The 129,873-nt window shown below is 39.8% G+C and overlaps 4 protein-coding genes across 7 annotated transcripts; 1 reads left to right on the forward strand and 3 right to left on the reverse strand.

The window, feature by feature from the left end:
• Positions 1 to 5,545: 5,545 nt before the first annotated feature.
• acaca (acetyl-CoA carboxylase alpha) lies at positions 5,546 to 45,831 on the reverse strand. 2 transcript variants are annotated; one of them, XM_034683095.1, is made up of 55 exons: positions 45,646 to 45,825; positions 43,731 to 43,989; positions 41,619 to 41,751; positions 41,228 to 41,366; positions 40,949 to 41,058; positions 40,776 to 40,857; positions 40,587 to 40,685; positions 40,248 to 40,354; positions 40,021 to 40,131; positions 39,705 to 39,914; positions 37,655 to 37,825; positions 36,969 to 37,130; positions 36,607 to 36,770; positions 36,342 to 36,492; positions 36,124 to 36,227; positions 35,809 to 36,036; positions 35,569 to 35,719; positions 35,350 to 35,484; positions 33,212 to 33,358; positions 32,929 to 33,117; positions 32,661 to 32,761; positions 32,380 to 32,468; positions 32,055 to 32,179; positions 31,743 to 31,856; positions 29,809 to 29,922; positions 29,630 to 29,719; positions 29,421 to 29,539; positions 28,273 to 28,296; positions 27,715 to 27,864; positions 27,100 to 27,243; positions 26,913 to 27,015; positions 26,025 to 26,132; positions 25,871 to 25,927; positions 25,554 to 25,598; positions 24,021 to 24,062; positions 22,872 to 23,087; positions 22,607 to 22,762; positions 22,294 to 22,518; positions 21,403 to 21,558; positions 20,924 to 21,070; positions 20,302 to 20,571; positions 19,943 to 20,040; positions 19,626 to 19,746; positions 19,433 to 19,543; positions 16,500 to 16,643; positions 16,214 to 16,334; positions 15,351 to 15,447; positions 15,144 to 15,240; positions 14,908 to 15,043; positions 13,409 to 13,586; positions 13,219 to 13,331; positions 11,095 to 11,249; positions 9,568 to 9,738; positions 7,312 to 7,448; positions 5,546 to 7,200 (listed from the first exon to the last, which is right to left on the reverse strand). In XM_034683095.1, exons 2-55 carry the CDS (start codon positions 43,958 to 43,960, stop codon positions 7,074 to 7,076), a joined length of 7,224 nt encoding a protein of 2,407 aa, XP_034538986.1. In that variant the 5' UTR covers positions 43,961 to 43,989; positions 45,646 to 45,825; the 3' UTR covers positions 5,546 to 7,073. The 2 variants fall into 2 exon arrangements, with proteins under 2 accessions (XP_034538986.1, XP_034538988.1); XM_034683097.1 differs by lacking the exon at positions 27,715 to 27,864 and having other exon boundaries at positions 45,646 to 45,831.
• Positions 45,832 to 56,741: 10,910 nt separating this feature from the next.
• Positions 56,742 to 75,166, reverse strand: LOC117812502 (T-box transcription factor TBX2b-like). Of its 2 annotated transcripts, none has more exons than XM_034683299.1 (7): positions 74,866 to 75,166; positions 61,703 to 61,970; positions 61,329 to 61,475; positions 61,118 to 61,194; positions 60,858 to 61,021; positions 59,211 to 59,758; positions 56,742 to 57,970 (listed from the first exon to the last, which is right to left on the reverse strand). In XM_034683299.1, exons 2-7 carry the CDS (start codon positions 61,964 to 61,966, stop codon positions 57,554 to 57,556), a joined length of 1,617 nt encoding a protein of 538 aa, XP_034539190.1. In that variant the 5' UTR covers positions 61,967 to 61,970; positions 74,866 to 75,166; the 3' UTR covers positions 56,742 to 57,553. The 2 variants fall into 2 exon arrangements, with proteins under 2 accessions (XP_034539190.1, XP_034539189.1); XM_034683298.1 differs by lacking the exon at positions 74,866 to 75,166 and adding an exon at positions 62,282 to 63,540.
• Positions 75,167 to 93,599: 18,433 nt separating this feature from the next.
• On the forward strand, positions 93,600 to 95,755 carry LOC117812698 (zinc finger BED domain-containing protein 1). Its single transcript, XM_034683605.1, has 2 exons — positions 93,600 to 94,649; positions 94,922 to 95,755. The coding sequence occupies exons 1-2, from the start codon at positions 93,600 to 93,602 to the stop codon at positions 95,753 to 95,755; spliced, it is 1,884 nt and encodes a 627-aa protein (XP_034539496.1).
• Positions 95,756 to 104,543: 8,788 nt separating this feature from the next.
• Positions 104,544 to 117,045, reverse strand: LOC117812504 (protein phosphatase 1D-like). 2 transcript variants are annotated; one of them, XM_034683301.1, is made up of 7 exons: positions 116,353 to 117,045; positions 112,529 to 112,757; positions 112,282 to 112,406; positions 110,466 to 110,647; positions 110,020 to 110,247; positions 109,577 to 109,664; positions 104,544 to 106,802 (listed from the first exon to the last, which is right to left on the reverse strand). In XM_034683301.1, the coding sequence occupies exons 1-6, from the start codon at positions 116,873 to 116,875 to the stop codon at positions 109,581 to 109,583; spliced, it is 1,371 nt and encodes a 456-aa protein (XP_034539192.1). In that variant the 5' UTR covers positions 116,876 to 117,045; the 3' UTR covers positions 104,544 to 106,802; positions 109,577 to 109,580. The 2 variants fall into 2 exon arrangements, with proteins under 2 accessions (XP_034539192.1, XP_034539191.1); XM_034683300.1 differs by having other exon boundaries at positions 104,544 to 106,805.
• Between the last annotated feature and the right edge of the window lie 12,828 nt (positions 117,046 to 129,873).

A 129,873-nucleotide genomic window follows, 5' to 3' on the forward strand; every position in this document is an offset into this window, starting at 1 on the left:
TTGTCTGCTCATGAATAAGCCCTCCTCTCCATGCCTCTGGTGTTCAGTTAGTCACCACATGTTTGCCGAGCCCTGACAGAATGAGAATCTATGCATTATGTGGTGATGATCGTAGGGTGTTGTAATCTTTGACCCTTGTGGCACGATTCAAACGTAGATTGAAGATTAAGCCTCTTATGCAGCTGGCTGACAGGCCGCCTCTCTTCCTGCCCCTGGAGACATTCACAGCCTGGCTTTACCTCTGCAGCTCAGACTCCATGCATTAAAGATACAATACATCACTTAGTTTAATTTTTGATCTAAAGACATAGAAATTGCTTTTCAAATAGTGCTCCTTATTATGCAGGACAATCAGACATTATAAATCATGAAAGCTTAAAATGCATATGGGAAAACCTGCCATTATTATAGAACCATACGTAAACAAAGTTGACAGTGTGATGTGACAACACTGTTGCACATCATATTAGAGGTTCACCAAAATACAGCTAGCCTGGATACAACAATTAATGGATATGAATTGCTAGTTATCTTGAATGGATGTTAGATTTGTGGGTTTGAAGGGGGATTTTGGTCCGGAGCATAGACTGTATAATGGACGTAGTATCAATGACGTCACCAATCTGTTTCTGAGGCGCTGTTTTGAGGCCAATCGGCGGCGGCAGCCATATTGCTGCTGTTGAGCGATTGTGACGTAAAGAGGTGGGCTTTGAGCCTCCTAGCCAACAGCTACAGAGTTCCTGCCTGTCAATCAAGTCAGCTGTGCCTCTCATTGTAAGACTCGTAATCTCAATATCTTCGAAATTGCAGTGTTTGAAAAAAATCAACCCCTCTACAGTGTGAGCTGATCGAGAAATGAGCTATCCAGACTGCACTCGTCTTTTGTACCAAGCTGTAAACATGTTTATTTCTGCTGTAAAGATTGGCTTTTTTTAATTGGCGTGTATGTGGTTCCCGGTACCTCCGGAGGCAGCCTCAAGTGGATCCTCGATGAACTGCAGTTTTTAGCACTTCCGCATTGGACTCATATTTTTAGACGGAGGTTGCCGCTTGGTCCAGAGTTGTTTCTCACTGCCTGCCACTATTATGTTTTCATTTATATATGTATGTTTACACCAGGAGAGATGTTAGGGTCATATTTTTAGGGGTGCTCAGCCCCTAAAGACATTGTGATGCGGAGAGTTCTTCCAAGTGTTGGAACCTAGCACTTAATCATTTATTCACTCAACAACATTTATTTCCTAGATATGAGATTTCTATTCACAATAATAATACCAAAATTGTATTCTCTACACTACAAAATATTTAAGAAATTGAAAGATAGAACGTCCAAAAAGCTGCAGCTCGTGCACTGACTAACTAAGAGATAGCACATCTCCCCAGTGTTAGCTTCTCTACACTGGCTCCCCATAAAATATATGGTGTTGTTATTTTCCATCACGGGATAGGAGGAAGCAGGATGACTATGTGGGGGCTTAACTGTGGTGTGCTATAAGGGACAAGATAGAGCACATTTAACAAACAAACAAAAGTTAGTTTGGACCTTAACTACACTGCATGTAGAACCTTATCTCTGACAGATCCCTTATTATTATTCATTCATCCTTGCAGACTTGTTTAAATGTTACTTTAAAAGACAGTTGCAATACAGTTTAATCCACCATTGGACATATAAAGAAAACATGACATAAAAAGATGAAATCATGACAACTTTTTGTTCTTAATATTGGGGGAAAATTATCTTAAAACATCTCTTTTCCTATGAATTTATTTGTTATTTGGTATTTTGTATTACAATGAGTTTTGCTGGATTTGGAGCTTAGAAGTATTTTTGGTAAAGCATATAACTGCAGACGTTCTTCATGTGTTATTGTCTTGTGGTAACATACAGTCTTACAAACTGGAGGCCATCTGTCTCTTCCAAGTCTGGCAGGAGAAACCCTCCAACATCAACTCAACTCATGACACACATCTGAAAAGTATCTGAGTGTGACTGGCTTTGCTTTACACTTTCTAATAGGGTAGAAATGTAAAAAGGCAGGCGGAGATGAGATTAGCTCCTCAGAATCCTTCGTCTGGAGAGATGAAGAACAGCTGGGGCCCGGCGTTTGCTGCCTCTCTGTCGGTGTACTCTTTGTCACTGGCAGAAGAGTCTTGTTTTCAGGCAGTAATCAGACAGCCCCCAGGCTCTGTAAGGACCCTGTTCCCTTTTCATCTCAACTGTTGCATACACCCCGCTAATTGGAATCCTGCAACTGGGTCACAGCCATTGTCTCTCAAGTGCTGTCAAGTCATTGAGACGCGTGGATGTGGAATTATGGCTGCCTCAGATGCATGATTGAGTCTCCCCTCTGCGCTATCATAATGCCTCCATTTCAATCTCACAGAAGACACTGATTTTCTCCTTTTTTTCCATTAATATTTCTTGCTGTATTTCTCTCACTCGCTCTCTTTTTGTCAGGGCTTTGCTTAAGACCAGCAGTCTCTCTCCTCTAACAATCAGAATCTGGATTCTTAAAACACCAGCTCAGCTCCTTTATTGAACCACAGAAATAGATTTTTATTGTGACCGAAAACGTATGACAAAACCTCATCATAACTTAACATATTTTAGAATAAATCAAACCAAATCAAAAAGAGAAAGAACAGTTTCTATACAAGTTTCACCAAATACTTCTGTTTGCCCTGCTCCAGTGGTTTCAAAGAAGCTGATTCTGCAGTTTGTCAGTGATTAGAAGAATTAGCCGGCCTAGCATGCCACCACAAATGAGCAAAAGCCTCAGGGAGACCAGAGAGACCAAGCAAAGGCTCATTTCCAATTATACCACCAAATGACTCATTTTCTTATTGGGCCTCCTATAATTGTGGTGGGTATTGGGTGCATGCAACTCAATTTGTCTTACATATTTGTTGGTGGGATGGTAAGAGTTGACAGAGCCAAGGGGATGATATGAAAGAATGAAACAAAAAAAGAAGAAAGGGCGAGACAGATCCCTGAATATTTGTTTGATCCGCCTCATCCTTCTTAATACAGTTGAAGTTTAAAAGCCAGGAAGAAGACGCCGCTTTAATCGTCTGTGGATTGAGGAATGGGAAGACGATCATTTTCTAGTAATCAGAAAATGTCTCTCCAGAGTAATTCACTTTGTTCTGAATGCTGAGATTAATGAGGCTTCCAGTCATTTTGTTATCTGCCAGGAGGATCATCAGTTTGTAAAAATAATTGGCAAATTAATTTGATGCAAATTCCTTGAGTTTTGTGAAATCCCCATTATTACTCTTAAAAAATAATAGAGAATTTAAAGCTCCTGTGAGGAGATTTTAGCTGGGTGTGAAAAAGACTGAAACAAACATTGATGTCTCTGTATGACCTAATGATGCAATCAAGACCATTAACAAGAAGATCATCTAATTCTATATACCATAACATCCAGAATATAAGTGGCACTGGTAGATGGACGCAGGGGTGTCCTCAAGGAAAAAAGCTTTCAACTGTCTTCCCAATTTAAGACTTCAGAAACGTCCACAACATTTAGCGTCTCTGCAACTGTGGAGGTGTTTTCAGTATCCTCTGTTTTTCCATCCCCTTCCAGCTATTGGTAAGGTAACCTCAGCCTATGATGATAGTTGATTGTTGTGAGGTACCAGCGGACCCACTGTCCATGACTAATCTGCTGAGACCTGCGCCACACACCTCTGCTGGTCACTTATCTTAAATTGAAGAGTCTTTGCATTCAAAACAGCACTCCCCAATATGTATTATACCAGCATTTTCTTTAAATGCATGACTTTAGCCCAATGAGGGAGAAAAGCTATTAAAAAGTGACACTGCTAGACTGCCTCACTATGTATCCAGCAAAGGGCTGCTTGCAAAAGGTAACCTCCGATGTTAGAAATGAAGCCAATGCAGAAGAGTAAAAAATTATAGTTCTTCAAGTGTCCACTTGAGGCTAGCTTTAAAAGCTCAGAAAGTTCCATCAAGACCCGTGTTAGACCCATTTTCAGAGCAGGAAATAACATGCCCACAACCTGGTACACAAAGAGCTCTTGTTTAAGGAGCTCCTTCCTGTAGTCATAAGGTGTTTTTCGACCACAGGAACTTAACCCCGGAACTAGGGACTTTACCCCTGAACAGGGGCGCCACCAGGGATTTTTGGCTCCATGAAAAAATATCACATTGGACCCCATCACCAAAGGCCACAAGAACCCTGTGCAACCGCTGTCAGTCAGCATCAACATATCTGATTTTAAGGTATTATTTGAGTAATCTCTGTGACATTAAAACAGACTAAATCACTCAATGCTTCACCCTGCCCAGCATCCAAAACAGACTATAGGCTGTAGCTCAGCTTAGCTATAGCTTTGTTTTTATAGGCTTTTGTAATAGTACAGATAGAGAGAGAAAAAAGAGATTCCCACAGACCCCCTTCAATAATGTTAATTGACATGCTACGTTGCTCACCTTCATGTTCATTAGGTTGGGGGGAGTTGTGTGGAGACAGTGCACGTGCTGACATATCAGCTGCTGAGTCTGGTAGGGAGTGCGGGAAAAACCATTTAGTATAATTAGCTACAATGTAGTTCATCTCATTGTGGACATCAAACTAACAAACAGGTTGATTTTAAACACTCAAAGACTATACCAACCTTTCCTGGAGAAAAACTGGGTGACATACTGTCGCCCTTTCTTCTCTCTCCTTTTCGCTCCCCCCTTAAAAGCCCCTGCTGTAGGGGTAGTACTTTTCAAAGGTCCTGGGACTTTCAGTTGAACGTAACGGTGTTTGTGGAGTTTACACGGTTGTTGACACACAGAGGGAGTTCCTGGGAATGCATACTAGTTTAGTTTTTTATTAAGATGTCAAAATATTATTTAATATAATTATTTTTCTCCATATGTCACTGGCCTGATTTGCACAATCTACCGGTCAAAACGCAGACAACAATGGGGGCACAGGAACCTTTTACTTCCAAGGAAAGTAGTTCTAGGGGCTAAAAGACCCCAGAACTCTTGGTCGAAATGCACCTCTACATACTGCACAGGGGTGAATTTTAGAATGTATTCATTTTGAAGATATTATGGTCACAAGTTTTGCATTAGTTCAATAATGGGCGTGGCTGAGTTGACTGTAGTGCAGGTACATTGTAGCTGATAGCTAGGACTCCACCCATTTGCCTCTTGCTAGGTTGACCAAAAGTAAGGTTGAGTGAGCCATTCCAATATTGCAACCCCTACTGTTGTGCTTCCAAACTCTGCTTCAGATACTAATCAGTGACGTCACAGACTACTTCCATGTTTTATAGTCTACAGCTGCTTGCAGCTTGGAGCGCCATCTTTAAGGGAAAATACTGTAAAGCAGAAAACACCTATCTTTTGTAATGTACACTGGAATATTGTTTGCACCAGAATATGGGACACTGATCAATTTTTAGATGAAAACAAAAGGCTCAACAGTGCATCTTCTACACCAAATGTTGTGCAAAATGTTTGGTAAATCAACATAAAGTAAACGTTCCTGATGGGAGCTTTAAACACAAACACACAAACTAAGTTGGGAAAGCTTTATTTAATTTGCAGACACATTTAGAGCTCATCAGTGTAATTATTTTTCATCCTCGTGTAGGAAACTTCCAGTTACTTGTGAAGCAACTGGACTGCTTGTTGTACAGGCACATACAAGGCACAGCACAAACCATGAAGTCATTTCACACTGGTAACAATGCTTTAGAGCAGGACATTTCACACAATGATCTAAGACCGAATTTAACATTATAGTGCTGTTTCTTCAAGTAAAAGAAAATCCTTTCATGACACAGTTGGAACTATTTGTTGTTCAGTAACAAACTCAAGTCAAGATATATGCCTGTCACAAGTTTTTCAGCAGATTAAAAATAAAAAATACGTAACATTTCAAAGATATAAAGTACAAACTTTAAATAGAACAGTTTATGTGGATTACAGTGAAAATTAGACGTTATATCTGACATGTAACATTTAAGTCCAGGGAATGGTAGCATCAGTTCTTTCACAAACAGACGTTAAATGATTGAGACATCTATTTGTTGTAAATTCAAAAATATTTCTTTAGTTAAAAAATAAATAAAAAACCCTTAATGTTTAAATGATTTCAGGAGCAAACACAGGTGTCAAAAAAAAGTAACCAGGGAGAAAGGAAGATGTTGACCCACTCTGTGTCTAGTACCATTAACAACTCTTACTTCAGTTATCACCACCTGTGCATGTGTTCCTGCTTGTATCACTTTGTGCGTGTACATGTGTAACTTTGTATGGTAGATGCAACAGTTCAAACTGTGCACCTGTGAATCTGGGTGCAGCAGTAAAGTGCGTCTAAAGCAGCATGTGTGTGAACTGTGTGTGAGTGAGAACAGAAGGGACAGCTGTGGTTTTTGTTGCAAGGCGAGCTGCCTGTCGCTCACTGCGGGGTAACTGTGAAACAGTCGGGGTCTTAAAGAGACCACGTCCCCGCTCCCTGCTGGGCTCAAATGTCCCAAATCTGTTGTAGTGTTCCCCATCTTTGTTCAGTAACTAAGTGCTCCCTGCGCAGAAGTGTAACACCCCCTTTTCTCGCTGATGTCCCCAGCGGCATGTTTTCATTGTCAGGTTGGTCATCAAAATACTTGCAAATCCCAACAAGCATATGTCACGAACCAAAGTGTGTTTTAATGACAACAGAAGACGAATTCAGCGTGCAACTCTTAAAAACCACAGACCGCACTGATTATTATGGAAGCATTAGCTTTGTACACTCCAAACATATTAGTCAGTAGAATTTCTTACATTATTTTCAATTGCACTTGAATACAAAACAAATAGATCCATCTAAAGAATAAGCATAAATCAATTCACAACATATTATAATTGTCAGTCAACTGAAGTTTTGCTTGTTAAGAATCATAGCCAACCATTCATCAGTAACCTGGCAGCTGCCAAGACCCCTCAAGTTGGCTCCTCCAGCCTCAGTCTCCCACCCAGGTCTCAGTCAGGGGACCAGGTGCAGCTGAGGCAGGCCTCCTTTGGTTCAGGTGTCTGCTTGAGCTGAGCTCCAGCAGGCCTGTTAGGAGGAGGCGGACGTCTCCATGGTGGACAGGATGCGGACCACCTCTGTTCTCTGTGTGGGTGAGATGTGCTGGGTCATGTGCACGATTGAATCCATGGCGACCTCTGGATTGGCTTGAACCAGGCTGAAAACAAAAAATCAGTTCAGTAAGAGAAGCGCCATGTGTTGTGGCTGAAGTCAATTTTATAGTATATTTCTTCACCACACTTAATCTGCACTTTTTTAGATCACTCACCTGCGGATCTGTTTGAGGATGTGATCTCGGCGGATGTACTTGATGTTCTCATCAATGACAGATCGTGCACCTTCTTCCTCAGCGAGTTGCCTTTCCAGCCATGCGACCACTTCCTCATTGTTATCCCACAGATAGGCCTGAAGAGAGGGGTGGTGTTAAAGGTGAGAAGTTAAATTACAATAAGTACAGCCTCCAAATCAAACTGTTCTGTCGTGTATGAGGTTTTGAATCAATGCAATTTAGAGAAAAGGAATGTTCCAGTAATTATCACTATCCAATAATCAGCTGATTATTTGCATTACATCAGCCCTGCGCATAGCAGGCGACCCCTCCCACCCGTCTCACAGCCTCTTCAGCCTGTTGCCATCAGGAAGGAGATTACACAGTCTCCGGGCCAGAACCAGCAGACTGAGGGACAGTTTTATCCACCAGGCAGTCAGGATGCTGAACTCTCTCCCTGTTTTGCCCGCTCTTCCCATAGTGCCCCCTTCACAGACTTAACCCGGTCACTGACCCCCCCCCAAATCAACGCTGAGGTCTGTCATCCTCAGGACTGAAACGCACACACTCACTTTGATTTTAAATTGCACTACAGCAAAGTTTTAGCACTGTTTCAAAACTGTATTTTATTATTTTTATTAGCTTACTCTTTTTAATTTTAGCTTATGTTTTTCTAGCTATTTCCTTTTTTTATCTGTTGTTGTCGTTGCTAGGGTCTGAGAGAGAAATAATATCAATTCCTCTGTATGTCTGGTGCATACTGCAGTTTGACAATAAAGAAGACTTTGAGACTTTGAACTTTAAAGGGCGGAACAGAAAGAAAAAAAAACTGAAATCACATTTCCCTCAAGTCGATGAGGAAATTTAAAATACACTTTTTTGTCAAAACAACTGTTTAAAACCCAAAAGACTGCTAAAATAAATGTTAAAAGTAGCAACATTTGCATTTCCGTGGTTGAAATCTAGTAATTCTTAGACAATTTTTCTTATAAAACATCCAAATAACTCACATATTATCAAAAGTTTGGTGTCCAATTTTCTTTCAATCAACTAACTGACTCAAAGATTTATAATTGGAGCTGTAGGCCCACAAACAATTATATCTTACTTCCTGTGTGAACACTATGTACAGATTATTACAGAAAATAATCACAAATAAACAACACGGTTGGACAGATCTGTGCCTTCTCAAATATTTGCCATCTTAAGTTTTCTATCAGCAGTAAGGTTAGAAATTTCCATTAGAAGTCAGAGTTCACATTCTGTATGAACTGATATTAATAAATTCAGCATTTAAAGATCAACAACTAAAGGGATAGACGTGCACAAAGTGGATGCCTCATGTCTTGTTGACTGGACCTGATAATATTAGTATTCATGAGTGCTGGCATCTCTGATCCCAAACAAAGCACGGCTGGAGGGCTTAGCAAAGATTTGGGGGCTGAGGGGGTATAATGGGCTCTTGCCTTTTTTTTTTGAACAGTCCTGCTTGAGGTCCACAAGAACATTTAATGCCCTTATTAATCATTTTTAATCTGTTTGCTTTTAATTAAGAAACAGCGTGTTGCTCTCCTATCTGCACGTGCCAGGGCTGTGATTAATTGTGGCTTAAGACAGCCGCTCCTGATTGGGGTAATATATTAGCTAACAAGAAGGCCACTTCTTTAGGAGATCTCAAACGCAGGGCCGGCTCCTGTCAGCCCCCCCGCAGCAGGTCCACTGAGCCTGAGGCAGGGCCAGAGGGAACAGTATTTATGTATCTCTCATGGATGTTTATTTTCCAGTTATCAGTCCATCTGCATTTAATCATGGTGATTTAATAGGAATGCTTACACTTGTTTATCGGGAGCACATTGTAGAGAAGAGGCACGTGTTTCAGGATAAAAAAGACAACCTCTGTAATCACTCTCAGTCTCAGAGGGAATAAAAGATATTTACCTTGGCAACTACACACAAGATAAATTTATCTTAGACTTGAGTTCATAATAAGGTATCTAATACTGAAAACAGCCCATCAAAGACTCAATCAATCAGCACACAAGACTAACTACAAAGAACCCTGAATGATCTGAGGTCAATCAAATAATAGCATTATTTATATTTTTAAGTATAAATTCAGCAATCAGTAACATATACAAATTATAAGTCACCATTATCAATGTATTCTGCTTTAAATAGTTCCCTATGATTTGATTTTAATTTGGACACAATGACTAATAGAACAAAGCCTGTGCTGCAACTGCCATGGACTTGTACCTTGACGGCCCCCTCGGCCTCCACGAACCAGCGGCGCAGCATCGCCTGAATCTGTCCGTCTGTCAGCTCGCCGTTGGCCGCTTGGATCTTCCTCTTAACCGTCTCCTCCAGCAGCAGACGACGCAGACGCCAGTAAAAGAAGAGACGGCATGTTTGCCATTCAAGGATATCCTGAGGTGAACAACAGACACAAAATATTACATTTAAATGAAGACAGTGTTGTTAGAATATACAGTATTATGTTCAAAGACATAGGGATTAAGATCAGATGTGTGAGATATTCTCATCCACAACATGAGACACACAGGTACACAGTCTTAATGAAATAGGGCAGGCTGGCAAAAAAGGAGTATGCTCTACATTTGGCTTCATCTGACAAAAAGTGTCAAATTCTGACTGCTACATTCAAATCTATGTGCGAATAGATTCATAAAGAACATACACACAATTTAGATAGCCTTCATCAACATGATTTACACTCAATTCAAACAGCTTATTAAAGAGCAGTCACAAGACGAGACAGGGTCAGTATAGTAATCAAGGTCTCTCCCCCTGTTCCTGTCTTTATCTGTGTGTTTTGACCAACTTACTGTCTCCAGACTAGAGCACAGCTCCTCTTCCCAATTGTTTTGTTTCCTATTGTCCAAATATGGTTATCAAACTGTAGTTTCGTCATAGGGGGAATAAAAGGTACATGTCTGAGGATTTGTCTGGTAGAACTGACTTGGCATTGCACTGTTATTTCTCCTCGATCGAGTTCTACATAAACTATTTCAATGTAAGCCGTCAGAGTCTCCTGAGTCTTCTGTGTCCAGTGTCAAGTTTATTTATGAATTCCATCACACCTACAACCACTGTGTGACAGCTGTGCTACATTACAACAGAGGCTAGAAAACAATAGAAAAAAAAACACTCTAAAGATGAGATAATAGTCACATGATTTATCCGATTTTTGAATTGTAAAACGATTTTTTCAATATCCCAAAATCATGACTCATCCTTAATATGGACCTATGGGTTTGAAGTAAAGTATAAAGTAAGTTAAAATGTGGAAAAGTCATGATGAAAACTTCAGGTGAGAGTCTAATTATTTTTATGGATGTTTTTAAGAGCAATGTTGAACAGTAGATTAATATGTGTTTGAGAAATTTGTCATAAATTAAGAATTCATTCTGATGGATTTTAGAACAGACTTCTCTGCTGGGTAATTGAGTTGGACCTGCTGACCAGTACCATCCAGCCCACACTGTGTGTACACAAAACCCCGACCGCCATCCATCTGTGAAAGCCCCTCTGGTCCTGTGAGCAGAGTCTGTAAGCTTGGATGTGAAAGATGGGACTGAGAAGGCGCAGGAGGAGTCTGTGCAGCCTGAGGCTTCACTGTGGCCTCTAAGGTGATTGACTGGGGTCATCAGAAGATAATTATGAGGACGAGTGTCACAGCCCGGTGAGACCAAACATTATTCACTAGACAGGTGCTGCAGCAGTTAGAACGATTCTCCCCTGTGGGCAGCATGAAGTGCTCACCGTTATTACGCCCTTCTCCTGCATGCGACCTGGAGTGTCGTGGAGGTCTGCGAACTGCACGGCCACCTGGTGGTAGATGGGAAGGAGGAACTCCTCGCGTTCCTTCAGCTTGGTCTCCAGCTCTTTGCGTTCGGGGGGACTCAGTTCTGGAGTTCCTGAATAAAAGTGTAAAATGGTGCCGTCAAATCAGGGACTGTACAAAGTGATGGACAACATGACAGCTCCCCAAAAGTGAGGCCACAACATTCACAGGTCCCATTACTGCCTCCACCATATTAGCAGATGGGGAATGAGTCACACTTTTAAATCAAACACATCATACTTTTTTCTCAAACATGGTTTCTGTCACTATAGTTATTTCTTAGCATGCTGGTTTATTCTCCAACGTTCTTTAGTCTGAGGAGTTTAGTGTTAATATGGTTTCTAATGCCATGAGTAAAAAACAAAAGGCTCCTAAGAGGCTGTGTGCGCCGGATTAGAAGAGTAGAGGAGGAGTAGAGAGAATAAACGTAACAAAGTGCTTCACAATGACTCAAACTGAGGCATCTGCTGTTTAACGACTAGTGCTAATGTTTTGGTAAGCAAAAGGGGAATGACGTCATTATGGTGGCTCCCCCTTCTCAAACCTCTCTCCTTCCTCTCAAAAACTTTCTTTTCTCTCTCTCTTTTAGTCTTTATCTTCTCTTTCTATTGTCTCTTTCTATTGTCTCTTTCTCTTTTCTCTTTACAGTCTATTCTTTTGTTTTGTTCTATTTTATTTTGTCTTGTTTTTTTTGTGATCGTCATTCATAGTGCAACTTTTCTTTTTTTTTTTTCCTTTCTCTTAACTCTTTTTTGTGTAAGGTAGTCTATATCAGATAACTTTATTTGATTATTGCTTTCAAAAACTGCCTTTTGTTTTCTTTTATGTTCTGTTTGAGCACTTTTATGTCTTTGAACTGTTGCATATAAAATAAAATTAAAAAAGGATTAAATTAAAAAAGATTAAATAAAAAAAATTAAAAAAAGGTTAAATCCAACAGGGCCGATTTTGGCTCCAAACATAATCATCTTGATGTATCAGTCCCATAGACTGTATAAAATATGGACGTAGTATCCGTGATGTCACCCATCTGTTCCTGAGCACTGTTTTGAAGCCAATCAATGGCGGCAGCCATATTGGAAATGCGGTCTCAACCAGGCTGAATGTGACGTAAAGGGGCGGAGTTTGAGCCTACTAGCTAACAGCTATGTGTTCACGTCCGGAATACAAGTCAGTCATGTCCTCATTTGGGCAAAAACTTGTAATCTTAATATCTTCTGAACCGTCACGTTAGAAAAAAATTCACCCCTGTACAGTGTGTGCCAATAGAGAAATTAGCTACATAGAGTCAAGTCGTTTTTGAACCAGGCTGTAAACATGTTTATTAATGCTGCAAAGATCATCTTTTTTGAATTGGTGTCTATGTGATTTCCGGTGTTTCTGCAGCCAGCCTCAAGCGGATTCTGCAGTTTATAACACTTCCTCATGGGCTTCATAGTTTGAGACGGGAGGTTGCCGCTTGATCAGTCCCCATCGTAAGGGCTATTTTGCGTTCACCTTTGTACAACAGGACGTTTTGTGCGAAAGCCAAAAAATCCCCCCTTCCCTTACAGTTCCATTGACTTAAAAGTCTGGTTCTACACGAGTGCGCGGCTGTAAATTAACACCTGCCAACAGCATTTTATCTTAAAGCTCCCCCAAACCCCTGGTGGCTGTCACCATATACCGATTTCTGTCAATTCCAATCTGTAACCTCTCAACCCACCCCCCCAGTATACCCCCCATTCCTCCAGTTCACTCATCGCCCTGAGCCCACACAGCATCAGCACAGGACCACCCTTTCACTGAGCCTGGAGGAAAATCAATACCCTGTGCAGGAGAGACAGGAGAGCTGCTGATTGATCTGAGCAGGCTGTGATTGACACGTCTCCCCAGGGAGAAGCAGAGAAGATGATACAATCAGCGGGGAGTAAAGAACGACAGCCAAAACAGACACGCACGCCCACCTGATGTATCACTCTTTTACTGAAATGAGGACAACGCTGAGGGGGAAAAAAGACACCAGTGAAGAGCTATAATTAGAACTGAAGTGGAGGGCTCACCTAATCTCTCAGCCAAGCTCGTGTAGACCGGATCCACCCTCCTCATGGTCTTCACCAGGTCCTTCCTCCTAAACTTGATCTCCACTGTTCCCTCAGGCTCCAACACGCCACCTCTGGAGACAAAGATGATTAAAGTGAGTGGAGGAGGTTTGATGAGGATTTGATGTCCTTTTTTTTCAGTCCAACTCACCGGCTGTCCTTGTCTGCATACATCTCCATGTGACGAGGGTTGATGGTGGGATCTATGACCACCCAGGATCCTCCTCTCAGCTCAGCCTGGGGTGGAATATAAACCAGAACGGGCTGCTTGTACTCCCTCAGCCCGTCCACAATGTAGGCCCCAAACTTCAACACCTGGTCGTACATATCTAATGGGAAAGTGTAACACGAGATACTGGATGATACTTGAACCTGAAATAAGCTTAGTGAACATGTGCTGTAGTGTACCAATCAGGTGTTATAAAATATTAGACCCCCTAATAATGACATGCTTCCAGAGAAGTCTCTCTTCTTTGCTGCTTCAGGACTATAACCTTAGCTCTGCATTCATGGATGTTTTATTGCTACCTCTGGAAAATTGTCAAGATTAAAAAGAAGTGTGATGTTAACATTTAATTTAATTGATAACATTTTTCTAACTTTCACTAATGTTTATGATTTTTACATTTGAAGCACCAGCTGCAAAATTCTATCGCAAAGTGATAATACATGTCTGTAGGGATGGGTACCGGATGTAGTGCTTTTATAGGTACCGACCGAATACCGTCGGTACTACCGAGTACCGATTCACGTAAAATCAAACGGTACCATGTTTCGGTACCTAAACGCATCCTTGTGACTGTGAGGGAGTGGAAGAGTAGGCGAATTTCCATACTTTCGCCTTGTAATAAAGTTCGAGACTGATCGGGAGGACGTCTCTGCTCTCTGCATTTGCTTGGGAGTGCGCCAAACGGAGCCTGCAGCTGACAGAGGATTAAGTTGAGATGGACTCTCTCGCTCCGACTACCTGCCCGGTTTATAACCGTTCCTGTGTGCGTGAATGCCCAACAAGTAAGTTGTGTGTCCTGTTATTATGAAGAGACGGAGAACTGACTTTTTCCCATCTGCGGGCATTCACGTGTGTTCATTGATAAACTCCCAAAAGAGCAATTAGACGCCACAAGCATGTGTCAGCTAATATATCTAATCACCTGTAATCCTGTTTCTGTTCATTTCATGTTTAATGAATACATTTTTATTAAATTTAAAAATTTTGAGACTATATTATTAAACAAAATAACATTTATTACCGCATAAACACACACAAAAGTATTCTTAGGTACTGAGTATTGGTACCGTATCGGTTCAAATGTGAAAGGTACACATCCCTACATGTATGTTGGGAAGAGGGAGAGAAAGCATTACATTATTGTGAATGTGTGCAGGACTCTCCTACATATTGGTGGATCACCCTCAGTATTGTAATCTGTCAAAACGATGGACAGCCTTCAGATACGTCTGTTATTGTTCAAAAAAATCTATTAAACTGAAAATCTTTGCTCAAAAGAGAAAAGAAAGTCTAATGGCTCAGAAGCAAACATGTCGTATCGATACGTGTGACTGGTGTATTCTTTGAAGACCATAAGGTCCTCTATTCGTATTTGGAAAATTAAAGATATCGCATTATCTTTTCAAAATGAACAGAGGTACCTTTCATTCCCCCAGAGAAGCCCCTCCAGTTTGCAAACACTATGAGGGGGAGGCCCTCTCTGTTCAGGTCCTTTATCGCCTGGGCTGTTTTGAAAGCAGAATCGGGGAACCACACCTGTCCCGCCTGCTGGATGATCTACAAAAGCAAATTGAAAAAAATCAGCATCAGCGTGTGTATTTGTCGAAGTACTTGGATAGCAGTTCACACTGAGGTTGTACACTGAGTGAGCCTTTACCTTCGCCTCAGAGTCCAAATTGGCCGGATCAGCGGGGATTGACAGCTCGACTGACCTGGTTTCCACGGCAACCACCCCTGTAGGAATCCCACCCAGTCTGTGGAGAGAGGTCATTCAGTCATTCAGCGCTGACATCGAAAAAATACCTTGACCACATTTATGGAGCGAGGAAATCCATTATGGCAGCGTGTCATCTGGGACTCTTACCTGGCTCTGCCCACCACCACACTCTGAGCCCATGGCTGCATGATCTCCATAAAGGAGCCGTGGTCAAAGAAGCCGCTCTGCCAGGATCCCTTTGGCGCTGCAGAGTGGAGTGAGAGGAGTGAGAGGAGTGTGGTTAGTTAATTACAGCAAATTGGATCTGAAGCTAAATCAATTTCCTGAAAATACTCTGTCTTTTCCAAGCGGTCAAACAACCCCGGCTTCATCCAGCGAAGCTGAAGTTGTGTATTTTTCCTCTCTCAGAATCTGTAGACTTGGCAGCAGCCATGATGGATGACTGTATAAGCAGGCTTACTCAGCTCTTTTTCTGCCTGCACACTCTGAGAAACATGCCCAGCCTGTGAGGTTACCATTCAATTAAACCTCACCACTCATCACTAGCAGAGGCGTTGAGTGGCTGCCCACGCCAGTCCCCCAATCTCTCTCTGCTGTTCCAGGCTGTAATTACACTGGGTCAGGACTGTGCAGGTTCTACATCACAGTGTGGAGCACTCTGGATCCATCCTGGAGCTCTCTTAATCTTTCTTCCAGCAGAATGAAGCTAAATGTAACTCTTTGTGTGCTTTTTTTTTTAGTTTATTTGATAGGACAGCTGAAAAGAGACAGGAAATGTGGGGAGCAGAAAGGGAGGGAGGACATGCAGCCAAAAGTGGAGGCCAGGAAGTGGAGGTTGAACCCGTGACCGCTGCAACGAGGACTATTGCCTCTGTACATGGGGTGCATGCCTAAACTGCTAGGCCAACAGCGCCCCAATGTAACAACAAATTATGCCAACATAAAAAAAAGAATCACTATTTGCTATCAAAATCGGAAAAATTTGCTTGAAGATATTTATTTGAACTCACTCTGGCTGGGTCGTCCTGCTAACATCCAGCGGGGGTCATAGGGAGCCTTTGTAGGCACAAACTCTATTGGCCGCTCAATGGGGTCCTTGGCATCCAGGATGGGTACTGGACTCGCTTTACACTGAAGAAGGAAAATATCTTTATTTCAATATGAAAAGACCACATGGAGAATGAGTCCACAATGCTTTAGGATGCAGCATAACCCAAAACACCTCCTTGTTTCAATGTGTTATGTTTTTATGGTAAATGCAAGTCAAAGACAAATGTGTCCTATCTTTCTCTTTACCAGTGGCATGTAGGAGAGCCACTGCAGCAACGTGAAGACTCCCTCAAAGTCATCACAAACAGTGCTGTGGGTCACTCCGTTGTTGTGCATGATTTGAACTCCACCGAGTTGGTTGTTCGACGTGTAGACTTCTCTGCCCAGGACCTGTCGGAGGGGAAAAAAACTCACAGGTGAGGATTATATAACAGACAGAATGTGTTGTTTTGTGTTGAATCCAAGTGTTGGAGCCATTTTTTTTACTTTTGGTATTCAGTTGTTTATTTAGTTTAGAATTAATAAGTAGAATTAGTTGTTAGATTTATCTAAACTTTTCTTTTTATAACTCATTTAAGTTAGATTTTGGGGTTATATTTTGTGCTAGTCATTTGTTTAGTACATTAAGATTTTTTGTATATTTAGTATTTCTTTTGTTTGTTTTTGTTTGTTTGGTAATTAGGAACTGTAGGCACCTGAGGTTATTTAGGTAGCTGGGTGGCAGAAGGCCAGCATGCACCTGGGTGGGCCTATGGTTTTTTACCAACGCAAGAGAGGCACCAGGAGCCGTGATTTTCTTTGTTCCTTTTGTTTGCCATCAAAATTAACCATTGGAAACTGCTGAACTTTTGCGTGGACATTGGACTTCTTTTGCCTGCGTACATCACATCCCTGCGGTGCATCAGTGACCCTTTGGTTATGTTTAGTAAAAGTTTGAGTTTGATACTTTAATTATTCTTTGAGTTTTTTATGACAAATGGCCACTACACCAAGATTGAGGTGTGCTTAGTAAAGAAGAAATTCTAGGCATGTTATCACATACGGTCATATACAGCAGAACACTGAGAAAGCACTGCTGTTGTAAACCTGCTTGGAAACTGGAGCAGCAGTTTTCTGCCCAATTGAATTTACTGCAGGTTTACCCTTTAACAGCCTCCGCTCTCTGCACTCCTTTGGAGGCAACAGAGTTAATCTATTGTTCATGTTGTGCAACCATGGTCGACAACAGGAGGTGCTGCCACCAGGCTTTTGTTCTGGAGAGCTGCAGATCAATAAGCTTGCACGCAGGCACAGACCAGGGTAGCAGCAGGGAGGCGGAATTACATTTCCCCACTGCCTCGTCGATACAGATGATCAGCAGCTAGACGTCTCTGCACCACAGCTGACACAGGTGGCAGCACCTCATCCTTGTACTTGGGGGTTTCCATCAGACGGCGTAAATCATCTCATGCTCATTTTCATCATTCAACTGGCTAACATCCCTTTTTTCCTGATGTCTTGTTTATTCTGAATCCTCCATTCACCGGTTGTTACAGAAGCTGCTGTAAAAGAACGAGACGGACCTTCAAAACGGCCCCTGTGCCAACCTGAAGCCATAAAACCTCACTCCCAGCCCACCCTATTTTCATAAGCAGTCTAGAACAGGTGGCAGGGCCCTGACACGGCTCCATAAAAATCAGAGAGGAGCTCAATCCCCACCCTCAGCTCTCACCTTTCCAACCATCATTTACTTTCTTTATTACCATTAATGGTTATGTATCTAGCTACAAATCTGGGGCACTCTCCTAAAGCTGTCAGGAGAGCCGGCGGCCCCGAGAAACATTGCAGTCACCTTGACATACACAAAACCCTGGTGCCCGCGGCCATCGTCAGCTTCATTAAGATTCTGCGGCAGAGAGAAGGAGAGGGGACATAGGAGGAGGGGACGCGGGGGGAGATGGCTGGGAGGAAGAAAATAAGGGGCAAACTGGATGTAACAGCTCACTGGGGTATTTGTGCAAGTAGTTACTATCCACTCCCCATGAAAATATGAGAGCTTTCCAGCAGCTAATGAAATGATGATCTCTGGGTGGCAGCCTCCTGCTCTCCATTAAGTTTCAGTTAATAGCCAGGAAACCACATGATGAACGAGGAGCCTCATTTCTTCTATGTGCTGCTGCTGAAAAACGGACAATTTAAGAATTGCCCCAATAATTTGTATACAAAGGATTTTACTCCAATACTTCACCCAGGCATTGTTTACACTTAGTAACCACTGCTGTAGCTCTACTGCCACAAACACCTCTAATAGCAATGCCATCTAAAAACAATTGAGCTCCTGGCAAATAGGTTTGCCATCATCGAGCTATTTGCATGATTCGTCATGTTGCAATCTGTCATCTCATTTGAAATGGAGTCATCTTAATGCACTGACAAGGACGGCGGATGGAACAGCAAGACAAGAGGACGCAGTGAAGCATGCATGCTTATATACACACACACACACACACACACACACACACACACACACACACACACACACACACACACAAACACACACGCATACGCAGCAATCAACTGCATACAGCAGAAAACAATCTGCCTCAGCAAAACTTTTCATTTTGATTAAAAACAAATGATATGGATGTCTTGCACTGCAGCCCCCCAGCATGTCACTCTATTTCTATGCAAATACAACTTCATGGTCCGCTTTCAATTATTCCGCTATGAGTGGCAGGCGGGCCCGTGGCCACGATCGGAGGGGGAATCCCAGTAGAGCACCACAAGGCGGAAAGAGGCCTGATCACCAAGTTGGAACGGCTCCAAAATCATGGTGTACATTTTTCTAATTTATTTTTTGTTGTCCTATAAATGCGCCACTCTCCTATAGAATTATACATAACATAACCTGCCTTTTTCAGCCTGTGAAAAACAAATATTCCTTCTACAATACCATCTTTTAAATTTAACGCAGGCGCACATTTTCATTCCAGGTTTGTTTACTCTCTCTAGTATTAGCTAAAAAAAAAGCAGCTAGTTCAAATTTATGGTAAAATCCTTATAAAGAGGCAGAAGTATTTATCACAGCATCATAGAAAACACTTTTTTAATCTTCTTTAGTGTTGCATGAGAAGAAAATTCCACAAAATCATAAAGATTTCATTTTAAAACACTTATTTTAATTTGGCGGATTATTTTACCTTGTTGAGTGCTCCAGCTCCAGTCAGGATAATATGCGAGTTGTCTACTTGAATGGTTCTCTGTCCCAGCCTCACCAGATAGGCCCCGATCCCTATTGCTCTGCATGTGACCTGAGAGGACGAGATAATCACGTTAAAGCTGCCGATACGTGATGAGAAAGCAGATGCAAGAGCAGGGCCACTTCAGTCTCACCAGGTTCATGGTGATGATCTCCTCATAAGCCAGAGAGGACTCTCCAGCAATCATTCCAGACCCTTTCAGGTTCTCTACACCCAGCCCCTCATCTTTCCCAATGATGTCGGTGATCTTGTACCTGCATGACAACACATATATTCACTCACAGGAAGATGTGACCCTACAATAGCTTTTTCTTTTCAGTCCATCTGCACTGTAATCTCAGGGGATTTGGTGACATCATGCGCACTTGTCTGATAATACAGCATCATACAGATTCATTTCCTTGAGTATGAAGTTAAGTGCTGATATGTTTAAAAAAAAAATAGATGTACCTTGATTCTCCCTCATCCTCCACGTGTTCACAGTGCACAGAGTTCAGGGCGGAAACTTTCTTGTAATCCTGAGGTGTGAGGTAGAGATACTTGAAACCCTGCAGTGGAAAATACAGAAGACTGTTTAGTTAAGACAAACAATTCTAAACTTAAGATGACAACAGAGAAAAGTCATGCTATATTGTTTGAAAGGCAGGAGAAGAAAAAAAAAAAAAAAAGGGTAAAACAAGGGAATGTTCTAAATCAGGTACCAGGGAACATGAACACAGTTCTAAACAAAACATGCAAACATATTTAAAAAAAATATGCAAAGAAAATAAATGAAACCACTCTTCGTGGCTGATCTTTTGTTGTCTGACCTTATATGGGTCAACGGGATCCTGCCAGGCCACGTGGAACATGTGTCTGATTTCCTCTGCCAGCCCGATGCGGGCACCACTGTTGGCTGCGATGTAGATCCGAGGGATGCCGCTCTCTCTCGCCATTTCTGAAGCTCGCAGGAACAACACGTCCTCCTGGGGCCCGAAGGAGCCGATTTTATGTGTGATGTCGTTGCTTATAACGATGATTTCACGTCCTAATGGATATTCAGGGGTACGCAGGGTCATCCGCCACGCCACCATACCGATCTAGACGGATAAGAGAGAAAGCAGGTATGTCAACACAACAGATGCTGAATATCTAGAGATAGATACAAAGATATTCTGATGATTGTTGGTGTAATCTGTACATTCATTTTGCAACATTTAATGGTTGTGGTAAAATAGAACTACAAGACCTAGGTATCATTTCTAAATGCACTTTAAATGGTGCATTCAGCTTTGCTATACATCAATAAGCATTTAAAGCACAGACAAAGAAACACAGAGACACCTACAGCATGCAAGGGACATTGCACTTTTTGAAAAAGGGGGTAAAAAAAAAAAGGTCAGATCAAGGTTTTTGTTTTATATCTTCTGCGGTCTGTCTTTAGAAACTGACCTCATTGCCCCCTGGGAGTCGGTTCATCTGCACCAACTGACCCTGAGCATCAAGAACCAGCTCTGTGAAAGTGAGCAGCTCATTGGGAAGAGGACATTTGGGTAAGTGAGCAAAGGCCTGGCTGGCGTGCCACAGCTTCTTCAGAGCCTGGGAATAAAATTAAACGTAAACAAGTCAGAATAGTCAGAGGCAGAGTCAAGGTTTATTGCCAAGCAGGTTTACACATACAAGGAATGAATATGTCTTTGTGTTTTGGTGCAAAAATATTTAACAATGAGGTAGAATGAAAGAGTGAGAAACTAGTTAACAGTACTACTCCTAATTTAAGGGGACAGGATCAGTACAAATGTTCAAGATGATGATGCCTTCAAAGATCTTACAGTATATGAAAATACAGAAACTGTGCAATGCAAAGCCAATAGTATGACTAAAAAGCTGGTTGACTGAGCATAGTGGTAGTACAAGTTCTGACAGTGTACCTGTCTGAACATTTCAGGGAAGTCATAGACATAGGTTGTGCCCAGAGACTGTGCCTGGAAGCGCTTGGACTGCAGCAGGTCCTTGGTGACGTAGGGTGTGTTTATAAGCATGCCGTGCAGCGGACCCTGCTTGTCCCCGTACGCTTGGAACATAATCTGTACACAGAAAAACACAAAGAGTCAATTTACAGATGCAGTGATACATAACATGACCCACCCTTGATAACATTTGTGAGAATGACAGTGATGATGGGGAAGATGATGACAGACAGCTGCAGCATCAGACTTGAGTCAAAGGGATCAGGTCAACATTTTATTGTGTTCTGGCTGCAGGTATGTTTAATGCAAGGACTTACAAATGCAGACACTTTGTTGAATTAAACACAGTGACACTCAGAGTATCTGGTAACTAGTTTGTAATTCCATTTAAGTCTTATAAATGATTGCTGTAAATGCAGCAGGTTTAGAATCTTCAAGTTCAACCCAAATTCAACTCCTCCCACCTACATTATGGTACAAACAAAGCAACCACATAAGAAGATGGTAAATGAACAAAGAAAGTGACATACTAAAAATGAGCGAGCAAAATTGGATGGATGTGGTGATGGACAGATGAATGGTTTGCCTAATGAAGAGTAACTTACCTGATCAGCTGCGAGGAGAGGCTGTTACTAAAATCTAGTCCACCAGGCTTAGAGCAACACACCACACTGGATCTCTACTCCCACTCAACAAATCTCACAGCCGAAACTCTAAATAAAAACTCCTTCCTCATCAAGTGAGGCTTGTAAACTGCATTCTACGAGCTGAGGCTTCCAGGATAGAGCTAAAGCCCTTACACCAGCAGGTGGACATTAAGTGGATGAGATGGATGATGGATGAGTGCCCCACCTGTCGGTCTTTGGGCCCCACCTGTCCCGTTCGGGAGTCGGTGACCTCCTTGTACAAGCTGATGTCCAGGTAGTAGCCTGATTCGTTAGTGAGGAAGAGGCGAATGGGGATTTGCTTTCCTGTCGGAGTCAGGCGGATGTTTATTTTCAGTTCAGCCTGCAGGACACGGAGCTTCCACAGACGGCTGCCGTAACGCATCACCATGGAGCGCACGGACTCCTCAATCTGAAGGTTGCAGAGAAACAGAGTAGAGTAAGAAGCATGCAGAAAACAGTCTAATTCCTATCAGAGAGTTGTGTGTGTATTCACAAACCTTTGATGGGTCCATGATGACAGTGGGGACAAAATTGAGGAAGATGTGGTTGCAGTCAGTTCGTACAGTTGTGTTGTTGAACGCCACCTCCAGCTCGTCCATGGCTTCCAGCAGCAGACGCTCTGCCTCATTGTGGAGGTACTCAAACGAGGCCTCCTGATAAAGGAACAAAAATAAACGGTTAAAATAATCAGAGGGAGACAAAAATGGGTTTGAGAGCCAAAACAAGTACGTCTAAAGTCTACTCGCTTCTGCACTGTCTTACCTTTGTGACCAGATCGGAGTGGCGGATGATGGCTCGCACAAAGAAGCGGTAGTCTGTGACCTCTGTGCCCACCTCTACACGTGCTGCGCCCAGGTAAAGGTGCATCTTGTGGTTCGCACACGGGATGGCAGTTAGGGCAAAGTTACGCATGCGGTTGAGCTCCAACTGGAAAGCTAGAGCAGGCTCCAAGTGACGATAGATCCTGTCCTCCTCAAACTGTTGACACACAGGAGATACATAATCAGACACAGAGACAAACAACACTGCCGAACTGTAACAGGACCTTTTTAAAGAATACTGAAGGAATTGTCTCTCTTTGGAAGTTAATTGCCCTTACATCATTTCTTTCCCTGACAGAAGGATCTCATATTTGAAATTTCAGGAGCTTTAATAAGATTAAATAGTAGAAATATGCCTGAGAGCCACATAGTTTAGGTAGTACATTAAATCAGGAAGCTACTAATGGGTGTCATTTCTCTTTAATTGAATTCATTATTTCAATGAGTTTGGCTTGGTCGTGTTAAAGCAGTGAAAATTTCAAGGGGAACTGGTGGACAGAGCATCTCTGATTTTCATGGAAAGAAATGCAGAGGTGCCAGGGAGGAGAAAAATTGTCTAACACAACCCTAACACTGTTCTGTGTCATCTCTTAGAATAAAAAAAACCAACCTTTTAATTTGAAAACTGGGGTATCTCTTGGAAAAATGTATAGATTTTAAATTGATTTGTCAATAATAATAATAACAATAATGATAATGTAATAATAATAGTAATCGTAGTAATAATAATAACAACAAAGACAACAACAACAGCACTAATAATAACAATAACGATACTGTAATATTAATAACAAAACATTAATAATAATCCTAATAATAACAATAATGATATTAATAATAACAACAACAACAGTAATAACAATAACAATACTGTTAATAATAATAATAACAACAACAAAAACAATAACCCTAATAATAATAATAATGATAATGATAATAATACCAACAACAACAACTTTAATAATAACAATAATAATAATAATAATAACAATAACAACCACAGTAATAATAATAATAATAAGAATAATAAGAATAAGAATAAGAATAAGAATAAGAATAAGAATAAGAATAAGAATAAATGGGGACTCACCTTGTCTCTGGCACGGAATGTGAAAAACTTGGGGAATTCTCTCTGTTTGGGAAATGAACAGGTACATAAATAAAAAAAAAATAAATCAACATCACAACAACAGCAAAGCAGATGGTTATAAGCACAGCAGTGTTAAGACTGAGACATCTACCAGCTAAAGAGCTAATCACAGCAGATGACCTATGCTGTTCTGTGATTGGCTTATATCACTACACAGGCATGTAAGAAGTATGATGCAGTGATGATCAGAACCATGATCTGCATGCATTGTGCTTATGCTCATTTACTGCTGTACTTCATCAGGGAATCACTGTGTATTCACTCAGACAGTAAGCTAGCATAGAAATGATAACAGGATGTATAAATAGAGCTCACTACGCTTATGAATAAAACATTTCTTTTTTTTCTTTCAGAGACATTTGATCCTCAGAATAATGAGCAGTGACCCTGTTTGATGTTATCAGAAGAAGTGTCCCACTCGCCAAAACAATGTCAGACCGATTGGACATGCTCTATCAGCAATAGTGCAGCTCCACAGTCATGATCTAACCTCTCATTACTCATCAGATTTACTATACACTTAGCAACAAAACCGTCTGGGTAAGCATACACGATGGTGCAGACAAAACTCCTCGGTGTAACAAGTGCCTCATAATAATGGCAACACAGGTAAGCGTGATTAGCTCTCATCAGAGACTGTTGTGCCGTCAAAAGAAAAATCAAAGCTATTGTGATGATGATGATGATGATGATGATGATGGGCATTTGTGACGATCTAACTCTGCTGTGAATCCCTGTTATTATCATCCGCAGGAAATGTGAGTGTTCTGTTGATAGTGGGTGAACCCCGGGAAGAAATGCAGTCCTTTGCGGTAAGGCAAAACAGACAGGGCATGAAAACAGTGCTTTGATTGAAGGCTCACTTTTGAGTTGGTGTTTGAAAGTAACAAACTTATACGATGAGGTCATGGTTCTGTGGCGTCAGACTTAAAAATAACTCAAACTTAAACTGATTCAGAGTTGGATTTATTAAAGTTGGAAGCTGCAGAGTTGAATAAGCCTCCTTTGAAATCAGTAAACCGCTCATTTAGATGATTCCTTTTGGATCATCTAAAAACTACCAATAGGGGGGGGGGCAGGAAATGCCTTCCAGGAAACAAAAGCTATCTAAATTAGCATATTTCATCCATTATTATAAAAATGTAAACAAAGGCATTGTGTGTTCTATTTTGTTTTTTTTTTATATATTTTTTAGTGCATTCCCACAACAGTGGTGATTATTTAACCACCTCGGGGTCAGTGGGGGTCACCGTTGTCTGGCACCGCTAATTTGGGGGACGCGGTCTGACATGTTTGGAAACCCCTGATCTACAGCATTGTTAAAGATATATATGGGAACTGACTGACTGAGTATTCAATGTACAGATTTCCAGTAGGATGTGTCTAATATCATTACAATAACATCAACCCAAGAGCCCCCCCCCACCCCACCCCACCCCACTGTGCTCAGCTCCTTTGTCTCCCTTTACTTACATGAAACCTTTGGTCCACCTCACAGTTGAGTTGCTTCCTGAAATCCTGTCATCATAAATGCAGCAAAAGCAAGGCATGCAGAAGAGATACAGAGACAAACAGGACAGTAAGCTAAATTATATGCAAATAATTACAGTAATGTCATTCAGCATCAAGTGACTAACAAAGTATTAGTAATTACATACGGAAAGATGAAGGACGATTAATGTGTAAAAAAATTGTTACATGCTATTCAGAACTGTTGAACTGGTGACATGCAGGGCAGCTGATTGTGAAAACAGGTAAGTCATTTTGTGGTTATAGATCAGGGCCCTCACCTTTTGAGCGACCAGGAAAGTCAGCCTGCGGATGCCGTGTTCAAACAGCAGAGATTTCTGCAGTGGGAAAAAGATGCATGTCAAGATGAGATCTTTTATTTCAAACTTTTCTAGCGAGATCAGGATGAAGTCTTTTGCTGTGGACCACTCCTACCTTTGTCTGAGTGAACTCTCGGAAGCTGGCAGCCAGGCCGTCGTCATCAGTGTCGCTGTCTGTCTTGATTGCCACATTTAGGATATGGATAGGCTCATCCTGGACGCTCTGGGAAGCAAGAACACCTTTTTATTTAAAAACATACTATAGATCCAATCCAATCCAATCCAATCCATTTCATTTATATAGCACATTTTAAAAACAACAAGGTTACCAAAGTGCTGCACAAAAAATACAAACAGTAGAAATAAATAATAGTACAATTTAAAATACAGTAAATCAAAAGACAAACAGAGACCAACACAAACTCTCATGCTGTATTAAAAGCCAAGGAGTAAAAAATAGTTTTAAGACAACATTTAAAAGTATCCAGGGTGGGGGGCATTTTGACTTGGGTGGGTAGCCCATTCCTCAGTTTAGGAGCTACCACTGAAAAAGCTCGGTCCCCCCTTGTCGGCTTCTTGGCACGACGAGGCACATCTGATCAGCAGACCTCAGTGCTCTGGAGGGGGCGTAGATGTGTATGAGGTCAGAGATGTACTGAGGTGCCAGACCATTTAGTGACTTAAAAACAAACAATAAAATCTTAAGATTAAATCTAAAATTGACAGGGAGCCAGTGGAGGGAGGCCAGAATGGGGCTGATATGTTCATGCTTGTGGTATCCTGTTAAAAAGGCGAGCAGCCGCGTTTTTTGACTAACTGTAAGCGAGCGAGGGAGGCCTGGTTAATGCCAGTGTAAAGTGCATTGCAGTAGTCCAAACGGGTCGAGATTAAAGAATGAATCAAGCACTCAAAATCATTAAAAGATACAACAGATTTAATGTAACTAATGTAAGATGAGTACAAGCCAAAGACTATTTATTAACATTTAGAGCTCTGTCATCACCTTGTTGTCCTCTTCACCATACAGGACGGGGTTTCCTCCCTCTGGGAAAGTGGGACTTGGGGGCGGAGAGTCAGAGAAACAGCTCAACACATCAGTGATGTTCCTGTAGAGGAGAAAAAAAGTTTTTCATCTTCACCTACCAAACTTAAATAAACTTCATGAGAGTAGTTTCTTTTCTCAGACTGACCTGGTGAACTCCAGGAAGGAGCGGAAAGCGACCATGGCTCCCATGCGCTGACATGGTGGTGTGAAAGACGTGTCCAGCAGAACATCACTGACGCTGGCTACATGCAGCATGCCGTAGTGGTTTAAGTTGGATGAGAATGACATCCTAGGGTATTGAAAAGGAACAGTTACAATGGGAACATGCTTTTAAAGTAGAAAGAGAGTGTAAAGACTTCCCACATTCACCGTAAAGAAGTGCACAACAGCTTGATTTGAAATGCTGCATTTGGAGGGAAGCACCTCAAAGCCTCACGTGTTAACTGAAGGAGACTTTCAGTATATAAACTGAGTGAGGTTCTAATTATTGAGAGCAAGGAGAAACAACACTACACCATCTTACGCGAACACCATGAGAGCAGCTACTGCATGAAAAAGATTTATGACACACCACATGTTAGGAAATTAAACCGATGTCCCTTTCAAAAGGAACTAGCAAAAATGAAACCATCAGAAAGACCCTTTTAAAAACTCCCATCCTTTTTTTTTTTTTTTACGTTAGTCTGATTATCAGCAACTATCCCAGAAATTACACCCACTCAAAAGGACTTGAGTTTTTTTTGTTTTGTTTGTTTCAAACCTGTCCACAGAATCCTCACTGGATGCTTTTTCCTTCTCAGCATTATCATTCTGAGACTTAATATCTTGTGCGTTTAGATCCTGGACTTTAGTATCCTGATATCTAGTGTCCGCGGCTTTTGCAAAGTCCATGATGGGAGCAGACATTTTCCTGGCAGGACAGTCACAGAGGTTTCAAGTTCAGGAGATTTGCACTGGTGTACAACATTTCCCCCCTAGCAGTTGAATTGAAATGATCTTACACTGCTTTACATCGCCCCAAAAATACTGAAGCAGATACACACACGCACCAGTTAGGAATATAACAGACACACACATACACACTCTCAGAGATGACACAGAGGCTGAATGCTAAAGGCCATGCTGTTGTCAGTAACGGAAGAACCATTGGGTTACTGAATCAGACCATCTCTGAGTTTTTAACCACTTTCATTTAGCAGATTTTTTTCTAACAAGCTTGATCTTGACTTGAATTAATACATAAATTATTGTGTTGACATGCATACAGCTAGTCTACAGACACTTGTCATCTTTGCAATGTAAGGAATTTTTACAATACCTGTTTAGAGTGGGGATGTTCCCTCTGCAATCAAACAACAGTGATTATTAAGTGGTTAGTGGCAGGCATCAGGAGAAGGGGGCAGTCAAGGTTTAGAAATGTGTGTCTGTCCTTCAGTGAGATTTGTTTTCAATTTATTGACATCCAAATGAATGCACTTAACTCTCTAGTTGTACAACAAACATTTCACTTACTGACTGCTCCCTTTAAAACATGCATCATGAGATCCAAAAGCCTCTTTGTCCTGATTTGTACTCTGAACAAAGGCAGCGAATCAGTTCAATTTTCATGCTGTCTTTAGTTCACACACAAAGGGTGCAGAATCATGCAATCACAGGTGTAAATTTAAAAACAAGCTGAATTTGAAACAGAATGAATACACGGACATACACTCACAGACAGACAGAGCACAGTCACACAAGGTAGGACGCAGAACTCAAGTTCACCACATTACTTCTTCTGTTACAAGCTTTTTGAAATGCTGTGCATGTACAAGGCAAATCCCAAGTTTGTCTTTGGTCTCTCTCAGAGTCTCTGAAGTTTTAAAACACACCCTGATTTATTTATTTATTTCCAGGACTTAAAAGGACGGGCAACTGGCATGAGACTGTTGATCTTTTGTTGCTCGTGGCACTCACTTCCTTTTGACAAACCGAGAGAAATATTTTTGGTCTTTGCAAAAATTACCTTCTTTTGCACATGAGGAGCATTTACACGGAGGACGACTATGGACAATGACGCACAGCTGGGGAGGACTCATGGCACCATGGATACATTTACTTAGTTTTCATCAGCACATTAAATATCTATCTGATGATGGCTGTGGCACAAAAAGGGTGATTTGGACCCCAGGAAGAGCAGTTGGCTACTTGGTTGTGGCACCTAGACCCATTGTGTAACAGATTTGACAATAGATGCAACAAAGATGCTAATAATGTGACTGAGGGTTAGCAACTGCTTCCACTACGATTTATTATTTTGATAAATGTATGTTGGTTCTTGGTCCGGCGTCACTGCCACTAATAGTAAATTCTATATTAAAATATGCGTTCAAGTTCCTGTCCACAGTGCCTTTCAAGGTGGGGGGAGCAGCAGATAAGGTGAGGCATAGCACATGAGAACTGCAGCTTTTCCTCCTGTCACAATACCTGTTGGGATGCGAGGTGGGAAGCATGAACTGGAACTCTACAACACACGTGTTGTCCTTCAGCTGTCGATGCTGAACGCTGTTGAGCTCATACGCTATGTATGCTCGGCGAACGTACACCTGAGGTGAAGACAAAAATACTTTGTGTGAATCTGCTGCGTTTGAACGTTCAGTAAAAGCGAGTCAAGTCAAATCAGTGTGTGGACTCACCTCCAGAGCAGCCATCCTGACTACCTGATTACTGTGGTAGAAGAAGTTAGGGAGAACATCAAAGATGGATGTTTCTGACAGGATCAGTTTCTAAAAAAAAGAAGAGGATCAATTAGTCATCTTGAATATTTTTTAAGAACACTAAATAAAGCCACAGCTCATTTCTCTTTACTGCCTACCTGCAGGTTCTCAATGCAGAACTGGTGTCCATACATGTCGATGGCAGAGAGGAAGATGGACTCCACCTGGTTGTGTCGCAGCTCGTAAGAGGGGAGGTGGGAAGCAATCAGCACCTGGAAGAGGATGAACAAAGTCCTTCACTATTTAATTATTATTTCATTAGAGTTACAACATTCTTTGTTCAGTTTGAAACAGTGTCCATGTCTTTGGCTCCAAAACATTCCAGTGTTAGTGGTGACATCTGCTGGTGAAGATCTCACCAGACATGAGGATGAAATAGCTTCCATGTCTGATGCATGTCTGTGTACTCAGGTAGCACTTGAGTTAAGTTTGAGCCTATCCACACTCTGCATAAGTCTGACTCAAGAAGAACCTATTTTAACTTCAACTCTTTGATCAATTTCCAAAAACTGATCTCACTAACAAAGAAAATCTGGATGTGAATTGATGGTAATGAGACAGTTTATGGCAGAATATAAACGTAAAAATCTAAAATGTTAGTTTCAGTTTGAGTCAGACTTGGGCGGAATTAATGCAATATGAGAAGATATTGATTTATTAACTGATCTCTATGTTTATCCTACTGCTCTACTGTTACTTTGTCTGTTTGCAATCTTTGGCCCAATTTTAATGTCCATACACTCTGCCACATAGACTTAAAGGTGTGTTTCAAGTGAGTGTGAAAGTGCTGAGTGCTACCCCAATTTCAAATCATGTGTGTGAGGGCTCTGATGCAGACTTTCGAAGCTAAACCGAAAGTCCAAATATCTGACAACTTGCTTTTCTGACTTAGCAAGAGATATTTGGGACGTGAAGTGATGCATATATAAATTATATCGTCCAGCCCTTCACTACATGTAAAAAATGCTTTGTGTATTGAAATAGTTTTCAATAAAGTCTGAACAAAAATCTTAAATCATGACTCTAATCTCTCTTCACTGGCTTCCAGTGGCAGCTCGGATTAAATTCAAAGCTCTTCTTCTGGCCTACAAAACAGTGACAAAAATGGCTCCTGCCTACCTGGAATCCCTCATCCAGGTCTACACTCCCTCTCACCCACTACGCTCTGCCTGTGAAAGAAGCCTGGTGCTCCCAGCCCAGCATGGCTCTAAATCTCTAGCTAGACTCTTCCCCATCTGTTGTTCCCAACTGGTGGAATGAAGGACCTAACTCCTTACGATCCGCAGAGTCCCTTTCTACTTTTAAGAGATGTCTGAAGACTCAACTGTTCAGGGAACAACCTGACTCTTCTCCTCTTTGTCCTCAGGGGTAGAGTGAATCAGAAGGTCTAAAACCCAGCTCTTATTGAATCTTTAGCACTGAATATTGAATGCTGTTGAGTGTTGAATGATATTGTTAACTTGAATTATTTGTTGTGATTAGCTGTGACTACATTGTCTTTAAAAAAAATTAAAAATAAATTCTTGATTGTGTTGTACATCGCTTTGGACAAAAGCGTCTGCTAAATGAAATTGCAGAATCGTAGAATTGTAGAATGACACAAGTATGGGTGTAACAGGAAAACCACAATTAACTTTATCTGTGACTAATGTATGACTCACTGTTTTGGTTTATTTATAGCACACATTCATAAAGTTGTTTATGTTTTTTAGTTCAATATTTGCAAATGATTAACACATATTTACACATGATAGTGTGTCCCATTCCCCTTTGTCACACCATCTCAAGCACTCATGTATTCATACATTGCATGCCTGACGTTATTTAAGTCATAAAGGTTCAGTCATTAGTCTTTTGGTGCAGATCAGGTTTGGGCCTCATCACCAAATGTCATTTATCTGCATGCGAGCATCTATACGCCCTGTTAACAGTTATCAAATGTTTCATGTGTAGTAATACCAAGTGTATGTAAATGCTCTGCACTTCATTTAGTGTTTTCAATGTAATGAAACATTTTGAGTCTTGATCTGACCTGTCGGGCCCGCAGAGCCACCTTGGCATTGGTGGTCTTGCTGAGCTGTGTGAGTTCAGTCAAGATGGCCATCAGCTCATCTGTCAGAGTGGGATCACGGCCACACAGCTGGTCCTAAACACAGTGGATAATGATGTTATACATAATGAAACATTGAAGCAAAATATCCTCCAGAGATGTACGACAAAAAGAGACAATAATGATAATAGCACACAGGCGTTATATAAAACCTTGTATGACATCTTAATTTGCAGTTGTAACAATATTTAGTATTTTTTGAGCTGCTCTGAAACAACACCGAAAGGCACTTACAATCAGCATAGTAACCAACAGGTTCTTCTTGGTGACTTGAGCGTGGGAGAAAATGTAGTTGAGCACGTTGGCCATGTCACCTTTGTTTTCCTCACGCAGAGCAAACACACACTTGTCGTAGTGTCCTAATACAAAACAACAACAAAGAAGAGCTTTGGTGAGCACTGATCAGAGAAACTGGATCAACAAATGCTGAGCTGTTGGGGAAGCACAAAGAGCCATGAGGAAAGAGCTCTACCTAGTGAGCAGCACAGGTAATGCAACACCTAAGAAATAACTTTAAGGCTTAAACCACATTTGACAGCAATCAGGTGTGTTCCCTCACCGTTCTGAAACTGGATCTCTACTTTGAGGTATTGTCTGAGCAGGTCCATCACCACCGCCTTCATGTGACCTCGGATGCCACTGCGATACCTGATACAGACAGAAACAGTGCAGATTGACACGCAGAACAATGCAGCGCTGTACTGCTAAAACATAACAGGAAGAAGTTTGATTTATAAGTGGAAAAGGTGAAAAGAAAATCAAGTAACTGTTATAAATGTATTCGTGTCATTCCAAAAAAATGCCCTAAAACGTTGTGTCCACCAGAGATGTTGTACTCACTTCTGCACCAGCTGAACAATGCTTTGTGTGTTCATAAAGAAGACCTCTCTCTCTGACTTCTTGTTGAGAGTGGCAGCATGGCTGTCCAGGATGTTTGCAATCTAGACAGGTGAGAGATTACAATACAAGCATATAATCCCAGTGGAAGCGGAGGCTCGTGAGCATTTAACCCCTGAGGCACCTCTGACCCTCAGAAAGGTTACTTGTATTGTATCAATTATGGTGTTATTATGTTATTATGGTGTGTGTGCATTTATGGATAGGTCACCTGCTGGCTGGGAAACTGGCAGAGCACAGAGGTGATGTTGCTGGCATACTGTGCCATCTCCTTCTTGATAGCTTTCTCCACAGCGGGAGGGATGCGACCCGACACACTCGTCATGATGTCCTGAAGCTCCAGCAGCGGCAGAGAGGGGTCACGCATGGTCTTCATCAACCTCTCCACCCACTCTTTCAGCTGCAGAAGACGCAGAAGACAGTGATTAAAAGGAACTTACACGTGGAGGTGCTGATGTTAGAGAGTAACCAGCCAGGTGCGAATGAACTGTTACCTTAACACTGAAGAAAGGCTCAGGGAGACAGAAGCCATTCATTATGTGAACCAGGTGGTCCAGTGTGTTGTGGAAGACTCTGTGGAGCTTCTCTCCTCTGAGAGCTACAGCCTGGATAGCTGGCAGGGCCCCAGTGTGCAGCTCCGCCTACAAGATAAATAAGTATGAGTCATTAAAATACTTAGAGTACAAACATTTTTGTGCATGTGCAGATGGAGAGAAGGTGGAGTGCTGTGAAGTAAAGATGCAACCTGATGTGAATGCCAAATCCTACAGTTCTGATAAATCATGTTTGTCAAATAAAAAAGAGCAAAATGTGCAGATTTCTGGTCAGATAATAAAGCTGAAAAAAAGTGCAGTGACATAATTGCTTTATTAATTGTGCCTCCGGCTATCTGAAATTAGCTTATTCACCTTCAGATAACTGTGTCATCATCTTGGCTGGCACTCTCAATTTCCTGCTTCATTGATATCTTGACTTTATGATAGGACTTGTTAAAAAAAAAAATCCCAAAAGGTGCCCAAAACACCCAAATGACTGATAAATAAAGCTCTCGGGGTAAGTAGTAGGGGTGGGTGATGATCAAATTTCCTGTTCAATTACACTCACCATAAGCCTCTCAACACTGTTTTTAATTATCTTTGTCGCTATGTTTTACGGTGTCCATACCAAACACACCATTGCCTCATGTTTGAAGCACTTAATTGGCTTCAGCCTAAAACAAGAAGACAATTTCATTGGCTTCAGTTTATTTTTTCATGGTTCAATATTCATCTTCATACTCCCTCAGACATACGCAACATCCCTTCTTCATTGTCCCCAGAATCCATAAAGAAATTGGTCGCAGGTCATTCAAATTCAAAGCCCCATCTGATTGGAATAATCTACCCCTTCTCTTAAACCCATCACCTCCATCCACTGCTTTAAATCAAATTTGTTTTATCATTTAAAAACAAGATGTTCCTGTTACTGATGTGTGCTAATGTGCTTTTTTGATGCCTTTCTCTTTGTTGATGAAGATGGATTCCATCCATCCATTATCTTGACCGCTTATCACGGGTCACCTGGGGCTGGAGCCTATCCCAGCTGGCTTCGGGCGGAAGGCAGGGACCTGGACAGGTCGCCAACCCATCACAGGGCTAACACAGAGAGACAGACAACCATTCACGCACACAGTCACACCGACGGGCAATTTAGAGTGATCAGTCAACCTGGTGAGCATGTTTTTGGACTGTGGGAGGAAGCCGGAGTACCCGGAGAGAACCCATGCGGGGAGAACATGCAAACTCCACACAGAAAGGCACCTGGGGATTCTAGCTGTGAGGCACCAGTGCTACCCACTGCACCACTGTGCAGCCCTGATGCTATCTTTTGTCAAGATTTTGTTTAATGGCAGGGTGCTGGGTGAGTCCAGGAGTGAGTAAGGGTGAGGGAGAGTTGTCTGTGTTTGTGTATTTGTGTTTGTTGTGATTTACTGTTTTGTGTGTATTAACTTGCTTTGTTTTTTGTTGGGACCCCTTCAAAACGAGATGCTGCATCTCAAGGGGCTATCCTATAATAAATAAATTACAAATATTTGGGTTCTAACAGTGATGAAAAACAAAATTGAGAATTGATGATGTTTGTGCAAATACCTGGCAATGTCATGTGAAATAAACCAAGAGCACCCTCTCTTTTGCAGTAGTGGATTTTGCAACACTGTTCATTTATAGATTCAGACTAAGAGCAGACAGCAGTTCTTGCAAATGGCAGAATAGACAGTTATTAGCTTCTCCTAGTGCTAGGGAGCGACACAACATCCTGACATCTGATGGGGCAGACAGCCAAAATGTATTTTTGTACTTTAGGTGAGAGTGCCATCAGCAATCGGCAGCAACCTAATTCAATTTGACCCTTTTTGTCCCTTTTACTGTCAACCTGAATTTGTGGATGCCCAACCTCCCTTAGACAAACTCAGGCTCATGTTAAATTCCGCTGGAGCTAAAATGTCAGATTAATGTTAAACCATCATGCTCTCAGTATTGAGCAAAGAAATGTGATGCTTTTGGCCTTTCTTAAGTAATTAAGTAAGCAAGTTGTGTGTATACTTGCAGCTGCTCAATACTGCATTAGATTACAGCCTGATGTATACTGGTACCTGTTGAACCCTGCTTGGGTCATCCAGCTGGAGTTTGGCAATGACACAGCCTGGTTCCAGTGCTGCCCCAGCCCTCTTCACATAGTGAATACAACCAGACTCTGCAGCTGTGAGGGTCATCACCATCTTCATCACCTGGAATTTACAAAAACAAAGATTACTTTTGAACAAATCATCAAACAAAGAAAGTGGATGTGAGCTAATTCTGTCTTTCTGTACCTCTATTTCAGCATAGCACTGGCCAGAAAACACATGACCGCCATCTTCCACTGTGTACTGGATGAGTTTCCCTGCGGAAGGAGATCGCAGCAGCGAAGGATCATTCTCCTTTTCAAAGACACAAGTCTTGTTCCCGATGGTGATTCGATACCTGCAAGGAAGAAAAAGACAAACATTATAATACACATATTTGTCAAACCAGTGATGAAGTTACTAAACTGGCCTTTCTTCTCTTCTTACCTGTCCACCTCCTCCTTCATGTAGGTGGTGTAGCTGCTTCCATCATAAGACAACAGAAGGCCTCCATCGCTGAGCCTATGGACGTCAACCTCTGCAGACGAGTGGTTCATGATCACCACGTAAGAGTTGGGAGACTGGCGGGTCACTTTCAGGACATACTTAGTGCCTTCATAGATCAGCTCTACCTCCACAGTGTTGAGCAGTGTGTGTGCTGGCAGCACCTGGCCCCTGGTTGGAGGGTAGAGAGAACGGGTCATGTTTTCTATTCAAACACTGCACATGTTTGGTTTCTCCCATGACACAACATAGTTTTACCTCTCCAGAGAATGAAGGAAGTTGGACACACTGTTTCTCAGATTAACATCTGCAACATGGAGAGCCCCGCTGACAATCCCCAGCATGGTGTCGGGTCGCTCTGCCTGCACAGGAACAAACACTTTGCTCCTTATTTTAGAAACTATTCAACTGAAATTCAGTCTTTCTGCCAGGGTTATAATATTGTGACTGTTGAGTGGCATCAAAGCTTTGTATACCTGCATCTTCTCTGAGATGAGCCTGTCAAGCCAGCCAGTGTCAATGCTGTTGTGCTGAAAGCTTTCTGTCTCCAACAGCTTAATGAGGTATTCTACTGTTGTCCTGAAGTCTCCTCTGATAGACAACTCCTTCAGAGCCACCACCATGTTACTAGAAAAAAGAAGAAATAACCACATAAGTCAAATAGACAAACCTTTGGATTGTACAGCTGCGTAAAAATACATCCATTGGAAGTTTCTGACAAAAAGGCAAAGTTCAACTCACGAGATTGCCTCTTCCCTGTTCTCTCCCCATGAGAAACAGTGTCCAAACTGGGAGTCAGCAAACTCATGCAGCCCTCCAGCGGCTGCAACACTGAAGTACCCCCACACATTCTTATTGCTGCGGAAATTCAACTCTTGCACCGTGCCGGAGCTTGGCTTGAAACCCTGCAAACACATCACAGTCCCAACTAAAAACAGCTTACCTGACCTTTAGAAAAGTCACAACAAGGGGCTTTTATTTATGGTACAACAGGATTACAAAGTGAAGAGTTTAATGAGAACCACCAAAACAGAAATCCTACACTCTGTGTAACCTTTAGCTGGAAATGTTTCGTGCAGCAGCCAGGAGAGAGGGAGGCTCACCTCGTCAGGATTTTCACTGGTGATACGAGCTGCGATGACATGGCCCCGAGGGGAGGGGGCTGTTGACAGACCCTCAAAGTCGATCTGAGAGTCTCCCCAGGGCTGGACCCCATAAAGCATCCTGATGTCTTTGATCCTTTGAAGAGGGATACCCATGGCAATCTGAGGGGATATGGCGGTATTAGTATTACACAAGTTTATCAACACATTGCAACACACATGTGGACTGCTGCTTTGAATGATGGCATGCTTATTAGATATTTGTTAACACCGTGTTTTCAGCTTTATACACTTATATATGATATCTTGCTGGGAGAAAGTGAGTTTAGTCTCATCCTCTGTGCCATACAGTGTGTGTAACTCCCACTGTAACACCCGATCAGCCTGTCTACAAAGCTTTCCCAGCATGCTGCCCTTCAGCCTGACTGCCACTGACCTATTTACACACAGTCCCTAACACTGCAGGGCAAACCACGTGACCACCCGCTGCCACAACCACTGCATCTCCGACAATGTTGCTGCATATTGCCTCCTTTTTTGCAGCCGATTGCCATGGAGACAGGGGGCCCATCTAGTGTTGAGCAATGAGGCGTGCTAATTTTGCTTTTTTGCAGGACAGTAGTGGACTTGAATGCACTGTATGTGATGTAACAACAGTGTGCTCCATGTGTGAGTGTGAAGCTGACCTGCAATTGGGCGGCTGGCAAGTTGACATCTGCAACCATCTCAGTGCAAGGGTGTTCCACCTGCAGACGGGGGTTGAGCTCGAGGAAGTAGAAGCTGCCATCCTGGCTGTAGAGGTACTCCACTGTCCCCGCACTCACATAGCCAACCATCTTAGCAAGCTGGACTGCACACTGGGGAGAGAAAGAGATACTTTAGTACTATAGGGGTTCAAATCTGTTCTAAATTCAATGATCTGTAAGACTGTTCATTGCATGGTATAGCTTTAATCTTGTTTAATCTTGTTCTCCTGTCACCCCCTACTGCAAGAATCTTGGCATCACCTTTGATAAAAACCTTAACTTCAACCAACATATCAAAACCACAGTTCAGTCTTGTTTTTACCAGCTAAGCAAAATCTCTCAGATCAGGCCCTTCTTTTCACACCATAACCTAGAAATTGTCATCCATGCCCTCATGACTTCCCGATTAGATTATTGTAACTCACTCTACACCTGCCTAAGCAAACACAAACTCTCAAAACTCCAGTTATTCCAAAACGCAGCTGCCAGACTCCAAACACACACCAAGAAAAGGGAACACATCACACCAATTTTAGCCTCCCTTCACTGGTTGCCTGTGGGTTTTAGAATTGATTTTAAGATTTTAACACTCACTTTTAAAGCAATAAATGGACTGGCCCCTGAGTACCTAAGTGAATGCCTTAAAATGTATGTCCCAAACTGCTGCCTAAGATCCTCCGGCAGGTCCCTCTTGGAACTTCCAAGGGCGAAGTTAAAAACCAGAGGTGACCGGGCCTTTGCGGTCAGGGCCCTGTCACTCTGGAATGACCTGCCGGAGGAGATCAGGCAAGCCACATCCTTGTCCTCTTTTAAATCTCTTTTAAAAACACACTTTTTTTCAAATGTACTTTTACTTCTTAACTCATCACTGACTTTTTAATTTCTGCATGGTTTTTATTATTGTTTTTTACTTAACTCATTTTAGCTCTCCTAACCTTTGTCATGTGCTTTTGTGTTTTATCTCGCTATGTCTTGCACTCTGTAAAGCACTTTGTAAACATGTAAACATTTAAAAGGTGCTATATATAAATAAAATGTATTATCATTATTATTATTCAATCTGGATTTGTTGATGCAGCAACAATTAGCGTTAACAGACGATGGTTTTTGGAAGTGATTTTGAGCCCGTGCAGTGATTTCCAGTGCAGAGTTATGTCTGTTTGTAATGCAATGCAACCCGAGGGCCAGAAAATCACAGCCATCCAGTATTGGCTTTTGGCCCTCATGTACAGAGATTTCTTCAGATTCTCTCATTTTTTTGACATTGTGAACTTTAGATGAAGAAATCCCTGAAATCCTTGCAATTTTGGGCAGAGGAACATTATTCTGAAATTGTTTAACTATTTGCTGATGAAGTCTTTCATAGAGTAGTTTACTTCTAAGTCACTCAGCCTCTCTAGAAGGCACTTTTATGCTTTTTCATGCTACTAACCTGTTAGAATTTAGCCTAGTTAGTTGGGAGGTGTCTGTCCAGTTGTTGTTGTTTTAGCATTACACAACTTTTTCACTGTTTGATGTCCCTATTGCGACTTTTTTGGAACATATTGCTGACATGAAACATAAAATGAGCATAGATTTTGAGCATATCCTGAATGCCTTATTGGAAAACCTTTTGTACAGAACACACTCTGCAAAAAACCAACGATGCAGCACATTTAGCAGAGCAACACAGCTGAGCAGAGGATGATATGGCCAGAATTTGATAAAAATGTATAATAAAATAAAATACTCTCCTACACAGGGTATTTGTGATAGTAGCCTTCTAGGTAGTCTTGTTGGAGCAAATGAACTTCGTAAAGGCTGTGTTCATTATAATTTAACAAGTCTGTATATGGGGCTTCAGTGGTTCGAGTGTGGCCTGTGTACAGAGAGGCTATAGTTTTCAAAGTGGGCAACCTGTGGTCCTTTGCCAAATGTCATTTCCCACTCTCTCTTCCCAGTTTCCAACTCTATTTACTGTCCTATCATATATGAAATGACAATGCTGTACCCTTTCCATGTCCTCAAACACATCAGAGGTAGCGATGGTAGCAGGAGCCTCTTCTATGATTTTCTGGTGCCGTCGCTGCACAGAACAATCTCTGCCAAACAGAGAGATGGCGTTTCCATACTGATCAGCCAAGATCTGGACCTCTAGATGGCGGGCATGCTTTGCTAGCTGCATGACAAAAATAGGTGATCCTGGGACTTCTGCCTGAACCTGGAACACCAAAGAGAAACAAAATATTTTAGTCATACCCTGGATTTTCTAAATATCATTTATTTTGATTCATTTGTAATTCTTCATTCTTCAAGTTTCAACAAACCTGTCTATAAAGGTTGGGGAAATCATCAGCACAGTTGACTTTGCGGATACCTTTTCCTCCCCCTCCCTCTGAGGCTTTTATCATCACAGGGTAGTCGACTTTCTCTGCGGCCTGGTAAGCAAAACATACAGCTTTACAGAAGTACATGTACAAGAACATACATGTACACGAAAGAACATGCAACATTGGTTTTGCATTTTGAGCTGTCATTTCGTTGGCATGCTTACCTTTAGGCCATCCTCTACACCTTGGATGCAGCCAAGCTCGTACACGTCTGAAGGAACATTGATGACTCTCTTCTTCTGGTTGCTCTCTGTCCACTCTACTGTCAGGCCTGAGGAGGATCAAGGGTTACATATAGAGCAGACGAACCTCTGCACTGAGAAACTGTGTGATATGTGTTATGTGAGATCTGAAGGATTTGACTTGAGTACAAAAAAAACAATCACCTTTTCTAATTCTGAGAGTTATTTGTTGATTTTAAAAGGTGTTTATTTTTGCAAAGAAGATCGTAAACAGCCTTAAAAAGAAGGACAGCTGAGGGCCCCACACTAATTATAACCTACCTGAACCGCTCCAAGGCAGAGTAGGAATTCCAGCTGTCTGAGCAACGATAGACGAGGCGATTTTGTCGCCTAAAGCCCACATAGCCTGACTCGGGGGACCTGAGGAAGGAGTAGGCAAAAAAAGAAAGTTATTTTAGTTGCCTTAACTGTAATTTAAAGGCTCAACCAAGTGTAAGAAGCGTATCTTACCCATGAAAGCAATGCCATTCTTATGAAGAAGCTCTGGGAGTTTGGGGTTTTCTGAGGCATGACCCCATCCAGCCCACACAGCCTGTAAGGACCAAAATAATAAATCAATCGTACAATTATTAATAACTTGGGGAGGACTCTATAAACACAAAAGAGGAGTGGTGTTGAAGTACCTGAACCGGTATGCGTTTAGCTATGTCAAGAATGAGCTCCACATTGGCATAGTTGTTGTTATTAGTCCCTCCAGGTACAGGGACGTAATGATCTGCCATTTTGATGTATTCTGTGAGAGACAGAAGCACAGGAAATATTTTATACTTCCACAAAACAAGAGTTCTTTCCCTTAATAAGCTATGATATTTGGATGCCTTGCAAAATAGATAAAGGACAGTAACTGCAGCATAGGTTTCAGTAAGTTATTGGGGCATTGGCTCTATCATGCTGAAGCTCACCGGCATTGGCCTTTAGGTCCTCTGGCGTCACCATCACAACAAAGCGGATTGCCCTTTCATTGCGAAACATCTCATAGGCCCAGCGACGGATGGAGCGCATGCATTTAACCGCAGCAATGCCATTATTGGCGATGAGCACCTGGAGAGGCAAACAGTAGAGATAGCAATGTTACTTTGCTCCACTAAGCAAGAGAAATACTTGTGCTATGTCTAAATGCATGACGTTATACCTTAAATGTTATTACATGTCATGCTTGTGAGATTCAAACATGCAAAACACTATATTTCTTTAGATTTGTCACTTCTATTTTTCATTTACGGTTCATTGTGTACATAGCTATGGTTTATTTTCTGAATATGTTTTCATTTGTTGCACTTTCAGCATCCTCACCTTCTCAATCACTTTGTTGCCACCAAAGCGGGTGACAAATTCAGCAGGAGAAGCCACAGTGAAGTCCCTCTGGAGGTCAATACGTCGGCGATCTCTGCCTTGCTTCACCAGGTGCAGCCCTGACATGCTTGGCCTGTTTAGAAACATACAAAGAATGCATTTAATGGCCTTTTGTAACACCTCCAGGTTTGGACAGAACGGAGTTTGAGGCAGCTTATGGGCTCTTTGTTCACATTTACAAAACGTAAAAGTTTAGAAATCAAACTGCAAGAAGCAGAGAGTGATCATGTCTTTTGGCAGCAGCTTTAACAACAGTGTATGTTTACAGCCAAGCAGATAAAAAAAAGGGCACTGATATCAACTCATGTAGATAAGAGAGCTGCTGATTGAAAGAGTAGCTGGTTGACGACTGTCTTTTATCACAGAGTTTACAGCTTGTAAAAGAGTTACAGCCACCTTAGGGTGAGCATTACAGTAAGCGTGAGAACCAGTTCATGATGGGATGATGGCACTGATTTGCATGTTTGAAAAGCAGAAGTGAAGGGGGCAGAAATGATACCTTCAAGAAGAAAAACTGTCACCTCAAAGAGTTACTATTGACATCCTTACACATCATGCATGACATGACAGGTCACTTTAAACATGCTAACATGCTTGGGCAAGCATCTCCAGCAGCACTTAACGGTTACCGGCATATTCAAGTCAAGCTCCACCCAAAGGGGAACCAATGTAGGGAATGGTTATGGCAGGGGGAGGGATGTGACTATCAGCTGGAGGGTGTGGCAGTGCCTGGGCTCGTTTGGCTGGCTGGCTTCTGTGGCCTGATACTGCATTATTGCATTACTGGAGGGCTCTCTCCGCTGGAGGGCTCTCCGCTAGACGGCTATTCAGTCTTTGTTGAATGAAGGCTGCAATTTCAATCCAGATGTGGAGCGAGAGCTGGTTCTGTCCTATGAGAGGGATGGTACAGGGGGTGGAGGAGGCAGAGCCCCCCCCCCCCCCCCCCATCAAGTACATCCAGTTTTAAAAGTGCTGTCAAAGCTACTCTCAGTATGTAACCCCTACCTTCAAACACACACTCTCCCTTTCTCATCCTCTTTGTTTTTGTGAAACTGAAGAAGTAAAAGCAGAGAGAGAAATGCAATCATTGAAAAAGAGAAGATTCAGATGATTACTTGAATCTTAAGCTGGAAGAAGACAATCAAATCAAAAGAAGGCAGTCAGTGGGGTGACAAGAAAAGAAAGAGACCACGGGGTCCATGTGGCTGCAGGCATCATGAACAAAAAGAATTAGACAAAATAGTGGAAAAAAATTGAAAAGCAGTCTCAAATCTTTGAGTCAGCTGGATGGGAAAATGTGTGCGATGTTCCAGGAAATACTCTGTTACCAAAATAGGCAGGATCTTCCTCAAATTTCTCACCCAAATCATTCATGAAGTTTAAGTAAAAAAAAAGTTAATCTATAAGCTACACTGTCTGTGAACATGAAATGAAAGATCCAGGGCACACAGAGAGACCAAAGACTTCTGCAAGCTTTCTGCAAAGTTGTGTCAGCATCACATAGCTCCTTTACACTTTCTGGTTGGGAATTTCTCTGTGTGCACATATTTCCACCTCTCCAAAACCAACATTATGCACTCTATGATAGACTCAGCATTCAGTAACAGAGAAACCTTCAGCAGCATGCACAGCAGCTACTGAAACCACATTTTTGCACACGTGCTGCAAAATGGAGCTACCCAGCAAAGAGGGAGGTGTATCTAGAATGAAGTGAGTGCACTCATTCTAGACACACAACTAGTTTCATTAAGACTGCATTGATAGCTGCAGGTTCTCTATTTGTCTCTCATGTATGCATGTTTTTTAATGAAGCAATGTAACCCAGAGCAGATATCTTTAAGATGTAAATTCAATGCATCACTGTGGGTCAAATTAAAGAAATGGCTCAATAAAAAAACCTTGATCTGCAGCAGACTGCTCATCATAAGTCCTGCAGATGTTGACATATGTCTAATATTTTAAGAATGTAAAATATAATTGGATTCAATCATAAATTATTAAGAATATCAGGAACCTTGCACAGATGCAGACAGCTCTGGTCTGGACTGTTACCTTAAATTTTGTATGGGGCCATCAACTGGGTCAAATCCTGTTTCATAGGTGCTGTCTGAGCTCCCGGAGGACGGAGACAAGGACCGGGTCTCCTTCTCCTCCTTCTCCTCCAGCTGCTTCCCTTGGATTTCATCCTCCGAGTTCTCCTCCGACACCGATCCCACAATAAAGTGAGAGTGCAACGCTGCCACAGCCGGGTTCTTCTTGGCAGCATCGTCCTGCTGTGCCATGACTGGACGACACGAACAGGCTGCAAAGACTGTTGAGAGACACAGCCATGGCAGCAATAGTTTATAGAGGAGATACAGAGTCCAAATATCAGGGTACAGTCAGTGCGACACAAGGCTGGCATGCCCCACTGTTTGTCTTATTGCAAAAGTGGGTTATCTAAACTTGTGTATTGATAAAGCATTACAGGATGTTGCAAGATATGAACTCAGACAGGGAGCATCAGTGCACTGTAAATAGGATGTTGAACACACCAAAACTACTATATATAAGAATTAAACGTGAGCAAGGATTGCAGTTTACAGTTACTATACATATGCATCTGATGCGTTATTTTAGCACTTAATAAGAATGTATTAAAAGAAAACTTGTATATGGAAAAAGTATAAGTCCTGCCTGTTTAACCCTCCTGTTATGTTTGTTTCATAGGGACAGCAATAATGTTCCTGGGCCAACTTAATCCAGGGCATATTTAATGATCCAAAAGTTTCAGAACCCACATTTTTTTTAATTAAATCTCATTATTTACTCCATTACTAACCATTTAAATCAATATTTAGTGCAATGGCGTTCTTTAATTCTCACAGATCATGGTCCAATGAGGATAACTCACTCGTTTTTTATGAAATTCATGTTAAAACTTGTTTTAATGTACACTTAAAAGCCCTAAATATAAATACTATAGTTTTACATGACATAGATTTTTGTTTATTTTATTTTACATTTTTATTTTTTTTATATAGTGATGTTGATAAGTTAACTTGAGACACCTCTTCTGTCACATGCTGCCCAGATTTTTATGCTGTATTTAGCTGGTTTGGAGGGCATATATTGCCTATATTAGAACGAACCTGTGAATACCACTAGCCTTTCATCCACTGTGACATTAGAAATGCAAAATAATACTTTTAACAATTTTTCTTAGATTTTTTAACTTAGCAACATAACAGGAGGGTTAAGAGACATGTTTTGTGAATCCAATTAATGAAGGGAAATATCAAACCTTTACTAATTGTCTGACTTTAACTTTGCATTGTATAAATTGATAGCAGAATAAATGTAACTGATAATAAAAGTATTATCTCCTCTAGTACTGGAGTCCTAATTCACTTACCAGATTGCAACGACATGTTTCTATTAAAACAATAACATATAATTAAACTTTCACTGTGCTTTCCAGTCTGCCTCTATTTCCTTAGGTTGCTACAACTAAATGTTTTTCCCACCTGCTTGTCCAAGTAAGAGAGATTGCTCCCAGGTGAGGCACACCTTACCTATCGCTAGCTGCTTGCGAGACCAGAAAAACAAGCCGAGCACTGTAGCCAGACACACTACAAACGTGAGCCAAGGGAGCATCACAAAACCAAACCGGGAGTCAGCTTGTCCACAGACCGAAACTGCTAGATAAAACCATGTCGTGTGCTGACAATTGACTAGGTTAGGTACACCTTACAGTGCCTGTCAAGTCAGAGCTAGCTTCCTAACTCAACAGCAGCCGGGGATAAGCTGATGCTAACAGCGGAGGTGTTAGCTAGCTTACCGGCAGTTGCTAATAGAATTATAATGCCACAGTAACGGATCTAATACAGGACTATAAGGACTGCACTGCAGGTGTTACTGTCCTGCAGTATGGTCCGACCCGGCGGATCTGTTTAATCTGAGATAAACATCTAGACTATCAACTCACCGGTGGAGACAAACTGAAGCGTAATCCTGAAAACGCTGACTCCCACAGATCGATAAACTAACTGTGTCTGTCAGACATCTCTGTCTCCAGTGATGGTGACAAAAAAAATCACATCATGATGAGGTCACACAGCTCCGACAGACGCTTTAACAGCAGAGAGTGGGGTGATGTGATGATGCGCACGGAGGTTACTATTGGACAATGACCTCTGACCGAAACTTCCGCTATAGAAATAGATGAGGTAGAAAAGACTGCAGGAGTCAAGATTCAAGAAAGCTTTATTGCCAAGTGAACTCGCACACACAAGGAATTTTAGGTGGTGAATGGAACATTGGTACTTGACAACAAGACAGTAAGGACGCAACAAGACAGTATGGACACAACAAGACAGTAAGGACACAATAAGACAGTAAGGACACAACAAGACAGTAAGGACACAACAAGACAGTAAGGACAATACATATAGAAACCTAAATACAAATCCAAAAATCATAAATAAAAATGCTATCTTACAAAAAACAAAGGTATAGAACAGTGGTGTCCAAACTTTTTCCTTTTTTTTTAATTTTCTTTTTATTGAACATTATACCATATACTCTACATACAGTTGGTACACAATGACTGAGTGTTTTTTTCTATTTTCTTTTACAAATGCATTATCTTTAACTTAAACATGACACTCGTAGACTTCCTCAGTCTTTTACTTTAAATCAAAATAAAGTGACCGTACCTTTTCATATACACAGATAAAATTATGCCCAGGCCATGGTGGTTATTTACATTCTGCCATGTATTTTAGCCAGTCTGACTAACAGAATTTTACTATGATACCAGTGTAGCGAATATAGTAAAAAGTCAAATGAAATAAATATATAAAATCAAAAGAAACGAAACATTCCAACTTCTGTAGCTATGAACTAGGGTTTCTTTTCCACAATTGACATATCAGATAAAATCAGTCCAAACTTTTTTCAAAGAGGGCCACATTTGATGTTGTCAGAATACCTCAGGGCCAGTGGCTCCTAATGAGACTTAGTAATCATAAAAGTTGTATATGAAATTTTTTCAATAATGTATCAGTAAATCAGTAACTAGGTAGTCCTTAGTTCTCCACAAGCCATGTAAACATCAGCAAACATTATCTTCTTCTGGAGGGAGATGTTTTTGATTTAGGGTCGGGCAATGTGGGAAAAATATTGCATCATTATTTTTCTATAAGTTTTTCTATAAGTTAAGATGTTAAGAAAATAAATTTTAAAATAACCCAACATAGTTACCTTGGGGAAAATAAGAAGAGATATTGAAAGAACAACTGAAAAGTACTCTTATCATGGAAAAAATGAGAAAATAAAATGCATCCTAGATTAGGGCTTATATAGATAGTAGATTTATGTGGATTATCTTTCTTCTCCGAATATTACATTAAAAGTGTTTGCTTTTTTTTTTCTACAGAATTTCATCTTTTTGTTTCTGTATAAAAAGCTAAAAGTGTTGTAAAAATGTTAATATAATTATATATATATTATATATTCCTATTGATTTATGTATAAAAGTTATCCATTAAATCACTGAAACAGGCAGACATTAAAAAATTGAACACACAAATCTTCACGTTTAAAAAAAGAGGAGAAAATCTATTTTTATCTAATGTAAATAAATACTCATTGATTAGTTTTCTGTTAAAATTGTTTGTGTATAATATGAAACACCTTTATTAAACATTTTTAATTAAACACTTTTATAACACAGCATTGCCTTAAAGAACAAGTTCAGTTTAAGGGTTGATTTGAATACTTTCATATGCTGTTTTATTTTTTTCTTTAAATTCGTGATGTTGATAGGCTATACTTTCCAATCTGTGATAGACTAGTTGTGGGTTGGTTGTTCTATAAATTTTCCATTGGTATTAATAAAGTAATTGATGTCAAAGAAGGCCCTTTTTACATCTACAGACTACGATATTTATTGATATAATGATTGAACACAAATTACACAACCTTATACATAGTCATATTGCACAACAACTGCACATATTCTGCGTACTAACTGTTAGGATGTACAGTACTTACTCTATATTTACTGTAGATCTACTGCGTCTAGCTCTAGAAAGGTTTCATCCTCAGAGAACCAATCAGATTACGGAGGAGGCTTTATGGACGGGGCTAACGAGGTGACAGGAGGGGCGGGTTGGAGGAGGTGGTCCTGCGTCATTCATGAACTCCATGTGCCGTTTGCTATGAAACCTTGGCAGAGTGGTTAGCGTGTCCGGAAACAGAGTAGGGATAGGGGTCTGTCTGCAGGCTGCAAGGGAGGGGCGGCTGGACAACGTCTCGAGTCCGCTCCAAGTGTCATAAATAGTCGATGTGAAATGATCAGCATCTACACCAGCTCAGTCTCCGGGTACACTTATGTGCTATCAAAGCCCATTACTGCGACAAGAGAAGTCCCCCAAGCTACAGATGATGTCCACTTTGAATACACAAAAGGAACCTTGGCAACTGGTGGTACGTTTTCAAGGCAGGGCTGTGCCAACACACCAAACAGATTTCGACACACCACCAGAGTCATAGTTTAAAAATTGCATTAGTACTTTTAGTTTGACATTAACATATTTATATTCAGTATTCAGCTATATTCAAACATGAAATAAAGACATCCTGATAAACATGCTGTTTTTTTATATTTTGGTTTCTCTAAACATTTTCTGTGAAATACATGAAATACTATAAGTGAACATGTGATGCAAATCATCTCACCTACATTGCTATAGGACACAATGGCACAACTTCTGCTGATAACATTTCTCATTTTCCTGAAAGACAAAATCAGTGGGCCCGTTGGTCATTGTATTTTTAGCAATGGAATAACTATAAAAGAAACTAAACTTAAGTTTTTTCATAGCTGTTTAGAGGTATTCACATGTAGAAACACTTTGCTCAAGAAGGAACAAAAACATTGTGGTGATAATCTCTGGATGTTTTTCTCCTCTCTCAGAGGCACACCTCTGACTGACCCTCTTATTGAAGTCAAGGATGTCCCTGACAAGTTTGTTCTCCTTGGAGAACAGTGCCAAAGCCTTAAGACAATCCTGTGTGCTTCTCAGAAAGGTCTTGATCCTTTTCATTGCAGATAAGTACCTCTCAGATTTGGCTGATGTCATGGGTGCAGTCATGAGGATCTTGAGAGGACTCAATGTTTTTGTGAAGGTGTGTTGAAGGTTGCTGGAAAACAGCTTCAAGTAAAGTCCATAAAAACCTGGTACAAAAGCAGTGCCCTGCTGCAGGCGCTGAACTTAGTGTACTCAAAAATGAGTGATGGTTGTGTTTGAGCTCTGCATTGCTCAACATCAGGTTAACTACCACTGTTGTGTTGATTGCTGTTAAAGGGGCCTCAGTGTTGTTGGAACAGGTCCTCGTGGAAAAAGATGGTAACAGTAACAAAACAAGATTATTTTTACAACCTCTTCTTTTTTTTGTCTTATGGACAAGGTATCTAACTTGAGAGAACTATTTTTGCAAAGGAGGTCCCTGTCTTTTATAGACCATCAAAAAGCCTTTCAAAATCATACTTTGCAACAAACATGAGCAACTTTATGTGTAAGTCAGTGTAATGTCTAGAATTGCATTCACACATGCACAAAACTCACAGAGACACCCACAGCTGAAATGTTCACTCCCAATTTCACCCCAATATTTCCCGCAAGCCCCTCCTTAGTACAATTCCTGCAGAGGGGTGAGCCAATGTTAGAACATAAAAGAAAAAAGATGGCGGCGCTCAAGGACGCTGCGGTTCAGAACTCTTCCCAAAAAACTTGGAACGATTCATCACAAGTGAGTTGGGTGATGGTGTTTAAATCATACGATTATATTTATATTATTTATATTAGTGCTTACACAGAAGATGGACACATAACAGGATGGATTAAAACTTCTAAAGTTTAAGAAGATACACATTCAAAATGAGAACAGTAACATTGTGCATACATCTGTTCGTTTGCATGTAGCATTGATAAAAATGTAAACCTATCATCATAACATTGTTTTGTCCAACATCCTGTTACAATGTTGCTTCCACAGCATGGCTTTAATGTCATGTACAGCCTCCTGGTGCTCAACCACTCATCTGACAGGGAAGACTTCATGTTTTGAGGGACATGTGTGATAGAGCAACATCGACAGCAAAGCTCCAAAAATTTTCTAGATAAGAGATAGAGACTGAGATTGAGAGACTGATGTAGCTAAAAGATGTGGGGAAATGTAACCACCTGAGAGTTATTTCTTGTGTTCCACTGCGAAACCAGGGTAGACTCCTGCTTAAGTTGCATGGCTTGTCATGCAAAATGCTGAAAGAATGCAAACTCAGAAATAACAGAGGTTTAAAAAAGTGTATTTCTCTTGCAACAGTGTGTTACTTAATGCATCTGTAACCTTGTCCTGCTATGTGCAACAGCCTCACTGGGATTCTTCTTATTCTTACTTCACAGCTGTTGCACTGTGTTACACTTCTATAGTTTCCTTTGTCAAAGTATCTGTCAAGAAAAAAAAGGTGATCAAATGGTACAAATTATACATATCAGTTGTGTATTGTTTCCATACCATACTTTGTGTTGTTTAAGAAAGGGGACAATTGTAGATGCAGAATTTTTAATGGCACAAAATATCAAATCAGACTGGTCAAAATGTATATTCAGGATAATAATTAACAGGAATCATAATGATGTGATATCAATGCTGAAATGGTACTGCAACCACGTTGTTAACAATAAAGATTAAGACTTCCCTGTTCAAACTGTCTAAGAAAGACTAGACAGACACAAGAAAATATGGTGCAACTGCAACTGTGGTCCACTAGATGGCTTCAGAGGCCATTCATTTAGAGTTTGAGAACAGTGGACTCAGCAGTCTGGCTGCAAAATAACCCCACCCGAGCTGATGCCTTGGAATTAAATGGTCATTCCAAGAGCCTGGGTACTCCTTACTATTTGTGATACTGCAGCAGCACACTCAGTTGGCCTCATCCACTCTTTACCCACAAGATTTTATTCGACCACTTATCAGCAGCTTGTCTGTTGGAAAACAAGCAGGGCACTGGAAACCAATCTGAGAGAAAGTCCATCCATATGAAGTTATCATTATTATACTGCATGATTTTTATATTTTACAGATGGGCTTTGACTATAATAATAATTATAATAATACAGAGCACATGATAGTCATTTCAAAACACCTACATGTGTTAGGGAGCTGAGGAAATGCTTCTTCCTGCCATGAGTCACATCTCTTTACAGGAAGTGTTTTGAACTATTTAAAGGTTAAAACTTACGTTGAAGCATTTTATAAGCTATGGGGAGGGGGTTTAGATGTTCACATTCAGTCTATATATGCTGCCATTATCTATGACTGATGAATGTCCAAGATACTGAAAGCCTTATTGTGATTGGCTGTGGGATGTTCTCCTACTGAAATGAGTGAGCTTGGGCTGCATCCCAGAAGGAGGATTTGCTTATCAAATCCTGAAAGCACTGTGAGGAGTTTATTACAGATTTTGAACACACTTAACACTGCTGTGTCTTCACGAGTGACGCAATAAAATGAGATTATGAGCCACAAGATTGGTTCTTTATACAGAACTTCAGTGCTTTGTCTGGTCGGGTTTTCCACACAAAAAAAGAGTTTGAGTCTATTTCCCAGAGACTGTATAAAATATGGATGTAGTATCCGTGACGTCACCCATCTGTTTCTGAAGAGCTGTTTTGAGGCCAATCGTCGGCGGAAGCCATATTTCTGCTGTCGAGCAAGGGCTTTGAGCCTCCTCGCCAACAGCTAGTGTTCCCACTTGTCAATCAAGTCAGCTGTGCCTCTCATTGGAAGACTCGTAATCTCTATATCTTTGAAATTGCAGCGTTAGAAAAAAATTCACACCCCCCTACAGTGTGTGTCGCTCGAGAAATGAGCTATCCAGACTACACTCATCTTTTGTACCAGGCTGTAAACATGTTTATTTCTGCTGTAAAGATTGCCTTTTTTGAATCAGTGTGTATGTGGTTTCCCGTACTTCCGGAGCCAGCCTCAAGTGGATCCTCGATGAACTTCAGTTTTTAGCACTTTCGCATTGGACTCATATTTTTAGACCGGAGGTTGCTGCTTGCTATTTTCAGCACTGACCCTTAAGTGTCTATGTTTACAACTCCACTGGTGAAGTTAGCAGAGAGACAGTTTTCATTTTATGTACCAATTTTGTTGTCATCAGTATTGGCAAAGAGATGCACATTTTCTGTTGAAGTGTTGTTTTAGATGGAGAAACTTTACTACCAGGGCTTTGCTTGGGAAAAGAGCAAACTGGCCTTAACAGAATTTTATGTTTATGCTCGTGTGGGAATCCTAAGCTGCTCTTTGAGGACAGAATCGTTCAATTGCATGCACACATTATGACACCGGGGCCGTGACAGGTTAAGTTAAATCTGTACGCCTGGTCACCTTTTGAAGGGCTAATGGTAATAAATTAGAGCCCATCAAGTTTTTTCATTGTTACATTGGTGCGTAGCTACAAATCAATACATTTTCCTTATCACTCTGCATCCTGTAAGAAATAAAATAACAAAGACAATGAGTGTCAAAAAGGAGGTGTTTTGCATTCATTTGCATTCTCAACAAATTTACATGTTGACAAGAGCCACACTGTACGACAACACAGATTTCTTCCAAAGGTTCTCTTGAGTCAACGCAACATGAAAACTCCTCGTAGTGCCTTTAAATAATTGAATGTTCATCAAAAAGTAATCATCAAAAATAAAAAGTGAGTTAAAAACAGTATTTTTTGTGTTATATTAGTGTTTCTCCTCTGATTTGTAATGAAACATTTAATTGGGCTCCCAGTTTTTTTTGGTTCAGCTCACCGATTCACCTCTCTCTACATCTCTGCACCCGTTTTAACCCACACTCTAACAAAGCCCCACAAGATACGCTGTGGTGCTTTATTCATGATAACACAAGCTTTTGGATGATATCCCTGTTAAGAGCCTTATTCATATTGTATGCTACAGATGACTGTGTAGTCTCTTTGAACCATCTTTTTATCTTTGCTCTTACTTTCCCCGGAAACTCAGAGCAGCGATATGCTGAGTATTGTCCCAGCATCAAGGGATATGTAAGCCTACATGCACGGAGTAGCTTTGACACTGTAATGCAAATCATAATGATTAATTTAGAAATATCATCTGAGCTCTACATATCTAAAAAGGCACATTGAATAGAGACACTTGTACTGTGCAGCACCTCGTGTTTTAAATAAATACTATATATCTGTAAGATAAACCAGTGACTAGTCTGCACAAGGTATAAGAGAACCGCTTTAAGCTCTACATATAGTTTCTTGTTAACTCAGCCTAAAGAGGAGGATAGAAATGTTTGTTCTCTCCAAAGACAATCTTCCAGGGGGAGGTTTTCCTAGGTTGGCCAAACCTTGCAGATGACCTGAGAGATAGAGATTTTTTTGTGATACAACCCTACGTTCAGCCAAGAGGAAACTACACAGTAGAATTTTGAGAGAGGACAAGCCCATGGGAAAGAAGGGAGGCTTTTGGATCAATTTTTCTCCTGGGAAACCATCTCTCTCTTTTAGCACAAGGAGCTGTAGTGAAGAAGGAAGAGCTTTCAATGTCAGGGAAATTTAAAAACAGAATGTTCAGAGTGAAACTTGAAGAGCTAATGTCTGTTATCTTCACTCTGACTTGAGCTTGAAATTAAATGTTAATTTCTTAGAAACTGTATCAGCCATTTTTTTATTTGACCAAATCGAGTGTAAGTGCAGAGCACATTTACAATGTCACAACTGCTTTTGTCAAATAACGCAGTATCTGAAACTCATGGTATCAGGGCATTTTACTATCTTGCGTCAATAATGTAACCTGGGATCTTGAGAAATTAAGCAAGTGCAGGAGTGCAAAAAAAGCTGCAGTTTCTTCATTGGCCACTTAAGGGTGGCTCCTAAAGACCCCATTTACACCCATATTAAAATGTCTATTTTTTTTTTCAGGACAAGTAAACAGCCTGGTACAAAGACAGTTTGGTCTATCTATCCCATTTCTTTACTTAAGGCCTTATAGGGCTGCAAGTTCTGCATAATTGGGCAAAATGAGGGTTCTGGCTGACTTGACTCACAGGCAGGTATGTTGTAGCAGTTTTCCAGGTGGCTAAAAGCCCATCTCAGCTCCACATCTTTGCCTGTGTGTAGGTAGACCCAAAGTTAGGTTATGTCAGTGCTTCCCAAACTGTGGGGGGGCGCGGAGGTACGACAAGGGGGGGCGCGGCACTGCTTAATAAAAACAATACTCCCAATTCTGGATTGCTAACTAGGCCAACTATGTGTATATGTGACAGAAGTGAAGTGGCAGGCAAACAAAGTAGCATAGCAGAGTAATATGTGACAGACAACAACGTCGATCGGACCCCCCCCCTCCTCTCTGTGTTACCCTGTGACACTTCAGAGCAGAGCCACGCAGGGGCGTGTCCAGAACTTTTTGACCGGGGTGGCCCAACTGAGGCTCTCACATAGGTAGGGTTGGCCAGGGCATATACACATAAATAACATTTACCCTTTCTGTCTTCACAACCTACTTTCATTAAAGTATTAAACAGTTGTTATATTCCTTTTGACTTTAAAAAAAACCAGGACAAAGTGGCATCAATCTTCTAAGCTGAATTATTTAGGGATGAAGTCACATTTGAGGGCACTAATAGAGAAATCTACTGTCAGCCTTTTAACTCATCCCAAATTATAGATTTTAACAGAAGCCCCACAAGGCAAATAGCCAATCATAGTTTGGGATTTTGGGGTGGCCCCTGGGGTGGCCAATTGGATTTCAAGGGGTGCCAGTGCCACCCTTGGTCATCCCTCTAGACACGCCACTGGAGCCACGCTCATCAAGCAGCTGCAGCTGAAGGTCGCGATGCACGGATTTTCATCTTCAGTCCAAAAGGCTTTACTTTGAAACGGCTATAACAGGAAGTAGCATGTTGTCAGCTGCAATAACTTGACAGAACTCAAAGGGTAAAATAAACACATCACTAAATGTCTAAATTATATTAAAGCTCCTGTTGGTAGGAATGGTGTAAAATATGTTCCTTTTTTTTCTGCTGGGTTTGGACAAAAAGTCATAATACCCATCAGTACTCATTGGTAAGTGAAGTAATAAAGGGGATAAATAAAGTATTTTGAATTTGAATTGAATTTGAAAGACATGAGTTAAGTGTTGCATTGCAGACTTGTTTGATGGGGGCCATAGTGAGTCATGTGAGGGCATGGAAATATCTTCACCCACCAATGGATGATGTCACTGAGACTTTTCCTTGTTTTACACATTCCATAGTTTTATCTTACTGCAACATTACCATTCCAAAGATGAAGACAATCCAACATTCTGTGAGGTTGTAGATATAACATAGCTATAATTTTAGACACCTTTCTATGAGGTTCAGATTTTGAAGTTATTCACGTTGATGTTTAACATTGAACATTTTGGTTAAACTTTCAACATTTAGATTTATTGTTATATTTAACATTTACAATATATTTTAAAAATATAATTTAATTTTCAACATTAAGATTTGTTCTTCCATTTAACATTAAAGACTTATAATTGACATTTAAGATTTAAAATGTATCATTAATATATTTAACATTAAGTTCACAAATTGCTTTAAATATGGTATTAAAAAAGTGACTGCAAAATTAACACCACACAAAGAAATTGTGAAGAAATGTTGCTGTTATTTTTAGCACAACTTTACAGTAGGTACAGAGTAATGACAAATTCTAAAGCCCATTGTCTTTGTTCTCTTTATCAGCTGTTACATGTGTGAACTCTCATTAGTGCAACAGATTTAATAAAAAGTTGCTAAAAAAGTTTGGTATTTTCTCAGGTCGTCATCATTTGTAAAAAAAAAAAAAAAAGAAGAAAAGTGTAACGTAGCTTCTCTTTTTAAGAAAATAATTGTAAAACATGAACGTTTTTTCAAAGGCCGTTCTCTGACAGTCTGAGAAACATTTATAAACTTTTAACATCAATTGTAAGAGTCAGTATGTCATTTCTGTACTCAAAAAAAGTATTGTTTTCAGACTTGAGGTGAGATTTATGCACGGGGGATTAAGTATTCAAGAGTGGCTTTGCTGTCACAAGCAGGAATGTTTTGGGAATTGCCCTTGCAAGCAATGCGCTGCACTCATGCATACAGAGTGCACTGTGCACTGACCGCAGACTCACTCATTCACCTTTATTGCTCAGCCACCATTGCCATGGCCAAGGGCATGGCAGCAGCAGCTGTTTCCAGCAACAATTTGAGCAAACTGTAGTGAAGATTTAATAAACATACACCCACCTCAAGTGTCGCATTTTAACAGTGTCTGTTTAAAATCGTCGTTGTTATTGATTCCTAGAGAGAGGAGGCACCAAGGCCAAAGATCTAGTCAAAGATAGCGTCACATCATAAGGTCGTAAAGTAGATTAATTCACTGCCATTGTTGCCTTATGAAGCCTTTGGAGTGTCAGAAAAGATGACCAGAGAGATTAATGGTGTTAAAAGGGCAGCTGAGGTACAACAGAAATGGATAGAATTAAGGATAAGGATAGCCCACATGGCTGAAGTTAAACAAACTGAGAGGATTACAGGATGAGGATAACATCCAGACGGATCCCGATCCGCACTTCAGAATTGAATCAAGGCCAATTCTACTATTTGCCCAATGCGTTGAAATTTCTCAATCATTAAAAATTCTAACAAGCTTCAGTTTTCCCTCCTCTGTATACATTTATTAGAACTTTCCAAGAATGTGGTTTCAATGTTCATATCAGAGAGAACGTTTTAGAGCTTTTATGAGCAATGTGCAACAACTTTTCAAAAAGAATAAAAATATATGACCAAACTGGATGGTCTGAAGAGAGAAGAAGGCAATAAAGTTACAGTATGGATTAGTCTTCTTGTGTCAGATTTTTCTTGTGGGGAAAACAGAGGAGGTAATCCAACTTCTGTATTAGCTCAGCCAACTGGATATTTTACTATATCCATTTATTCTAAACAGATTAAGACAACAGTTTCAAATGTGAACAATATCTTTATTTGACTTGTGAAAAAATAAATCAAATCACAAAAAAACATTTACCTGAATAGCTTTTCTGACAACCTGCCAGATTACTTGAAGACTTTTTTTATTAAAGTGCTCTTGTAAGAAAAAAAAATCTTTACATATCCTGAGTTTTCCCTTTAAGTCTGGGAAGCAGCTTTGGTACATGAACAGAAAGTGAAACTACGACAAGGTGGTGCATAATTTCCCATTTCTCTTTGGCAGGATTAAAATGGAATTCAGTCTCGAAAAGCTTTTGTTTGTTGTGTTTATAGAAAAACTGAAATTAGAGGAACAAAATCAATTCACATATAGATCCAAATTAATGTGTGTGTGTGGAGTACTTATAGCACAGAATGCATCTGTCAGAGCACTCTACTTGGGGCTATCACATTTTAGATAGCTTATTTTTCCCAAAGGAATTCCACTTATCATCTTTTTTAATTGTACAAGTAAAAAAATGTCTAGAACTTGATTTTCAAAAGACCCTTGATGTTGTGTTTTAAACATTACTTTGGTTCAAGTGATGTTTATAGGTGACTATTAAAGAACTATTTAAGTAACTTTATTTACTCAGTGATATATAGTAAATATAATAAAACCATGTGATAACAAAAGTATCTAAGTCCCTAAATAGCAGTGTGGATTGTTGACAAAGAAAAAATAAACAGCAGCAATACATGCAGTTCCTGACACAATATGTACTTAAAGTGATTCTAATGTGCAACTCGTTTGTGTCAACCACCCACAATCCTCTATGTGCAGGGTGAAACACAACATGTACGAGAGTCTATTGTGAAGGAAGTGATTTACCAAGTTCTCTAGCTGCATCCTGTAGGTTCTGCAGTTCCTTAACTGACTCCTTAACGACAGCTCTCATTGCAGCTGTCTTCAGCTTGGCCTTGTTTCTGTGACTGGGATTGTCAGACACGGGACTGGACTCCCTGCTTCCGGATTTGGTCAGCTCAGACTGGGAGCTTGATCTCGCAGGTGACACGGTTGAAAGCAGGTTTTGGCTTGAGGTAACAGAGGTGGGGATCTGATAAGGGCTGAATCTCAACCAGGGTTGGTGGCTGCGGAAGCAGTGGTTTCTGGCTGGTGTGGAAGCTGCAGAGCAGGTGGGGAGAGCCGGAGCGATGGCAGTGGGCGCTGCCATGTAGCGGTATGGATAGGAGAGCAATCCTCCGAATGGTGATAGTGGGATTCCCTGTGTGAAAGAAAAAGGCAAAACAGATAAGTTTCCAAATTCTACAATATGACTTTGTTTTCTGGAACAACAATTTAACATCCTGCTGTGTAAATACAAAAATGACTGTAGTTGACTATTAGAAAAGCTGCTAAAGCTGTCAAACAAGAAAGAGCAAACCTCAAAAAAAAAAAAACATCAATTTGAAAAAAAAATATGCTGTTGTTATTTAATTTAAATCGATTTATGTTAACATTTCTTCAGACTGTTTCCTTACCTGACCTCTCCTTAGCTAACTTGCTATCAACATCACCTTAACTACTTCTAAAACAATACTTTGATAGCCAACTGGCATTGAGAGTAATTATTTGATTGAGTATTAGTAAATATTTTAGTGTAGGTTAAGACACTTAATCCATTCTCAATGTAGTCCAGTCCAAGCAGCAGTGAAATGATTGTCAATGAAAAAGTAATTTCTCCCACGTATTTCACAGCATCATCTTTCACACTCAATAATATTTGATTTTTCAATTTTGTCTTACAATAAAAATGTGCTGTCAGCAGAGGATGAAATCACTGAGGTCAGCAGGAACCAGGTCAACTGGAATAACTGCAATATGAATGTAATTTGACGGTATAGTCATCTCAAATTGGTATTGTGTAGCCTCAGACATTAACACATCTTTTTTTAATAGTTGCAAGTTTCCTTGAAATTGGGTGTACTTAGGTTCACGACCTTGTTGGTGTGAGGTTAAGGACACTACTCTTTCCAGGACATTTAAAGTGCCAGTACAGGAAGCACATTTGAGCATTGTCCCATTGTTCCTGGAAAGGCACACCTAGAGTACTGTTTAAGAAGTTAGAGGGAAGGGGGCATAGGTTGGCCTAGGAGTTTAAGCATGCGCCCCATATACAGAGGATATAGTCCTCATTGCAGCGGCAGCTGGTTAGAACCCTGGCCACATCCCTTTTGTGCATGTCTTCCCCCACTCTCTACTGCCGACATGTCCTGTCTCTCTTCAGCTGTCCTGAAAACAAAGGCTAAAATGCTGAAAAACTCAACTTCAAAAAAAGAAGTTTGAGGGTAAAATGTAAATTCCATTCCCAACACACATCTATGATAAAGCATTAACTTGGTCCTTGTGTACTGTGTTTCAGAAAGGACCCTTAAAGGAGCAAACATCCCCATTTTAAAATATCTGTTAAAAAATGTATAGATATATGTGTTGTGGTAGAATACAGTCCTTCTGCTGATGCGTACCTGAGAGGCCAGCATGTGCTGTGACAGGTGAAACATGAAGGGAGATGCCGAAGCAATGCTCCGAGAAGAGAGCCCCCCACTCTCCGCGTTATTTACTCCAGGCAAAGAAGAAAACAAATGTCCCATCCCTGCGTTCGAAAAAGCCTCTGGCTTCATCGCCAGCTGTCCAGGATGAAGCAGCAAAGGTGCCCCAAGCTTCAGAAACTGTTGCCTGTGCACATTTGAGAAATCCAAAGTCTGGTGTTGTGCAGCACCAAGGGACGCCGAGTTCTGAGGCATCATAGGCTGGGCTCCATCTTTGATATCACTCGTGTGCTTTTTTGAAGAGTCAGATTCCTTGAAGGATAAGTCGTCTGATGTTCGGAAAATGGTTCTCTCTCTTACTGCGTCCTCACTGCTGTGGCTTTTACTGAGAGGAGGTTTGGTTCTCTGTGTTTCCTCACTCTTCTGACTCAAAGAAGACACACGATTAGTTCGGGAACAGCCGGCTTCAGCGTCGTTCTCATTTCGATTGTCATTATCTGAGTCGCTTCCAGTATTGTTCTCATCTGTGGGAAGAATCATTGTGTTTGATGAATATTTTTGTTAAAGTAAACCGATCACATTTCTTGCTTGTTAGTAACACAATGAGCACTCTTTGTAGAACAGTATTTCAGTGCAAACATCTTGGGGCACGATCGAGACAGTGTTCGTGTTTGACCTCTCTGGAGGTGCCAGAAACTATTAGTTGATTAATTATAGCACGCTAATTCTGCTGAGTCAAACTGAGTCACACATCAAATTAAGGTTAAGATCTACACATTGACAATTTCCCTTCCTGTTTTGTTGTTCTGTTCATTGATGTCATCTTACTTCTTGAGCAGATAAGGTAATGTAACCAAAACGTCCTTGGTTAACTTCCGCCCAGATACAAACGCACTTTGTCATGCTTCTCATTCACCCCATAATGTCTGTATCTGTCAACCCTCCAATGAGGGTGCCATCTCGTTAGTAAAAGTGTATTTCTGGCAATTAAAAACACCTTAATCCCAGCTCAAATTGCTCGCCGATGAGGTTCACAATATGTGATTAAAGCTAATATAAAGCTGCCCTAGTTACACCATTTTTGCCATGTTTCTTTAACAGTAAAGGAATGTACATTCAATTTCAGTTAGTTGGAATAAAAGGTTAAGACTATAGATATAAACTTTGTGACTTTTTTACAACTCATTTTGCTCTGTCAGCAGGCTTTTTCCTCTTTTGTACACACGTACATACATAAATTCTTATATTTCGGGCTCTTGTATCCTTAGAGTATAGGATCTTCAGGGACTTAGTTGAACTCCTTAGAAAGCCTGCATTGTGTCCTACTGTGACATTTGAAAAAGTCACATAAGGACAGGCCCAGGTGTAAAATAGTACACTTAATGGTGACTTAATTCCATTTAGCTGTCTCAGTTCAGGGTCCTGCTATTGTGAGTGAAGGCTTACTATCACACTTTAATGGCTTACAGTGACACTTAAATAGAAGAAAGCCTTTGTTAATGACAATAGTAACACCTAGTTTTTTCCCTATAGAAACAACTCAGTATTTCTGCTGAGAACAAGACAGCTTTTTAAATAGAGTCCATAAAATCCTCTCACACAGACGTCTGTAAGAAAACCCACCTTGGTGTGTCGGTGTGGACCTCAGGGGGCTTCTCACCACCCCTCGAGGGGAATGAAACGTTTCCCTGGTACTGGGTTGCTCACATGAGTCGTCAGAATCGGCATAGTCGTGGTCTGCTTTGCTTTGGTTCTCGGGTAGAGGATAAATGGTGAACTGCTTACTCCTGCAAATCACAATGTATGGTAAGTCTACACAAAATATTCAAGATATTTTGTCTTCATATTTGTATTTTCACGAATTTTGATAGCAAAACAAATACCTCTTTTCTCGTCTCCCATTTCCAGTGTCTCTGAAACCTTTGGCAAAAGGGTTGTTGTCGATTTTAAGTTGTGTGATCTTATGAAGTGGAAGAAAAATCGGCAAGTTAGTTATGGCAAAACAACATTTCCAGGACATGTAAACACAGGGCTTACACAGTGCATGGGGCTTATTAAGGCCCAAGGGAGGTAGGGGGGGAGAACTAGGGTTACCTTTTCATTCTGATAAGCAGTGACAGCAATGAACTCTGTCTCCGGGAAAACGTAAGTCCGAAAGGTGCTGTACGGAAGCTTCATGATGTCGTTGGCTCTTACAATATGAAATCTGGGTTGGTATTTATGCATTGAATTCAAAATTGTCTAGGAGAAAAAGAAAAGGAGAAAGAATTAGAAATGAACGTAGAGCTGGTTTGCCTGTGAATAAGAGACATGTGAAAAGAAAATACACAATAACATTTTAATTAAAGATTTAGTTCAAAAGTAAGTGTTATATCATATTGACGTGTGCTGTGACTTAAGTTCCATGAATAGGTTGACTTATAAACATGTCCTAATCTATAAAAGTGAAACTAAAACAAAGTACTTACAAATCCATGTTTGTCTGAAATGTTATTGGTGAGTTTGAGTTTATGAAAAGCCACGGGCTTGCTCATCCACTGCTCCCCTTTGGATGGACTGTCTGGGTGGATGTACATACGCTTTGGCATCTCCGGGTCAGCTTTTCCTGCCACCATCCAGCGAGAGTTGTGAAACTTGTAGCGACAGTCATCCACGGCCACTATGTCCATCAGCAGAATGTACTTTGCTGTTTCATCCAGGCCATCCACACGCACTTTGAAAGGCGGAAACATTCTCCTGTAGCAGAGGCATATCATAAATGATAGTTATTTGTTAGAAATTGAAATATTACAGAAGAGAATATTATCTTGAAGTGTGGAAGCTTTGTTTTTAGGGCATATTAGTAAGGGGTTAGAGGATCAAACTAGTTGATGCAAGAGTGGGGGATTCATTGTTTTTTAATAATTGTTTTACAGTGTAATTGAGCAAATATTGAACTGGAAAGGGCTCCAAGAATGTCTAAATGTGTCTAATAACTCGAAAACTTATGAACATATTCCCTTTAACATATTAAAAGGCTGATAAGATAAATATTATTTTTTACATACCTTCCGGATTTTGTAATAACCATTTCGGTCCCTCTTTTATGAAATTCATTCCATAAACCCTGTGATTCCAGTGTGACTTTCGGATCATCCTCCTGCCCTTCCTCAGACTGCAGACTCTTTAAGGACCGCGGGTGGACTGACGGCTGACGTGGTCGTCCCAAAGCCGCGTGCAGCCCCGCGTCACACGGAGCCTGCTCTTGCAGAGGCTCGGACAGAGAAGCGACATTAGGGAAAGTCATGGCGGGGAAAAGCGGCTGCTGAGTGGCTGTGAAGTAGGCTGACAGGGGCAAAGCACCTGGCCGGTGAGCTTGGAAAGGATGATGAGCCATGGCAGCCGCTGTGTCAACTGGATCTCTCATCGGGGCATCCGAACTGACAGGTCGATGGTAGAAAGACTCCCACTTGCTGGTGTAAAGCGCACGCGAGCTTGTATCCAAAATAGTGCAAAACTTTTTCAAGGTTTTGAGTTTTGTAGCATGACGAGGAAACCATAAGAATGGATGAGAACTTCTTCAGGCACTGGAGCAAATGCAAAGATGGAGGGTGAGGCGCACTGTGGGGCCGTGCGTAAAGCTCGACAAAAGCGGCAGTGGCACAGATAAGTGAGGACAGCGGGCTGATGTTTACACATGGTCACACGTCTGCCCTCCCACGCACATGTTAGGCTAATGGGCTAAATTTCTGCACAGACATTCATTGTCCGGACCAATTACAAAGCGCAAGGCGTGGTTTCAACCTGCCAGACTACAGGGAGAGGCCAGTGTGCATTCCCAACCAAAATAAACGACACAACATGGATTAGGGACCATATAGTTTTTACAGTTTCGTTATTTTATTAATAGCAACGATTTCAAAGATAACAAGGGGGGAAGGGCTTTTATTTTCTATATTTTCCTTGTATTAACAGGCTATAGGGTGGCCTTGCAGACTGAACTAGTCTTTTTATTATGATAATTAATATTAGTAATTATAATCCTCTTTATACTTGGGGTTAAATTAACTACTATCTGGTGAAGTTAGTGGTAACCCATATAGGCTACACTCATTAGGCTACTTCCCTGTTACTGTTACCTCGCGCGTCCCTCTCTGGAACACACTCCAGGTTTTTCATTATGACGGAAAAGCATGGATCTGTTAATTAAGGCGGGCTGGGCGCTCAGTTTGCTTGCGTCCCACAAAGAGCCGAGAGCTCTCTCCTGTCACTTCACATTTAGGTAACTCTTCAAATCCTCAAGTTGCCTGCTCCACTTTTCTTTATAGTGCAGTCTGTATGGGCTATGATGATGCTTCTGCTTTTTTTTTTTTTTTTTTTTTTGAACCGGGAGGAAACGTGAGAAAAAAAAGGAACAAATCCACAACGTAAACAGATTGGGAAAATAAAGTTTGAGTCATGAGAAATGATAAGACTTGAATAAGGGTTTTTCTTCCTTTTACAAAAAGAATTACATAAAAAAAACTGCTTTTTACAAAATCTACAGAAAAAGTAAAACAATTTGTCCTTGCATCATATTTGCTGAGTAGACCTCTTTTTGCCTGTGTTGCCATTGGTTTAACATTGGTTGTTAAAATCTTGTCAAGTTAACCCTCCTGTTATGTTTGTTTCTCAGGAACAGCAATAATGTTCCTGGGTCAATTTAACAAGGGGCACATTTAATGATCCAAATGTGTCAGAACCCCAAAAAATCCCAATAAACATTTTTTAAATCTCTGTATTAACTCCATTACTAACCATTTAAATCAATATTCAGTGTAATAGTGTTTTTTTATTCTAACAGATCATGGTTTAAAGAGGATAGCTCAATTGTTTTTAATGAAAATTCATGTTAAAATAGATAGAATAGAATGTACTTTATTCATGCCCCAAGGGGAAAACTCAGGGTGTGTGTGTGCGTGTGTGTATGAGTGGGGTGAAATATGACGCACAGTTGCAAAGAAACAACTAGTATTTGACACTTCTGACCCCTTTTAGCTTCCACTTTGACTGCCGGGTCAAATTGACCCACAGACAGTATTTCTATAAACACGCAAGGGGGGTTGCAAATATGTGAGATCAACCATTTTCATTTTATATGTTGGTTTTACCTGTTAAGCCAAGCAGAAGAAGTTTCATACTAAAAAAAATTACTTTTTTTTTTTTTCTTTATTTTATTTTAGCCACACGTGTACAAAAAAAACAAAAAAAACCAACAACATATACACATACATATACATACATACATACATACATACACATGTATGCACACATCCATATACATGATAATAACAAAGAAAATAAGTAAATTAAAAAATAATAATAATAATACTTAAGTGTCTAGTGTCAAATATGTTGATTGATGTTGACATACATTTAACGTTTTATAGTACAGTGAGGGAGTGTGAGTGCGGTTAGGGGACATAAAGGGAGAGGGGTGTGTGCGTGTGCGTGTGTCTGTGCGTGCGCGTGTGCGCATGTGGTGTGTCTAAGTAAAAGAAGTTGGTCTATGTGTTTGGGTTAATACTGTGGATTGGGAATCAGGCAGTTATAGAGGTAAGTTTATTGATGAATGTAGACCAGGTTTTAGAAAAAAAAAATACTTTTAACAATTTTTCGGGACCTGCAACATAACAGGAGAGTTAAGGTTTGTTGGCCCTCCCTTTCTTTTATCTTACCAACGTGCTACATTTCCAACAGGAAGTTCTGTGCAACTGTCGCCTGAAGTAGAACGTTTTATTATCAGGAGGTTCAACTAGCTCCTTCTAGTTCACTTCAGACCACATTCCACTGTTATAATTGCAAGACTTATGTTGTAACACCAAAAGAGTAATGCCAAGCCAGCAGTCTCCATTTCCTGAAAAGTCACATGGTCACTTCTAATGTAATAGATTAGTATTAGGACAATGTCTGCAGAAAGTAGGGTACAACTTTAACCCACGTCCCAGTTGGTAAGACCAAGAAGGATTTGATGGGAAAAACTGATATCGTTCAAACACTTGAAGCTGACATTCATTTTGAACAAGTCTTGTAGTGTTTTTCCACCTTCTGGTTTTTAGAATTGCAGCTGAAAATACAACTTCCGACCTCAGATGTGAACATTGCGGTTTGATTGTTCCTCTTCCGTCTCTCTGTCTTTTCGCTGCAATTGCAGAATGACATCTAACATTAATCTTGCTATCTCTATTTTTCAATTTGATTCTTTGTCAGTGGGGTTTGGCATCAAGAAAATTACTTTTTTTGAATGAGTAAGACATACAAGTCTGTACAAAGCATTTTGCTTCTTCTCTTTAAAAACTTTTTAAGGTTAGTTAATTTGGTTTGGTTTGATCCTCTGAGTGTAAAATTAGCAATAAAAGCAGAGTAAATGAACGGGAAACCACATTTGCTTGCTAAAAATTGTAACATTTTTGCTTTCCTATTATTTTTCTCACAACCTTTTCCTGTTGCATTCCAAAAATGTATATCACAGGCCATTTTGAACTGGTTATGTTAATTGTTAGGATCATGCTATATATTTTTTTCCATACAAAATAATAGATCAACAAGATAATTTTTTTTTTCATTATTTAGTTAAAAAAAACTGGTTCCCACAACATAATTCTTAAACTGTACAAGATTTGACATTTAAGTTAATTATGATTCTAAACATGTTATCAGTCCTGTCCTCTTCAGGTAGAGTAGACAAACTTAAACAAGAGTTGACTGTTTTTTGTCTCTGCTACACCAAAGAGTTACCCATAATGAATGTGAGGTAAAGTGAGGTGCTTCTTGACAGTTACAAGGCAGGAAAAGCTCCAGAGGAAATGATCTCAGAGGTCCTACAAATGATAAATAGCTCCCTAGATACCAAAGGGTAATAACTTGAAATCAAAGCCATGAAGAGCTCAGGGAAGAATGAAGGAGTGAAGGGTGGGAAGAAAACATTCTCCATCCCATTCTTCAAATATTCACAGATATTGCGTGCATTAGGTCGCCTGTCTAACCCAGCCATCAACAGAAGAAGAAGAATTTAGGGATGGAGGAGGGGAGTAGCTGTGGTTGCGTCTGCTTTTCTTCACTCAGCACTGCTGTGAAGGATGGTCAGAGTGCCACCATTCTTCTCTGGTGAAGCTCCAGCCGACAGTTTGAGGGAAGCGCCAGAACAGGATGAAGGCAATCAATCTGAGTGATGGTGCATGAATTTCACCTCTCTGGTCACAGTCCACACCTGGGACAAATTCAGAAAAATGCTAAGGCACTGAGGGCTCTTGCAAGTCATCCAAAGGGCAAGCCAGTAAAGTCCAAGACTCATCTGAAGGTCAAGCTCTTAAATGGCATATGAGAGCAAATGGACAAGGAGGTTGGACTTAAAGCTGAGTGGAGAGGTCATGGATCTATGACCACAAGTGTTGTGTGGGCTCTGTAGAGCCTTGCTTTAATCATGACATAATATCGGTTACACACTGGACACAACACGTTGATCTGTTTAACCTGCAAAATCCCCAAAATGGGATTAGTGAAGCTCCCTCCAAAAGAAGGGAGCTGCATAACCCCCAAACATTCTGCATCAGTATACATGTAATCGTACATAGTAATGATTTCTGGGACACTTAGAACATAGAATATCTATCCTCTTGACCATTTTATTCCACATATCCACAGCCGGACCGGGCCCCACTACCAAAATCAACTTTTCAGCTCCTCCTTGGGGATTTCAAGATGTTGCCTGACGAGGTGAATAAATAAGCTTCCCTCCGGCAAGCTCTGGGTCTCTTCCCAGTTGGACAGGCCTGGCTAAAATCACAAAAGAGGCACCCAGGAAGCACCCTAATCAAACGTCCAACCAACTCAAATGGCTCCTTTCAATGCATAGAAGTCATGGCTCTGCTCTGAGCTCTCTCTGGATGACTGAGTGTCTTACCCTTTCTCTAAGCCCAGCCACCCTGTGGAGGAGGAAGGTCATCCACATCCATTTGTTTCTGCAGTCTTTTTATTTTGGTCACTACCCATAGTCCACAGCAGCACGTAAGTGCAAGAACATAAATCAACTGGTATATTGTAATCAATTCAATTACAACCATTGGAGAAGGCATATACACACAAGCCAATCAAGGACTGGGAGACAGATTTTTCAGCAGAGCACAAAACGTAATATGTTGTAGTGCTGTAAAATCAGGAAGTAAAGAGTTTAATTGGTGGCTACCTTTGCCTTAAGTTTTCTTATTTGTTGACTTGAAAGACAACACAGGTAACAGCAGTGACACACCTGGACCAGAATATCATGCGGGTTATGTTGCGAAACATTTGCAGTTTTGTAAAGTTTAGGAAGCTAAAAATTTGTCAAGACTCAAATACTAAAATAATTTGATTTACAAAAGTAGTGGGTAAGAATTTAAAAAAGTAAACTAATTATACTGGCACAAACTTAAGTTACATTGAGCACTCAGTATACTAGATCATAAAAAAATTGATAATATAAGATAAGCAGATACCGGGTATAAGGGGGTTCCACTGCAACAACAATCACCTAACAGTTCAATATATTAACCTGCCTATTACACAGCTACTGATTTAAAGCTGGGGTTCGTAGTCAGATTTAGATACACTTTTTGTTATACTGGTTGAAATGATCTTATGTCCCGATGGCAATCAACACATAATGTGTTCTTTAAAAAGAGTGAAAAAAAGCCGCTATCTACAGCCGGAGTAAGTCTGGGAAAACACCAACCAATCCCTGCCTTTGAGAGCCAAAATATGAAACCAATCAAATCCCGTCCTGCCATTCTGCCCGCCTCCTGCGCGTACATTTCATGTTTGTTTGTGTTTGTAACTTTCACTATGATAATGTTTTAGTCTTTTCTTACCGCTGAGTGAGACACGAGTTGACGTAGTGCAAAACACAAACGATGTACTGAGTACCGGTTTTGAATCAGTCACGATCACATGGTCGCAAAGCAGCGCTGCTCGTGCATGTGAGCGGGGTGTCGTTTTGGAGGAGCTCCGAGGGGAGGGGGGGAGGGGTGAGGAAATACTACATTCAAATTCATGCTAGTTTTTCGTGACTGCCAACCCTAGCTTTAAGACATCAATAACCTGGATTCTGGATTATTTATGCAGTGTGAACCCCTAAGAGAAACAGATTTACCTGTGATGTACTTGCAATTAACAGGTTTTAAGTTCATCAAAATAATAGCATTATGATTCAGATTTGTAAAAAGTAAAAATGTAAGCTTTTCCAGGTCTGTTCTAAAGAGAGGAAATACATTTTACCATGCTGTTTGTTGTATGGAGTTGGTTCAGCAATCAGACAGATCGTTTCAGATTCACCCAGGTAGTCATTGACACTGACTGGCTTCTGCAGCACAAAGTCAAACAGATATGTTCCTCAAATTGACATTTTTTTTTATCTTGAATGAATTGTTAGGTGCACTTGCAAGCATATATTTATACAATTGTCCCTGCATTTAGACCAATCTGGAAAGATTTTTTTGTTTTTGCTATTTTGCATAAACGGAACTACTTCGTTGGCAGCTGCTGTGATTGGAGCATTATAAAGACAGATTGAACATGTTAGATGGATGCTAACAAAGGTACCTTAAACAGGCCAGTTTAACATTATTCAAATGTTACATATTACACACGAGTTACAATGGCCTGTTTCGTTATTGAGAAATAGTTAGAAATTGACCATCCACCCCATTTGTGATAAAGTGGTGGAAATGCGGAACTCAACCAGGTAGAGTGTGACGTAAAGAGGCGGAGTTGAGCCTCCTAGCCAACAGCTATGTGTTCCCGTCCAGGAGTCAAGCCAGTCATGTCCTTATTTGGGCAAAAACTTGTAATCTTAATATCTTCTGAACCGTCGCGTTAGACAAAAATTAACCCCCCGAACAGTGTGTGCCAATAGAGAAATTAGCTACGTAGAGCCAAGCAGTTTTTGAACCAGGCTGTAAACATGTTTATTAATGCTGTAAAGATCGTCTTTTTTGAATTGGGGTCTATGTGGTTTCCGGTGTTTCTGCAGCCAGCCTCAAGCAGATTCTCGATGAATTGCAGTTTATAACACTTCCGCATGGGCTTCATAGTTTGAGACCGGAGGTTGCTGCTTGATCTGGCTACGAACAGCAAAATTTAATTTACTGGTAAGCAAGAGGGTGAATTTTTTTTTAATAATTATAATATTCTTGGTCCATCTCAAAGAATATCTTGATTCTCTGCATAGCCAGTGGATCTGTCTCATACAGAGGAACACTTCATGAAGCAAAGCTTGTTTTTTCAGGACTTAGTAATTAAAGTTTCCTTTACATTATGGTAAAAGGTAAAGTTGTGTTGAAAGTAATGGCAGAAGTAGAAATTGCTCATGTCTTTGGACAGCTTGCATTCAAACACATATGTTGGAAGTAGGGATGACCACAATTAATCGATTATCGATTAATTGATTGTTAAGAAATTACTCGAAACACACATTTTTGTTATCAATTTTCCGTCACGTGGAACAAACATCATGTGGTCTCATATTACACTCATCTATCAGGGAGGTGTTTAAGTTTAAAGCATGTTTCGATGTGAATCAGCTGTTAAAGGTGTTGCGCACAGCGGAGACGCTCAGCTGGTGGCTGCGGCTGTGCGCCAGGTCTCCACGTGCGCTTTTTAAAAGAGGATCAATACAAAACTGCTGCCAACAACAACACGGACACAAAGGTTGACAGCTTTAAACGGGATATTTCCCACCTTTGGATACAAAGGCAACAGACAGGTGGGAAATTCTGGTACGCTACGTTTACAGACCAGCAACATCAGAGCCGTCTGGGCTTTTCTCCAGCGGGACTGATTATGACCCGGTTGCGCTCCCGGCTGACACCTGAGCGAATACACATGTTTATTTTTCTCAATAAGAACGAGTAGACAGAAAACTGGACACTGTGAGTCTGAAGTACTTTTCTGTTAGTATTATGAGCCTTCACTTTAAAAGATTATGTCCACGCAGAATATTTTAATGAGCCTGATCGTTGATATTCTGCGTGTCAAATGTGTGCCCGTATTAAATCCCGTCAGTTATTTGCATTTTGTTGCTGTAAAAAATAAAATTTAGGGGGAAAACAACCTATTTGGCATTGTTTTTGACGTAAGAATAATAATGTTTTTTTTATCAATTAATCGATAATTGATCGTTAACATTTCCAAAAATCGATCACGGAAAATACTTAAGTACATCCCTAGTTGGAAGACATCACTGCAGAAATGGCAGCTTGTTAATTTATGATAAATGGTCAGATTCATCTATGCTAATGCTTGCTGATCCATGATTGGTCAAAATAACTAGGACCTAAGAATACTACAGAAACCATGACACATTTCATACCAAAGCCTGGTCCTGTGTGGACAAACTTTAAATTTGATATAGAATCTGCAACAAAGTTCCAACAATGTTTAGGTTGAATATAAAGAAATATACCCAGCTAGTGGCTTTGCTGAGCACTACAGCAGGATAACTGAATTGGTTCAGATGAGTTCAGCAAGATAGATAGATGGGGTGGTTTTTAGAATGTATGGGCACCTAGTCTGAAGTTGCTCATTTAAAAAACAAAAAAAAGGAACTACACCACACCCTCTATAATATTCATGATATTCTCTATAGGTTGTTGCTCTTGTGTGTGCATGCATGTCTTCATTTCATCATATTGTTGTAAAAGGGAGAGACTTCTTTGGACTGAGAAAAAGACCCAGAGAGCTAGATGGTTATTAATGTAATCAGAATTGTTCGCAGTTTAGGGTGAATGGCTCTTCCTTTTATCCACTGACTTCTGGAAGAGAGAGACAAACTGTAGAAGTTTGAGGTTGCATTTAACCATATTTCAGTGTACATATTTAGGTTTCTGGGAATCCAAACTAATCTTGCAACAAAGCTGCACAGCTAGGACTAATTGCAAAGGCAGTCCCAAGCCACTGTACTTATTTCCATCACTACAAATAAACAATGTGCCACATTTAATCAGGTCTAAATAGACGCCGTAAGAGACACCAGTCTATTCTACGCGTCTTATTGTCTTATTCTAATGCAATTAAGCAATATTTCTGCTGCCTTAACAAGTTAAACATTCTAGTTACTGACATAGTAGTTGTAAATAACCCTAATACGTAACAGAGATGATTCACTACTTAGGTACTGTCACGCCATTATGACTATCTTAGAAAGACATGGTTCTGCTAAGGTTATTTAGTGGACTCTCAGAGTAAGTAATACTTAATATTTAAGAATCCACTTGTACTTTGCTTCCCCTTGATCTACAACTTATTGGATTTGGATCCACTATTTATTGCAACTTACTGTGGTAGAACGCTAAACTAACTTAGAATACTCAGTGGGAATTATGTATAAATAATGTTAATCATTTTGACTAATAAATAAACTTAGTCATGTCTGACTGAAGGTTTAGACCTTTATCCTGTGAGATGCTGCATCTCTCTCTTGCTTTTCTGCATTACATTTTCTTTTCAATTATTTACACTGAGACTTTCTAAGGCTGCCACTCCTGTGCATTTCCTGGTATCCAAAAGTGTCCCAAATCCCATCACAGGGACAGAGAGACAGCCAGCAGAAGGCATTTGTAGAGCAGGTTTTCACTCTTCTCAACCCTGCCTAACCTTCCTTTTTGAAGCTTCATCTTTAAGTTCTTCTGGAACTTCTAGTAGCATTTCGAAGGCCCACATTTCGACTTTTTTTTGCTAAGCATTATACTGTTCATGCACTTTTTGCCTGAACCAGGAGGGACCTTTCATAACCTAACAAGTCTGCCTCCATGCCTAAAGGCATCTGACAGTGGCAGAGGGGACCTGAGAGAACAGAAGGGCTTCACAATACTCAATATTACATGACAGTCAAGTGTAGCTGCATGGCACTACAGTAATCTTTACATAGAAAAAACTACAACATGACAGTTTCCTATAACTGTAGAATTATCTCTTGCAACACAAAATCTTGGTTGGACCAATCAGTGCTACCAATACAGCCATGCTTCTTGGCATAATCGTATGTTGGGCTGAAAATATTGTTTTAAAAACTGCTGCAATAATGTGTTGTTAGCAGGGGCGTCGTAGTGGGGGGAAAAGTGGGACTGACTGCATAGGGCCCAAGTGGGGAAGGGGGGCCTTAATGGGCCTGAAATAAAATGTCTTTTCTGCTATGTTTTTCTTTTGTTTTCTGCAATAAGATAACTAAAATTGTCTGAATAAATAAACAAACATTCAGAATTTCACGGCTATGTGAGATACGCGTCTCATGCCTAAAGTGGGGAATTGTCGTATTTTCATAGCATCAACTGTAGGTTTTTAGAGTTTTATTTTACTTCATGAGGTTAGATTATACCAAATAATGTCCCCTTGTTGTTATTCAACAAGTCACTTGGCTTCAAAATAGTCTTGTTTAAAGAGGTAGACAGTCTGAAGGTCAATATTGTGCAGTTACATTTGGAGAAATTATAAAATAAATAATATAGATATGTAGCTTAGATTTGACTCCATTAACCAGGATAGTTTTAAGAATACAATTTTGTTTAATGCAAATAAACCAGTATAGAATCAATGTTACATTTTGTAAGCTTGGCTGTGGTGATGGGGCCCACTGAGATATATTTTCATGGGGCCCAGAATTCCTGGTGACGCCCCAGGTTGTTAGTAGCAGACGACACACTGCTATCCCAAGCAACGCTGTAAGAGTTTAATGTCACATTTTACTGAAACATTGAAGAGTGAGTGAAAAGATCTGTTACTCTCTATGCGAGTGCGTGTGGGTTTGTGTGTGTGTATGTGTGTGTGTGTATGTGTACGTGTATGTGTACGTGTGTGTGTGTGTGTGTGTGTGTGTGTGTGTGTGTGTGTGTGTGTGTGTGTGTGTGTGTGTGTGAGAGAGAGGCTCAGAAAGGGATTGACATATATATTAACAGAGAGACACCACCTTTTTCACAGATCAGTTAAATGTACCTACCTATCATTACATGGATCTTAGAAATGCTTGCCTATGCTTTTTGAGTAATGACACAAAATATGTACAATACGAAGTCATGGCATTGCTTCTTCCTTGCCCCAGAATCCAAACTAAACAGTAGTTGAACCGAACGAAGAGATGGATGAAACTTGACCATGCATTTGTTATCTATGTTTAGGATTATTGCTATTCCCTATTATCACGCTGCCATAAGAAGTCTCTAAAAACTGTTCATTCAACTCGTCCAACCTTGTGGCTAGTGTCCTTAAAAGAACTAGGAAGAGATCTCACACCTCTCCTAGCTTAACATCTCTGTACTTACTTCCTAGAAAATCTAAAACAGGCTTCAAAAACCTTCATATAAACTACAAAGCTCTTATTAATCAGGCACCATCATGTCTTTAAGTGCTCAAAGGGACCTCTTAGCCCTCTAGAACATGGCACTCACAAAATACGGGCTGCTCATGGTACCTAAAGTATATAAAAGTAGTATGGGAAGTAGAGCCTTTAGTTATTATATGAGTAATGTATAAGTCTGACACTCAGAGTTTAAAATGGGTAATGCAGTCTAAATTAAATATGTTAGAGAGAGCCATCTTTCCCTGTATGGGTTGGCAATGTCACAATAGGCATTTTTTCCACCGCAGGAACTTTACCCCGGAACTAGGGACTTTACCCCTGAACTACATACATTACGACCGGAGGAACCAGGGACAAAATTTAGTACAGGGGTAGTTCATCTCACCCTGAAAAGCCCCTGCTTTGTGGGTAGTACTTTTCAAAGGTCCTGGGACTTTCGGCTGAACGTAACGGTGTTTGTGGAGTTTACAAAGTTGTTGAAACTCAGAGGGAGTTCCTGGGAATGCATACTAGTGTAGTTATTTATTAAGATTTCAAAATGTATTTTAATATAATTTTTTTTTCTCCATATGTCACGGTCTTGATTTGCTTGGCGGGATGAAGGAAGTCACTTACTGGAGGTTTTTAAACCACGGTTTTATATTGACTTACTGTAGGCTTTTAGGTTATGTGTTTATTTATTTATATAGTCTATTTTTAGCTTGTCGTCTATTCTGTATGCTGCTGGACCTGAGTAATGTGTTTAGTTCCTTTATGTTTTTAAATGTAACTGAATGACAATAAAGTGAACCTTGAACCTTGAACCTTAGGATGTGCATGTTTATTCTCTATAAAGAGGGGCACAGGGCAAAGTCTCGCACGCGCGCACACACACACACACACACACACACACACACACACACACACAACCACACACACACACACAGGCGGTGGCATGGTCTCTCTCGATTACAGGAGCTGCACAACTTTTTTTTATGTGTATTACAATCCATTTTTATTCAACAAAATAATGTAAAAACTTGAACACTTCACATTAATATACTTCTATAGTATACAGGAAACCATACATTTAATTACAAAGGGCACACATTTAAACATTTTAAAAATGCTTTATTTTTGTTATAGGTGTTCCACTTTCTAATTTGCACAAATAAACATCTCTCAGGAAACATAATATTAAATAAGGTCCTTATTTTTCTCACACTTACCTAGAAAATTACTGCAGTAGCCTACTTCTTTTAAAGTCCATACAAATATAGAAAATAGAATTTGAACATCAAAACTTACCCATTTAGAGGGGCACAGGAAAGTCACACACACACACAGGCAGGAAGTGGCACGGTCTCTCTCCTGCAGCCAGTCAAACAATATGCAAATGAGAGAAACTCCCCGACGTATTTCATATCGTTTACTGTCCGTTTTACCGACCTACATCGATGGTAAACTCATATACATGCTAACAAAAGCTATGGCATCATTTTTTTTTCTTTTACAGTCTGAAACAGTTTTAAGACAGAAGCAGAACGACTTTTCCCGGGAAAATGCAGCTTCGTCGCACCTGTTTGCGTGTGTGTCACTAATTACAGACCCCCTCGCTACAACAGGTAAGTGGAACCATGTAAACACATTCACATTCAATATAGGTTTAAAGGTGGACAAAAGTATTTGCTCCCATTGACTACTATGGCAGAAAATATTATTACATTACATTATAATTACGTAAACATTTTTGAGAATGTTAAAAAAAATACAATTACATAATATTTGCAAATAAAATATTTACTCGGCTTCATAGGCACATCGTTTTGTGAAACCTGTGTCAGTAAACAACTAAGCACTAACTGCTTCATAAAAGTAGACCTATATGCAGAAGAATCGCCCAGCGCAAAACTTCTTCTGGCAAAGTGACTGATGTAGCAAATTCTGTGTCTTCAAGTGGTTGATTAAATCTAAGTTGTTCCTTTTTGCAAAATGATTGCGAAAGGCATTTACAAAGCTCTGCTCAACTCAACTCAACATTATTTATACAGCACCTTTCATGCATAAAACATGCAGCCCAAAGTGCTTGGCAGAATAACAGATAGACAGAAAACAACAGCAATGGTACAATTATAAAAGGCATGATTATAAATAGAATACTTAAAAATAAATTAAAATCAATACAGAAAAAATAATAAAATAAATAATAGTGGAAAGAAAAGGTAGCCTTAACAAGATCAGAAGAATACAAGAAATAAATGAATAAATAAATATTGAAATAAGATAAATTAATGTTAAAGCAATGATTAAAGTAATCATGATTAAAATAATTATTAAAATATCTGTGTGAACTAGTGGTAAATGTTACCAAAAAAAGTGGTTTGATAGATTTAGATGACATGAAAGCTGCTTTTTTTAATTGCATAATTGAAATGACTAAAAGAGTGTAATAAATGTTCATGACTGTGTTTGTAGTCCAATGTCATGACAGAAAAATATTGGAAACCACTGGTGTATGAGCGCAATACATTCCTGTCATATCAATGAAATTGTCACTGAAAATGTCCCGCAAAAGTCCTGGAAAATGACCTATAGGATAGAGTGGGAACACTACTGATAGTTATGTGTGTGTTTATATCATAACAACATGATTAAAGACTTTTCCACAAGACAAACAACAGTGGTAAACAAAATACAGGGCAGTGAGGTTAGCCGTAAAACTTTGTTAATCCTGAATGTCATCACCCCTCAGTGAATATTATAGAGTAGGCTATTACCTGTATGCTGCATTTCTCATCTGGTATTTTACCAAGGAGCTGGCCAGAAAACGTATGAATGAAGTAAGTGTACAAAATTCAGATTTTTCTGTTCATATATGCAGCTCCCTATGAAAATGTTAGGACATTTTCAGGAGTGCAGTGCATGTGTGAAAAGGGGTTTAATGTGTTTGTTTACAGCTGGCATTAGAATGTTTATCCAGATGCATTTCTAGTAACAACTTTCAGTCTAGTTTTAAGCTTTACATCAAAATAAACAATTTTTTTTATCATGAATAACATCATTGTGAAAACGTTGATGCAGATTACAATAAAAGAGGGAAAGAGAGAGAGAAAAATAGAGGTCAGAGGCATAAGACGTCTATATGCGTACAGGAGCAGATTAGATGTAGATCAGTTATCCGTACGGTTTATCCCCCACTGTTTGGCACACACCTGAGGCATAGATTAATACAAAACCAAACTGTCATGGCTAAGCATGTTCTGAAACTACTGATTACCAAGAGGTTAAAACAGAGCTCTTACCTGCCTCTCTCATTTATTGGAGTTACTTCGGCACATCTGGGCCCAGTGTGCTCAAGTGACCTGAGTTCCTGCAGTAGTCTCTAACGCTCTCTCTGGTCTTATCAGATAATATTGATCTGAATCTACCTATAACCTGATCTGTGTTTGCAAGTTTACATCTCCTACACTAACACTTTCTCCACTCATCACACACCACTTTGAGGATTTTACGGATCCGTACATCTCATATCGTAGATATTCAATCAGTTCTTTAATCTGGTCTCATCCAGATCAGGTTAAATCTTCCATCATTCAAATAATGAGCATGATGTCTCTTTTTGTTGTGACCTCCAGAACCAGGCCATGACGCACCTCTCTTGCCCTCATCATTCCTCCCAGCAAGGGATCAGCCTGTATTGAAAAACAACACGCAGTGTCCCTCGGAATCAGTACCTGATGCAATATGTGTAATTTATTCAGGCAACTCTAATGCATCATCTGTACTTTCACATGCTCCCCATGACATGAGGATTATCAAAAACATACAAAACATGCACAAAGTCTCAGTCCTCAAGGCACCTCAGCAAGTCTTGGGTGTGTAAAGACCAGTGCTTAGAGCTCTCCGCCTGAGATTACATCACCTAGGATGCACGGTTGAACCAAGGGTATATAGTAGAGACTGATCAATCCGATTAACTGGGACAATTAATGATGTTTGAAATAATCAGCATCAGATGATGTCTGCTCATGAGGCTGATGTCACTATTGCCTTTTCTAAATGCGGCCCCTTTGTCATATCCTAAATGACAGCATTTCAAATCTAAAACAGTTACTGGTTCATATATAATATATTTTTTGTTGTGATTTATAGAATAATGCAGTTTCTATTGCTTCTGACATTAACATCAGTCATGTTCTGAAATCTATTGCATAACCCGATATATACCGATTTTTATTTTTATTTGGTCCATTGGTGTTCTTTAATTCTCGCAGATCATGGTTCAATGAGGATAACTCACTCATTTTTCATTAAAATTCATGTTAAAACTTTTTTTATGTACATTGGAGAGCCCTAAATATAAATACAATAGTTTTACATGACATAGTTTTTTTTTGTTTTTTTTTTTACATTTTGAATTTTTTTTCATTTTTATGAAGTGATGTTGAAATTAACACGACACCTCTTCTGTCACATGCTGCCCAGAATTTTATGCTGCATTTAGCTGGTTTGGAAGGCATATATTACCTAAAATAGACTTTAAAAAGGGTCAATTTGACCCACAACATAACAGAAGGGTTAAGTAAAAATCCATCTAAAACATGTTACTGGCTAAGATAACCTGACAGGCCTCGAGAACCTCCTTTGTGAGATCTAGAGTTTCTGCATTTTTTCTTTTGCAGTTGTTTTCTGGTTTTGTGTATTATGGCTTTGCTTTATTTGTGCATTTGCACCATGAGCTGTTTCAGTTTTTGCATGTTCTTTTTTCCTTTGCACTGTGTTTTGCTTTTATGCTTGTTTTGGACTTTTAAATTGCACCATTTGAGCATGCACATCAGATAAAGAAGATTGCTTGGGACGTTACAGACTGTCTACCCATGCCAGCCACCATAGCAGGGTGTGCAGATAATTTAACTGGAGAGTAACTTTAGGCATCATGATTGCAAATCCCTTCAGTGATTACATTTCATTTTCCATCAATCCTGTTTTTTTGTTTTTTTTAATGAAATGATGTTGGCTTAAATCTATTCGCATATAGAGTGGGAGAGTGAGATTTTATCCACAGTGTCACAGGTGATGGATGTGGAGACACCTTCTAATGCCAGGTGTGAGCTACCATTTTAAAGCTGTCTGACTGTGATTGGATCACCAGCCAGTTCACTCCAGGTGTAAACAGGCTCTGTGCCCTGTTCTTGGAAAAGTCTTGCCTTTCATCAAAGCCCTCAGCATTACTGCAGTCTTTTGCAGAGTACCTCAAAATTGGAGGTGATGCAGTCTGTTGCCACTACTTTCTAATTTGTCGTGGGCACTCACGTGTACAGATGGTAACACCAAATGGCATCTAGGTATATGTTTGAGTGTGTGTTGACTGTCAGCAGTGCAATGATATTAGTAGTTCAGAAGTTGTTCAGAGATTTGCTACGTACCTCTGTTGATTTGTTTAGAGTGACTTAATCCTGGACATTAATTGGCTGCATCGCATTTTTAAAGGCTGAAGGACTGTAGCAATTTAAGAAGTATCGGTTAAGCTTAAACTATGGACATAACCAGAAACACCTCACATATTAATCCTTTACATATTTTATTACTAATAGAAACGGATTAGTTTTGACTTTCTGCAGTGTGTTGTACATTAAAAGGTCTTTATTATTTGTAAAATACAAAATAATTACAGGGAAGCAACAACAATGAAACCATGGAAAAATATAGCAGAAGTTTAAAAAAAATCATAGATATTAAAATACAACAAATACTTAAGTGTGCAGATTCCTATATGATAGAATTTAAATTAAACTGACAGACAGTTGCAATAATGTAGGGAATGTATAAGCAAAATCAGAATGGACAGGCAAGTAGGTACTATACCTTGTATATATTCACCCCCTTTTGAATATAACAGTGTGACTCATTGTGATTCAAGTTAACTTATTGGGGCTTTGACATTCAAGTTAAGGGTTCACCATAAAACAAAGCTTTCCATTTCTATTTTTACATAATCATGCATACCATTTGATATCCCTCTTTAATGGGGCCTACTACTTGTGCAATGTGCACTCCAATACATTGAGATAAATGCCAGTTGGTGCAAGTAAAGTTGAACCGTAATGCACTTAAGAGCCTAAGGGTTCCAAGAAAAGGTGAAGAGGTCCTCCATCAGTTGCAGTTCAATCCCAATGGCGTGCTGTTTCATTTTCACCATCCTCTTATACTATTATAGATATCGATATAGATACTGTACCAGGTGGGGATGGAGCCAGTCAAGATAGTCTAGGTGTATCCAGTTGAAGAGTATTCTGAGTCTTTCTTGAGCTTCTCTGCTCCTGCAGAGGAGAAAGAGCTTGTAGCCCTTTTCATATTGCCAGTTCATGGTGTGATATTTGTGCCCCTGTAATGTCTCACCTTCAGTACAAATGTCAAGGAGATGTAATGGTGGGGACGAGCTGTCCCACCGCTGTGCATGGTAACAGATAATGGGGGCTACAGGGGCAAGCTGGGATCACTTTGAACTGGTGGAGTGGAGCGGGCAAAACAATGTATTACACCATTGCTGGACTATCAATGATCTACATTACGGCACTGTTTTGGACTTTTGATATAAAAAGAGCTTTTATTATGCCGTCTCAGCAACAAAGTAGGTTAGCCCAGGCCAGGTTCTCACTAACCAAACCGAGCTTACCTGAAACTGCTGACCCTCTCAGTCATAATCCCATTGATGGTGATCAGGTCATCTCTCTCTCACGCTCACTCTCTCTCACAAATTGCTCTGTATTTAGCGGATGTTTACATGGAGGTAGATGTCATAGCACAAAAACAGAAGGGCGTCATTCTCTTATCTGTTGCAGATGATCATGCTGATAATGGTTGTGTCTTCAATAAAGACGTTGATGGTGTATGAACTGCAACTAAACATCCTGTACTGTATATGTCAGTGTAAGGGTGAGATTCCACACAAACCCCAGAGAGCCTTGATGTTAAGAGTCAGATTTAAGGAGGTGTTGGTGCCCATCCACAAAGAAGTACATGGAGGAAGTTCACGATCATCCAATCACTAGTAATAACCCCTGGTTTGATGCTTGATATCAAGCTTTGGGGGAACAATTAAATTGAATGTTGAACTACAGTTAATAGAGAGCATTCTCACATAGATTTGTGTTTCAGTCAGTAATGTGGTTTAGAATCTCAGTGTGTAGTGTAAGTACCCATGTAGGTAGGCTAATTGGCCAGTGTGGGTTCGCATGTCTTGGCAACAAATTTTGGGGGTCGTCGGCTGAAAAGTTTGGGAACCCCTGAGATAGATTAGAGAGGCAGATATCTTGAAATGCTTCTTCTTCTTTTTTTTGGTCCACCTAGGTGTGCACGCCCTCTTTTACAGAACATGATATTAGCTGTCAATAAAAGATAGGCCAGAGTTCTAAGACGGATGGTGATGGTCGCATGCACACAGTCACAAGCACAAAAGAAAAGTGTTTTCTTTCTTTTCTTTTGCTGCAAGAATAAATTGCATTGATATTTGACAGCTTGTGACAAACATGACACAAACCAGAAATATATATGCAGACGAGAGGGAAAAAAAAGGAGAAAAAAAAAAAAAAAAAGAAATGCTTATTCTTAACTTTGCTCCCCCATTAAGGCTGTATCTGTGCCCTAGGAATTGAACATTTGTGAGCCCAGCATTACCCCCAATAATCTTTTTCTATTCGGCCAGCCTTTTAGGTTGCTGGTTAATTGTTGATTTATATCTGGGCATTTTTTCTCAATCAAAACACAAGGTTTAGAGTTTAGAGGTTTAGTCTAATAGCAGATTCTTTTCTTTGAATGCATGATTATGACCTAATTAGGTAGAGAAGCTGTTAAAAACAACCTGAAGACCAAATGATCATAACAGCAGAAGCTAATAGAGATCCAACCAACTGCCAGCCTAGACTCTATCACCATGAATCCTAGTATGCTTTTTCGCTGTAAAATGGCTGCTTTAAATACACACTGAATGGGGAGAACAATTGAACCATGTCGCGTGTAGCTGGTGATGGTGACAGCTGCACACATGGTCAAGTAGCCAAATGTATTGAAATGTAGCCAAAGAGAGCTATGGCTGGATTCTAGCACCATGTTATGGAAAAAATTACAAAAATTACTTCTTTTTACATTTATTTGATATTTTGGTTGCGCCAGTATGGATGCAGCAAACTGTTTAGACATTAAAAGTGTGTTTTTCATTCCAAATTTTATGGTGCGTGTTCAGTTCAGCATTGACATGAGGAGCAGAATCTCCTTAGTTTGGCAATGGATTTACGAAGGTTGTTTTTATTTTGTTTCCCCACTGAATAGGATATGCGTTGTTGCATTTAAATGCTAGAACTAGATTTCTTAATTTGTCCTGGCTGTTTTATCCTGTGGTTTGACAAACTTCTCTCTTTAAGTGTTGGTTGGTTGTAAAATCTGCTGGGATATTGTGTTTGTTGAAAAGCCTCATATATATGAGTTTCTCATATACTCTGGTTACGACAGCATTTAAGATAGTGTGATGTTGATGAAGTTTTCTCTTGACTAGAACAGTGTAATGAACAGGGAAATGAAGGTCCAGTTTGGGAAGTCGCACATTTTAGATGCCTCCCTGAGGTGTTTTTGTTCCTTCTTTATCCCCTCTGTCCTTGTGGATACGTTCTGAACCTGATGGTGTATGGACATATAATCACAGAATAACTTCTCTTACTTCTCTTTGATGTGCACTGCACAGTCCAAGAAGAAACCCACCAAGGGAAACACAATGTTTCTGTACACTTTGTGATGGTCTCAACACTCCTATCTTAAATTACCATCAGCAAGAAAACATGCTACCATCACAGTAAGCTAGCAAAAAATACTGTTAATTAATATAACAGTAGCTAGCTTGAAACCATTTCTGTCCTATCCTTTAACAGCAGTGATGTTTTACACTAGCTTGGAAGTGTTGGTTGCTGACATGAGCGGTTGTGCACCATAGGTTATCAAATATGCAGTTATAATTTTAAATATAGCCATTGGTCCCTGTTTTCATTATCCATCATCTTTGAAGATGCTAACCAATCAGGAAGCAGTAAAATGAAAACATTTTGTCTTTAACTGCACCCTGCCACCAATTTCTTGTGCTATCCTGTGAAAGGTGGCGTCTATGTCATCAACTTAAAAATCTTTACAGCTCAGCTTGAATTTCTGTGTTTTGGTTGTTTGTTTTGGCTGCTTAAAACTGTCTGCAAGTCTGCTTACCTTCACAGGAGGTTGTGTTGAGTGTGAGAAAGTGCTGGTGTTAAAAGCAGCAGACATCAGGGAAGTGACAGTGGAGGTGTTTGACAGCTCCCAGGCTCCAGCATGTCCTCCTGCCTTCACTCTCACCTTAATCCAAACTGAAAAGACGACACATTCTAGAAACACAAATTCAGTGACTTGAGTGCTGCCTCCATTGCCAGCAGGGAATTAGGAATGAGATGAGTCAGCTGTTTCTTTTCATTTCCCCTCTTGCTTCTGCATCTGTGAGCATCTGTGTTTGCGTACATACACAGATTTAGCATGAACACAATGATGGAAACAGCCAAGGACAAACAGTAGCAGTGAAGACCTGAGACTCCTCTCTCAATGAATGAGTTCCTTCACACCAACGTTTACGATTCGTGTTACTATTTTAATATGTGACAAAAGCCTGTAGGCATCTCTCACAATTTTGCATCCCAATTTTTTTTTAAGTAATTTGACTTTACTCCTATTACCATAAAGAGTATTTTTAAATCCAGATTTTGGGACTAGATATGTTTACACCTGACGATCTTTCACCAACTTTAAGCCACTTCCTCTCAACCAAAGAATACCTTTGGTGCAATTTTGCAGTCAGAGCAGTGTTCTAAGTGGGCCAGTACACTGGGATATGCAGTACCTTTTTTTAATTTCTCCCTTGGCGTGTCAGGACTTCTTACCAGCTGCTCCATGTCATAGTTTCTTTTGCTATTCATAAAGAACCAATCACCTATAGCACGAACTAAACCACACTATGTGGCGCTTTCATCCTGTCTCAAGTTACATGACACTCACATGACTGCTTTTTCAAAAAAGGAACCTCTATCACAAATTTCTCTCTCTTTCTAGTGTTGAATAAAGGAGAAAAATGAGAGGAAAAATATGATTATAGTACTGTTAGCCTGGCACTGAAAGAGCCCAAACATGTGGACAGCATGGTGATGCAGAGGTATACTAAATTTGCTGATTATATTCTATTAACTGTACACATTTAGAACATAATAGCAATGATTTACTAATACTGGCCGCACAGTACACAGCCCGATAAGTAAATAAGGGGAGCACTGGCAATTATTTTTTTTTACTTAAAGCATCGCGTCTGAGGAAGCGTATTTCTCAACTGTAAGTTAGCACAACTTTGATTATATCAACTCATGGCTATCTCAGTCATAATTTTGCAATATCTTAAGTACCAGTAGGTTTCATAAAATCTTAACATGTGGCACAGCATTGTTTGTTTTGTAAATAATTTCCAGAAAAGGAAGGACTATTCCTCTATTTCTTTTTCTCTATGGGAGAAGATGTGGGATATCTCTCTATACACAAAACTGAGTCCTAATGGAGTAATCACCTGTTATTCACCTGCTTAGATTTTATTGTAATTTAGGGTAAACACAGTGGAAATGCATAATGCTATGTGCTAGGAGTTGCACCCCTCAAATCTGTGTCTGTAGAAGGGATTCTAATGCCTGACCTGCAGGGATTTGATGGACTTTGAAGGAACTTTTCAAACAGTAAAAAATGACCACCAAAAAAATGATTTGTAAAAACCGTTTTATGTATTCTCAAATCAATACAGACTGCTTCAAATTCTGCTTTAACCGTATTAAATAATTTATACATTAATTTTTATTTATTTATTTTTATTATCGATTATTTTAATTGTTGATTATAAGTCAGGTCAACTAATTTGTGCACCTTTAGTGGTTTTAATTTGAATTTACTGTCTGACTGACAACACTGCAAAGGGTGCAGAAATGTAACTCAATCAATTGATTGATTGCTTTTACTAAATACTTCAGACATATAAACAAGTTGTACATAAATTAGCATAATAAGAACTTACTATTCTGAGAAAAAAAACAGATTGAAAACTGATTGATTAATTGATTGACAACAACAACAACAAAAACAAAACAACACAACAGGTCATACAGACTTTTTTTTGTGATCAATTGTTTATTGGTTGTTTTACAGTGGCTTTGACATTGCAAAACATAGCATAAGTGATGGTTCAGCCATGTCATTGACCCTCGACCCCCCAAACCCCGGACCATATGGGAGTGTACATAGGGTAGTAATAAAATAGGACAGGGTCATATACACCTAAAGAAAATAGAAAAGAAGAAAAGGACTCTAACAGATAGTAAAATAATAATAATAATAATTATATAAGTAAAAGTGTAATTATAATAGTGACAACAATAATCAATTATTAATCATGATGACATTGATAATAAACTAAGAAAAAAAAAATTCCTATCCCTCCACCATCATGGTATCCCATTAGCAGTCTGTACATAAACTTAAACAGTCACACATATCCATGCACACACACACACACACACACACACACACACACACACACACACACACACACACACACACACACACACACACACACACACACACACACACACACACACACACATAAATATACTTACATACGTACATACAGGTCATACAGACTTATTGTTACAGTACCCATACTAATGGAAATTTAAATATAAAATAAAATATAAATGAATATAAAATAAATATAAAAATAATAATAACAAATAAAAAAAGTGTTTATACTAATTACTGGAATTGCAAATTAATGAGAATAGACTGATGTTAATATTTATGGCAGTTCAAGTTAAATACATCTATAAGTATTTACTGTAATGAGGATGAGGACTTGGGTATGGTTATATCAATTACAGCATTTTGAGTCAAGCTGCCATCAAAATAATGTTAGCATTATAATACTGGTAATAATGGTGAAAAAGAAAGTTTTAAGTCTACTCTACATCTGAACTTTGCAAGTGAAGGGCAACATAAAGATCACACAAGAACAGCCTTGAACATTTATTGTAGTTTTATAATGTATTATTTTCAGAATTTTTCTATGTGAATTAAACTACTGACTTTCATATATAGGGTTAAGGTCTTCACACCATATAATTAGGCCAATGGGATTACTAATAAACCTTTTTACAAAACACAGTGAGCATTGGGTTAGGTGTCAGCCAGGTTAACACTTTTCACCTCGGTTTACAGTGATGACCCTCTATGGCGTTATAATCCAGGCTTCAGATGTTTGATCAGAGTAAGGGACTTATGAGCAACAGGAGGTCAGATGGGCTTCTGAAAAGGCATGATGGCTCACAAGGACACATTAGTGAAGGAGTGGACAGCCTTCTATGGATACATATGAGGACAGACTGCTTTGAGTCTCCCCACACTACACAAACTTCTCAGCAGATCACCCTGTGGGGTATGTTTTTGTTTCACAGAATTGCCCATGAAATCTCTTTAGGTTTGACAACTAAAATCTACGGCATGCAGAAAGCTTAGAAAATGGCTTAATGGTGGGTGAAGACCTAGCTAGGGGTTGGGCGAATTATCTGCATGTCAATCTGCCTAGGACCTGCTCCTCGTGTGTGAGGGGATTTTTCAGGAAAACAACCACAGGGTTTAAGGCAGCTAAGAATCTTAACCTGAACAAACCTCTAAATCCAGTTCCAAAATGAGAACAAACAATCTTGAGTGGCATCTACGCATCGTTCTTCGTCGCGACAATTCTCTCAAATGTCTGAGACAAAGGCAGAGAACAATGTAGATTTTTCTCCTTACACAAAGATGGAAATTAAATTCACCAACTTTATATTTGTCTTTCATAAGTCGATATGTCTAATTTGTGAAAGTCTTGTGTGACAGCTTGCTGTGAATAAATTGTCATCTCTAATTTGAGGCATTAGAGCCAGGAGTCAACTGAACTCATTTGATCTCTCAGTTTATATTTAAAGTAATAGATTTAGCAGATCAAGGTTTGTCATAAAGTACTCACCATCACGTAGGTAATCCATTTCTGTGAGTTCAGCCAAAGTCCGCCCGGACATAATGTAATACGGGCATTATTTGTGGATTAAGTAATCAGCCAACAACTGGTATCTTCCCACAGTTTACTCATCTGGTAAGAGATAGTATGCCTCAGGGTGCTTTAGAATTAGACAGCTGAAATCATCTGTACCTTTAATTTTCAGTATGTCCCTTCATAAACGATCAGCATATATAGCGCCGTGAATTTTGTCTATATGAAGATGCATCCCAAAGTTGAGTCAACAAGGTTATCACTAATGTGGAAAGCAGGACTTGTTGGCAATTTTAACAAGATTGATTTAGAGCCAGTGGACTGGCTAAGTGGAATAATTACCTCCGGATCACCTGTGCAATTAACTTATTACCTTAATCCTAAATCTTCATCGACCCTAGGTTTTAATGGATTCCCTTTGTCCACAGTTCCCTATAAACAAAACACCTATTACTGTCACCATGTGAAGCTGGTGCTAACTTAAAGGTTTAAGTGTCTTTCTACAAAAGGGACAAGGATGAGAACAAGTACTCGATGGACGTGATCTTTGAGTCTGCAGACGGCACTGCATTGAAAATGTAAATGACTCTGTAGTGTAAACCACTGCATGGGCTCAAATTCACTTTCAAAAATGACTGTCTTCGAACAAAGTTTGTCACTGCATCCACAAATGCAGGAAACAATACATACACGTGATCCACAAATGGCAGAAATCTCCAGGCCTGGGTCCATTTAATCCTCCTGTTATATTCGTTTCTTAGGGACAACAATAATGTTCCTGGGTCAACTTGACCCAGGGAATATTTAATGATTCAAAAGTGTCAGAACCAAAAAAAAAAACCAATTAACATGTTTTAAATCTCATTATTAACTCCATTAAGAACCATTTAAGTCAATATTTAGTGCAATTGTTTTCTTGAATTCTCACAGATCATGATTCAATGAGGATAACTCACTCGTTTTTCAGTAAAATTAATGTAAAAACTTTTTTAATGTACATTGGAAAGTTCTAAATATAAATGCAATAGTTTTACATGACATAGATTTTTGTTTATTTTATTTTATTTTACATTTTGAATTTATTTTTTTTTATGAAGTGAAATTAACATGACACCTCTTCTTTCACATGCTGCCCAGATTTTTATGCTGAATTTTGCTGGTTTGGAAGGCATATATTGCCTAAAATAGACTTTAAAAAGGGTCAATTTGACCCGCAACATAATAAGAGGGAAGAGACTGAGATGAAGTGGAAAACTGTCCTGTCGTCTGATGAATCAAAATTTGACATTTATTTGGAAAATCATAGACGGTGCATCCTCCACTCTAAGAAAGGAGAGGGAGAACCCAGTCTGTTAGAGCACAGTTCAAAAGCCAACTTCTGTGATGGTATGGGGATGCATACGTGCTGACTACATGGGTAACTTACACATCTGGGAAGGCACCATCAATGCTAGGCAAATACACAGGTGTTGAAGCTGTCACCCAGACAATGCCTTTTTCAGCCCTCTATACATATTAAAACAAAATGGGTACGTAGCAGAAGAGTCACAGTGGGAAACTGGCTTGCCCGCAGTGCCAACTTGTCACCCAGTGGAACATTTTTGCGAGTCCTAAAATGTTACATAAGATAAAGAAGACAAACTTGAGTAGCTGAAATCTTATATCAGGCAATAATGAGACAAAATTTCACTTTCAAACTCAAGAAACTGGTCTCCTCAGTTCCCAAATGTTTACAGAGTGGTGTTCAAGGGATATTTCAGTTTTTTTGAAGTGGGGTCGTATGACTTACAGTACACTATTGCTCCTGCTAGCCACAATGCGTGCTGGTGAGCTCTTCATTTTTCTGCATTTTTAGCAGACACTTTTAGGAACAAAAACTACAAACTGCAGAAATGAGTGATTCTGACAGTGACGATGACATGCCGTTTACTGTGGACACGAGGATTTCACTATGAACCAGAGTTTACAGAGGAAGAATTTCAGACGCAGACTCAACGTACCGAAGAAGAGAGGGGCGAAAGTTCTGTGCTAATGAGTGAGCAGGAGAGATCCCACGTTACCTGGTGGTGCCCAGAGAGCTTCTGCTGTCGGGAGAGGGACTTGGTGACAACAATACTTCAGGACCTTTCTGAATTAGAGGATACCAGTGGCTCACATACGGCTCCAGTCTGCATCACTCATCATCTCGAGTTCCCTGCCTTACAGGAGGTTTGCTTGTTGGAGCACTAGTGTACTGTAAGTCATACAACCTATTAAGAACGGTGTGTGTAGATATGCCTACTGGATTGATTAGGATGGCTTCTGCATCTACAGTGGAACTCCAGTCAAAGAGTCACGAGACAGGGATGTCAGATATTGGGTCTTTTAATGTTGGAATGATACTCAGCACGTCTGAACAGTCATATGTACATATACTGTATATACTCAGTACTGTAATAACAAAGAAAGACACAACACAAAAATATCAGTATACAGAAAGCACTGGTAGTAAACTTAAAGCTACTAGTATTTACAACTAGTGTAATGACCTTTGGTTAAACATCAATGATATGCACACTCATAATGATATTGAATTACAACATAACCCTTTACATTAAGTAGGAATATGTAACATACACACAAAGTATTAATTTCGGCTACAAGGCTACAGTATTAAAGGTATTTCTATATATATATATATACCATGAACATGCTAACATTAGCGATATAGCATTAGCCGCATTAGCTTTAGCAATAGCATTAGCTTTAGCAATAGCATTAGCTTTAGCAATAGCATTAGCTTTAGCAATAGCATTAGCAATAGTAACAATTTATCTAGATATTTATTTATTCTGCACGTGTTTTTGTAATGCAAATGTTGCACAGCAGGGGCTGCTAGTGGTCCCAAATGGCAGGACCTGCCACTGGTACACGTCTGGCTGCTCGTCTCTCCTGAGGTTCCGCCACACGAATCTCACAAGGGCTTGGTCCTCAGGTAGGAGGCATACCTGATGGAACATTGCTTTAATGTCTCCACTCACTGCCACGGCGTGTTCCCGGAATCGCAGAAGTACCCCAAGGAGGGATGGTCCCAGTGTTGGACCTGGCAGCAGCTGGTCGTTGAGTGTGAGCCCTTGATGTGAAAAGGAGCAGTTGAATACCAGACGGGATTTACCGTTATGCTCAACGAGGTGGTGAGGAATAAACCAGGACTCTGGTGTTTCAGCTGCTTCCTCACTGCTGATTTTCTTGATGAACCCACCCTCTAGCAGTTTCTGGATCTGCTGCTCGTAGATGCTAGCCTTGACAGGGTCTCTCATCAGTCGTCTTTCAGTGCTCCGAAGCGAGGGCATCACAGCATCAACTGTTGTTTTTAACATGGGGGCTCCCTTGACGCGGAGTAAAGGAGTTGCGTACCTCATCATACCGCCGACCTCCACTCTGGTTGTACGTACCTCCAGGATACTGATGGCTTCTTGATCTTGCTTGGAACGAGTCACCAGCTTTTCACTCCTGAATGGCAGAACATCGACCTGCCAAAGGCGTTGCACATGTTGATAGATGTCATCTTGATTCGACGTGATGGAAGTGAAGTAGCAACTGGTGGAGAATTGTTGTGATACAAGGCCATCAGGTCCTTGGAGTGCCCAACCCAGCTCTGTGGACACCACTGCAGGCCCACCGTTAGGGTTGATACGAACCGGCTCCTTTGCCATGATTAAGTGGGCGTTGTCTGATCCGATGCGGAGAAGTGGCTGTACCTTCTCAAAGGGCTCGATTGGTATCCCTCTAATATGTCGGTAGCCCTTCTGCAACCTCTGCACTGGGTATGACTGCTCAGCAAGAGCTAGGCGACCAGCTGTGAAAGCATGGCGGATGAGATGTCTCTTGTTTGGATGTATAGTGGATGATGTAGGAAAATCAACTGATGCACCATTGAGATGAGCAATGTCATGACGGATCGTCCTTAGTGACATGGACTCAGCTTGACCTACCAGTCCGAGTTGGTGTGATGCCTCAGTGAGTAAGATCGTGCGTTCAGCGCCATCGTCTAGTATGGCATAGGTGTGTAGGGACTTGCTGCCACTCTTGAGGATAAAGGGCACGACTTTTAGATACACACCTGCACCTTGCTTTGTGAGGGCGAGGGAGGTTCTCTCGAGTGGGGTGATAAGGTACACCCCTGGGCTTGGCTTTGCTATGATGTGCAATACTCTCAGGTGGATTTCTTGACATTCACTACAAGCTTTTTTGAGTGTACAGGCCTCAGGGCCGTGGCTCGTGCGTCCGCACTTCCGACATCTCTTTCCTCCTGCAATCCACGTCTCTGTCTGTTCAGCAGTCTTTGTTACAATGTTTGTGCACTGAGACAGGTAATGGTCTGTGCCTTTGCAGAAAAGACAAAGTTTTGCTGCTTTATTCTGCCTTGGATTGAAAGGAACTGATGTTGGTTGTGGAACAGGCTCCGTGGTAGGAGTATCTCTTCCATGATAGACTGTCACCAGCGGTTGGCGCCTCGGCGTCTGTACAGGTTTGTCTGCCTTAGTGGTGGATGGCTTCTCGGGTTGGTTCCGTTGAGCCATTTTGGCGGATAACCTCTGCACTTCGGCTTTCACCCTTAACCACTCTGCAAACTCCCTGAGATTGTAGGGATTGAGACTGTGAGTATGAAGTCGACCACTTGCTTGGAGATGTTCAATGAAGCGGTCTCTCTGATACTTAGGAAGCTTGCTCAAGAGTCTATCCACGTGACCGGTGGACAGAAGCTCTAGTCCATTTGGGCCTTCCAGCGAACTAAGCATCCCTACCAGTAGGTCCACTTTGAGGGCAAAGCTCTGGAACGCCTTGGAATCTCCTGACTTAATATCAGGTGAATTCAATATGGAAGCTATTTCTCCTTGTGCTAGCTGGTGCGGTTGTCCGTACTGTCGCTGTAAGGATTGCATAGCTACTGTGTATGGCTGAGGATGGTGGCGACAAGCCTGGGCAATAAGGCGTGCTTCCTCTAGTACCAGTTGTTCCATAAGAATACGATATTTATAATGTTCAGACAGCTCCGTATGTGGGGTCAACAGATAGTCCAGAGCCATCTTTAGATCTGTGAATTCCCTCTCGCTGTCATGAATCAACTTCGGAAGTGCAGGCACTGGAACAGGTTGTTTCGGGACTGCGAATGGAGCTGAGAATGGCTGAGGAACTGCTTGCGTTGGAATGGCTGGCTGTGGAACGGCTGGCTGGTATGCAAAGGGGTTGTTGTGTGGGTACCCTGGCTGGTAGGTTGTCTGCACCTGTTGGGGCTGAGAAACCATTGTAGCTGAGGGATGGATGTAAGGGGACTGAGCCGCAGCCATAGGTACAGTCTGGTGGTATAGGTGTGGCATTCCTGTGTGTGTCAGCTGGTGCACCAGTGTGGGCAGGTACTGCTGAGCAGAAGCTGGTAAAGTTGCTGGGGGGATCAGATGCGCTGGCATATACTGACTTGGAGTAGGCAAATGCGTAGGATATGCTACTGCTGTCGCCAACGACTGATTTGTGCCGTGTCCAGCTGAAACTGCTAGGGGGTAGGTGAATGGTGCTGCCGATTGTACAGCCGCTGGCTGAGTTTGAATGTTCAATGTCGGCTGAAGCATCTGTTGGTGGCTACTCTCCATGGGGGGTGCACCTGTATAGCCAGTCACTGGATATGGAAGGGCTTGTGGCTGTGCAGAAGGAACAGAACCCGCTGCTGGCAGGAATGGTGACTGCAACATCGGTTGCTGTGTAGGTTGTGTTCCGTAGCCTGTTGACATTACAGGTTGTTGACCGAGGAGCTGCGTTGACCCGTATTGTCCCAGCATGTATGCAGATGGTTGCCCTGTTGTTATAGACACTGGTCTGCTGATGGGTGACAACATAGGAGTGTGATCAGCCGTTGGTACTGCACCGTGTTGTAGAGAGGCACGGGGAAGGTCACGGAAGCTAGAAGACACACTCGACAGGTTACTGTCCTCTTCAGATGCTACTATGCTTCTTTCTTCCCTTTCTGGTGACAAAGGATGTCCTAACCTCAGACCCATACTCAACTGGTCAGAGAGAGTAGCAACTTTGTGTTCCTCTGCCTCATCACGTGAACGTCGCATCAGACCCTTGGAATACCCGAGCAATGTGCGAAGCTGGTTATCTGCTGCAGAGAATATCGGCTGCTTGTTAGATAACCGCAGCTCTGGAGTGCTGGCACTTAGGGGTTCAGACGAAGTCAGTGATTGTGGCAGGTCTACCTGATAATCGTGCAGGTGAAATGGAAGTTGTCTGGTCCGTCTCTGACATGAGGTTGCATCTGGGGGTGCTGCTGCTCCCTGTTCTGCCATGTTGTAACCACTGCAGGTGAAGAATCCGTCTCGAAGGACCAATATTAAGAACGGTGTGTGTAGATGTGCCTACTGGATTGATTAGGATGGCTTCTGCATCTACAGTGGAACTCCAGTCAAAGAGTCACGGGACAGGGATGTCAGATATTGGGTCTTTTAATGTTGGAATGATACTCAGCACGTCTGAACAGTCATATGTATATATATTGTATATACTCAGTACTGTAATAACAAAGACACAACACAAAAATATCAGTATACAAAAAGCACTGGTAGTAAACTTAAAGCTACTAGTATTTACAACTAGTGTAATGACCTTTTGTTAAACATCAATGATATGCACACTCATAATGATATTGAATTACAACATAACCCTTTACATTAAGTAGGAATATGTAACATACACACAAAGTATTAATTTCGGCTACAAGGCTACAGTATTAAAGGTATTTCTATATATATATATATATACCATGAACATGCTAACATTAGCGATATAGTATTAGCTGCATTAGCTTTAGCAATAGCATTTAGGGCTGTCGCGGTAACCGCCAAAATGAAAAACCACGATACTAAGAAGTCCGCCGCGGTGCATGGTGGGCCACCGTCACCACCGCAAGCGACCTGAACTCATTGCAAATCACGTTAAGCGGGAGGCAATGGCAGTCGCGCTTGTACCGAAACCAAATGTTACTTCGCCCCTTTGGGAGCATTTCGGCGTTCAGCCAAATGAAAAGGGGGAACCAGCTAATTTAGATGAGGCAGTGTGTAAAATGTGCGGCAAAAAGATCCAAGTAAAACGAGGAAACACTTCGAATTTAAGGTCTCATCTAGCAAGCAACCATCCAGCTATAGAAGCGAGACCCCCTCCTACCACACCGAGTAGCGCAGCAGCTCATGTCGGTGCCAGCCGACAGCTTGGAGTGGCCGCAGCCTTTGCTCGAGTTGCCAAGTACAGCATTGAAAGTGACAGACATAAACGCCTAACAGACGCTGTTACACGGTATTTGGTCGAGGAGATGGTGCCGTTTACCACGGTGGAGAAACCGGCATTCAAGTCGCTGCTTCTGAAATTTGACAAGCAATACGAGTTGCCAGGGAAAACATACTTCTCAGAAACTGCTGTCCCGAAAATGTACAATACAGTCAGAGCCTCGATTCAGAGTGAGCTACAAAATGTGGACTATTTCTCTGCCACCACTGACATGTGGTCAAGCATAAATATGACTCCTTACATGAGTCTAACTGTTCACTACCTGACCACAGACTGGATTCTAAAATCACGCTGCCTCGAAACAGTGTTTATGCCCCAGAATCACACATCCGACAACATCGCAGAAGCTCTCCGCAGCGCATTTGACGAGTGGTCCCTGGATGAGAAGAAGCTGGCATGCATAACAACTGACAACGGGGCAAACATCATCGCAGCAGTGAGAAAATTGAGCTGGACATGGCTGAACTGCTTCGGACATAATTTACATCTGGCAGTTACAAATGCAATGGCAAGCGTTAAAGATCGCACAGCCCGAGCAATGGGTCTGTGCCATACCTTGGTGGGTGCGTTCTCCCAGAGCTGGCTGAAGAGGAGAGATCTGGCAAGAGCGCAAGCGGAGCTTCAAATCCCGCAGCACGGGCTGATCATGGTAAACTAGCCTTCAGAAGTTATATTAATAGGCCCACTTAATAACACAATTATCATTGAGCCTCCAGATTTCTAAAGCTCACAAGCTCATAGCACAGAGGACCAGTTGCTGACTTTCTGAGATGGTTAAAAAATATTTTTCGTTAAGAAAAAAATACACTGAAACGAAAAAAAAATTTAAATGTAGCCTATTCATTAAAAAAAAATACCAAGCAGGTGTAGCTAGCCTAATTTCAGTTCAATAATTAAACGGCTATTACTCTGTCCATGCAGGACTGTCCTACAAGATGGGGCTCCAAACAAAAAATGGTGGACCGAGTCTTGGCACAAACCCCAGCTATAAAAAGAGTTCTGGATGATCGGCGGCATCAGCATCTCATTCCTAGCTGGCAGGACATTGCAGTTTTGGAATCGGTGAACGCAGCATTGAAGCCAGCGGCTGAATTTACGGATCTGCTGTCTGGCGACACGTATGTCACGGTCTCATCCATCAAACCCGTCCTAAAACTCCTCACTGAAGATGTTTTAAAACCATCGGATGAGGACACCACTCTCACCTCGGACATCAAGCGGAAGATGTGCAGTGTTCTCGAGGAGAAGTACAGACCAGCTGCCCTACAAAAAACTTTGGCAAAGGCCTGCTTCCTGGACCCAAGATATCGTGGCAACAGTTTTGATGATGACACGGAGGAGACAAAGTGCGAGCTGATTGAGGAAATATTAGACATGGAGGACGGAGGGAGCGGTGCCAGTGCGTCGGCTGCTGCACAACAGGAGGCGCAAACAGCGGTGCCACCAGCGGCTAAAAAGAAAACCCTTGGAGACCTGCTGAAGCCACGGACAACCACCTCTGCAACTATACCCAAGAGAGTTCGAGCCGACACCGAGCTCACACGGTACCTCCAGGAGGACCCCATAGACTCAAATGCAGACCCACTCGCATGGTGGCGCGACAACCAGGGTAGATTTCCTCTCCTCTTTAAAGTCGCCCGCAAGTACATGTGCATTTGCGCAACGAGCGCACCATCTGAGAGATCCTCTCTAAAACCACATAAGGTGAATATGCTGGTTTTCCTCGCACGCAACAAGGACATGACCCAGGTATAATAGGCTATTTTCTTTATAGATTCAAGGAGAATATTCGTAGTTTTTTTTACATTCTCTAGTGCCTAGTACATCTAATCTTTGTAGTGTCTTTTAAAAAACCGGACACTTGTTCGATTCAGTAAGATGTTATTTGCTCTTTAAGATTTTGCCCTAAAAGTCTGCTGAATTCATTTTTGTTTGACAACTACTATTTAAGTTATTTAAAGTTCAGTCAGTTGAAGGAGAAACAACGTGTAGCCTGTCCCTAATGCATCTGTACTACCACCATTACCGCCCTTTGAACGACATTCAATAAACTAAAAAGTGTTATAAAATTGTTGTCTTTTTTATAACTTTTAATGTGTAGACGCCAGGTTTCAGAGGAAACATTACAATAAATGCAGTAATTTAGTAATTAACGAACAAATTAGCTAAATAGATAGATTTTAAAAAATGAAAGGGGTGGTGCAATAATACCGCATACCGCGCTATTGAGCCCCCCTGACTCACCGCGGGGGGAATTCCTTAACCGCGACAGCCCTAATAGCATTAGCAATAGTAACAACTTATCTAGATATTTATTTATACCTTTAGATCGACTAATAACCGCTTAACTTCTATCATTACAAACATTTTAACAGAGTGTACACTTGGCACGAAACAACATCAGTTACAAGAACAATACACATCAACAACTTACTTTGTTCATGCACTCATATGCTGTTCAGATGCGAGTGTCCAAATCAGCGCGATGCAGCTACGGTGGGCACATGTAAAGGACCCCTCAGGGGACTCTCACAGTCGTCCAACTCACTGCCTGACCAAAATAAACAGTCCATTTCAAATGCAAATGTGCAATAAAGTATCACTTTAAAAGAAGATGTAACACTATGCTCCCTTGTCCCAACATATTTTGAAACGTGTTGCTGGCATCAAATTTTAAATCAGCATTTTCATAAAACAGTACAATTTTACAGTTTCAACTTTGCTGTCTTTGCACAATTAATTACAGGATATAAATGACTTGCAAATATCATTTTAAACAGCGATTCAACTTTTTTGAGATCTTACTAGACAATAGCTTGATTTTATTTTAATACATAACAAAGTCTAACCCTCCAAGGAAAAAGATAAGAGACATACCATCCCAGATTTATAAATTAACATTTAACTTAAGAGTCATGCGTGCTAGCCAATGTTTGAATCTTTTCTCTGGACCCATGCCAAACCTGGTGGTGAGACATTACGCACCATGTCCTCATCCAGCCACTAACTGTTGAGGTGATGTTCAACAATTTGCATCATAAAGTCAGCAGACTCTCTGAGAAACAGAAAGACCCTGAATGACAAAGACAAACAACTTACAGCGGGTTAAGATGGAACAGCTCTCGTCTCTAGAGCCATTTGTGCGATTTCAGTCAGAGGTAGTCAGAGTGCACACATACAGCAGTGGCGAAAGCTCCAAATCAGCTCCTAATCACTCCTAATTCCTGTGGACTAAGGACTTCTCTCTGCCATGTCCTAAAACACCTCTCGGTGCTGCATTTGACACCATTGACCATCACATCCTATTACAGAGACTGGGACACTTAACTGGTATTAAAGGAACCAAAGCTGGGCTAAGTCCATTTTATCAGAACGATCCCAGTTTGTACCAAGCTTGCCGGATACGGCCCTGGTGGTGAGGCTTTCAGCACTGTGACTGCCCCCTGGTGGCTGGCTGCAGTATAGGTCAAAAAATCCGTCAGTCAAACTTTAAAAAATAAATACACGTCGTACGAATGTTTCTCACATCCGTATGCTGTGGTGATATGTAGTTAGTATTTGACTGTTTTGTGTCCAAGGCCTCTTTTTTCTGAAAAGTTTCTTTTTCGTTAGTTATTAAAGTTTAAAAAACTGGGTTTTACTTCCGGGTTTCCTTTGATTCACAGCTGCCGTAGAACGAAACTTCAAAGGGCACACAGCGTCTTGTGACGTTACGCTGTAAGGCGGAGCTTATTACAAAGGCTTCCCAGGCTCTGGCTGCACAATGGCTGTGCCCAGGAGAGGGATTTTTTGGCTTCAGAACTGTACAACGGGAAGAGGCGGAGCAACGCTGTCCATTTTTATATACAGTCTATGGTTTGTACACGTTACCAGATACTGTGCCATGCACGCCAAAGATGGACGTTGTTGTACCCGTATGTTTAAATCTACGCATGCGTTCTCCAAGTTGTAGAGAGGACATGATCCTCGCAAACTGCAAAACCAAGGGAATTTAGAAGTCATCTGTAGCCACATGTTCTTGAACTTTCATACAAAACAGATATCAGTCCTTCATTTGACACGTTCTGCATGTTCTGATGTGGAATCATTCAATCAATCAGACTTTATTTGTAAAGCACTTTTCATACAATGGCATTGTAACACAAAGTGCTGTACATAAAAACAACCAAAAATAGAATAAATTAAGAAAAAGATCCCACCCCCAGCCCCGACCCCAAACCCACCCACACTCCTAAGGTTAAGAACACAATATATGCAACAATAGTAATAAAAACAATACAAAATGAAATAAATAACTACAAAATAAAAAAAGAAGTTGCTGAACAAATTTAGGAAACACTCTCATGATATCTTAATGAGGAAACACTGGAGGTAAAATAAGATGTTAAAACTCAACACAGGAAATTAAAATCATCAACATAAAATACACTTCTGAGATAATTAAACACTAAAATATTAAACCATTAAAAGAACATAAGATGCTATACTTAAAATAAATAAATAAGTACATATATAGATAAAGTGGAATACAAATGACTAAAATTTGAAGTACAGTTGTGCTCATAACTTTACATACTCTGGCAGAAGTTATGGTTTCTTGGGTAGTTTCTGTTGTCTTGATATAAAAAGAGTAAAAACAGTTGTTTGATAAAAATTTTGCTTCACCCTCACTGGCTCATATGATAAAGGCAAATCTGATAAATAAGAAGGGCCAAGACCATTAAGAGATTTAAAAACCAATAAAATAGTTTTAAAATCTATTCTAAAATATTCACACACAGATACACGCTTTGGGCTGTAGTCTATGGCAGTGAATGTCCCCATGAGTTCACATATGATAATGAGAATGAATCAATAAAGGAATTCACTGAGATATCAGGGGCAGAGACGAGGTTGTTGAGGTTGTAAGGGGGTGAAAGTGCCTTTCATTATTTCTTTATTTATTGTAGTGCTCTGTCTTCCATGTCATCTTGGTCAACAACTTAGATCATCCAGCTCTGGGACATCAATGTGGGACCATACCCTATGATCTAACACAAAGGGAATCTGCTGTGTTGCAAACACTCACCTTATTCATCATAAGATGCCCATAAAGCCATGCTAGAGTCACAGCACAGGACCTGCTGAGGGGTAAAGGGTTATTTTTGTCAACCTGAGAAGGTTTCAAACAATTTACATAACTGTCATCCAAAAAAAATGTAAATAAAGGAATTGATGGCAGCGCTGCTTGCCTCCTTTAAGATAGAGCATGGGGAGAAAAGGAGGGCATGTCATCTCCCATCATCTGGAGAAGTCTTTCTCCTCATAGCACTTACTCTAGAGCCTCCCAAGAGTGTCAGTGGGTGAGCCATTAAAGGCCTGTTGAGGCACTACTGAAACTGTCAGATGGAGACAGGAGACATGGAACGAAACAAGTCAGACAGGCTCCACCAGAGGCTGTGACTTGCTCACACTCAGTGCTCTCACTGCTCATGTCCATGCTGATAGTGTGCTGGTACAAGAAAAACAGCAGTGTTTTTTAATAAGCCAAATTCCATGGGACATTTTGGGGGTATAAAGGCGGCATGGGATTTTTTGTACAAGTAAAAGAGTTATAGTCAGACTGCTGGGAAATACATAAATGTAATAAACTGCATAGTTTCTATAGCATGTGGCCACCAATTATTTTAATGACTGTGTCTCATGCTTTGCACAGAACAAGCTTTCTCTTTTCCAATGTATTCAAGTTTATCTGGGGTGATTGTCCAAGGAAGCATTGTTTAATTAACATATTGTAGATCATTAAGAAAATCTACTTGTTTTTAAAGTTATTGAGAAAACAGGTGTTTTAAAAATGGCTCACTTACCCTTACTTGAAGATTTGAAAACCACCAAACATCAGACAAGCACTGTCCAATGTTTAAACTAAAAAGACTCACCTTGAAAAATACTTGGATAACTCAATAACTGTTCGGAGGACTGTGCCATTATATGTATGTAATTTTCCAGAGAATAATACTCAATGAATTAGGTAGTCCTTGTTTTTACCATGATACTTGCATTTGCAATATTAAGTGAATTGTTTCAAGTGGATAGTAGTTGCTAAATACATTTTGTTGGTGGCAACTCATCTTTTAATTTAGCCCTACCATTAGTTTACAAAGTACACTGCAAAAACTCAAAATCTTACCAAGTGAAATTGTCTAATTTTTGTCAAAATGTCTTCTCCCACTTGATTTAAGATACATTTACTTAACAAGTAACATTTGAGCAAGATAGAGGGACTTGTTTTAAGACAATGCATCTTAAATATCTTGTTAAGTCAAACAATCTTGAAATGATCTTGTCTTGAGCTGTAATTTAGAAGTAACAAGGTTTATTTTACATTTCACACATTTTTCAAGCTGAGATCTTATTTGTAGAAGACGGATAATCTTGATTTAAGACAAACACTTTACTTGATTTAAGTAAATGGATTTTATTGGATAATCTATCAGGAAACAGCTCCATTGATAAAAGAAAGAAAGAAAGAAAAGTTGTTGTTTTTAAGGGTGGGTTACAGTTTTCAGGCACTGTTTCTTCTAAATCAGATAAAAAATATACATCCTCAAACTACATGCACACAATGAAACACCTACTTTTGAGCATAGCTGGCTTATCCTAAATAACAACATGAGTAAATATTAGTATATCCAGCTAACTATGAGAAGACTTCTCAAAACGCTTAAATTAAACTTTGTAATCTTATTTCAAGTACAAGATGGTCTTAAACCCAGAGTGCCGCTGTAATACAACTCAAATAAGAAGTTGGCATGAAATTTATTAGTGCAGAAATCTTTGTTTGAGTGAAAAATACTAACTGTTAGCATTCCTGGCTTATTCTGAGACACTAAGCTTTAAAATACTGGTAAAATATTGCTTAGAATAAGTTTTCCCTGCTAATTTTAAGATCACAGTTTTCTAAAAATTACATCTTATTTGAAGAAATCTTACCAAGCAAATTTTCACTTGTTCTATTGGCAGATTTATTTTGCTTATTTCAAGGTAAAAGTACATTGAAATAAATTTTTTTCTTGTTTTTGGAGACGCATTTTTTCAGTGTATACATGTCCAATATAAGGACTAAAGACATTCCCATTAGCTTTAGCTATTCTTTGATACTACTGCTTCTTAGCAAATTTAAGTAAGCATGCTAAATGCTGAACATGGTAATAGTAGTTGGCCATCACTATCTTGGTTTTCAGGAACCAGAGGTGACCATGTTAGGATTAAGGTTAATATCAAAGAGGTTAACTTAAGTGGCTTGACTTATTTGAGGTGATGTAAAGTCACTTAGGTTGACTGTAGCGGTACTCAGAGCACTCATGCCCCTTAATTTTTCATGATTAAAAGCCTTGACATGATTTCGGAAGTGTTTTTGATAATGATTAGAGAAAATGGCTGTGCAAAAAATGAAAACCAAAAGAAAAAAAACAACAAAAAAGGAAAAAAAAACTGTTTCTGGGTCATTTCACGGAAGAGGGTTGGAGAGACTAAAGCATTTTTCTTCTGGAGGTTAGCCTTGTAAAAAAAAACATTTAAAAAAATTGTTCTGACTTTAATCTCAGAACTGTGAAAAAAGTCAGCGTTACAAAAAAAACAATGTTTTTAATGGCCTAACTCCAAAAAAAAGGTTTTTAGCTGCCTTGTAGCTTTTAAATATGGGGGTCTATGGGTTATGACTTCCTTGTGAAGAGCTGCACCCTTTGTCCTTCTGCATTGAATTAATAGTATAAATACTTGGTCAAAAAAGTGGCTTTCAATGTTTGCACAATAAGGTATGGAGTGTCAAAACTGTAGGTATTTGGTGACTGAATCTCTCCTAGTCTGCTGAGATGATGCTCATACGAGGAGGGGGAAAACAGAGAGAGGTGGGTGACACTGTGATGCTCCAGTGGCTGATGTAGAGTGACAGACTGTCTGCGGTAAGAGGGGAACGTTGCATGTTAGGCAGGTCAGCAGATGTTGGGCTGACAGTCAATAAAATATTCAGGTTGAGACACTGCTACCATGGATCTGATGTCTGTAATGTCTCAGAAAGAGACCATGGTTAAGGACAAGAATTATGTTTCTGAAATATGGTACATGTCACAGAAACATTACATCAAAATTGAAAATAAACAGGGGTGTCAAGTTTTCATAGCCAACTTACTTCAGGTGTTTCTTTTTTTCTCTAGCAGGTGGACAATTTAGAAGAAATGACAAAATTAATCATTTTGGGAGCATTCAACTGTAAAAATGTGAAAATACATTCACAAACACACATGAATGTACTCTGCCCCCTAATTACAAGTTCATGTCTAGTCAATGAGAGAGAGTTGAGGGGGGAGACAGGGTGAAGTGCATTATTGTGCTCAGGCGCTCAGGTATGATAAGTTCACTCCTTCTAGCTTAAGGACGACCCAGCTCATGCTCAACAAGTGTGCAAGTGTTGCAGCCATGTAACTGATCTGCTGCAAAATTAATACTGCAGTCCAGGAAGATGCATTAATTTTCTTAAATTCGAAACACAATATGACATACAGTATATAGCAAATTCCAGAAGGAATTATTAAAACCAAACAAATACTGTAAACCTCAATAGTCCTTGTTGATCTCTCACACAAGCAGAGTGCATGGGACATGTGGATGGTTTGGCAGATAGGTAAGACCTACAGGTATGACTTCAATTTGTGTGATAATGATCTAATAAAGGTGTTGAACCCTCCTGTTATGTTCCGTTCTCAGGAACAGCAATAATGGTCCTGAGTCAATTTGACCCAGCGCATGTTTAATTATGTAAAAGATCAGAAACCAAAAAATCCCCCAAAACATTGTTTACATCTCATTATTAACTCTAAAACTAACCATTTAAATCAATATTTATCTTCTTCACCTCTCACAGATCATGATTCAAAGGATTCAGAGGATAACTAATTTTGATAATTTTGTTCATAAAAATGTATGTTAAAACTTTTTTAATGTACATTGGAAAGACCCAAATATAAATATAATTGTTTTACATGACATAGATTTTTGTTTGTTTTATTTTCATTTTGATTTTTTTTTCTTTTTTCAAGAAGTGAAGCCCAGATGGTTATGCTGTATTTAGCTAGTTTGGAAGGGATATGTTGCCTAAATGGGCAGTGACCTCTGAATACCACTTGCCTTTCATCCACTTTGACATTAGGGCCGAGGTTATAGAGTAGAAGAAGTTGCTCTACCCACAATCCCAAAGAAACAACAAGTATTTGACCCTTCTGACCCCTTTTAGCCTCCACTTTGACTGCCAGGTCAAATTGACCCGAACAGTAGGTCTGTGATATGAACATTTGGGGGGGTTGCAAATACGTGAAATTAACCATTTTCATTATTTATGTTGATAATGCTAATTAAGCCAAGCAGAAGAAGATTCATACTGAAAAATTATCTTTGAACCGCAACATAACAGGGGGGTTAAAAGCCAGATTATAGATGTCATTTGTATTATTTGTTTTGTCATTTTATTACTTTTATTTATTGCTGATGGGATGTTATGGAAATGTCAATAATCGTATTCAGGAGTTCTTCCAAAAATAAGCAACTAACCTGCCTTTAACAGGGATAACTGGAATATGCAGCCTGCAGGTATAGTCAATGCATGGTTATAATCTGAAAGATACTTGTCTACATTTGGCTTGTTGCTTTAAAATAGATATGATAATGAATTGAATATACAGGAAGTGCACAAATATGTACCAAACTCATCAGAAAGTCTGTTTGCGAGCTTGCTTTTTCTGTATTTATGACCTTGACACATTAGCAGATGGTGATTGTGAATCTATTCATGATGGATTTCATGGTTCTCTGCATTTCTAGATCTCTTCATGTTGGCTTTAAAGGTGAGAGCCCTATGTATACAAGGAACGGGCAGGGTTCGGAAACTGCTCCTGAAACTTTGCTTTACAGCATTCCTAAATTCACTCGCACTTTTTTTTTTTTTTTAAGAGTCAATCATTTTATTATATAGTTTGTATTTCCATTGTATTTAATGCAAAAAAGATCAGTACCTACCTCTTTGTATCACTGACCTAACCTGTGGAATAAAAAAGATGATGTTGGCTATTCTTAGAGGCAAACACGGAAACAAGACACTGCAGACTGTAGGCACGTTATTCCTGTACATTACCACCATCTGCTGGTACATGGTACAATTGCATGTGGCCCTTGCATATATGTGACAAAAATCAAGAATTATAAATCACACTATGGCTGAATTCATCACCCTATTGAAATAATGGCCTAAGTCTTCTTTTGACAAAAGGAGTTTTTGGCCTAAATCAGCTCTTGATGATTCTGGCCACCTCTAGTAAAATCTCCTTAATCCTTAGTTTAAAGGATTACTTTAAGTACTCCTTTTAAGAAATGTTAAAGTTTGAGCACTTTGAGATTTCTTGAAATGAAAAGTGCGTTATAAATAAAATGCATTATTATTATTATTGTTATGAAAAAGTTTGTCTGCACCAGACATTGTAATAATATAGACATCACGACAGATGTGACAGCATCATTTGGAAAAACAAGAGCTTTATTACAACACACTGACATTGTATAACCAGTCATTTTAAAGTATGTAACTTATACGGTTAGTCTTGAAAACTGGCTGCAGTGGATATGAAGCAAGAGCCAAGTTTTGTAAATGTCAAAAACAAACCACATGCTCATGAAAATCCATTACCTCAGGACACTTCACAACATACAGAGTAGATCTGAGCATGCCAGACTCCTGAAATATCCATTTAATTTGCATAATAATGTACTGTACAAACTTGTATTGCATATTGACGTTCTGTACAAAACAAACACACTGCTTGGTTTTATAACTGAGGAACAATAACCATGTTGAATGCTGCAGTGTGAATGTTAAAATGACATGGGTGCAGAACTGAAGGTGCATGATAAATGGTAGAATCTGGGCCACAGCCGTACTCAGAATGACATATCCTTGAGATTCATACTTGTCACGCTTCTCCGAGTCACAAATATGAGAACATGTAAAAAAGCACCTCTGACTCATTTGTGCTAAGGCAAACATGACATGTTTATGTAACAACAAGGCAAACAAATTGGCTAGAACGGTTAATGAGCTGCCATATAAACACAAGTTAGAACTTTGATCACGTTATACCATGAATGGGGCACTTTCTGTGTACTACATACGTACCATAGTGTGTTTTATGTGCAGATTAAAACACAGCTTATGGATGAAAAGCACACACAAGTACACAAGTATGAAAACAAAGAGGAAGACCCATAAAAATAGAGTTAGTGCCTTGTCAACTCTTCAAATGAACTTGATGTTATACACATGAACACATCAGTGCCTCCACACCAAGCTCCACTGAGGCACAGATATGGATGACTTTTTTTGATTTAATTTTTTTTACCATGACCCTACTCAACAACCTCTACTTCTTATTGTACCACTTCAAAACTGTTCTTCCAGGTAGGCCCAAGGTTTCCAAACGACAAAAAACAACAGTATTTGGCCAAATCATACATGGAGACGTTCGGAATGGATCAATATGACTGTGTAAGGATCAACTCACTAAAAACAAACAGACCTGTATGTACAGTACCCACATGGATTGATACCTCTATGGTAAGTAAAATAATACTTTTTGTTTTCTTTTTGGGATTTCAGTGAACTGACCCTTTAAAACCTCCTCACATACGATGCATAAGATACACCAATTAGCTTATAGTAGCAGTTATGATCATGACAGTACGTAATTTGCCACCTGTACGGACACAAAACAAATATAATATAATCTTAAAGTCAGTCCCCTTGTAATAATAATAACAATAATAATAATAATAACCTCAGACTATTGCTTGTCATCTGTTTCCCATTATTTGGAGTCTCACTGTAAGGGACTACAAACAACTGGTGTAGGGTATTCACTCTAATCAAGGATAGTTAAGAGAAATCTAAAATATTTTTTGGACAAATATAATTACTGGAAGGCTGCTTCTGTGACAACTCATGTAAACTGTAGTTATCTCAGATTGTAGTGATCTATCTTCTTTAAAATAAGTCTTTTGGATATACTATACATACTTAGAAGTATGAAAATAGATTGTGTAGCGTGAACAGATGTACAATTTCTGCAAAGATTAAAATTTAAAGTGTGGGGCGGCAGCAATACGAGAATAATAGGAAGGTTAAAACAGCAACACATTTACAATCTCAAATTTCTCAGGTATTTACAAAAAAACAATGACTCTGTAAAAAAGTATACATCTAGGAATAGGCCTGTTACATCTGACACATGAGCAAAGTTGAGCCTGTGCAGTTTATCCTTTTTCGTCTCCGGGCAAACAAAACAAACCTTTCTACGAGTCAGGATTCAGCGCACACACACAAGGCAGAGTTGCGGTGCTGCAGGATGCTGCGCTCCTCGGAGGAGCTTCTTTGACTTGATTGATCACTTTGTACGCCGCTGTTGGGCGACTCCTGTGGGACGCTTTTGTTGCACGACCGGCTGAGTCGACGGCGAGGACCTCCAAGCTCAGGTGGAGTGTGTGGGGAACAGCGGGACCTTTTCAAAGGAGAAGGGGATGGAACACAGTCCATTTGGGTTGTGGAGTCTTGCTTTTCGAAAACGTTCACGGAACCATCCGGTGTGGGCAGTGTGGCCCTCACAGAGACAACATCGGGTAGGAGCTGTGCGGTGGCACAGAAAGCTGCTTCGTACAGCCCAAACGCCTGCTCCAGAGCAGAGGAACTGTCTTTGAAAGGGCAGGGAGCTGTCACTGCATCACCCTGCTTCAGAAAACAAACAGAATATTCATTCACATTTGAATTTAAAATGTCCCATGATCCTTAGTGCTCTACATTGTTGAATAAACCTGTTCATTCAAATAAATACATTAATTTCTTTTTTTCAAAAATACAGAGAAAAAAGTCAGAACACAACTTATCATTCATCAAATGAGACGTACAGATGAGTGACAATGATAGAAGGGATAATGCAGATTATACCAGCACTAAAAATAGAGATAATTTTCAATTGATCTAACGCCAAAGCTCTACAATTTTAGATGTTGATCATTCCTAAGATATTTCTTTTGTGTTTTCACCTTAAAGAAGAAACAGTCAAATTTCTAAGTCTCATTGAGGCAAAGTCGGCTTTATTAGACGGATGAAATGTCTTCTTTTCTGCCTCCTCCAAAAAAGCAATGTAAAGTACAAATCTAGTCTTCAGATGTTTTTTCAATGTTAGAGAGGGGAGCAGATTATTTTATTAAATATTCAAAAGATAAAAGAATGTGAAAAGTGATGTATGAAAAGAAACCCATCAGCATTGATACTTTCTTCTCAGTTAAATCGCCTTTTAAAGATTGAAAATGAGAAAAATTGCAATTATTGTGATATCTGGTATTCATAGAAACAGCAAAAACCTACACAATGAATTAAATTGATATTCTCACTGATTTAAGTGCTGTCTCTTGAAATGCAACCCCAATGCTGTGAAAAATGTAAATTAAAACAAACATTTAAACCTGATATTTAATTATAAATAGTGCAAAGACAACATATCAAATGTTGAAACAGATTTTTTTTTTTATGGAAAATGCATGCTCATTCTAAATATGATAGCAGCTAGGATTTAAAAAGTGTTGGGACAGGGACAACGAAATAAAACATAGAAGTTTACTACCTTGTAGTACTTCGTTCAGCAACTTCTTTTTTCTTCTTTTATTTTTATTGTTTTTATTACTATTGTTGCATATATTCTGATCTTAACCTTAGGATAGTGGGGTGAGTTTGGGGTCGGGGCTGGGAGTGGGATCTTTTTCTTAATTTATTCTATTTTAGGTTGTTTTTATGTACAGTACTGTGATACAATGCCATTGTATGAAAAGTTCTTTATAAATAAAGTCTGATTGATTGATTGATTGATTGGTTGATTGGTTGATTGATTGGTTGATTGATTGATTGATTGATTGATTGATTGATTGATTGATTGATTGTAAGAAGATGCCTTAGCAAATAGTTAAACAGTCTCAAAATAAAGTTCCTCAGTGTAAAAAATTTTAAAAATTGGGGATTTCATCATCTACATAAATAGTATCATTAAAAGACATCACGGCCAAAAACCAGGCAGCACTGTATTAAAAACCGAAATGACTCTGGAGTGGAAGTCACTGCATTAGATCAAAATCACTTCCAAAAACTTGACAAAGTTTGTCATGGCATCCACAAATGTAGGCCAAAACTGTACCGAGCAAAGAGAAAACCATATATAAACATGATCAGGGCCAGACTAATTTTAAGTGAACTGAGGCAAAGTTGAAAATTGACTAATAATTTGACATTCCTTTTGGAAATCAAGGATGTTATGTCATCTGCTCTAAAGAGGACAGAGACCACACAACTTGTTATTTGTGCACAGTTCAAAAGCCAGAATCCATGATAGTAAGAAGATGCATAAATGCCCATGGAATGAGTAGCTTTCATGTCTGTAAGGCATCACTGATGCTTAACAATAAACAGGTTTTGGAGCAACATATGCTGTCATCCAGAAAATGCCCTCTTCGAGGGTTGTAGAGTGCCAAACCACATTCTGCACATATAACAACTGCATGACTCTGTAGTAGAAGAGTTCAGGTGCCTAACTGACCCACCTGCAACCCCAAGTTGTCACCCACTGTAAAATTTGGCGGATCATGAAGCAAGAAATTCGACAAAGGAGACCCCAAACGGTTGAGCATCTGAAAACCTATATCAAGCAAGAATGTAAGAACCCTTCAATTTAAAATCGCCAGAAAATGGCCTCCTGATTCCCAAACATTCACAGTATTGTTAAAAAAAGCAGGTGACGTAATACAATGGCAAACATACTCCTGTTCCAACTTTTTCTGAAATGTGTTGCTAGCATCAAATTTAAAATTAGCATATATTTTTCATAAAATAATTAAAAAAAAAACATTTTCATTTTTGATTTGTAGTCGTTGCACTTTTGACGATGAAATATATGGTTTAAATGTTTGTAAACGATAAAATTCTGTTTTTATCAGTATTTTCAAACAGTGCGTAAACCTTCTCTAGAATTGGGGTTTTATGTCAGTATTTTTTATGTTCTGTTTCTTTGAATACAAATCCAAACATCATAACATAACTCATGCACTGCACAAGTTTTGACATCAGCTATAAGCTTCTGTATCTAGACATGATGTGATGGGAAGTTATGCACTAGTAAATATGTTGGGGGTTTCTTTAAATAAGCCAGATATTTCTCTGTCTCCCTCTACTGGATACAGAGAGCACACATTTAAGGTGGCTATTTCATGGTTTTGAAGTAGTTAGTACTTTTGGTTAATGCACTGGGATTGCTGTACAAAATCAATATCACAGAAACCAACCATTCTTATACAGGACTCGATAGCTGGAAGGGAAGCCATTTTTATCCTAATGGCTGAATATCCCAGCAGAGTTGAACAGGACTAGCTTGGTTTCCCAGATTATAAAAACATTAAATCACTGACAGATCAATTAGCTGACACTTTGATACATTTTCAGAACTGAGCAGTCACCTCACTACCACTCCAGGCACGGCCATCCCTCATGTTCTTCTCCAAATATCTCATCTTCTTCAAAAAACATGTCATCCTCATGCTCCGCCTGTTGGCCCCGAAAACAAAGATTGAGTGATTCATTGAGGTCCACTGATGATAACTGCTGCTACGACCTTCAGTCAACAGCCATGTTGACTACAAGCCTTTATATTTTCACAGGTGAGGTTATTATTAAACACAATGACAATTAAAAATGAGTTTGAATACAAAAAGGACAATACAGTGGGAGGCAAACAACAAAAACACACAAAGATTCAGTAGATTTTTCCAGTCAGAGTGGTGCCAAGGTAATTTCCCTGATTTCAACCACGCTGCATTTAGAAAATATCTGCAGTTTTCTCGTATGGCTCATCCAAAGGATACAGTAAAAAGGAAGGACAGAGAAAAGCTGTAGGACTTACCTTTGGGACCTCACACGTGTTGTAAGTAGTTCCTGGGTATGGAACATGGTCAATTCCTGTGGACATGTCAACAACGATCTCATCTCTGTGCATAGGGATAGGGGGTCCATCATGCTCCTGCAGGGCCAAGACAATAACGGTTGTGTTGTCTGCACGGAGCATGCGCTCCTTCCAGAATAGCAGTGCTGTACACCCCAGTCGACGGGCACACGACATTCCCTTCGGTCCCTGAAAGCAAGCAGCAGAGGAGCAACATTCTAAGTTTTGTAACACTCCTGTAAAATCAATAGCTCCCATTTTCTAACAAGTGTGACAACAGAGGCTATATACTTGTTCTTTTGCTGGACACTAGGGACCAATTTTATCCTGTCCAATCATATCAGTGTCATTGTGAAGCACTGAGAAGAAAGAAAGAGCTGCTGTGGTGTCACTTGTACAATACTAACCACCATTTTGTCATGGCTACAACACATATTAACAGCGTTCTTGGGTGGCATCATATTCCATAGTCCATCACTGCCGAGGATGACGTAGCGATGCCGTTTGGGATCAAGGGTCATGACAGTCGTGTCAGGCTCTGGAGACACCACAAACTCCCCGCTGTAGAAATCATAGCTCCACAGATCACCTTTAGATGGATCAAAGAACAGGTGTAAGAAAGTACGGTAATGCTTGAAACATCATTATAGTGATTACAATTTTAACGTTGGATGTAACATGGACTGTCAAAAATAAAAAGGTTTATTTTACAGGGAAGTTACACATAGGGGTTGTTTCTCTGACGTTTCTGAGACAAGTCCTTGAAGTTGACTAAAATAACTGCAATATATAGCCCCTCTTATAGTGCAACTCGCAGGTTATATAATAACAAATTGCGGTGAAAGTGTTGACACTTTACACTGTGGATACGTGCATTTACTAGGTGGATTATTCTGTTTATTTTGTGCACTGTAATAAGAGGATCCAGTCTGCAGTTTAGTTCTTAATTTTAACTGATATTTTGTAGAACTGTAGAGGAATCATCACGCTTATGAACATAGTTTTACCTCACTGTCACTTAAGCCCATAATTATCCCACTCTGCACAAAATCCCAGCTCTCTCCCTGTGTGCAGCTGCATCTCCATCTTTTCTTGTGTGGACAGTGAAATTAAAGAGTGAGAGACAAAGAGGGAGAGAGAGTGATGACAGTGTTCTAATACTTTGTTTTATAGGTAGTTTGTGTTGGAAAAGTCAGCCGGTAATTTCAGTGTCCTCCTATGCACGTTGAGTGGAGACAGAGTGGGAGAGCCTGAGTCCCCAATGAGACGTAATTTGACCTGACCTAGGAAAAATTTGTTTTTTAGTAGCAGAACTAGGTGTGGGAATCGAAAACCGGATCCGACTTAGAAGCAGTTCCAATTGATCAATTCTATCGGAACTGAACACATCAAATGTTATTGATTCTTCTTAACGTTTCATTTCCCAGCACGACGTCACGTCACATCGCGGTATGATGCATTACATCACACACTTTGCGACGCAGAACTCCTTCAACCACAAGGAAACATTCAAAGTATTTTCCTCCAGGCTCCAAGGGCCGCGGCCGAAAATGGGGCACCGAGAGCGGATAAAACACCTCCGCGATGATCCCCGGAGGAAAAGCGTTTTTCCTCTCCAAATTCAAAGTATTTACATCCAAGCTTGAGGGACCATGTCCGGACACAAGCGGTCAAGAACGAGGTCAACCTGTTGTTCAGTATGTTCAAGTTGAATATGTTCATGTTCAGTCTTGTGCAGACATAATTTTGGAAAAAATAAAATGGTTCTTTTTGGTGCAGAAGACTGTGTAGAACTACTTTTTTTCCCCTCAAAAAAATACTCAGGAATCTTTAGTAGAATTGATAAGAAATTGGATTGATAAGCAGAATCGACAATGGCATTAACATTGATAAAAATCTTATCAATTCCCACCCCTAAGCAGAACTGAAAATTACCACTTTTGTCCTCCAAATTTGCACCCCTAGTACTTGTAAAACATAAAAATGAACTTTCTCAGCAGTTATTTCAGACAAAGTTACGTATTAATGTTAAAATGTAACCTACAAATTGCACCATATATTGCAGCATATTAAATTGGAACCCCTGCATCATGATACGCATCATATTGTGGTATGTATCGAGAAAATGGCATCACTTTCGGGGGAAATAAGTAAACAATAAAATGCATTGTTCTCTATTATTTTTATAGACACCTATCCAAACCATCGGGCTGTTATCATTACCGAGGGATCGGGCCACAGCCAAGAAGGGGATCTGGTCAATGACTGTGCTTCTCCTTACAGGACCATTATGTGTCAGCCTGGGCCTTTTCCACACTACTCGATTAACCCCAGATTTCTTCATCACACTGCAAACACAGGAATAAAGCTTCAACACAATGATACATTTGAAGCTATACCAAAAATCCAAAAACTGGTTTCAATCTTTTTCTTTACAGTCTCTCTTATGAGATCCTGTTGACAAACTCACCTGCCGCCAAGTCGTTCAATCCTTTCTTTTTCTTTAGGAAGTTCTGGTTTATGGTCCTGTGTTATTTCAAGTGCCTGGAGCGTAATATCAGAGTCATTTTCTTGCACTCCAACCACTACTGCTGAATCCCCAACATGAGCAACGTACATGTGGACTCCACGGATCACAATCACACTGGCTGTGGTCCCTGATGTGCTGGGCAGGCCGGTGATCGTCTTTGGCCACTCCGCTGTGAAGGGAAAAATAAATGAAATGTGCAATGTCACTTAAATGTTTTCTTCCTTCTTTCATCTGTGTTGTTTTAGGTATCAGTAATAGTTAAACATATCAGCAAAATGTTCTTAATGCAGTCTGTGTGAAGAGCTAATTTGATTGAACACATTTATAATCCTAAAGGGTTTTTCGCTTATCATCATCAAGGGAATAGTTTCACAAATTGAAAACACAAATACAGACAAAATAGTTTCATTAGTGAAAACTACTGAAGAGGGTACAAAGAACACAGTTCAATGAAGACTGAAAACAAACACCTTACTCAATTCATGGCTTATTTACTCAGATGGAACGTGATTTAAAGGTTACTGAGATTCTGTCTCGTAAAGAAATGTCTATATTGTCCACCTTGTGAAGCATCACGCATGTTTTCCTCTTCTTCAAAGCGGTCATGTTAGCATACACATTTAAACAAACATGAAACCTCTGGTTGAGCCAGCAAATGAGTCAGAGATAAACATGCACTGTTGAACCTGCTTCACTTCAGCAGCTATAAGGACCATTAGAATAACCATATGGAATTGTTCAGTTCTGTACCTGTACTCATCTACACCCACACTGTGCTGAATTATACTGAAGCTTCTGACACTTTCAAGAAAATGTCAATTTAAGTTAAATTTGTCATGGTTACACTGAGGCCCAAAACACAGAGGGAGAGCAGGCCTACTGAATAGGGTTGCAAAATTTGGGAATTTTCAAAGCTGGAAACTTTCCATGGGAATTAATAGGAATTTATGGGAATTTATGGAAATAAACCAAGAATTTACTAAATTGAAGGTTGACTCTTAATAGGGAACTTAAATATAGTTGGGGAAAATATATTTTAGCGTAATCCTGACTGACACAACCAGATTTCATGAAAGAATATGCTTTTTTATTTGCATGTTGAATTGGACTTTGTTGGAGGGAGATGAGATCTTTTCATTTAACATTTTGAATGGGACTTTGTTGGGATTGCATTGTTGTTTAATTTTGAATGGGTTGGGTCGGGGGGGATGAGTAATATTTAACTCAACATTCATGTTTTTGTTCTTCAATGAAAAAATTGATTGTTCAATAATATATTTAATACTTGATATATTTCTACTTACAAATACATCTGTTTTAATTTGGATGGATGTCTGCTTATAATAAAACATATGTATGCTTGGATATGATACCTTTCCATTAAATTACCCTCAATTCCCAATTAATTCCCATAAATTCCCAAATTCCCATGGAAAGTTTCCAATTTGGAATATTTCCAAAATTCCCCAACTTAACTTCCCATCGAAAGTTACCAGAAATGTTCCACCCCTTTGCAACCCTACTACTGAAGCACATTAATAGCATACCTGTATAGATAAACATGCACCAATTATAAGGCTCTTAAAAACAGGATGATGTTCCTATGTGATGTGCTAAAGTGTGTTAATCGGTACCATAGAAGTTCAGCCCTGCAGTGACCTCATGCTCAAGGCCAGCTCTTGACTTAATCATCACCTCTTCTCCTCTGTGGCAAAGAAAACAACAAAATGTCCTTCTCCCTGTTCTCTACACAATGATATCATTTGTTTTCAGTTCCATGTCCAAGGTCTGAGTTTAAAACCGTGAAAGAAGAAGAGTTCTTCAAATAGTTTTGAATGTGTCGAATTCAATGTGTTGAATGTTTATATTAGCATTGCGATACAGTCTGTTAGGCTTGCTCAAAACAGGCTCATCCCTGTAATATTATTAATCTAAAACCCTGTTTTAGGAAAATGAATAATATTCTCAACGAAATATAACATCTGTATTATAAAACTGGATGACTCATATAACCCCTGGGTTTGAAGGCAAGATAAAAAATAACTGACCAAGAGCTCAAAATGACTTTTGGGTTGACTAATGGTTTCTGACATTGTTGAATGTTTATAAAGTTTTGCATACCTTTTACCTTTAACCTTTTTATTTAAGAAATAGTTTACCAGGTTAATTGTAGAATGTTAACCATTTTTTTCCAATTTTTTGTTATTACAACAATTGTATTTCACATTACTACATTGGTGTATTTCAGGGTTATCTGATATTTCATTTAGTGGGCTTAGTTGAATCAGGCTTCCACAGGGTTACCTCATACTTAATTGGTGTAGTAGTTTGGTAGGCTTACCCAGGTTAGACTATTTATGATCATTCTAGACTACACTTTTTGTAATATTTCATATTTCTAGGGACATTCAAATGGGTAATCTTAAATTAAATTGCATTATGTTTCTATTACACTTACAATTTCCGGTTAAACAACAGAGTCATCCCTTTAATCATCGCAATGTAAAGTACGAGGAAATCAATTTCTTTATAATATGTCATTTTGTGTTTGAATCGTGTTTTTTTTTTCTCTCAGCTCAACTTAACTTTATTTATATAGCATCTTTCTACGGTGGCCCTGAGAGCTCACAGCACTGCAACTTAGGAAAACACATGCAAAAAGACAAAACACAAGCAAATTAAGAAAACATCTTCATCAATTTGACAACACATGTGCAGCATTTAGAAAATGCGCTGCAAAGACCACAACACAACGGAAGTGTTTCCAGAGGACACTTATAAGTGATGCACACGTCCAGACACGCTTGTTGTTGACGCAGATTTTTAGTCACAGCGCTATTAAGGTTCTCTTACCGTCAGTGGTGTTGGAAAATGAGATAAAAAAGTAAGTGTTTTTGATTTATTTTAACAATGTGATCGCATGATTCAGCCTATTGCAGTGATCTGCTGTTAAACTACAAGCATGTCTGTATGTGTGCATAACTTTTAAGTGTCCTCTGGAAACACTTCTGTTGTGTTGTGGTCTTTGCAGCGCGTTTTCTTAAGGCTGCGCATGTGTTGTCAAATTGATTAAGATGTTTTCTTAATTTGCTTGTATTTTGTCTTTTTGCATTTGTTTTCTTAAGTTGCAGTGCTGTGAGCTCTCAGGGCCACCGTACCTTTCATACATAAAAACATGCAGCTCAAAGTGCTTCACAGAAAAACAGAGACAGAAACAACAGCAATGGTAAAATTATAAAAAGGCATGATTATAAATAAAATACTTAAAAATAAAATCAATACTGTTAAATTAATAAAAAATAAGTAATAGTGGAAAGAAAAGTTAAAAATAAGGTAGCATTAACAAGATCAGATGAATACAAGAAATAAACAGATAAATAAATAATTAAATCAGATAAATATATGTTAAAGCAATGATTAAAATAATAACAAATATAATAATGCAGTCCAGAAGCTAGATTAAAAAGGTAATCGTTCATTTTGCCTTCAATACACATTAATCCGTGTGTAAAACATCCCAACAGTTCTATTCTAAGGGGATAATGTGAACTGAAATCCCTGTTGTGGTCAGATGACAGCTCACTGTATTATATGTAATGGGATGGGCTTGTTGGCTGATGATTGAGCATCATAATACCATCAGCTGAGTCAGATTTCTCTTCCTGTGACACAGTTTACAGTTTGACCTTGCAGAAATGGTGTCAGTAGGTGGACACACAGATGTATACATGACTTTAAATGGGTTTACTTTCATGACGACTTACGTAGCTCTTTCCACATTGCATGGTGGCAGGCGATGAACCCTTTCTTCAGAGCAGCACACACTTCACTGTGATCCTTCGACCAAAACCCCCGCTGTCTTTTTAACAGTTCCCACAGATGCTCTCTAGCAAAGTGTGCAGCCTCCCGACCCCCGTGGCCATCAAACACAGCGAAAAAAGCCACAGACCTCCGGGTGTCGACTACGTGCTCTGCGACTTTTCCATCTGAACCCGGTGCGCTGTTGTTGCCGCTGTCCTCGTTTGGTATACTCTCTACCCACATAGCAGAAGCCGGACCCGATTCGGCTTCCACCTTATGTTCAAGTGTCTCAATATCAGTCTGTTTGGTAGGTTCACTCTCTGATTTCTCTCCCTGTCCTCCATGCACCTGAGACGTTGGATAATCTTCGCCTGACGACGGCGTCGGTGGCTCGTACTCGATTCTAATATCGACAACATCCTCCATGTATTTCCGTCCTCCTTGCTCCGAAAATGCACTCATACGAAACACTACAGACTCCTCCATGATTGTAAACGCCTACTAATAAATATATGCGCAGTAAAAAGGACGCATGTATTTGCTAACTGTAGCTTGGAAGCTAAAATTTTGAACCAATTTTTGCCGCGATTGTATGGCCGAGGGCTTCCTTCCTTTTTGTTTATCTTCTCCGAGACGTTCCGCTGTACGTGATGACGTATCAACGTAAAACATACGTATAGAACGCCCGGCCGATGTGTTGCCTTCACTGACACTCGAGAAATTGATATTTCACACAACCATTACTTTTCTAGTGAAGAGGATTAGGGCCACTGAAAAAAAAAATAATTTGAAGTCAAATATATATTTTTTAATTATTATTCTGAGAAAAAAGTCAGAATTGTGAGATTAAAGTCAGAATTCTGAGAATAAAGTCAGAATTCTGAGAAAAAAGTCAGAATTCTGACTTTTTTCTCAGAATTCTGACTTTTTTCTCAGAATAATAATTTCAAAAAAAAATTTGACCTTAATTTTTTTTTTTTTCAGTGGCCCTCATCCTCTTCCGTACTTTTCAGACCGCCAAGAACTCTTACAGTATTTATCAGTTTTCGATACAATTAAATTTTGCTTTATTGGCATGAACAAAGACATGTTATTGCCAAAGCACATACATTCATACACATACATTACATATATATCCACAACACAGTACACTCACCACATATACATTATTCACGCACCATATTCATTACATATTGTATTCATCACATACATATCAACCACATATTATATATATATGACATATTTTATATATATAAATACCAGTCTTTCTCAATAGCTGAAACACATTTCTTGACATCCGCCACACTTTTCTCAACACTATAAGCACAAAAATCAATTTTCAAACTACATTCACCAAACCTCTGACTCTTCCTGCAAAACCAAACAATGTTGTCAGATCATACCCCAACTTAGTCAATCAAAATGAAAACATCACTGAGCAGTCAACCTCCGGTCTAAAAATATGAGTCAATGCGGAAGTGTTAAAAGCTGCAGTTCATCGAGGATCCGCTTGAGGCTGGCTCCGGAAGCACCTGAAGTCACATACACATGAATGGGAAAAAGACGATCTTTGCAGCAGAAATAAACATATTTACAGCCTGGTACAAAAGATGAGAGTAGTCTGAATAGCTCATTTCTCGATGTCCTTCTCACTTTGAGGGGGGTGAATTTTTTTCTAACACGGCAATTTTGAAGATATTGAGATTACTAGTCTTCCAATGAGAGGCACAACTGCCTTCAGGAAGTTTGTAATAAAAAAACACGAGGAAACATGATCACAGCACATTTGGCAAATTCCGCAATTCTCTAAATTATGAGAAAATCAATCATATTACGTTAACAAAAGATCAATCTTTTTAATCTGTTATTATGTATTTCAGGGTTATCTGCTATTTTATTTAGTGGGCTTAGTTGAATCCGGCTTCTCACAGGGTTACCTCTTACTTAATTGGTGTAGTAGTTTGTTAGGCTTACTCAAGTTAGACTATTCATGATCATTCTAGACTAAATTTGTTGATAATTTCATTTTTCTTGGGCCATGCAAATGGGCAATCATAAATTAAATTGCATTATGATTCTATCACACTTACAATTTTCGGATAACAACAGAGTCATCACTTTCATTATCCAAATTTAAAGTACAAGGAAATCAATTTCTTTATAATATGTGTCATTTTGTGTTTGAATCGTGTTTTCTTTCATTCATTTTGCCTTCAATCCACATTTTACTACTTATTAAAAATAGTCTCATTATATTTATCATAACTTATTTAGGCTTTATAACACTATGAAACCATTGTGTGCTTTTAGCAGACTGACATAGTAAACAATATTTTGAAAACCTGAGATATCCCACTTATTCTCTCCCATAACAATTTCAGAAACCGTAGCTGCAACACAATGAACGTAGAATCAACAGCAAATGACTGGCACGAATTGAAAGTTGAATATAGAGCAAATACATGCAAGTTAGGTGTAGTAAAATGAATTTCTGTAAAGAGAATTGTAGTGTTTTTATTTACCAGATATATTCTAAATGTTTTCTTTGCAGCTGGCTTCAAACTTTATTTGAAACCATGAGTGGTGTATTAAAAATGATTGAATTATCTTGTTTATTGTTACTCTATTGTTAGAATTAAACTGTGCTTCTACATCTATGCTTACATTTTGTAGATTAGATGTATGTAAAGCCACAAATATGTTCAGTAGAACAATAACTGTGTTTGAAATAAAAAACTGTAACCACAAAAAATATTATCTTGGAAATCAGTGTTTGGCCTTTGATAGTGTAGAGTTTGTGTTTGTACGAGTTCATCAAGTAGTGCTGCAGTAAAGCCAGTTGGAGGCAGTGTTAATCCAACCAAATAGCTTTAAATCTCCACCTTTACGCTCATTTTAAAAAAAGATAAGCATAGGCAGCCAAAAACAGGAATATTTACTTGTAAGACATGATGACAGCTCACATAAATCATTTATCACAAGAGAAAAATCTACAGTGAATCAAATGTGATACCTGTGAATAATGGATCATAATGATGAATAGCCTTCACATTGAAACCACTTTCACATAAGCTCATTATCATACCACACACATTGATTCAGGGCTTCACAAGTAATTTCACCCAGGTATGCTGTATGTTTAAGCGTGTACTTTAAATGTGTCTTGGCATACATTTATGCCAGAGGTTGCAAATGACAGTATGCAGTGGTACAAGATTGTATGTGATGTATGGATATGCCTACAGAATGTGTATGATGCTGTGCCTATACTTTTTATGAGAGACATACACAATTTCCATGCTTCTTCTTCATTCCATGAACAGGTCATTGTTGAAATTCATACATTTACAAAATCTTGACTTTCTTTGATGCTCTTTCCAAAAGACAACACATAAATGCTTTTCATTGCCACCCATCAAATACCCTGCAACCTGAGTATCTGCATTCCTCTCAGCACTCCCTCAGCAGTGAGCTTTGCTGGTGGGTTTCTCTCCTTTCAGGGAAAATCTTTAACTCTCTCTCTTGTGTGGAAAAGATGGGTAGAGAGTGAGAAAGGAAGAAGAGAAGAGAAAGAGAGAGACCCCGCACACATTTAAAGGGAAAATTGGAATTTCTCTCATTATGCTTTCCCCTAGTGTCTCCATCCCCTCTTCAACCCTTAATACCTAAAGCTCTGACCTTGACTTAAACCCTGAAAACCCCATGTGAAAATCAGCTTCTTCTACAATCTCCTTTCTTCCTTCCTTTCTTTCTTTCTTTCTTTCTTTCTTTCTTTCTTTCTTTCTTTCTTTCTTTCTTTCTTTCTTTCTTTCTTTCTTTCTTTCTTTCTTTCATTCCTTCTTTCCTGTCCCATTCATTTTCTTTCTTTCTTCTTTGATTATTCCTTCACCTTCCCTTTCCCTCATTCTTCACTCCTTCATCTACATTTCTTCTTTCTTCCTTTCCTACTTCTTCTTCATTTGTTTCACCCTTTTTTGTTAATTTTTCCTTCCTCCTTCCTTTTTTGTTCATTCTTCCTTAATTTCTTCTTCCTTCCTTCTCCCTTCTTCCCTTCTTCCTCCATTTCGTCTTCCTTCTTTTCCTTTTTGTCTTTTCTTTTGTAATAAAAAGTACTGATTTCTTCCTTCAGCCTTTTCTTCCTTTACATTCTTCTTCATTCCTTTCTTCCTCCAAATACTCTCTACGTTTTGTCCTATTCATTCCATTTTCTTCTTCTTTCCTCCTCCTCCTTCCTCCACTCCTTCCTTTTTTCTCCATTCCTGCCTACCTTCCTTTCTTGCCTTTCCCCCTACCTTTCTACCCAACTTCCTTCATTTTTTCTTTCTTCCCTTCTACCTTCCTTCCTTTCTTTCTTCTTCCTCCCCACTTCATTTCCTTCCTCTCTTTTTCCATCCTTTCTCCCTGTCTTCCTCTTTTCTTCCTTCCTTTCTTTCTTATTCCTCCCTTCCTTTCCTCCTTTTGTATTTTTCTCTCTGCTTATTTTCTCTCTTTTTACTTTTCTGTTGATGTCCATTAATAGTGCAGCCCTCAGAGAGGTCCTGTCTGCACACAGGCCACAATTACAGATGAAGAGGCAGAGTGATTTCCATGTAAATGGTGTCAGAATGTCATTTTCAAGTGAAGCCGCTGAGAAAATGAATTCCTGAAGACGAAGGAGATTACCAAGGGGCAATGACACCTGGATTGCATTCTCACAGATTCCCCATGCATCTCTTGTATAATGGTCCATCTATGAAAACAGCTTTGTTTGGCTTCCTGCCTGTGTAGATGCTGAAGTGTCAGTCAGACCAACCAAAGAAGAGGAAGGAAAATGAGCTCAAATATTACCATTTAAATGTATGGTAATATAACCACTGGTCATTTTTTGATATGAGCAAATCACAGCTAAACTTTGTGTGTGGAAGTGTGTGTGCATGAATAAGCAATTGAAAGTATCTGTTTTCTCATTAACATACTGTATAGTATAAGTGCAATGATTAATAGGTACACGTGCAAGGTAAACAAATCATCAGTGAACCTCAGCAGACCTCAGGGCTGGTCATTAGTTTATTTGGCATGTTGTCATGTCAAATAATCTAATGACCAGTGAAGCTAAATGAAATAAGATCTGATAAGATAAGATAAGATAAGATACCATACCATACCGTACCATACCATACCATGCCATACCATACCATGCCACACCACACCATACCATACCATACCATACCATACCGTGCCATGACATACCATACCATGCCATGCCATGCCATGCAATGCTATGCAATGCCATATGAAATGTTACCACAAGATATTATAAGATTAGCTAAGATCTAGTTATGTAAATCAAGATACAATAAGATATGACACAACACAACCCAATACGATACAATGAAATACCAAACAATATGGGATACGACACCATTATGTAGACTTTTTGTCCCAGTAGGAATATTTGCTTGGATTTAAAGGTTATGAGAAACAGATTACGATACAGTACAACAATACCATATGATAAAATATGATACGATACAAAACTTTTGACATGATATGATACAATATGATATGATATGCTAAGATAAGATAAGATATGATACACTTTATTGTCCCAGTAGGATATTTTGATAAGATTCAAGTTATGAAAAACAAAAGACACGATACGATACGATATGGTACGATACGATACAATACAATATGATACGATAGGATACAATATGATATGATACGATATGATAAGATACGATACGGTACGGTACGGTACGGTACGATACGATACGATACGATACAATACAATACGATACGATAGGACACGATACGACATGATTGAACTATGATACACTTTTCTGTTACTGTATTGAAAATTGTCTGGGGCTCAGGGGCTGCACATAATTAACTGCCTTCAGAATAGTTATATCAAATAAAAGTTGATACCACAAAATATCAATTGACCACCCTCAATAAAACACATTGTGACAACCACAAAAGACATATACTCTACCGTACCCATATAGCGCATGTTTCGCATAATTCACAACATACACTGTGTAAAAGTATCTGTTAAATACCACCTGTCTTCATCAATCTCACACCAGGCTTAAACCAAAAGTGACTGATGAGGTCTTTCCAACCGGAAAAACGACATTCTTGCTAGAGAACAGCAAGAGTTTTCTCTTGAGTTTCCTCTTGAGATGATGATCTTTTCAATGTCACACTCACAAGTCTGCTGCTGTCAGCATGATAGATGACCATGATATTGACTTGAGGTTAATTCAAAACCGTGCCACTGAGTTAGATGAAGGATCTTGATAAAAGCACTGCTGATAAGAGTGCAGGTGAAAAGAAAATTGTATCAGGTCAGACGCCCTGATGCCCCTCAGACTCTATACCATGGCCCACCCTTTTTTTCTGCAGATAAATCAGAGGCAGCAATAGTTAAAAGAGCGAAATGGTTGCCTTATACATTTTCTTAACTTCACCATTATGCCTTTAGCTTTAAGGTATGCTGTGCAGGTCTCATGCTTGCATTAAATCCTTTGATTTACTCTAAAATAGGGGTAAACATTTGATTCAGGCAACGGCTATGGCAACACTGCAGGACTCAAGTCGGGTTGTTTGAACGATACACAAATTTAAACATGAAGCATCAGTGTATTTGCCTGATTTGTTTAATCCACCGAGCCTATCACACTGACACTTGGTAGATGGAATTGAATAAGTAGCTGCTGAGCCATGTTGCGGATCAATTCTCCTTTTGTTACACACTTCATTACACAGAAGAAGATGCAACCATCACTCATTGTAGACAATAGGATAAAAAAATCAATTATTGTTGAAAACATTTTATATGTGTGAGCACAAATGGAAACTAAACAGAATAGCATGTAGCTGAAGATTACATAAAAGGGCACAATCACATGGGATTCAGGTGGACTGAAAAAATCAAATATGTCTCCTGGTGTGTAAGTGTGTTTGTGTTTGCTATCTCTATGATGTATTGGGTGTTTTTCTGCCTTGTGGCCCATGCATGCTAAGGTTTCAGCACCCCCACTGTATGCCTGAATAGAGCAAAAATAAATGGGCAAAAACCATTTCGATTTCACTTGGTGACAGAGACAGAGGCTGGATGGTTTTTGCTGCAGGTGAACGTGGACTCTGTGGGATGCTTTTCTGCAGATTGTGAACAACAGTTCAGAGATGTGTGCCCGTATTGAAACAGAAACACACACTGTGATTGTCTGTCCACTGCTGCAGGTTGCTGAGATGCCTAAAATATGAGTCCTCTAAAACTAACAGCAGATGTGCACTGAAATTGTGTCAAGCCAGGGGAAATTTAAGCTAATGTTGCAACACAATTTATTTGGATGCGTAGTAAATAGCTGTGAGATATTGATGTTGCAAGAAATATAGAATCAATGTTGCTACATTTAAGACAAACGGTCAGGAAAATAATATAAAAACACTATCTTGTTCAATATTCAGAGAGAATAAAATCAATATGCTAATCTTATTGTTAAAATTCAACAATATCTAGTGTCCTTGAGTGTGTGAGGCTTAATCTGTAAGAGTGAATTGTCTGAGTGCAGCCTTAGGACCCTGAGGATATTGGACCTAGGTTGCTGCAGAGGTAGGTTTGTGATTTGTATGCACCCCATCTGATAGCGTCTCCTGGATCACAGATGGATTATTTAGGCTTTTCCTTCAGCATCGGCACATTCTTTTGATTTTTCCTCCCTTTTTTAAGGTTTGGCATCCTTTTCTTTCTGTCTTTGCTTTCATTGTTGGGTACTTGGATGCATCATGAACATGCACTGGCAGAGATTTGTCTTTACAAAAGAAAATGGAACAATAATGCTGGAGGAATAACCTGGAGGGGTAAGTTTTAAAGTTGCTCTCTTTCATATTAGTGAGGCACAGTTTGTTGCCTTTGAAATGTCACTATTGTGAGTGTGCATGCTTTTGGCAAAGCTGTATTATCGGGGAATTGAATCTTCCCCCTGCCCATTGATTCACACGGGAGCAGATGCTGACCACGTGCAGGGGTACTGAAAGTTATTTGTGACTAATTCAAATTTGCAGTGATTGTTATTTGTATTCTGATGACAGCACACATGCTGCCACACAAGCAAAAACTGCAGAGTATACTTCTTGTTCTTTTACATTTCTCCTTCAGTTTTGAGAGGTGAGAAGTTTAAGTTTATCTGCTAGAAAGAATAAAATATTTTTACTGTACTCTCTGATGAAGCTAAAAATGCAGATTTTTATTTTTTGATTCCACTGACACCTTCAAGATAACAGATCAGAGACACATATTGCTGATTAATAAGAATGCATTGCATTTCTACTTATAATGTTATATATATTTTTTTCCAAATATGAGTGAAAACTTATTGTTGCATTAAACACAATCAAAGACTTCAGACTTTTATCTCTCCATCGTCTCTGATTCTGTGTTTTTTTTCAGCTCATAATCTGGAAATCCTTTAGTGGATTTCAAATCCCAAAAGGGATTAAGCTATGGATGTGTAACAGTTCCTAAAATTACATTCAAACAAAACCAAACTCATATCTTAATGGATCACTAAATCTGTTGGATTTATTTTGTTTGGGTGCTCCATCAGCTCAAAAAGCTTTGCTTTGTAAATATGTTTCTGTTAACTGACTCGCCTGTCCACATAAAGGGAAGACATCTGCAAACAGTGAGGAGGTACAGTGTGATAAGCATTCTACAGAAGAGCATCGACTGAAAAATCCATTGCCAAGTTGAGTGGAGTCACTGGATTCATCCACTATTAAATCCCTTAATCTGTAAATGCCTTCAAGCAGGCCTGAGGTGTTTCTCAAGGAGGGATGAAACAAAGGTTTGCTGCAGTCAAGGCGCCTTGCTGTGTGGTCATCAATATTTTCTTCTTCCCCCTTAACACCTAACACCAGAGTTCTGCTCAAATATTTATACAGATGATACGCCAAATGAAATCATAGACAGTGAAAAAAGTGAACATAGACCCTTTCTTTCAAAAGTGAAGCCAATGCAAGAATGCCTTAAAACTGCATTCTTTGCAAACACCAGCAGGGGTTGACTCCACTGGTTGCAGAGAGGGGTCTAATTCAATGGATACAAATGAGAGAATGACTTCTGAGCTGATATATGACTTCAGGAGACATTTTTATAACAAGTTTAAGATCTCAAGTATGCTTCATTCCAGCATGCTTTTCATTCCCAGCAAAATGGACAGTAACACAGGGTATGCTTCAGGGCGTGACAACCTGGGATTGACAAGGAGTACAATGGCGAACCAGGGCAGGGCAATGTGTACTCTTTGTCCAAATAAAGGTGCATTTCGACCAAGAGTTCAGGGGTCTTTTACCCCCCAGCACTACTTTACCCAGAACTAAAAGGTTCCTGTGCCCCCAGTGTTGTCTGCGTTTTGACCGCGGGCTGAAGTCCTAGGTTGATTGTGAAAATCAGGCCAGTGACGTATGGAGGAAAAACATTATATCAAATAAAATTTTGAAATCTTAATAAAAACTAAACTAGTATGCATTCCCAGGAACTCCCTCTGTGTTTCAACAACTGTATAAAATCCACAAGCACCGTTACGTTCAGCCGAAAGTCCCAGGACCTTTGAAAAGTACTACCCCCAAAGCAGAGGCTTTTCAGGGGGAGATTAACTACCCCTGAACTAAATTTAGACCCTAGTTCCTCTGGTTGAAACACATGTAGTTCAGGGGTAAAGTTCCTGCAGTCGAAAAAACGCATTAAGGTAAAACCTGCATCCAAAAATGCCAAATTATTGTCCTCTGCATACAAAAATGTTGTCAACAAACCAGTGGTTGGTATGTAAGTTGAGGGCAGCAGTAGCTTAGTCTCTGAGGAATTGGCTTGAAAACTTAGCCGACTCAAGTACCAGTACCGACCAAGTCAGGAAACTGGTAGCTGTGGAGATGCTAGTGGCACTGCCAAGGAACCCTTGAGCAAGGCACTGAACTCCCTGCTGCTTGGTCCGCTCATGCATATGCAGCCCACTCACTCTGACATCCCTTTGTGAACCCCCGTTTGTGCAGGCTGTGCATTTTGGCCTATGTGTGAGTCGCATATTTCAAGAGTAGAGGGAACAAGTTGAGTTCCCCTAAGGGAGTTAGTGAATCACATCTGAACAGAGAGTGTTCATGTCTACAGTGGTGACACCAAAAATAGCTCTACTTCTTATATGCAGACAGAACATTAAAGCTCCTGTGAAGCACTTCCTGTTTCTGTCTATTTTGGCGCCCCCCTGTGGACAACATGAACGTGTTTTCTTACAGAAATCTCATCCTTTCTTTTAACAGTCACATGTATCACTCACCATGAATATTTGTTGTCCTGTAAAGTACTTAAAGTTTTTTTTTTCACTGTGCTTTAAATTGGCTTGTTCGACACCTACCCCCTCACGATGTTCACAGGCTTTAAAAATTACAAAAAAGAAACCGTCATTGCTTTTTGCCAATGGTCTTGTTTGTTTTTGTGGGTCATAAAGAGGCACCACTGTTCATTTCGGTGTGTTTCATAACAAATTAAAAAATCCTCACAGAAGCTTTAATATGCAACTCTTTTTGATTTTGACAGAGGCTATTTCTAACATCATTCACAATGTATAGCCCACTGTACGGATAATAAGAGACTGATTTTGTGCTAGTATTGGATGAATTATTGCAGAGTCGAAGTATCCCACAGTGCATAAATTAGTGTTCAAGCATGGTCCAACCCAGCGGGGCAAAGAAAACAACCACAACAGTGTCTGAAACCGTTTTGTTCCTTTTTGCAGATGAACTCATAATACAGTCCTCTGAACTTAACTTCCTTTATCGTGGGAAGAGCGTAGTGACCGGGTGAATGACTTCAGACACAACTATAGGCTATGGTCATTCATCCTCTGTGGGTCAAAGGTCACTGCCCTTCGTGGCCATAGTCTACTTGATCAACTGTCACTCCTCAGGCTACTTCTTCTCCGCCATAATGCCTACTCAGCCGGCTATGACTTGTCACCATGAGTCCTGACAGAGCCCCAGACGTTGCCCCTCATACTTTTAATATCCTTTGTCTTGCTCTGATAGCTCCCATAATGCATTATAGCGTCAGTGATGAAAGCCTGCATTTGTCTCCCCAAACCATTTCCCCAAAAGACGGTGCCATATGTCAGCGATAACCACCAGCTGTAGATAAAAACTCTCAAATCTAACTTGAAGAGACAGTGAGCCTTGTACAACGTTCAAGTATGGTATATATAAATAGGTTATTTGATTGACAGTGATATATGCAGGTGGTTTGTGTGTTGGAGTACATCAAATGCATGAGTCTGTCTTGATAGTAAAAGCTCTTTTCTCCATATACCTCCCACTGTTGCCTTGATTTAGACTCTTGAGGGAAAAAAAATCAGTGAATCATACTTCCTGCTTGTGCCCCCTGCTCTCCCTCAGCATCCCTGTGGTGTTGTATTATAGGGCTGCTGATTAACCACCAAATCTGGGTCTACAATGTGCATAGAGGTTTGATATGTTTGTCTTTAAACATAACCATGAAAACACCAGCGAGTAAAGTGCAGTTAAATGAAAAATAGGGGTGTTTTGTTTTTTCCTGCAGATGCTACAGGTGCATTGAAAAATGTCTTATTTTTCCCTGCACTTTGCCTCCACTCTAAAGTAAATATGTCTGTTAAATTTAACTATCTTCCCTGCATCTTTTGACAGCACGTACCCAGTATAACATATTGCATTGCTTGTATCTGTCTCTATGAGTACAGGGAATTGAACTTGGAAAGGGGGGAAAAGATGGAATGGGGGATGCCAGGAGCTGATTCCGTTCACGCTCTGGTGCTTTCTACAGTATGTGATCTGTCTGCTGTGATATAGGGGGAGCTCCTGTTCTGTCTTATTGACAATATGTTAGATGGTAAGCTGTGATTATTCCCCAGTAGACAGAGGGAGGAAGGGGAAATCAGCACTCCTGTCTCCTTTGATCTGCAGACTCTCCCCTATTAGCTCCAAGCATGTGCAGATGACTCCTAGAGATATTACATGGTCATTTCTGACACTTTTGGATACATTGGATGTCATGAACAAATATTTGTGTAGTCATGAGGACAGAACCTACTTCATATGAAATTTATTTATCAATTCAATTTCATTATCTTAATATTTCTGTGTCAAACTGAAAGTTGAATGGAAAAAAAAAGCAAGGCATAGAATAGTTGTGACAACGCATCCTTCTCATCTTCACATATTGCACTTCTGGCTTTTTCTTTAATCTTTTCGGCGTCTCACACAGACATTTATGTGCCGTTATTGTTTAAGTCATGTCTCACTGACATATTTTTTGCACTGCATCTCAGATTTAATATACTCTCAGCTTCTCCCACACCCATGTTCTGTCATTCCCCTCTCTGTATGCCCCATAAGATTTGCTAGATAACACCAAACAATGCAATGCTGTTATAACCACCCACATTTAATATTCAGCACTCTGCAAAATGCAATATTCCATGCTCATTATGTTGGTAATATATCCACATGCAATCATTTGTGTCAGCAGATTTTAATATGAATGGAGTTAATATTGAATATTATAGTACTTTGTTATATTATTGTTTCTGGCTTTCATTGCTTTGGAAACATCAGCATATTTACCGTGTAGGCAAAACAGTGAAAATCATCCCCAGAGTTGTTTTACAACATAGTCACAACAGGATACTTTTGAAGTTTTTATTGTGGGGCCTTACATAAAAATATGTAGCTTTCACTGACTTACAAAGTCAAGAGTAAAGAATACTATATCAACAGTGATACTCCTGGTTAGAACATGGGCAAACTGGGAATATGTAAGATAATGGATAAAAGCTATCTGATACTGGAAGGCTAATGTTGTTTACTGAACTACAATAAAAGTATAATATTCTGTCAATAAACTTCTTTGAGTTTCCACAAAATATACATGTTATGGAAGATGTTACTTTGAAACATGTTTTTGGTAGATAAATCTCCCGGTTCTTCAGAAGACAAACAACAATGCTGCAGTGTACATTTTCAGGGGATAATTTCAGATGAAGAATGAACCAAAGCCTGTCTGAAGGCTCAAACACAAATAATTAACCCCCGTCTAAAAGCTTATACAATATAATTGTATTCTAAGAACATTAACAACACCATCAAAACTACATTATTTGAATCCTGATACATGTAATCCATATTTCAAATACAGTGCTAAAGGAACCCCTTTTCAGTGCTCATATGGTGTAATCAAAAGTTTCTGAGAGGATGTTTTTAATTTGATTGGTCACATAACAAAACGGAGGATCCCTTTTTGCCAACGTTTTGCATTCTGGGTATTTATCCAAGAGACTTTACCCTTAAGAAGAGTGATCATGCACTCAAAGGTTGTGTCTCTTTCATGCCAGAAGAGCAGTTGTGACAGGATGGAAAAACGTGGGCACACCAAGTATGAATCAATATGTTGAGCATTTATCAGTGCAGAA

Source organism: Notolabrus celidotus, chromosome 5 (genome assembly GCF_009762535.1).
Source record: "Notolabrus celidotus isolate fNotCel1 chromosome 5, fNotCel1.pri, whole genome shotgun sequence".
NCBI classification, from domain to species: domain Eukaryota; kingdom Metazoa; phylum Chordata; class Actinopteri; order Labriformes; family Labridae; genus Notolabrus; species Notolabrus celidotus.

Coding starts and splice junctions, on each gene's coding strand:
- acaca (XM_034683095.1), bottom strand. CDS start 43,960: ATGGCACAGCAGGACGATGCTGCCAAGAAGAACCCGGCTGTGGCAGCG. Junction 33,359..35,349: donor ACCCAAGCAGGGTTCAACAG/GTACCAGTATAC, acceptor TTTATCTTGTAG/GCGGAGCTGCACACTGGGGC. Junction 32,469..32,660: donor ATTGTTCAGCTGGTGCAGAA/GTGAGTACAACA, acceptor TGTCTGTATCAG/GTATCGCAGTGGCATCCGAG.
- LOC117812502 (XM_034683298.1), bottom strand. CDS start 62,640: ATGAGAGATCCAGTTGACACAGCGGCTGCCATGGCTCATCATCCTTTC. Junction 61,476..61,702: donor TTTCAGACAAACATGGATTT/GTAAGTACTTTG, acceptor TTTTTCTCCTAG/ACAATTTTGAATTCAATGCA. Junction 59,759..60,857: donor GTCCACACCGACACACCAAG/GTGGGTTTTCTT, acceptor TTCTTCCCACAG/ATGAGAACAATACTGGAAGC.
- LOC117812698 (XM_034683605.1), top strand. CDS start 93,600: ATGGTGGGCCACCGTCACCACCGCAAGCGACCTGAACTCATTGCAAAT. Junction 94,650..94,921: donor CGCAGCACGGGCTGATCATG/GTAAACTAGCCT, acceptor CTGTCCATGCAG/GACTGTCCTACAAGATGGGG.
- LOC117812504 (XM_034683301.1), bottom strand. CDS start 116,875: ATGGAGGAGTCTGTAGTGTTTCGTATGAGTGCATTTTCGGAGCAAGGA. Junction 112,758..116,352: donor TGCAATGTGGAAAGAGCTAC/GTAAGTCGTCAT, acceptor TTCCCTTCACAG/CGGAGTGGCCAAAGACGATC. Junction 110,248..110,465: donor GTAGCCATGACAAAATGGTG/GTTAGTATTGTA, acceptor GCTTGCTTTCAG/GGACCGAAGGGAATGTCGTG.